This window comes from Lithobates pipiens, unplaced genomic scaffold (genome assembly GCF_037356315.1).
Source record: "Lithobates pipiens isolate NorthernLeopardFrog02 unplaced genomic scaffold, aLitPip1_a1.2 Scaffold_16, whole genome shotgun sequence".
NCBI lineage: Eukaryota > Metazoa > Chordata > Amphibia > Anura > Ranidae > Lithobates > Lithobates pipiens.
This window is the reverse complement of record NW_027507748.1, coordinates 458,287,243-458,431,421: the sequence shown is the minus strand read 5'-3', so window position 1 is coordinate 458,431,421 and position 144,179 is coordinate 458,287,243.

Genomic DNA, 144,179 nt, shown 5'->3' with positions numbered 1-144,179 from the left:
CAAATATCTGGATTGCAAGTAGCTCCTCTGTTGCTTAAACCTCCCCTGTAGGCTGCATTGTCTGTGGTGGGAGCATATAAGGCACAAAAGAAGGAGTATTTGGCTCAGTTAATGGAAAATAAAGAAACTTTGTTGTTTACTTTATGTGCATCACATAGTAACTGGATTTGGCACTTGTTTAGAAAGTAGAGTAGAGCATACAGTGTATGGTCAAAAACATCACTGCATTTTTTAGGGTGTACACCTTATGCCTTAAAGTGGTTTTAAAGTCAGAAGGTTTTTAATGTTAATACATTCTATGCATTAAGATAAAAAGCCTTCTGTGTGCAGCAGCCCCCCTCAGGCTCCTTAATAATTACCTGAGCCCATCTCTATCCAGAGATGTTGCAAGAGTGTCTCAGCTGCCCCAGACTATCACTCCTCATTGACTGAGATGTCAGCACAGCACCATTGGCTCCCACTGCTGTCATTCAAATTCAGTTAGTGATGATGAGAGAGAGGTGGCGGGGCCAGGCCGAGGCTCCATGTCTGAATGGAATGCGGCTTGGCACGGGTGCCCCCATAGCAAGCTGCTTGCTGTGGGGGCACTCAACAAGAGTGCCAAAGAGGCACCCGAGAAGAGAAGGATCAGGGCTGCTCTCTGCAAAACCATTGCACAGTGCAGGTAAGAATGGCATATTTGCTATTTTTTAACCAAAAAAACAAGACTTTACAATCACTTTAAGTTTACAAGTTTCCCACAGGGCAGAGTTGTATAAAAACGTTATGATGTTTCTGATTTTCATTCAGAAGCAGTTTAACCAATATTACCGGTAAAGATCTGAAAACTCTCATCTGAAAGGGTAATTTTACACAGTTTGGTAGATCTCAAAGATTAAACCACAGAATAATGTCATATATGTCTCAGGGACTGTGTAGGTGGAATCTCTGTGTTTTAGTTCTTGATTTTACACCTCTGTTATGGCCATTATCAGGGGTTTGTACTACCATAGCTGGATTTTTTTTAAATTATGGAGAATGCAACAGGAGTTGCTTAGTTGTTTTTGTAGTTGTTAAAACAAATTTTTCAAATGTATATAAGTTTGAAGGTTTTTATATAAAAATAATACAATAATATGTTTTTTTTTAAAAAGGACTAGTCTCATAAAACAGCATTTCAAAACAAACTAACATTATTATTTATAAAGTGCTACAAATGCAATATGATTAAAGCAGCATCAAATGTAAATGTAAACATTTAAAAAAAATAAAAAAAAAAAAAGCCACTTTACCTGCTAACAAATCACACACGTATATACAGCATATCTGTAAAGAACATAGACTACAGAATGTACTAACTTTTTGCACAACCGTGCAATTGTCAGTTAAAGCGATGCAGTGCCAAATTGCAAAAAGTGCTCTGGTCAGGAATAGGGATGAGCCCGATGTTCAAGTCGAATGTAAGTTCGACTCAAACATCAGGTGTTCACCTGTTCACCGAATAGCGCACAATTTGGGGTGTTTGCAGCAAATTCGAAAGCCGCTGAACATCCTTTAAAAGTCTATAGGAGAAATTGCTAAAAAGTGCTAATTTTCAAGGCTTATATGCAATGGTATTGTCATAAAAAGTGTTTGAGGACCTGGGTCCTGCCCCAGGGGACATGTATCAATGCAAAAAAAAGTTTTAAAAATGTCAGTTTTTTTGGGAGCAGTGATATTATTAATGCATAAACAATAAAAGTGAAATATTCCTTTACATTTTGTACCTGGGGGGGTGTCTATAGTATGCCTGTAAAGTGGCGCATGTTTCCCGTGTTTAGAACAGTCCGAGAGCAAAATTACATTTCTAAAGGAAAAAAAGTAATTTAAAAGTACTTGCGGCTATAATAAATTGTTGATCCTGGCAATACACATAAAAGTAATTGAAAAACAAAACGGCATGGGTTTCCCCCCACAGTCCATTACCAGGGCCTTTGGTTCTAGTATGAATATAAAAAAAAAAATGGCATGGGGGTCCCCCTCAAAATCCATACCCTTCAGGTCTGGCATGGATTTTAATGGGAACTCTGTGCCAAAATTTTAAAAATCCGTACCAGACCATTATCCGAGTACGCAACCTGGCAGGCTGCAGGAATATAGGGGGGCGAGAGAGCGCCCCCTCCTGAAACGTACCAGGCCACATGCCCTCAACTTGGGGAATGTGCTTTGGGGTAGCTCCCCAAAGCACCATGTCCCCATGTTGATGAGCACAAGGGCTTCATCCCCACAACCCTTGCCCAGTGGTTGCGGGGGTCTGCGAAGATGCATCATACGGCGTGTGCCTCCCATGGAGGCAGGTCAGATGCATTTTTTTTTCAGTTCAAGCAAGAGAAGAAGAGACTTTGTGGGACATTTTTATTTTTTTTAATTTTTTTTAATAAAGGACTTGTCCCAAGCAGTGTCATGTCATTTTTACAATTTTACACTTATTTTGTGAAATGGTAGGGGTACATTTGTACCCTGTTACCATTTCACACAGGGGGGAGGCTGGGATCTGGGGGTCCCCTTGTTAAAGGATGCTTCCAGATTCCAATAAGCCCCCCACCCGCAGACCCCCACAATCACTGGGCAAGGGTTGTGGGGATGAGGCCTTTGTTCCCATCAACATGGGGACACCGAGCCTTAGGGGGGCTACCCCAAAGCACCCTCCTTTCAGTTCATCGGCGGAGAAAGAGAAGAAGATCATGGGACATTTAAAAAAAAAAAATTTAAATAAAGGACTTGTCCCAAGCTGTGGCATGTTATTTTTACCATTTTCACTCTTTTCTTGTGAAATGGTAGGGGTACATTTGTACCCATTACCATTTCACACGGGGGAAGGCCAGGATCTGGGGGTCCCCCTTGTTAAAGGGGGCTTTCAGATTCAGATCAGCCCCCTGCCCGCAGACCCCCTCAACTACCGGGCAAGGGTTGTGGGGATGAGGCATTTGTCCCAATCAACATGGGGACACCGTGCCTTAGGGGGGCTACCCCAAAGCACCCTCCCCATGTTGAGGGCATGTGGCCTGGTACAGTTCAGGAAGGGGGTTGCTCTCTCATCCCCCTCTTTTCCTGTGGCCTGCCAGGTTGCATGCTCAGATAAGGGTCTGGTTTTGTTTTGGGGTTCCCCTTAACCAGTTCCCGACCAGTGCACGACGATGTACGTCGACAGAATGGCACGGGCAGGCATATTGGCATACAGGTACGTCCAATCTTCAATGCCGCCCTGCCATCGGGAGCGCGCCACCGGCGGCACGTTCCTGCGCTGGTCAGGACCCCCGTGAGTCCGGTTGCGGGACCCGCGGACTCGATCACCGCGGGCATACCCGCGATCGTCTCACGGGATGGCTGAATGGAGGAAATGCCATGTAAACAGCATTTCTCCATTCTGCCTAGCAACTAGTGACGCTGATCTCTGCTCCATGTGATTGGAGCAGAGATCAGTGTTCACTAAATGAAAGCCCAACCCCCCCACAGTTAGTAACACACCCCTAGGAACACTTAACCCCTACACTGCCACCCACTGGTTAACCCCTTCACTGCCAGTGTCATTTACACAGGAATCACTGCATTTATATAGCAGTGATTACTGTATAAATGACAATGGTCCCAAAAATGTGTCAAAAATGTCCAATGAGTCCCCCACAATGTCGCAGTCACAATAAAAATCGCTGATCGCCGCCATTACTAGTAAAAAAAATAATAAAAAATTATTAATAAAAATGCTATAAAACTATCCCTATTTTGTAAATGCTATAACTTTTGCGCAAACCAATCAATAATCGCTTATTGCGATTTTTTTTTACCAAAAATATGTAGAAGAATACGTATCGGCCTAAACTGAGGAAAAAAAATGTTTTTTTATATATTTTTGGGGGATATTTATTATAACAAAAAGTAAAAAATAATGCGTTTTTTTCAAAATTGTCGCTCTATTTTTGTTTATAGCGCAAAAAATAAAAAACACAGGGGTGATCAAATACCACCAAAAGAAAGCTCTATTTGTGGGAAAAAAAGGACGTCAGTTTTGTTTGGGAGCCACGTCGCACGACCGCGCAATTGTCAGTTAAAGCGACGCAGTGCCGAATCGCAAAAAGTGGTCTGGTCTTTGACCAGCAAAATGGTCCGGTCTGTAAGTGGTTAATATTCATACCAGACCCAAAGGGCCTGGTAATGGACTGTGAGGGAGTCCTATACCATTTTTTTCAATGACTGTTATGTGTATTGCTGGGACCGACAATTCATTATAGCCGCGAGTACTTTTAAATGACTTTTTTTTCCTTTAGAAATGTAATTTTGCTAATTTTCTGGGGCTGAAGCGGTTAAACGACATTTAAAGCATGTGAACGATAATTTGTTCAATATTCACTCTTACCTTTCAATGGCATTTCATGGCTTTGTAGTGATATGGACAAATTCTTGTCACTGGTAACACTGTTTTGTCCTGAAACTCAAACATATGGGAACCGCCTTGTGCAGGCTTTAAAAGTTCCAAAAGACATCAAACTCTTTAAAATATACAGCATCAAAACTCATGCATGTTTGGCAAACATATGTGTCCTGCAATTTCAGTCAAATGAAAAGATTTTTTTAAGTAAACGTAACTCAATTAGAATATGGAAGGGCACATACTTGTCTAGATTACTCAATATCATACATTATTTTTGTAAATGTAAAAGGTGTGTTTTAAGAACTAATGAAAATTAAGCAAGGTATTTAAAATATCAAAGTAAATTAATTAAGATTTATTTTTATGTTGAAAATTATACATTTTTTATGTTAAAATTACAAGCCAACAGAATAATTTTCAATGTATTATTATTTTTTTCGGTTCTGTCCACAGATCCTGTCAGCGTGCACGTACTATGATTGTGGGGGTCATTTACTATAGCGCTGTGGCGCTAATTACCACAAATTAGCACTAATCGTGTTAATTAGTGCTAATTAGCGCTAAAACTGTATTCACTATGGTGCTGGTAAAAAAAATACTCCCAAAATCAAATTTACTATAGTTCCCTGAACCCAAATAGAGACCAAACCCTTACTCTGCTAAAACCTGGAGAATTGCATATTGAAATATTGTTTAGAGCATGATATAATTGACTAAATGGTACTGAAATATGTGGTATATTATTTAAAGATAATCTGCTTTCAAACTGTGTAAAAAAGTGATTTCTACACTGAAAAATCTTTAAAAGTCTGAGAAGAGATAAATTCCCCATTTTTGTTCAACTAGGTGCCAACACAACTGAGCATGCTAAGACCTGCAAATAACTCTCATTTCAGCTCCAGTGTTTTTTTTATTTACAATGCACTATAGTAAATACCAAAATGAGCTCTGTGCTAAAGAGCATTTTTTAGGAAGCGAAAATCTGCGCTATTATAGTCCAATAAAAGTTATAGCCATTAATTCTAATGGTAAAATTGTAACTTTCCCAAATAAATTGAATTTTTTTTAAAAGTCAGCCGCTACAAATACTGCAGCTGCTGACTTTTAAAATAAGGACATTTACCTGTCCCAGGGTCCAGCGATGTTGGCACCCGAGGCCAAACTGTCCCTCGGTCCACAGATGCTGCAGCTGCCATCTTCGGTAAGGGAATCAGGAAATGAAGCCTTGAATGCTTCACTTTCCAGTCCCCTAATGCGCATGCACAAGTAGCACTGAGCAATACGAATGGTCCCTTCTGTCTCTGGGACCCATGTGTGTCCCAGCACACAGCACGGGAGGACGGGAAGATGCATAGACTCCCGTGGGAGGCTATACCCGAAAGTGGGTGCAGATACCTGTCTTAGACCGGTATCTGCACCCCCTCCCCCCTGAAAGGTGCCAAATGTCACACCGGAGGAGGGGAGGGTTCCGAAAAGTGGAGTTTTCAATTTTTGTGTGAACCTTCACTTTAATGTTGAGATGAAATGTATCTTTCCCTGAAATAAATTTTCTTTAACAACATTGTTGCTTCTACTTCAAATATTTTGTTTTTAAGAATGCTAGAATTTGGAATGTTTTGATGTTTTGGTAAAATATATTTTTCTCTGTCACTTTCACGTGTTACTCTCCATCTCACAACAATCTTTACCCAAACTGACACAGGTGTCTCTACAAACTACAAACAATACCATTGCTGATGCAAATTTAAAGAGGAAGTAAACCCTGATGGGTTTACTTCCTCTTTCATTCCCTGCAAAGGCAAAGCATAATGGACTACTATGCATCGCATAGTAGTCCATTATGTGTCATTTACCTGACACAGGAGCCAGCGATGTCACCGCTGTCCCCTGTAGTCCGGCGCATCCATCTTCTCGGTGGGGTCTTGCGGCTTCGCCGAATGAGAGCCACTCCGCTCAGGCAGGACCCAGATCCCCAAACACTTTTTAGGACAGTAACTTGCATATTAGCCTTTAAAATGAGCACTTCAGGGGGGCGTGACTGGCGCGTGACTGAAATGGCTGCCTGAGCTCACAGCTCTCCACATCCACGGCGACTTACAGCGGCTACGAGCGGACCCCAGCCTTTTTAACTACTTCGTTCGGCAGTGCGAACACCCGCTGTACCCCGGGATCATGTCGTTGAAACGAAAGGTGACCAGGCTTCCCCGCAAACTGTCGGCCTTTATGTATCAGCCGTCCGCGCGGCGAGGCCAAGATGGCGCCGCGCCGGGCGAACGTGTTACCACAGCGGAACATCCCAGTCGTCTTCAAGGGAGAAACGACCGCTCTGATACAAACGACACGCGGGTAAGTCCCTGCGCATCAGGGAACGATTTACGTTCTCCTCCCGGGTCTCCTTCCTCACACAGCCCTGCTAAAAGTAAAATGAGGATGGATGCCTCAGAAACAAACCAGAAAGGAGACAATAGAACAGGGCTGTCCTATGGCCTACCATTACAGAGCCCTCAAACGGATGCCATTGCTTCCTTTCCCACAGTAGGCCAGGCTGTTATGGACACTACCCTCAAGGAAATGCTTATGTCCCTCCGCAGCTCCTTACAGTCAGACATAATGTCGGTCATGCAGGGTTTTGGCAATAATCTGGCAATATTGGATAACAGAGTCACCCAGTTAGAATCTAATGCTGACGCCATGACTGCCACCATAAATGACATAATTGATTCACAAGAAGCACAGGCCCAGGAAACAAAATGGTTAACTGATAAACTGGCAAATTTGGAGGACAGAGCCCGCCGCAATAATTTTAAAATCCGTGGGGTCCCGGAATCAGTACAAAATACTGAACTTCCTGCCTTTGCGAAAGGCCTAATCAAATCGGTACTCCCAGAAGCTAAAAATATGGAACTGCTTGTGGACCGTATTCATAGATTACCAAAACCTGCTTTTTTGCCTGATACCACTCCCAGAGATGTCATTCTCAGAGTGCACTTTTTTCATATTAAGGAGCAATTTATGCAGAAAGTGAGGGCTATGCCAACGTTACCTGAACCTTATACTCACCTCCAAATCTTCGCCGACCTCTCCCAGCACACCCTGAGCAGACGTAGGCAACTGAACAACATTACTAAAACCTTACGGAACAACCAAATCCAATACCAATGGATTGCTCCTGCCAAAATATCCATCAATCATGCTGGATCAAAGCATGTGGTCTCCTCAGTCGAACAAGGGCTGCATATGTTGCGAGCGTGGGCCATTATCCCATCCAATACTGATCTGGTTTTAATGGATCAAAGCAACACGGGTTCCATAATAACCCATCCTCTTCCACAGAGAGGAAATAGGAGCACACTGCCTCATTAATTGGCTGCGGTACCATATCTTATTAGGGCCGATTGGATGTGACTCCTGATCACACTCGGTCGTATTAGACTGTTACCCCCCTCCAGGGTCTTTTTTTTTCCGGACACCGGAGTGTCGTTCCAGTACCCTGAGAACTGTTTTTTGTTCTAATCTCACCTTTTTATACCCCAAGTATCACTCTCTCCCTGTTGCTCTAATAACCAACCCCTGGGGAGCTCCTCAGTCTCGTTCCCTATTTTTTTTTTCTTTGTTTCTCTCTTTTTTGTTTGCTTTTCTTCTCCCTCATCCCCTACAGGTATTCAAGTTCCACTGCTGGTTTCTCATCCTAAGGACTACCTCTGCAACCCTTCTCGGAACCGCACACGCAGATTGATAGACGATCTCTCCTCAACGACATATGTTGACGAGTTTCTTGCGCACGAAGCGGACATCGTCCTCATCTCTGAAGTAAGCGGCGGTATTCCTACTTTCAGTTACAACAGCTATCCCTCAAGCTCACACCATGACAATAACCATTGTTACAATTAATGCTAAGGGTCTGAACCATCCCGCCAAAAGAGCCTCCTTATGGGCTCTAGCTAAACAAACCAAATGTGACATATTATGTGCACAAGAGACACACTTCCTAGCCAGTAACCCCCCCTCCTGCACCAACAGAAACTTTGCTACCATCTACACAGCCAACGAAAAAAAAAGGGAGTGCTCATAGCCATTAACAACTCCTTGACTTTCCGACAAGACCAATGTTTTCTTGACTCAGGAGGACGGTATATTATTCTGAAATGTTATATTAATGATGCCCCTTACACTATAGTCAATGTATATGTCCCCAATACACATCAATCTCGTTTCCTACGAAAGCTACATAAAAAAGTTAAGGAAATTCAACATGGCGCTATTGTATGGTGTGGTGACTTCAACTGCACCCCTGACCCTATCCTAGATGCATCATCTCACACCACAAGGAAACGTCCTGAACTAAACTCGCTTCTACATGAACTGGAACTCTATGATGCATGGCGATGTATCCACGCAGACGAAAAAGACTTCACATTTTTCTCTTCTTGTCACAATTCATATTCCCGTATAGACCTTTTTCTCACAGATCAATGGACTCTGCAGAAAATATCTGCTTCAAATATACATCTGACCACCTGGTCTGACCACTCCCCTGTAAGCTTGACCATTGAGGATACCACTAAATGTAATCCAACTTATTTATGGAGATTGAACACCAGGATACTGCAATCCCCACAACATGCACAGGTTATACAGGACAATCTAATGTCATTCTTTGAAAACAACACTGGCTCAGTGACTGACCCTCATATTCTTTGGTTAGCGCATAAAGCATATATGCGCGGTCTTTTTATTCAACTAGGGGCTAGAGATAAGAGGCAAAGGAGGCAGCGAATGAACAACCTATTGACAGACATCCAAACTACTGATCTCCTTAACAAGCACACTCCCACACAAGCACTTAAGGCTAAACTCATTGCCCTCAGATTAGAACTCAGGGCCTTATTGATTGAAACCCATGACAAACACCAAAAACGATTAAAAATGAGATTTTATGCGGAAAGTAATAAGCCAGGCAAACTGCTCTCCCATCAAATTAAGGGATACTCCACTAAGTTCCGTATTCCTTACGTCCATCACCCACATACCAATGTCAAACTGACTGATCCACAAGCCATCGCAAACGCCTTTAGCACCTATTATAGTGCTCTCTATAACCAAGACCAACCCCAACCAACATCCCTACAAATCAAAGCATTTTTAGATACAACTTGTTTGCCTAGCCTATCTCCCTCCCAACTAACTGAACTAAATGCACCCTTCACGGTAGCAGAAATTACTCATGCCATCCAATCCTTACCTAACAACAAAGCACCCGGGCCTGATGGCTTTGTGGGTGAATATTTTAAACAATTTCACCATATTCTCACCAAACATATTACTCCAGTGTTTAATTCGGCTGCCTCCTCGGCCTCTCTTCCACATGAAATGTTGAAAGCTTTAATCATAACAATTCCGAAGCCAGGGAAGGAACCCACCTCCACACAAAATTTTCGTCCTATATCCCTACTAAACCATGATGTAAAACTCTTTGCTAAAGTAATAGCTAATAGATTGAATGATATTATGCCACGACTGATACACCCTGACCAGTCAGGATTTATTAAAGGCCGCCAAACGTCTGACGCAACCCGACGTATGGTCAACATAATCCATCATGCGGTGGCCCATCGGATGCCTTCTCTGCTTCTATCCTTGGAATGCGGAGAAGGCATTCGATCGGGTCCACTGGCAATACCTAAAACAAGCATTGGAAAAATTTGGTTTCCAGGGTCATATATTAATGGCTATTTTGGCCTTGTATTCTACCCCCTCAGCACAAGTTTATTGCTCATCCATGTTATCCACTGAGTTTAACATATCCAATGGCACCCGTCAAGGATGCCCCCTTTCGCCACTAATCTTCGATCTGTTAATTGAACCCCTCGCGGCTAAAGTGCGATCCCACACACTTATATCGGGTGTTCCAATTGCCGATAAAGAACACAAGATTAGCCTATTTGCTGATGACGTGATCTTCACGTTGACTAATCCCTCTTCTTCCCTGGCTTCTGTGCAAAGCTTACTGGATGATTTTAGTTGTGTATCGTATTATAAGGTGAACGTGACAAAGTCTTTCATATTACCTTTAGCCTTGCCTCAACCAATCCAACAACACTTGCGCAACAAATATCAATATGCATGGTCATCAAACTCCCTCACCTATCTGGGCACTGCCCTTACGTCCAACCCTACTGCCTTATATAAAGCGAATTTTGTTCCATTCTTAACTAAACTTCCCGCAGACCTTGCCAATATTTCTAAGCTCACCCTCTCCGCATCAGGCAGACTCGCAGCATTTAAGATGCTCAAACTCCCCCAACTACTTTATTTATTCCGAGCTCTACCCATACATCTACCATCCTCCTTTTTCACACAAATACAATCCTTGCTCTATGTTTGGCAAGATAAAAAACCTCGAATAGCACGACATCTTCTTACAAAACACAGAAGGATAGGGGGCATGGGTTACATAGATATTAAACATTACTATTACGCATCAATTTTAGCTCAACTTAAAGCTTGGTTCATCTCTGACCCAAACAATCACTGGAGCAATATGGAAGCTTCTCAAATCCTGGGCAAACACTTAGGAAATTGGCTTTTATCCGCACCTAAAATTAGGAAGACAGATCACCGTCTATCCCCAACCATTAAGGCATCCTTGGCAGCATTTAATTATCTATTCGATCACTTACCTACCACAGCCCCTACCTGCGAAATTCCTCTCCCCATAGAGACGCTACATTTACTGATAGCGGATTTACAGACCTCCACTTGGCGGGACAAAGGTATATCCCACATCTCAGACTTATACGACACTGATAACGGATATTTACTCCCATTCACCTCCTTACAAGAAAAATTCTCATTGCCAACCACGGACTATTTCAAATATGTCCAAATATCACATTGCCTCCTGAATACTCCATCTCTCCGACGTACCCTACTGACAGTGGCTTGGCATTACCTATCAAAACAATCCACATCGACCAAAGGTATCTCTCTCTTTTATGCTCTTCTGGATGATAAAAATAGCTTTGAGAAACTACCCCCTATGCTAAATTGGGAAAAAGATCTAAACTCCACATACTCTACACAACAATGGCACAACGCTCTACGCGCTACCTTCATAGCGACTAAATCAGCTAACCTTTGGGATCTCTCCCTCAAATGTAATCTTCGGTGGTACCTCACCCCTACACAAATTCACAGATTTAGTCCTTCCACCAATCCTAACTGCTGGAGACTCTGCGGTTCCCTAGGTACCTTATACCACATCTTGTGGGAATGCCCTAAACTGACTCAATTCTGGACAAACACTTTCCACCTCATATCAGATATCACACACATCGCCTCCCCCCCAACTCCTGAATTGGCACTCCTTAACATAGGAATTGATAAATACCCACGTAACCTTCAAACCATAATCACTCATATATGCCTGGCAGCAAGACTGATCATTGTACGTAACTGGAAATCCCCTGAACATTTATCTCACACAGAAGTCATCAAACTAACACATATACACGGCATGTATGAACGCATGTATGCATCGGCAGAAGGTTCCTTATCTAAACTGACACACAGATGGACAGTCTGGCTAGAATGGTATAACAGAACCAAGCCTTTACTTCACTGAGAGGCTCATCTTACTCAGATCCTTGCTTACCTGTACATTCCCTCCTCCCCCCCTCTCGTTTTTTTTTTTTTTTTCTCTTCCTTTCTTCTCTCTTCTCTTTCTCTTCCTTTCCTCCCCACTATGTAATCTACTCATTACTATTGATTACTGCCAACAGGCTACCTCGAGTTATTTCCTAAGTTACTATTACTATTACTGTTCTGGATATTCCTTGGTTGAATCTATTTTATACTTACAGTTAGTAAAGATTACTGAAGCAACGTTCAAGGAAAATGTTTGTATTGCACATTGACCGTTCACATCGAAACTTTGATCGAGGTAGCGGATCCTCGCTCTTGGGCACAGTGTGATCCCATATGGGGTGTCGGGAACGAGGGACCGTTCCCCTTATATTTCAGTCTTTGTACTGTTATAGACCTACCCTTTCTCCACCAGTTTGTATTCCCTTTGTTATGTATGTATTCTGATTATATCAGTATTGTATTATCTATTGTCAACGACTCATTGTCAAGTATAATTCCTTACCTTGTATGCTACATACTTCTTGCTTAATAAAAAATATATTGAAATTAAAATGAGCACTTCAGATTTCTCCCATAAACTTGTACAGGGTGTTCCGTGACTTTTCGAATTTGCCGCGAACACCCAAAATTGTTCACTGTTCGCCGAACAGGCGAACAGGCAATGTTCGAGTTGAACATGAGTTTGACTCAAACTCGAAGCTCATCCCTACTCTTGAGTAATGTAATTCTATCACCTGTATGTCCAAATAAATGCAGTATTTATGTGTATTTATGTGTAGGAGGGTCTTACATGTGGCAGCTCCATAGCTTAGAGGTTAGAACTTCTGCTGAGCATTCCTGAGTGTCTGGGTTTGAATCCCAAACGTGTTGCTTCATGTAGAGCAGTTGTCTCATCTACCAGGTCCTAAAGCTATGTCTAAATGTTATATTTATATGTAGGAGGGTTCCACTACCATTGTAAATCTTGATAGATACACTGTCTATAGGGATGGCCTTACGGTTCGCCCAGCGGTTGGTTCGCTGCTAATTTTGCTAGTTCGCGATTTGCCAAACCGGCGGACTTCTGGTGCTGTTTGTGTGGCGGACATATGCGTTTCAGACAGTGAGGGAGATAGCAGCGGAGAAGCCAATCAGCAGGCAGTGCCAGCACCATGGCTGAGGATCAGCACTGGACTGGCACCTTCGGACCACCGTAATGGAGCCCTGCATAGGTGGGGGTAAGGACTGGGCAGAGGGAGGGGCTCAATCACAGGTTGGCACACTGGGACACTGGCACAGGACTGCGCTGCCCTGACTGTGGCACTGATCATCTCCTGCACCCCCTTCATAGCCTGGCCTGACCTTGCCTCTCCTCCATGGCCTTCATGCGCTCTTGAATTGTCAAAATTTCACAGATAAAAAAAGAATGCTTGTCGTTGTCGATCCCAGATTCACTTAATACTTTTGTTATGTCAGTGTCCATGTTGTGAGACTATATCTGCACGATGCCGCGTACACATGTTATGGCACAACCAAAAACATAAATGTATTTTATTGGTATTTTATGTCATAGACCAATAAGACTTCACATAATTGTGAAGTGGAAGGACAATGATAAATTATTTTCAACATTTTTTATAAAATATCTGAAAAGTGTGGCGTGCATTTATATTCAGCCCCCCTGAGTCAATACTTTGTAAAACCACCTTTTTGCTACAATTACAGCTGTGAGTCTTTTTGGGTATGTCTCTACCAGCTTTGCACATTTAGAGAATTCATTTTTTCCCATTCTCCTTTGCAAAATCACTCAAGCTCTGTCAGATTGGATGGAGAGGGTTTGTGAACAGCAATTTTCAAGTCTTGCCAAAGATTCTCAATTGGATTAAAGTCTGGACATTGGCTGGGCCATTCTAACACATGCTTTGATTGAAACTAGGGTTGCACCAATAAAATATTTTTAACACTGAAAACGAGTACACATACTTTTTTTAAGTACTTCCTGATACCAATTGCCAATACCTATTGCCTAGGAAGAGTAGATGGAGGGGTGGTTTGGGAGGTGAGGGAGGAGGAGTGGTTGTTAGGGAGATGGTTGAGGCTGGGTTGATGATGGGGGGAAGAATGAGAATGGGAGGGTCATTGGGAAAAATGGGGTCAGAGGTGACAGCTGGTAGAGGGAAAGAGGAGGCAACAGGCCGAAGTGACAGCAGTCACTACAGACATGGTACAGGAAACAGTCAGAGACTGCGGACATGATAAAATAAATGGTTAGAAACTGCATACATACTACAGGAGACAGCCAGAGACTGCGGACATGATACAAGAGATGGTTAGAGACTGCAGACATACTACAGGACACAGCAAGAAACTGCAGACATGATGGTTAAAGACATGATACAAAATATGGTCAGGGACTGCGGACAAGGTCAGAGACTGCGGACATGGTACAGGAGATGATCAGAGACTGTGGACATGATCAAAGACTGTGGACAAAGTAAGGAGATGGTCAAAGACTGCGGACATGATCAGAGACTGCGGACATGATACAGGAGATGGTCAGAGAAATCGGACATGATCAGAGACTGCAGTCATGGTGCAGGAGATGGTCAGAGACTGCGGACATGATCAGAGACTGCGGACATGGTACAGGAGACAGTCAGAGACTGCGGATATGATGCAGGAGATGGTCAGAGACTGTGGACAAGGTACCTGAGATAGTCAGAGACTGCAGAAATAATAAGAGAATGTGGACATGATACAGGAGATGGTCAAAGACTGCAGACATGATTAGAGACTGCTGACATGGTACAGGAGACAGTCAGAGACTGCTGACATGATCAGAGACTGCGGAAATGGTACAGGAGACGGTCAGAGACTACGGACATGATCAGAGGCTGCGGACATGATCAGACGCTGCAGACAAGATATGGGAGACAGAGATCCTCATGGTGATCATAGGAAATAGAAAAGTATCCAGCCATTCATGCACTGTAATCACAGTGGGGAACAGCTTAAGTTCTAAAACATGACAACTTCTGTAACTTCTGTTCTGTATCTTTTCTAACATGCTCATCGTGCTTCTTCTAATGCATTTGCAGGTTTCCAGATGAGCCCCCTGCCTGAGCACAGTTGAGCCCGCCCATGCCTGAGCACAGCCAAACCCATTCATCGCCCGAGCACAGCTGAGCTGAAACTGCCCCCTGTCCAATCACAGCCAAGAACACCCCCCGCACCTGAGCACAGCCAAGCCAAGGTGAGCTGGGACCGCCCCTCTACTCGAGCCCAGCCTGCTCCTGACAGTCATCTTATTCCGCCTTATGGGGCACCAGTCCCTCCCCCCAGGCCAAGTACGCCCCATAACTGACACCGGGGATTGTATTTGTGCAGGAGGAGATGGGAAGGGGCCAAGACACAGAGCTGCATTGGAAGGAGGAGGCGGGGATGGCAGAGGAGACTGCTTCCAAGCTGTAACTTCCTGTATCGGCTTCAGGTATCAGAGCATTTTCACGAGTACTGCTACTAGAAAAAATGCTTAGTATCAGCATCAGTGCAACCCCAATCAAAACCATTTCATTGTAGCTCTGGCTGTATGTTTAGGATCTTTGTTCTGCTGGAAGGCGAACCTCTGCATCAGTCTCAAATCGTTTGCAGACTCTAACAGGTTTTCTTCTTAGATTGCCATGTATTTTGCTCAAACCATCTTTCCATCAACTCTGACCAGTTTCACTGTCCCTGCTGAAGAAGAGCATCCCTACAACATGATACTGCCACTGCCATGTTTTACAGTGGGAATGGTGTGTTCAGGGTAATTTGTAGGGTTTTCTGCCACACATAGCGTTTTGCTTTTAGGCCAAAAAGTTAAAATTTGATCTCATCTGACCTATGGGCTGGAGTTACTATGGGCCTCTTGGCTGCTTTTGATTAATGCTCTCCTTGCCCGGCCTGTCAGTTTAGGTGGACAGCCATGTCTTGGTAGGTTTGCAATTGTGCCATACTCTTTCCATTTCTGGATGATGGATTGAACAGTGCTCCGTGAGATATTCAAAGCTTAGGTTATTTATTTATAATATAACGCTGCTTTGAACATTTATCCCTGACCTGTCTGGTGTGTTCCTTGGTCCTCATGATGCTGTTTGTTCACTAAGGTTCTATGTGGGCTTCACAGAACAGCTGTATTTATACTGAGATTAAATTACACACAGGTGGACTCTGTTTACTAATTAGGTGACTTCTGAAGGCAATTGGTTCCACTGAATTTTAGTTAGGGGTATCAAAGTAAAGGGGGCTGAATACAAATTCAGATATTTATTTGTAAAAAAATATGAAAACCATTTATCATTTTCCTTCCACTTCACAGTTATGTGCTGGTCTAGCACTTAAAATCCCAATAAAATTAATAATAAATAATTAGTATTCCACAGTAGCGCACCAATTCAAAATCAAATTTCATCAAAACAACGTGAATGAAAAAAACCAAGTCTATATAGATATAAGTAAAGTCCAAAGAATGTGGTAAAGATGGTGTATTACTATAAAAACATACACTTTTCCATGAAAGGGGATTTAAAAAGACACGTGGCCATTCACTAAAATTAGGAGAGAAGCGGTTTAATCTTAAATTGTGTAGAGGGTTCTTTACTGTCAGAGCAATAAGGATGTGGAATTCTCTTCCACAGGCAGTGGTTTCAGCAGGGAGCATTGATAATTTAAAAAACTATTAGATAAGCACCTAAACGACCACAACATACAGGTATATACAATGTAATACTGGCATAAAAATACATACACAGGTTGGACTTGATGGACTTTTTTCAACCTCACCTACTATGTAATTATGTAACTATGTAACTATGATCAAACTTTCCTTATGTTCTTATGCATTTGATACCTATTGTTGGTGATACCTGTGCTAAAGATTGTTTTGTCCACTTTTCCAACAGAATAAGATTGAATTAAAAAGGGTTGACATATAGGGTCTTGAGGATTTTTGAATTATATTGTAAAATATTCCGCGCTTAGGACAGAAGGCATGCAGCCTCCCCTATTAGACCTTCCAGGGGGCTAAGAAGTGAGTATATGGGTTGTGTGGCGCTCCCTTCAGACAAGATAAGTGTATAATAAAACAAATTCCTAAAAATCACACTACCATGCAGCAAAGTGCAAAAATAATCCTACAGTGTACACATATTGCCAAAATACTGTGTAAGACAGACTAAAAGGTGTAATAAATAAATCAATAGAATAAATAATTAAAACCTCAAGAGACCAAAAAATGTATGTCCAAAAAATCCAAAGATATATAATAATAGTCCAAAAAATAACCAAGTTCATAAAAATTATATATGTGTATATAATGAAACTCCAAAATGGCCAAAAGTTCCAAAATGTAACCCAAACGTGTATTCACAGCAAAATTAGTGACTCTTGTGCTCAAACAATACAGGTGACTCTTGCGCTTTCCCTCAAGGATCCCCACTCACCGACTCCCCGCACCCCTACAGGGGTAGTAGGCGTATATGGCAACCGTAGGTTCCTGAAAGCTGATCCGATCTCACAGCAGTGACACCTTAACTGGCTCCTTCAGCTGTTTATATGCCCAAGACACTCCACACCAATCATATACTTGGTGGGAGAAATATGCAGGGTTTGCCCGGATGCATCCTCATAAGAAAATAGATATTCCTCCCATAGTGCAGTATTTTCGTAATTTTTTTTTATTAAGCATAAAACCATTTAAAAAAAAAATAGTGTTTTTCCACGGACATAAAAAAACTACTACACTAGAGAACACACAAAGCACAGCATACAGAGGAGCCGGTTCGTGGCGTACACTCCACCTGCATTCCAGGCTCCCTCTTTGCGTACCGGAGGTGAACGTGAGTGCGTAGCTCAAAATTACTCGTTTCGTCATAGACATTTTCAAAGGCAGCGCCATCTTACTACAACTCACAAAATATAAGGCAAGCGGTCATGCGGGATCCTCCTCTCTATTCCATACTCGACCAATAGGCAGCTTGCTCATACCCCATCACCAAGGCAATGCATACAGCCCAAACCCTCCTCCCAGGGCCCCAGTCCAGTGATACTTAGAGCGATGTATTATAATTCTAAGCGATCACTGCAATTCCACTTGCCTTTTACAATTACAGACATAGTAAACCTAAGGCATTTAATACAATCTTGGTTAACGCTAAAACTAAGGATAATAAAAATAGTAAAAATTATTATACTGCAGGAAAAGGTATACATACGATCCCAAATAGTACCTGTATGTATAAAAATCTATATGTATAAGTATCCATACATAAAGATACTGTATAGGAAAAGTTACCATATGAAAATTACCATCTACAGTTTACGGCATAGGGAACAATAACAAATAGACATGGGGGGGAGGGGGGGGTAGTATATATGCGGGATATGTAAAACTCAGTAGCTTAGAACAAAAAGTATCTAAACCCCAGGGGGTCAATTACTAACCCATAGTACTTATGTCATATAATACTAGCTGAATTCCCAATTCCTATTGCCATAGGGAAGACCCTCAAACATATCAGGGTAAACCCTATAACCGATTGGACACCAAATATCCAAAATAATTCCAACTCACCAAAACCCTCTTATTTAGCAAGCCTTTCTTCCCCCCCAAAAAAACACTTTTACCTTAGGAGAGATGTTCGCATATACACAAACAAGCAGTAAAGAGACTTAATCTAAAGGGGTAGCTACACCCTCTATAAATAACATTACTTTTGCCATCACTAGTAATTACTACCCAAAAAATGTTTTTTTTAATTATTTGCCAAAGCCAGATATAACCCTGTAAAGCCCAAAAATGTACAAGAGTATTGAAGGGCTATCCACCCCCTGCAAATGGCACCAGTGCTTAAAGAGGAAGTAAACCCTGATGAGTTTACTTCCGCTTGGATTCCCTGCAAAGGTAAAGCATAATGGACTACTATGCATCGCATAGTAGTCCATTATGTGTCACTTACCTGACACAGGAGCCAGCAAAGTCACCGCTGTCCCCTGTAGTCCGGAGCATTCATCTTCTCGGTGGGTCTTGCTGCTCCGCCGCTGTCATTCGACGAAGCCGCAATGACGTCACTCCCACGCGCGGCATATCGCCATTGACAGCGGCATGCTCAGTGCGCCTGCGCGCCGCTGTCTATGGTGCATGCGCCGTAGACAGCGGTGCCTGTGTTTTGGCAAATATCTCCTAAACCGTGTAGGTTTAGGAGATATTTCTTGGACCTACAAGTAAGCCTTAATCTTGGCTTACCTGTAGGTCAAAGTGGTTTGTAAGGGTTTACAACCACTTTAACCACCATCCAGTAGCTACAGTAAGGTGGGACGATACCCCAACTAATAACCTGGGGTGGCATCCAACATGGACCCATATCTCCCAATGTGGGCAAATATAATGGCATACCACCTGTATTATCCCTAAGGATTGGCAAGAAAACAGTTAAGGTCAATCCCTAGATTTAGGCCCTTGGGGGCAAGTAACCCCAATCGGTATATCCATGCTGTCAAAGATACCTACAAGAAATTGAAGTCAAATCCCAAGACAAAATATGAGAAGAAATTGAAAAAGTATGTGGCAAAAGGGAAAGATATGGGTATTTGAAATGCAAAAGAAGCCGAATATTTGATTTCAAACTCTACCAAAACTCTGGTCATATATTACACTCCGAAGATACATAAAAGGTTGGAGAAACCTCTCCCCTCTACCCTGTACTCTCTTTTCCTGCCCTCCACTTCCCCTTCTTTTAGCTCTAGTCTTCTCCTCCTTTCCACTCTACTTTCCTACTATTAAAATTGTTGCTCAAACAGTACTAGTACACCACATAATCTAGCGACCACTGTCTCGGGAGTAACCCAAGCAGCCAGCCCCCGAAGCTCTGGGGCACTATGTTTCAATAATTCCTGCTTGGGATTACCCCAGCTCAACTAGGACTCTACAGACAGGTTTAGTTCTCGGGGCTATTCCCCAGGACTCAATGTTGATATTCCATTTATACCGTTGTTCAATTAATCCTGTGATAGCTTTATCTGTTGCAATTTTGCATTGTACCCAGGACTATGCTGTTAAATGACAATAAAACATTTGAAAAGAAAAGGCTGGAGAAACCACCTGGTAGGCCCATTATTAGTGGGATCAATTCGGTGTTCTCACGTTTAGGGGAATACCTGGATAAATTCCTGAAGCCATTGGTCCAGGAAGGGAGGTCATATTGCGAGACAGCTTACAACTCATTCAAGAACTCCAGATGATTAGGGGAGCAGAAAACTGGTTGCTAGCGACAATAGATGTTAATTCACTCTATACAAGTATAGTGCAAAAGGATGGAATTCTTTGAGTAGAGAAGGCCTACATGAGAGCATGGGGATGAGACAATTGGGAATTAAGCTAGTATTATATGATATAAGTACTATGAGTTAGTAATTGACCCTACTGAGTTTTACATATGCTGCATATATACTAACCCCCCCCCCATGTCTATTTGTTATTGTTCCCTATGCCGTAATCTGTAGATGGTAATTTTCATATGGTAACCTTTCCTATGCCATATTTTTATGTATAGATTCTTATACATATCGATTTTTATACTAACGGGTACTATTTGGGATTGTAGGTATACCTTTTCCTGCAATATAATATTTTTTACTATTTTTATTATCCTTAGTTTTAGCGTTAACCATGATTGTAATAAATGCCTTAGGTTTACTATGTCTGTAATTGTAAAAGGCAAGCGGAGATGCAGTGATTGCCTAGAATTATAATACATAGCTCTAAGTATCGCCTCCCAGGACTGGGGCCCTCGGAGGAGGGGTTGGGTTGTATGCGTTGCCTTGGTGATGGGGTATGAGCAAGCTGCCTATTGGTCGAGTATGGAATAGAGAGGAGGATCCCGCATGACCGCTTGCCTTATATTTTGTGAGGTGTAGTAAGATGGTGGTGCCTTTGAAAACGTCTATGACGAAACGTGTAAGGTCTAGCTACGAACTCGCATCACTTCCGGTACACAAAGAGGGAGCCTGGAGCCTGGAACACAGGTGGAGCGACGCGGTGAACCAGCCCCTCTATGCGCTGTGCTTCGTGTGTTCTCTAGTGTAGTGTTTTTTTTTGGAAATTCACTAGTTGTGTTTTATGTTTTATGTTTAATAATATAATTTTTAGGGAAATACTGCACTATGGGAGGAATATCTCTTTTCTTATGAGGATACATCCGGGAAAACCCTGCATATTTCCCCACCAAGTATATGATCGGTGTGGAGTGTTTGGGGCATATCAACAGCTGAAGCAGCCAGTTAAGGTGTCACTGCTGTGAGATCGGATCAGATCAGCTCTCAGGAATCTACGGTTGCCATATACGCCTACTACCCCTGTAGGGGTGCGGGGAGTTGGGGAGTGGGAAGCACAAGAGCCACCTGTATTGTTTGAGCACAAGAGTCCCTAATTTTGCTGTGAATACACGTTTGGGTTACATTTTGGAACTTTTGAGGATTCTTAGCTTGGGTTTCATTTTAATTACATCACTGACTTGAGAGCCTACGTATACTTTTTGGATGTTATTCTAGCATAGCAATTAGCCATCAAATCGAGGCCAGCCAAACAAGAGACCATCACACTTCTTATGAACTTTTGTTTTCTCCAGGTCACCAAGAATTACTAGACATGTGCATTTGTTTTCGTCCGAATGCATTTTCGTCTGAATTTCAGGTATTTACATTATCATTTTAACAAACGACAACGAACGTACAGAATCCAAATACTGAAAGATCTGACATAAACAAATGCTTTATTTTTGTTTTCATTGCAACAACAGTTCGATATAGATAGGAGATTCGACATGACGCTGACAATAGCAATCTGTGTCCATCGTACCTACTATGGTCGAATGTGCCTAACCTTAGCTCTATTAGTCCAAGATTATTCTACATAGAGAGAAAAGATTTGACATAGAGAGAAAAGATTTGACATAGAGAGAAAAGATTCAACATTATAGAGACAATAGCAAAAAAGGTTGAATGTGCCTAACCTAACTCTATTAGTCCAAGATTATTCGACATAGAGAGAAAAGATTAGATATGAAGATTCGATGAGTGGACATGTATGGTCAAATGTTCCACCCATAGGCTATAGAAGAATTCTAATGTTGGTTGACTAGTAATAATAGTTAATAAATATAATTATTACTAGTGTCATGCAGCATTGTACAGTTTAGCTGCTCCATCAAATCTCCTTAGAACATTCGACAGACACCATAAGCCTTCAATGACAGATTTGACCTTAATTATTTTGGATTTTCGGATGAATGCATTTTTTAACGAAATTAAATAAATAAAAATGAATTTTGGGAGTAACTAAATAAATTAATTTTTTGGACAAAAACGAAATTCCGAAACAAAATATTTTGGTGTGCACATGTCTACGAATTACTGAGCTTTGCCATTATACCTTTGCCATTATTTCTCATTATGCTGGGTGTGCCCTGCTAACAGTCCCTGAGTTTAAATACAAATTGGTCCACTAAAGAAACATCATTTATTTATTTTTTACATTAGTCTCACCAGTTCTGTCTGGTGAATTCCTCATAACTTGGAGGAGATCATCACACTCACATACCACAAATACTTACATGTTTTTGACAATCAGGGAGTAGACACTGTATGGGTAGGGAGAGTTAGGGGTTAAAGTCTAGGCACATGCTTGAAACTGCTTGCAAAGATATATACATAAAAAAATAGCTTCACCTGCAAAGCTTTTGCAAAGATTCTTTTTAAGTGCAAGATCGCTCGGAAAACAGGATGCATTTGTGGTCAGAGCTAACATTTAGAATTTTTACAGAAATAGAATATTGTAAGGCAAAAGTAAATATTGTGGTTTTATGTTCAAATTATTATAGACAGTTTAAGGTCATAAAACATATTTTTATACATATATATCTGGGGACCTTTTATCAAAAATTCCCCTAAAAAAATCTGCTTAATGTATGACGCACGTAAATGTGGATGTATATGATTGGTCAAAAGGACATTATGTCTTGGATGTCTTGTATAATCCTGATTGGCTGACAAAAGGCCTTTCTTCTGTCTCTGCAATGTTAGAAGCACATAAAAGTGGTAACAGGAAATAAAGACTTTGTATTCATGATTAAACCATTAGCATGGTTTTTCTGATTTACCCAATCGATTGAATAGAGCTCTCCAGTAACCACTAAAAGTCCAGCTCGAGCTAATCAAGGAGGGGCGCACCTTACAGACACACTTCTTAAGTATCTTATCCATGATAGTATTATTGAACTTTTACCTGGTACAGGGATTCCTTGGTTGTATTGTCTCTTTTCTGAATTTGAGCTTGCCACTCCCAGGGAATACATTGATGAAAACATTCATAAAGGATTTACACATCCTTCTATCACTCCTGTGGGTGCAGGAATATTATTTGAGGGGAAAAAGGGATCAAATTATCCACCCTTGTATTGACAACCAGGTTTTTAACAAATCAAAAATAAAGAACTGCTACCTGTTCCTGCTTGTATCTGAACTCCAGAGATTCAGGCCTGCTAAGATTTTTTTTTTTTTTTTTTACCAAACTAGGCCTGTGGGGAGCTTACAATTTTGTAAAAATTCGGAACTGTTTGTTCACTTAAAATATGTTGTGATCCCCTTTGGGTTCCATAATGGCTCTTCAGGTTTCCAACACTTTGTGGATCATATATACATAGATTTCATCAATGTGTTTTTGGATGTGTACCTGGACAATGTCCTAATTTTTTTCCTTATCACTTGAGAAGTTAACTTTAAGAGGGTCCTGATTTGCCTCTGCATTTGCAGACTTGTATGCCAAACCAGAGAAGTATTTTTATTGGTATGTTGAACCATATATAAGATGTAACACACATAATGAAGGCAGACATTTTAAGAATGTATAACCTGCTTGTTTCATGGTGTCTCCAGATATTTGAGGGCTCTGTTGGTGTACCTATAGGAAGGGTGGTCATGAACCAAGAATTTAACAGAATATGTAAAAAGGAAATCAAGGATGCAAAAATTCAAAACGAACGACAGATTGCAAAAGATAGTAGGACAAACCCCAAAAAATTCTTCAAATATATTAATAGTAAAAAGGTCAAGTCTGAGCATGTAGGCCCTTTACAAAATAATCTAGAGTGGGTGACTGGGGACAAAGAGAAGGCTAATTTATTAAATACTTTCTTCAGCTCTGTGTACACAAAAGAGCATGGGGGAGCGCATGTCCATAATGGGGGTGATAGTGACACAGCCCCAAATGATCCACAATGGCTCAAAAGTGATATGGTCCAGAAATATTTGGACAGAATAAAGGTGGATAAAGCACCTGGCCCTGATGGCATCCACCCACGGATCCTAAAAGAATTAAGCTCTGTAATTTCAGAGCCATTGTATCTAATTTTTAGGGACTCATTAATGACGGGAATAGTCCCACTGGATTGGCGCAGGGCGAACGCGGTGCCTATATTTAAAAAGGGATCAAAGTCTTTACCAAGTAACTATAGACCTGTTAGCTTAACTTCTATAGCTGGGAAGATACTGGAGCGTTTAATAAAAGACCACATCGACGAGTTCTTGCTGAACAAAAACACTTTAAGCAACAGACAACATGGATTCATGAAAGAAAGAAGTTGTCAGACAAATCTGAATTCTTTCTATGAGAAGGTAAGTAAAACCTTGGACAGAGGGGTGGCGGTGGACGTGGTATACTTGGATTTTGCAAAAGCGTTCGATACAGTTCCCCACACACGGCTCATGTGTAAGGTAAAGTCTACAGGTTTGGAAATATCAGTTTGTAAATGGATAGAAAATTGGCTAAAAGACAGAATTCAGAGAGTCGTGGTTAATGATTCTTACTCTGAATGGTCTAAGGTTATCAGTGGTGTACCCCAAGGTTCAGTGCTGGGACCCTTACTTTTTAACATCTTTATAAATGATATTGGGTCTGGGATCAAAAGTAACATTTCTGTCTTTGCAGATGACACCAAGATATGCAGTGGAATAACATCCTTACAGGATGTCTCCAATTTACAAGCCGACCTCAATACACTGTCTAATTGGGCGACTATGTGGCAGATGAGGTTTAATGTTGATAAATGTAAAGTTATGCACTTGGGGGCTAAGAATATGCATGCATCATACATGCTAGGGGGAGTACAACTGGGGGGATCCATAGTGGAGAAGGATCTGGGGGTTTTGGTAGATCATAAGCTCAATAATAGCATGCAATGCCAAGCTGCTGTTTCCAAAGCGAGCAAAGTCCTGTCTTGTATTAAGAGAGGTATGGACTCCAGAGAGAGAGATATCATTTTGCCCCTGTTCAAATCATTAGTAAGACCTCACCTGGAATATGCAGTTCAGTTTTGGGCACCAGTTCGCAAAAAGGATATCGGGGAACTGGAGAAAGTGCAGAGAAGGGCAACCAAACTGATAAGAGGCATGAAGGAACTCAGCTATGAGGAAAGATTAGAGGAACTGAATTTATTTTATATTATTGAGAAGAGGAGAATAAGGGGGGATATGATCAACATGTTCAAATATATTAGGGCTCCATAAAGTGAACTTGGTGTTGAGTTGTTCTCTGTACGGTCAACCCAGAGGACAAGGGGGCACTATTTACGTCTAGAGGAAAAGAGATTTCATCTTCAAGTACGGAAAGGTTTCTTCACAGTTAGAGCTGTGAAAATGTGGAATAGACTCCCGCCAGAGGTGGTTCTGGCCAGCTCAGTAGATTGCTTTAAGAAAGGCCTGGATACTTTCCTGAATGTACATAATATAACTGGGTACTAACATAGGTAAAGTTGATCCAGGGAAAATCCGATTGCCTCTTGGGGGATCAGGAAGGAATTGTTTTCCCCTGCTGTAGCAAATTGGAGCATGCTCTGCTGTGGTTTTTTTCGCCTTCCTCTGGATCAATTGTGGGCATAAAATTGGGTATTTGGATTATACGATTATTTTTTATTTTATTTATTTGTTTTTAAGGTTGAACTGGATGGACTTGTGTCTTTTTTTAACCTGACTAACTATGTAACCCAAAGAAGATTTTTATCACATACCCAACTTACCAGCTAGCATGTTTCCTTCTTATGGCTGCCTGAAGCCCAGTTTTCTTTTGACAGGTTGAATACCTTGTTCACATATCCTGGGACATCTGACTCCATCCCTGTATTTTGTGGATATTAATGTAATTCTATGCTAACACTCGAACCCAAAGTATTGTTATCTTCTTCCATAAAGAGGATTGATTGCTAGGCCCTTGGGTGGCAATCAGGACACCCTAAATAATAATTGTACCACATCATATTAATAGATTTAGAGAGTAATGGACTTTCCAGGCACATATAAAAAAAATATCAAAAATATTTAATATTTAACAATGAATAATATACCAATACACATCAAAAAGCAATACACATAGATTGGACAATAGCAAGATCACCAAGAAAAACGAAACAAATAGTTAAAACGGACCCATAGATCAACCCAAAAATAATCATGAAAACCGCCTTTCGGCACGTGCACGTTGACCATTCTGGCAGGTCCAAGCTGATGTCAGACGCACACTGACATCAGCCAGATGGGGTACATAAACATAGCATGCTGGAATTCACAATCCACAGGCATCTGTGGTGTGGAGAGCGCCAGCAAACCATTCCTTTTGACTACACAAGGATTTTTGGGATCCGGTGCTGAACTGTATGATTTACCGGGTCTTTGAGGTATGCTGTATTTTGAAAGACTTTTCTTTTTTGGACGACAACATTTCTATAGCTGTTTGCCAAGGCTCCTTAGCATATAACAGTAGGGCCCTCCACAATAGTGGTCTGCAATAATAATATGTAAGTACAGATAATGCTTGTATATGATAGCCGGCAACTAATAGTATACCTCATCACCTCAGTTCTTGTAAGCGCTATATGTACGTTCTAATTCTATTCTAGTTACCTGATGTACCCCCGTTATTGCGGTCTGTGTGCTGTTTTTCCTTTTCGATTTTTTTGGGGGACCCCATAGACCCCTGAGGTCGTCTGCTTTTTCATCAGGAGAGCTGGTGGCATGCTAGCAGTAGCCAGGTGTCGGCGAGACAGATTTGAGGTTTTTATATACTAAGTGTGGTGAGTTGACACTAGATGCATATAGCAGTATATGGTAATATTGTAAATTGTACATTATACATTTATATTGTTGGCCATTAAGACTTTTTGAATAAAATCTTTTGTTTACTTAAACAGAAGCTCCTGAGGAAGTGATCATATGAAATTGTGAAACATGTCGAGCATCCAGCTGTTTTCTAATCATCAGGACCTATAAACATCCCATCCACATATACCACATCTTAGTGGAGGTTTTTCTGACTGTGATTTTCATGATTATTTTTGGGTTGATCAATGGGTCCTTTTTAACTATTTGTTTAATTTTTCTTGGTGATCTTTGTATTGTCCAATCTATGTGTATTGGTATATTATGCATTGTTAATTATTAAAGATTTTTGATATGTTTTTATATGTGCCTGGAAAGTCCATTTTTCTTTTCACTCTCTAATGCCCCGTACACACGAGCGGACTTAAGTCCGACAGACTTCCAAAGGAGTTCCGTCGGAGTTCTGCTGGAATTCCGACGGAGTTCTGACAGACTTTTCGGCCGAACGGACTTGGCCACACACAATCACACTAAACTCCGACGGATTCGAACGTGATGACGTACGACCCGACTCGAATAAGGAAGTTCATAGCCAGTAGCCAATAGCTGCCCTAGCGTCGGTTTTAGTCCGTCGGAGTAGCATACACACGAGCGGAGTTTTCGAAGGGGACCGGGTCCGGCGGAGTTCCGTCGGGAAAATTTGAAGCATGCTTCATTTCTAAAGTCCGTCAGACTTTGGCGAATCAAAAGTCCGTTGCAGCCCACACACGATCGGATAGTCTGACGGACTCGGTCCTTCGGACTTTGGATGTTGAAAAGTCCGCTCGTGTGTACGGGGCATTATTCTTCTTCCATAAGATTTGTTCCTCTGAAAGGAGCCAATATATTCGTAACATAGAATAGTTATCAATAAAAATAGCCTTGGAGGAATGGTGCTATTTGGTGGAAGGTGGCTATTTGGCGCAACTGATAATCATCTTGGGCCTTGCCAAAACAAGGCAGGCTCTCTTGTTTTACAGATTCAGCTTTCATCTAATCTACTGGACTAGTTATAAGAATGTAAAGTCCAATGCTATACCCTGGATGTTCTTGCTAACCCAAGAGTTTTTGAGCTAGACCTTTATCAGTCCAGTGATTTGTTAATGCATGAGGACAATATCTATGTTCCTGAGGATCTTTGGGTTTCTGTCCTCAAATTGTACAACAATCTTTTAGTTGCTAGGCACTTTGTTTACACAGGAGTTGGTATCTTGTGGTGGTCTAATCTTTCCAAGGTGTGCAAATTGTTCATCTTATCCTGCCCCACCTGTGCCTATGTTCAAAGAGCAGTAGAACCAAGCCTTGGGGTTTACTCAGGATCTTAAAGGAGTATGTTATCCATTGACTTCATTTTGGACTTTCCCATGTCTGGGGGTTGTAATTCCATTCTTGTTGCTTTTTATATATACTTAGCAATATAACTCACTTTGTTCTAATGAAGGGAACTACCTCAGCAGCCACAGTGGAAGTCTTTATTAAATAAATCATTAGGCTATTTTGTTTTGGTCAGGCCAATAGAACAAACCAAGCTCTAGAGAAATACCTCAGGTACTTCTCTTCATCTTCCCAGGGTAGCTGGGCCTCATTGCTCCCCATGTCAGAGTTTGAATTTAATAATGCCCTGTAGTCTGTGACCTCACAGTCTCAATTTTTTGCTAATTATGCAATTCATTGTTTTTCTCTCCCCAGTTGCTGTGCTGAATCTTCAGTTCTTAGCAGGGTTATGCTTTCATTTCAATTTTGAAGAAACTCCAGCCCGTGTCAATCCAATCCAGAACCAAACAGGGGGCAGATAAAAAGAGAAGTAATTGTTCCTTTCCTGTACATTGTATAACATGTTTCTAGAATGGCAAAAAAATATCCATGGTGTTAAAATCCCCTTGACCTTAATTAATTAGTAAGCTGCACTGTGTTTTTCTTTGGACGCAGCATTTCGTATTAAGACATCTTTGAACTACAGGCAAAGCAGGTCAAATGCAACCTTTTCTTACCGAATGTTGTGTTTTTTTCATTCAAACACAGCTGCATGTGTTTCATTAGAATGCCTGCAGACATGAACCCTTAATCTGCTTTTGAGTACTCCAGTTCAAAACATATTACAAATTAAAATGAAGGAGAAAACCTGACCACAAATATACTTCCAGCTAGAGTGTGGACACTCTGTTTTCCAGTGGCCAATCTACAAACTGATTAAATCTTTCTAAGAATATATTTTTAGAGGTTTGGTTCAACTGAAGACTGACTCAAGTTTAGTGCACATATTAAGAAAATGTATGTGACATTAATAGTAATTGAAATACTTTTATACTAGGTATACAATTTTGAAATCCATTGCTACAGAATGTAACAACATAGTACATTCACAAAAAGGTGAAAGGTCTTTAAAAGACCATATTTGACTGATCAAGTTTTCTATTCTTTTGCTTCCTCGCATTGTATTGTCCAACCTCTGCAGGTTCCTCATTTTTAATTGATATTTCATGAATTATTCAGTTGCACACTGTATTTTTTTAAAGATGACTGGGGCTACCATTATTTTTAAAGTCTGCCGACCCTATACAACCATTAAATATGGGATGAAGGGGGTCTCATTAAATTAGCTGGAGAGAAACTTAGAAGCAGAGATGAAATGGCAATATAAATTTCTTTGCATTTTCATTAGTCTGAACAATTAAACACTTCTCATTGTCAATCTTGTGTCTAAATATCAACCTTAGCAAGTGAGTGTATATTAGGTTACACATTTCCACATAATAACACTCAAATATCTGAATTATTAGTAAAAATAATATATATGTGTTTTTTTTGTGTTTGTATATATATCTATATCTATATCTATATCTATATCTATATCTATATCTATATCTATATATATATATATATATATATATATATATATATATATATATATATATATATATATATAGTATCTCACAAAAGTGAGTACACCCCTCACATTTTTGTAAATACTTTATTATATCTTTTCATGTGACAACACTGAACAAATGACACTTTGCTATATAACAGTGTAAATTTGCTGTCCCTTCCAAATAACTCAACACACAGCCATAAATGTCTAAACCACTGGCAACAAAAGTGAGTACACTCCTAAGTGAAAATGTCCAAATTTGGCCCAATTAGCCATTTTCCCTCCCCGGTGTCATGTGACTCATTAGTGTTACAAGGTCTCAGGTGTGAATGGGGAGTGTTATTGCTCTCACGCTCTCATACGGGTTATCTAAATCAGACATCAATGATTATATGTACAGTACATTATTTATATATATATATATATATATATATATATATATATATATATAATGTACTGTACATATAATCATTGATGTCTGATTTAGATAACAATTCAGGGATTTTGTGTGGTAGGTTTCAACTCAGGCATCTATTAGAATTGTTCATACTGTATACTAGAGTTTTCAACTTCTGATCCGCATTGTTTGTTCTTATAAATGTTGCCTACTGGTTTGAAAACTGACCAACAGCACTTTTTGCACAGTGCTTATTATACATATTGTATCTTTATCTGGTCATAAACTAATACATTTTTTCCAACTAACAAATTCCTCCATCCACCCAAATGGCATGGATAGAAGAATCTCTTTTGCTGGGCTATTGTATCATGAAAGCCACTAGAACCTGCTCTCAGAATACCAAATAGGTAACAGGCCCTGTTTGGCCAACTCCTTAGACAAAACAAATGATTAAGTTTGTAATCAACTTTGTTGAGCCAGGAAGACCACCCAGTGCTAGAATTTCAGCTGAAATTCTAAAAGTGGATAGCCAGCTTTTAATTGGGTTCTTATCATCATTGTTCTTGAGTTGTTAAGTTAATAACTATTTAACAGCAGGATTTATCACACAAAATTATATATTTAACAAATAGCTGATCATTTATAAATATGCTTTGCTTTATAACTGACTTAACGTTACTGCACATTTGAAGGAAAAGTATGTGAGATTATATGAGTGCATTAATTGACAGACATACTTGCAGCATTCAACAAGAAAGAACTCTTGTAAATTCTTGAAAAATGCTGACAATTGTTCATTACATACAAATATAGGGAAGAAATCAAAATCTGGGTCACTAAAATGATATTCAACAAGACTCTAAAACTCACTGGGGTCGAGTTACTCATAAACTAATGGCTGTATGCTTATTAAGGTGAATGTTCACTTTGCAAAGTGCATCTTCACATTTTTTGTAAAATGAATAAAAAAAGCTTGCTTGTAAGTGATTGAACATTGGAACAAAGTAAATACCTTCACCTGATTCACTAAGCTGTAAACACTCACTTTTCTTTGTGAAAATACATCATGCAGATTGTATTTTTACACAGTAAATTAACTATAATTGAAACTACAGTGTATAGCAGTAATAAGCTGAAACTTTTTTTTTTCCAATAGATTCTAAAATAGACAGAAGTATTTTTTTTTGCTGGCTGGGAATATGACACAAGTTCCATGCAGAAAAAGTAAGTCTACCTGTTAATGTATTCTGACCTTAGTATGTTTTTTGGAGCTTTTGCTTTCATAAGGCTTTATTGTCCTTCACACTGCTTTAATGTAAAGCTTTTAGGTTCCTTTAGCCCACCTCACTATAACCCGTCTGGTGAAAAGAAAAAAATAATTTAAAAAGTCAATTGGCTGCTTATGCATTTTATGTGCTCCTGTCCCCTTTGTCACCTTTAAATATTTTTCAAACAATCGCAACATAGCATACTATGATTTCCTTGTGTAGTGCTTTAGCTACAAGGTTTTTTTTAGACCTTCAGACATTTAAATCGAATGCCTAGTGTAGCAACCACTTATGAACCTATTTAACATTCTGTGTTTACAGCAACTGACTAAATAGTAAAAACTACATGTAGTAGAAACTTGTAATAAAGGAATGTTGGAAATATTCAGTATACAGTGTGCAAAGTATAATTACAGGTGTATTCATATTGTAGTCCTGTAATTGAAAAGGCCACAATGTTTGTTTTCCACAAATATAAAAATGTAATCTAAGTCACAGGTTAGTTATATGTGCATAAGAAATTACATTAGATGTTAGCATTACCATGATTAATGCAAAATGCTGTCTAATTATCTTTCAAGAGCTATTTAGAGAAAAGAAGGATTTAATAGGTACTTATGGTCTTACATTAGTGAGAAGACAATATTAGATTTATCCATTCTGTATGTATACTTCAAATACTGTTCTTGCAGTTATTTTACTATAGGGTTTTATACAGCATGTATATTATTACTTTTTAGCATTTGAACGGTGTATTTAATTACCAGTTTTGTTGCAAGGCTGAGGGATTTAGACTCTAGATTGGGCAATAATAATAATGAATGAATAACAGATATCCAAGAATTTTTCCCAATATATCATAAGAGACAATTATATTTCAGATATCTTATTTACTTCTAAAAGCTACATAAAGCCCCTCTTCCTAATGATATAATCTTTGAATACTTGAAGACAGGTGTAATGTCTTTACTTTCTAACCTCTACGGTAGTCACCGAGTGAGTAGGCTAGTAGTATTCATTATATACTTCCTACTTGGTTACTGTTAGCCCTTGTACACACGGTCGGATATTCCGAAGGACAATGTCTGATCGGACCGTGTTGTCGGATAATCCGACAGTGTGTGGGCTCCATCGGACTGTTTCCGTCAGAATATCCAACGGACCAAGTTTGAGAGCTTGGCTATAAAAGTTTCAGACAACATGATCCGATCGTGTCAGTTCCGATTGTGTGTAGCCTAGTCCGACAGACAAGGTGCTACGCATGCTCACAATAAAATTCTGAGACGGAAGCGCTCGGTCAGGTAAAACTACCGCTCGTAATCTATATAGCACATTCGTCACGCTGCAATGTTAAAAATTCTTTAATGCAGCACATTCTCTTTTTCTTTACAATGCTACGAGAATGAAGTTGTTTTGCTGTTCATATTCACACACACTTCTCCCAAACTTATTTCTTTTTTCTTTTTACTAATTTCATCAATACAATATTTTAATTCTTCATATCTCTCCAATAATTTTTTTGTTTTTTGTTTTTTGTTTTTAAATTTTGTGGTTGGTTTTTTTAATCAACATCTCCTTTTTGACAGTTTGCTCATCTTCGCAGTTTTTTTGTTGTGTTTTGTGTGTCAAATTATTACAACGCCATTATTATATTTTTATTTTATTGTTTTATTTTTTAATCTAGAGGAGGTTGTTTGGTGTTGGTGCCCTTTGTTATTCATTTGACTTTGTATTTTTGAAATGTACCTGCCTCCTCACAAATAAACTGTCATTTTTTAAGTAAAACACATACGCAAGTATTTCTTCAACCAAAAAAAAAACCTTATTTAGGTGTCAGTAACAAATAAAGAGGGAGGCAGCGCTGGAGAAACTGGGGAGATTAGCGAAGCCTTTGGCCCCCAGGGCACACATCAACTATTTAAACGCAAAAATTGGTGGGCAGAGGAGTACATATCTGAGGGAGAGCAGTCTGGTCCTGAAGTCCAAGAAACCCGGAACAGCAGCAGATGACATCTATGTTTCCAGGCTGTGGTACTACAAGAGGTTGCATCTTCTGTCAGACCAGACTGAACCCGGGTTATCACTCTCTGGTCTTCATTCCACGCTTCCTTCCAGGCTGTGGCTGTGGTGCTGGAGGTGTGGCAGAAGGAGGAGGAGGAGGAGGGGCATGGTCCAAATCACACAAGTGTGTTGCTTGTGTTATTTGGCCCAACAGCCACTTGTTGAGGGTGTGGATGATGAGCTCCTTACACAAGATCTGTTGCCCCTCCTCCATTTGCTGGAGTTTGCAGGCAGCCAAGGCGGCAAAGGCCTCTTGATATGTGGGGGTGGCTTTGAGGGCCTCTGAAGCCTCCCCGAAAAGCTTCAGAGCCGACTCCTCCACATTCCTCCCCTTTCTGGCCCTTTTGTGTGGAAGGTGGAGGGGAGGGACCTGTGATTCAGTCAGGCTTCTCCACCCACCCACCGCTTGGCTGCCGCATACCCCTGCCTCCTCCTGGCTGCCACTTTCCACATCCACCTCCTGGCTGCTGCATTCCACACCCTCCTCCTGGCTGATGTCTTCCTGTGTATGAAAAAGGGACATAGTTTTAGTTTTTGGCTCATCAAACACACAATTTTCAGCTCCAGACTGTTGCAAATTGTTAACAAATAGAAAACACTATCATTCTGAGCACAGCATTTTTCATTCTTGGCCCAAAGGTTTTGGCCACTACTGTCTATTGATATGTGAAACACTTTCTAAAATCAGCAATCAGTGAGCAAAAATCAAGTTAACATCATTCCTTTTTACTCCCAAAATATGTAGAACAATACTATACCTGGCTCAAGCTGGGCTCCTCCACTTCTTTCAGAGTGGAAGGCCCAGGTTGGGTGTCGGAAGACTCAGCAGGGGGGGAATGTAGCATAGAAGGACGCGTGGAAGAAAGGGTAGAGAGAGATTCCCTGACATCAGCCTGGTCTGACAGAAAATGCATCCTGTCATAATACCACAGCCTGGGGACATAAACATCATCTGCTGCAGCTCCAGTTTCCATGGACTTCAGCACCTTCTTACGCTCCCTCAAATATGTACTCCTTAGGCCACCGATTTTATTCCTTAAATAGGTGATGTCTGCCCTGGGGACCACCGGCTTCACAAACTCCAGCAGTTTCTCCATCGCTGCCTGCCTCTTTAATTTGTTACTGTAGTGTGGATGTGTAGATTGCCACAGACAGGGCAGCTCCCTGTACTTTTCGATGAACAGAGGGAGGAAACTATGGTCGTTAAACCCATCCATATTCTCTGCAAGACACAACACAAGACAAACCCTAATGTAAGGCTAAACTCCACTAAATCTTCTCCCAATACAGGCCTTAATCTAGAAGCAGTATAGGCTAGTGATGTACCATGTTAAAAATTCTACCTTCGTTTGCACGATCGGCGTGTCAGCTTCTCCCTCTGTTCACAGATCGTACGTACGACACACGGCGTTGCATTTTATATACGGTGCACATGCATGGAACTCCGCCCCCCTGATGTTCTTTCTAGACTATTCCCTGCCCCTTCTCTTTCAGCACAGTGGGGAGAGCACATGGCGGAGACACAGCAGGGGCATGCTAATTCCACTAATGAGGAGGAGGGCAAGGAAAGCCCGGAGCCTGAAACGTCCCAATCCCGGGAAGAGAAGACTTAAGGCCTCAAATATTTTTTTTGGAGAGATGTTGGAGATGGTGGACATATTGAAGAGGAACGACTATGATGAGAAGTATGGACCTTACCCAAACCCAAATATCAGAAAGGCCAAGATCATGACTGAAGTTGTGAAGAGTCTTCAGAAGAATTTTGGGGTACGACGATCCAAGGATCAACTGAGAAAATGCTGGTCAGACCTGAAACTGAGGGAGCACAATCAGTACAGAAGGATCAAGCGATTTCTTCAAAAAAGTAAGTAGTTGTCATGTGTTCATATTATTATTATTGCTTGCATACTGCTCCATGTGCTTTGATTTAATGTTGTACAGTTTAAAATGGGCACTTTCATGTTCATGGGTTCAATCGTTCGTAATAAACATCGTTCGTTAGCCCACTCCAAAAACGATGTTTTGCCAACTAGCACTTGACTACATTTGTTCACACTACAGCTTTAGAAAGTGTCAAAAATAATGTTTTGACCTTTGAACTCTGCCAAAAAACACAATCGTACGACACTTCCAAGCAATGTTTCATATTCCTATTTATGCCCTCTGTATGCTAAGTATTCCTTTTTTACATTCTCATAGGGGAGAGAAGACTCGGGATGTCTGAGGACATCAGGGACCCCACACCTCCCAAAGAAGGGGAAATACCAACACCAGAAGCAGAGGAGGAGGAGGAAGGAGAGATTGTTGAAATTGGCAAAATTGGCACCACAACAGGTTAGTGTCGGAGACCACAGCTTCAGGTAAGCTAATCAATGTATGCCTGCATATTAATAATACATGGTGTGCTTTTTTTGGTTTCTTTTTAAGTGATCTGGATGTTGTGGAAGAAGAATCACATTTTACCAGTGAAAGTGCCCAGATCCTCATTGGGGAGATAATGGGGTGCAATCGTGATTTAGAGAATATACAGAAAAATATCAATGATGTTCAACAAAAAATGAAGAACATCATTGATCTTTTGGAGAGAGTCTGAAACACCCCATACTAGCTAGCATAGTTTTAAATTTTTCAGAAACACTTTTATATTTAAAAAAAAGCCAAATTTGGAAGATGCACACAGTGTGTCAACATGTGCTATCTCCCATCATGGGGGATCAATGTATGTGTTTTGTGGGTGCAACCCCTTCCTTGCTACTAAAGTGGCTGAAATTAAGGGGTTGCACTCCCAAAACACATACATTGATACCCCATGATGGGAGATAGCACATGTTGACATTAGGCATGGGATCAGGAGGAAACTGGCTACTTTTTGAATCTCAATTTGTGTGCATCTTCCAAATTTGGCTTTTCCAGGGGTGACACCCCATCCGATGAAGGCAATATCAGCGCAGTTTGTACATACTCATGTCTGATATTGTCTTCACTTTTCAAAGTTGAACTTTGTAAGTTCCTGTGTTCTGTATGTTATGCTTTGATGCATGCCTGTTTACACCAAAATGCCAAGTTCTAAAAATGTTACCCAAAATAATGTTTTCTATACATCAAATATGTTGGTTTGTTGTAAAACCATTTTCTAAACGCACATGTAAATGTGCTTTGAGTAAAAAGTTAAATTATTAACAATGTGTGGCTTCCTTTTTCAATGCACAAAAGCAATATTTGTAGTAAAGTTGTTGTTTTCTGTGGCAATGGGTGTTATTTACTAAAGGCAAATCCACTTTGTACTCCAAGTGCAGTTTCAGGTGCAATTTTGCAGTGCACTTGTAGTGCATAGTGGATTTGCCTTTAGTAAATAACACCCACAGTGATGTTTAAATTTCCCCAATCACACCATTTTCATGACCCCACATATTTCTGCCATGATGCGGAAAATGAGCAATATTTTTGTCAGTAATGTACTACATACATTATCAACAAAAACAAGGTGTGTGTGTAGTAGACCCACAACATAATAAGATTATCTGAAGAAGAGACTGTCATCTCATCTTGCTCTGAACGTGGGTTTGCACTGTTGTAGAAAAAGGCCCAAAAAAACAGCAAAAATTCCTAGGAGACACATAAAACAAAGCCAAGCAGTAAATGAAAACAAAGATTCTTGGAGTTTCAAAGAAAAATGTATTAAAAAATGCCTCTCAGACATTGTCTGGCATATCAATGGCCCAAAAAATATAAAGCTGCGCTAAAACTTATAAATTGCAATAATAATATTGTGACATATTAAATTCTAGTATCAAATACTAGACAGTGTGTACTATCAAAAATTGTGCAAAAAATCATCAAACTTAAAACACATGAAACGTCCAAGGGGAAGAGAAGCACAAAGGTATGAATTCAGTCCGTTGAAGTGACTCTTTACAAACACCCTTCAGATGTATAGCAGGTGCACCCAGAAAGAAAGATTTATCCACCACCTAATTCAGTGAGGCTTACCATCTGCCAAGATCTCTTTTTAGGGAGATCATACAAGCATGAAACAAAGCGATCGTTCCTGGTCTCTCCAATGGGTTCTGCTGGCGTCTCCAACTCTTATGTCTCTTTCTTAAAGCGTCTCACATTCCACCGTAATTGTTAGGTAAAAGAAGAAAGAAAGGCTCCCATAGCATAATTCCATATAAAATTCTAATCCGAATGTAATAAAAGTAAAACAAACTCACAGATTTCCAGGAAGAAGTCATTTTTGACGAAACGACGTAGGGTGAGCGGCGTGCTGACGTTACCGCCATTCCCCGTTGACCAGGAAGGGCGGGCAGTGTTAATAGGAGAGAGCTGGCTGGATCGTGATTGTACTTACGCTTGTACTCAACTGGAAATCTGTGAGTTTGTTTTACTTTTATTACGTTCGGATTAAAATTTTATACGGAATTATGCTATGGGAGCCTTTCTTTCTTCTTTTACCTAACAATTACGGTGGAATGTGAGACGCTTTAAGAAAGAGACATAAGAGTTGGAGACGCCAGCAGAACCCATTGGAGAGACCAGGAACGATCGCTTTGTTTCATGCTTGTATGATCTCCCTAAAAAGAGATCTTGGCAGCTGGTAAGCCTCACTGAATTAGGTGGTGGATAAATCTTTCTTTCTGGGCGCACCTGCTATACATCTGAAGGGTGTTTGTAAAGAGTCACTTCAACGGACTGAATTCATACCTTTGTGCTTCTCTTCCCCTTGGACTTTTCATGTGTTTTAAGTTTGATGATTTTTTGCACAATTTTTGATAGTACACACTGTCTAGTATTTGATACTAGAATTTAATATGTCACAATATTATTATTGCAATTTATAAGTTTTAGCGCAGCTTTATATTTTTTGGTTTGTGTTTAGTGTGGGTATCTCACATTGAGCTGCAGCAAGAATTTATATTGTTATTATTTATATTATCACGTTTAGAGCCTGCCTCACTGGCTTAGGCCTTGCTTTGATTAATTGAGTATTTTCTGGACAGCGCTGTTTTCCAAAGGTTTTATATCAATGGCCCCCCTACCCACAAATTACTTCATGTATTGGTTTATGACCTTGCAGGCGCTTTGGGGGGGCAAGCCAGGATGAGCAGCTTCAAGGGCCGTGAGGTTCACATTTTGCGGCAAGTCTGCATTAGGGCCAACTGAGGCCACATAGTTTGATGAATGTTTTTTCAAAAAATTGTGCAGAATGCAGCAGGCAAACACTATATGATTTAGTTTATATTCCGCCATGTGGATTGGCGTAAAAAATAGGCGGAACCGGCCATTATCCCAAAAGTGTTCTCCAGAACTCTTCTGGCTCTGGCCAGCTGCACATTAAAGATCCTCTGATGCGGGGTGAGGGTCCTCATCGGGAAAGGCCGCATCAGATGGTTTGCCAGAGCAAACGCCTCATCCGCGACGAAAACTAAAGGGAATCCTTCTACATTCTCCTCTGGAGGTGGCAAGCCCAGACTGCCACTCTTGAGACACCAGTAGAATTCACCATCTGACATCCTGCCATTTTGCCCCACGTCCACATACAGGAAGTCATAGGTCACTGACACCACCGCCAACATCACGATACTATTAAACCCCTTGTAATTATAATAGTAGGACCCCGGGTTGGGGGGTGGGATGATGCAGATGTGTTTCCCATCAATTACACCTCCACAATTGAGAAAGTCCCAACAGCTGGCAAAGTGGGAGGCCACAGTCTGCCATTCCTGTGGCATTGAAGGAAACTATGGATTCAAACAAAAAAAAAAAAAAGTAAATTTGCACATTAACATTGCAAGCAGATTAGACAAATTTATAGAAAATATCAGTATAACATTTTGGGAAATGAGTATTTAAAGCCTAAAGTATAAGGTCCCCTTATCAGATTCATCACCCCCATTCCCCCCATCTGATGGACCATTGCAAAAAATGAGGGGGGGGGGGGGTGTTTTGGACAGGTAACCATCTCCACTTCATTGAGAGCTGAATGCATAAATAATGTGTGATACTTTGGTCAGCCCCTCCTTACTTACACTATTGGCAGCCCACTGGAGAGGTAAGAAGTGTCATAATGCAAAAAAAAAAGGAACAAATGGAAGGACATTTTGACATTTTGCTATTACCTATCAAGATACTAATAGGAGCAAAAAAAACTTTAAACTGTAGCATTTGAAAGTATTGAGGCAGGCCCTTGTACTATATGCTTTGGTGAATTCATCCATAAATCTGAGCAGAAAAAAGGTAGGTATAGTGCGTATTGGGTTTGGCAAAGTCAGCAGATAGAGGATTGCTATCAGCTGATCTAGCAGTTGGGGGGAGAGGGGTTCCTAATGAGTTTGGCCCAACCCAAAAAAATCTGGCACTCTGCAAGAATTTAAGCACACACATAATATTTGTACACATTTTAGGGAGTGTTTAGGGGAAAGCAATACTATGGAGCTGACAAAATACATTGGTAAGTGATTAGACTATAGGTTTATGGCCCCAGAAGAGCATGCTGGGGAAGTTAGTGAAGGCAAATATGCATGAAGGACAAAAAAGAAACTTGAAAAGCTTCCAGCATGCATGAGGACAAAGGGGCACAGCATATCACTTACAGCAAATTGCAATAATGGTAATTAGGGAATGAGGAAAGAAATACAAGACATTAGCAAACATTAAATACATAGAATGTGATGTTAAAGGAGAAAACTTACCTTCATATAGTCCTTCTGCAGTACCTGAATTATGGCAGAACAGGTCTCTGGAATAATGATTCCCAGAGCCTGGGTGGAGATGCCTGTGGAGAACTTCAGGTCCTGAAGACGTCTCCCTGTCGCCAAGTAGCGCAACGTGGTGATGAGCCTCTTCTCCGGAGTGACGGCTTGCCGCATGCAGGTATCCTGCCTCCTGATATAAGGGGACAGCAAAGCCAGCAGATGGTGAAAAACGGGGTCCGTCATCTGGAGATAATTCCTTAAATCATCAGGATTAGTCTCCCGGATCTCACGAAGCAAAGGCATGTGTGAGAACTGGTCATGCTGGCGCAACCAATTCTTGGTCCACAAACTCCTCCTCGAATCTGTTCATGAACTGGGCTTGTGTCAAAGCTAAAAGCCCAACATCAAGCCCCTGCACAGCACAAACTCTATGATGAGCACGTAAATGAAACATGGCTTGAAAACGGTCGGCTGGTCAGAATGGACAACAGAAAGCACCGATAAACAGCAATGCCTGAAAGAATGACCTGAAAACCAGAAACGAGCAGACAATAAGCAATGAAAATAAAAGCGTACTATACCAAGATATAGTCCACAATGAGCAACAAATGCTAACTGACTACACGCACTGATAAGCAGATATGCACCGACAAGCACAAACTGAAGAGCAGTAAAGATCTGAAGCACAAATCTGAAAAGAGCGAATCGTCTCTAACCAAACTTCTTCTAACACGCGATAAACACGAGATCAGCAGAAGGAGCCCAAAGAGTGCCGGACATGGTGCTGAACTTCCCTTTTCTAGTGCCGTCGTACGCAGCTTACGTCGCCGTGTTCTTGCCAACCAGAAATTCCGACAACTTAGTCCGACCATGTGTATGCAACACCACTAAATCCGTGGGAATTTATCTGATTGATTTGGTTGTCGGAATGTCCGACCGTGTGTACAAAGGTTTATAATTAGTGATGACAATGTAGAAATTAGGGATGGGCTAAACAACCCCCTGTTCGGTTTGCACCAGAACTTTTGTTCAGAACCAAATAATGAACCCCATTGAAGTCTATGAGACTCAAACTAGAAAAATCAAAAGTGCCCATTTTGAAGGCTTATATGCAAATAATTGGGCATACAAAGGTGGTAGGTTTCCGTGGGACTGCCATGGGGGACATGTATAAATGAAAAAAGTGTGTAAAAAAGTCATTTTTAAATGAGCAGTGATTTATGGATGCTTAAAGTGAAAGCATAAAAATGAAAAATTCCTTTCAATATAGTGCCTGGGAGGGGGGGGTGTCCCTTTAGTCTACCTGTTAGTCTAATATGTTAATTGTAATTGGTTTAGGTTTGTGTCAATGTGATTGTATTTGTTTTTTTTAACTTTCTATGTGAGGGTGCTCCCCAGTCACAGCTGTTCCATATTCTTTGATTGACTAATCTTGCATGTGGGAGTGGCCCTTGGGATACTTTGTTTACCATTGGCCACCACATATATATTTACATCCGTTTTGTCACGACACTAGCTATGATTAAGCACCAGATTCAGGTGTGAAACATGTAAGCTGCTTGCATCCCCCTCTTTTGTACCATGTGGATTGACTGCTGTACACTGGATTTTAACCAATAAAGGTGTTGTATCGGAGTGCTGCCATCCAGGCTTATTTGTTTGTTCTCTGATCCCAGCAGAGCCTGCACCTGAGTGCCTATCAAGGGTGTGTATCCTTTATAAACTGTGCTTTGAGAGCAGCTTTTATTTTTCTTAAAATAGATGTGGAATTGTGTATGTGGATGCACTTTAATCAATAGAAAGTGGTGTTTGGTGCAATTTAACTTGAGTATTCACTACACAGGCACACTCCACTGATACACTATAATATACTGCAGTAAAACTGCATTGACGCACTGCAATATACTGCGTCAAACATGCAGTAACGCACAGAAATATACTGCATTAAACGACGTGTAACGCACTGAAATATATGTTGTTAAACTTGCACTAATGCACTAAACTGTACTGTGTTAAACAGAAGGTAATGCACTGAAATATAAGACGTTAAACTTGCAGTAATGCACTGAACTATACTGCGTTAAACTGAAGGTAACACACTGCAGTATATGGAGTTAAATTTGCAGTAATGCACTGAAATATACTGTATTAAATGGTATGGAAATATGGTACATTTCGGTAATGAAATATACTGCGTTAAGCGTGCACTAATGCAAAGAAATGTACTGTGTTAAATGGCATGTAACGCACTGAAATATACGGCATTAAACTTGCAGAAAGGCATTGAACTATTCTGCGTTAAACGAGAGATAATGCACTGAAATATACAGCGTTAAACTTGCAGTAACGCACTGAAACATACTGTGTTGAGCTTGCACTAACGAACAGAAATGTACTGCATTAAACTAGCAGTAACGCATTGGAATAAACTGCGTTAAATGGCACGTAACGCACTGAAATATACTTTATTAAACTTGCAGTAACGCAATAAAATACACTGTGTTAAACGGTCACTACACTCACACTGACTAAACTATCCCTAGATTCACACAAACATAATGATGAATGGTGGTCACGCTACACTCACACTGACTGAACTATCCCTAGATTGACACTAATGTAAAGATGAATGGTGGTCACTATACTTACAATGACTGAACTATCCCTACATTCACACTAACGTAAAGAGGAATGGTGGTTGTGCTACACTCACACTGAACTATCCCTGAGACCCCTTTCACACCACACCGCTGATAGCGTCAGCGGAAAAACGCCGCTATTTATAGATTTGTGGCGGATTTGCGGCGCATTTCGGTCGCTAGCGGGGCGCTTTTACCCCCCGCTAGCGGCCGCGAAAGGGTTAAAACCGCCGGCAATACGCCGCAATAGCGGCGTTTTGCCAGCTGCATTACAGCACTGCCCCATTGATTTCAATGGGGAGCAGCAGTGGAGGAGCGGTAAACACACCGCTCCTTCACCGCTCCAAAGAAGCTGCTGGCAGGACTTTTTTCTGACATCCTGCCAGCGCACCGCTGTAGTGTACATACAATGGTGCAGCTTCTTTAGGGCGGATTGCAGGTGCTATTTCTAACGCTATAGCGCCTGCAAAACTCCCTGGTGTGAAAGGGGTCTGAATGCACACTTAACTGATATTCTATACTGACAATAGAATCAGAATAGCACACTATAGCACACTAACTGTTTAATAGCACTAAACAGAGCCCTGTTCTATCCCTCTCCACGCTGATATCACACAAAAATGGCCCCTATTGAAAGAATAATTTTATAGTGTGGGGCAGGACTAAAAGCAATGAACCATGATTGAATAGAGTCATCATGACAGTGTCCAATCATGGCTCTGACAGTGCTCTGTGCCCTGATTGGGCAACGCTTTCATTACTTCAGGCATTCAGGGCTTTCAATACACTGTGCAGCAGCGGAGTGCATTGTGGTCATTTGGCGGGCCGAAAAAATGGTCAAAAACCCTGATAATATGGTTGTTCAGCGAATGTGCGAACAGCCAATGTTTGGCCCAAACTCATACTCCAGCTGAACCGTTTGCCCATCCCTAGTAGAAATCCACCATGATTCCTCATTCTAACAGTAATAAAACTAAACATGAATTATCCATGGTTTATTAACTCACAGTCCAGAAGCAATAGACCAAAAACAGAATGCCTGTTTCCATAACAAACTTTCAACTTTCGCAGTATAATAAGTCCAGTCCACACTGGTTATGTGCACAAACATAAGCAGTTTTTCAAGAGTACTTTAACATGTTTCACAAAAATATGTGTAATTGACCCTCTTATCAATCAACATTACAATGGGAACTAATTATCGTGTTAGGTTTATTTGTAGTAAAAACCTAGCACCCTAACCTAAACTAACCAAGAAACCCCCCAACCTGTTTACTTACCTTAGCTTCCCTGGCACCAATCTTATCCTAGGACAGTGTTTCTCGAATTTTGTTCAGTTTGGTTTTGTATCTCCATCATACCATTTCAGTATCTGAAAAACATATATTTCTGGTATCTAGATGCTTTCCCTAATGTCCATTAGAACACATGCATTTTTTTCCAAGCTCCATACATTATCTGCAATAGCTAACTGACAAAAATACGCATGTTTTTCCACGATACTTTTCTTCTTCTCAGATAGAATGGATTGTCACCAGCTAGTGCAACTGTAGTGAATCAATGGTTTACCCTCAATCCTTGTGAAGTTGGGGAGATTGAACCAGTGCGGCTGCAGATGGGTACAGTGATGTATATACACAGGACTCCGATAAAATTGAATTTATGGAGGTGGGAGTGGGGATGGGGGTGATACATCTACTGGGACATTTTTTACCTTAACGTAGGGAATGTATTCATGTTAAAAATTGCTTTTGCAAGCACTTTAAGGCAGTCCATTCATTTTTGTCTCAACGCACTAGAAAAAGTCACATGTACTATTTCTGAAATTGCAGCACAATGAAATGAGTGTTTTTTTTTTTTATTTAACTGTATACTGTACATGCATTGGAGGGGCTTTCATATTAAATAGCAAAGCATACATAAACCCACATTTTGAGGTATTGTTTAATAAAGCATTTATGAATCTTCACACAATAAACTGTGTTACAAATTCACTTGACTTATCCAATCAGGTGAGAAGAAAATCTACCGTATATTTATCTATTTTCATCTACACATCATTGGATAATTTAGGTGAAAATTCACACAATTTATTGTGCTGTGCTGTGATTCTGAGCTAATGCATACTACTACTGCAAAAGTGTGAAACCACCAATAGTATGTAATAATTTGTAACAATTCCATAAAATAATCATTAAACCATATAGATAAAAGGTGATTATCATAATCAACCCTGTCAGGGTTACAGAATGTCCCAAAAAACTGTCACTGTGACTACTGCTTTTCAAATATTCTACATGTAAATGTGGAGCAAAATACTATTTTAAGCGTGTGGAATAAAAAAAAAGGAAATTTGTATCCTAAATATTAATGAATGAATGAATTAGCCAAATGCAGTATTAAGAAAACAATATTTTTCACAACAGAAGCTGTTTAAGATTAACTAGATTTATAAATGATTCTATAAATACTTTGCATTAAGAAACAAAAGTTGATTACATTTAAGGAGAATGTTCTTCAGCTTTTTGAGATCTTTCTACAAATGGCCAGGCTTACACACACATTTAATATATATATATTTATATATATATATATATATATATATATATATATATATATATATATATATATATATATATATATATATATATATATATATATTTTTTTTTTTTTTAGTAATTCATCCCATAAATCTTAAAACATATGCCACATGTAAATGGTAACTTGTGTTTGCGTAGTAAAGTTAAATTGTGTACAAATAGCTGTGACCCCCTTTTAAACTTGTTACTGGCCCATAATGTTAATCCATTATCAAAGTACAACACAGCATCCCAGCAATTGTTTTCAATGTTGTTTGGCAAAGGTTTAGGAGATTGGATTTTTTCTTTCTTTACATTTTTGGAAGCTGTATAAGGTTTTCATCAATGCAATTTTCAAGTGATTTGTAAGAGCCTAAGGGGATTGGCAAACATGCAGTGGGCCATGCCAGCTGTCATGCCCTAGGCCATGCCAGAAAACAAGCTGCTAGCCTGAAATACTACTTTTTCAGAAAGATGTAACAATGAATGTGAAAAAAGGTGTTTTTTTTATTTTATTTATTTTTACAGGTTATAACCTTGTAATGTAGTTTCCAAGAAATGTGTGCATATTTCCATATGCTGTTAAAAAAAACTATCAATACATCAATTAGAGGTGGTTATTATAAAATATATGAGGTTGCTTAAGCTTAACAGATTAAATACTACACTTTATACCCCTTGGACATGAGGCTGTCAGAGGCTCAGCACCGCTGCCTGCAGCCTGTCAAACATGCATGTATTGCCCTTTGCATTTAAACAAAGTCTTCTGTATTCTGGGCATTTGTCCCTGAAAGCACAGGGCCCTAAATGTGAGAGTACAACATCCAGCACTGTCCAGCTGCAGCCTACTATAGACTTTGACAGGCTGCAGGCAGAAGGGCTGGACACTACACCTGTACCTCTCGGGCACACTAAAATGCTGGAAGAAACACATGGCAGCTACATGGCCCCATGTGCAAGGGGCTCTAACAACTTGTAAAACATGTATTTAAACACACAAACAGTAGCTGTTAACATCACTTTTTAGCTGGTCATGCACTTGAATTTTGTGATAACTTTATAAGCTTTTTCAGCTTTAGATTAAAATAGTTTCTAGGTTTCATAGGACCACATTGGGTTGAAAAAGATCTGAAATACCTCAAAGTCACCCTAATGCACATGACAACTTTCTGGCAACTTGAACCTTTTGATCAAGCTGAAACTGAAATCCTGAGTGATCAAATGCTGAAATTAGTAGTTTCAATTGACTTGAAGGACAAAGGAAACATGGCTGAACGATCTGACAATTGTAGCATTTTAATAGTTTTTTATGTTTCTTATAAGGACGTGGATGAGCGAGTTTGGAGTGGAGGAACTTGAGTGGCCTGCACAGAGTACTGACCTCAACCTGATAGAACACCTTTGGGATGAATTAGAGAGGAGACTCTGAACCAGGCCTTTAACATCAGTGCCTGATCTCACAAATGTGCTTTTGGAAGAATGGTCAAACATTCCCATAGATACACTCCTAAACCTTGTGGACAGCCTTCCTAGAAGATTTGAATCTGTAATAGCTGCAAAGGGTGGGCCAACTCAATATTGAACCCTACATACTTAGACTGGGATGCTATTAAAGTTCATGTGCATCTCAATAATTTTGACAATATAGTGTTGTCTCGAAATGTGTCTACATGAAAATATCACACAATGTGTGTTTTGACATGATTATTGAGGTACATTTTTTCTACCCTTTTAGCTTGGTTTATTTTTACAGAGAGTGCCAGGATGAAAATAATGGGCAAAAGAACAGTTATGTACAAATACATTTCCAATATTTCTTGCCCTGCAATAGCAGGATAATAATATAATAGATTTATAATAAACTTGAAATGAAGGATTTTAATTTTTGTTTACATTTGTTTAACCACTTCAGCCCCGGACCATTTTTTGCGATTCGGCACTCTGTCGCTTTAACTGGTAAATGCGTGGTCCTGCGACGTGGCTCCCAAAAAAAATTGGCGTCCTTTTTTTCCCACAAATAGAGCTTTCTTTTGGGGGTATTTTATCACCCCTGCGGTTTTTATTTTTTGAGCTATAAACAAAAATAGAGCGACAATTTTGAAAAAGACGCATTATTTTTTACTTTTTGTTATAATAAATGGGCAAAAAAAAAATAATGGGCAAAAGAACAGTTATGTACAAATACATTTCCAATATTTCTTGCCCTGCGATAGCAGGATAATAATATAATAGATTTATAATAAACTTGAAATGAAGGATTTTAATTTTTGTTTACATTTGTTTAACCACTTTAGCCCCGGACCATTTTTTGCTATTCGGCACTGCGTCGCTTTAACTGACAATTGCGAGGTCATGTGACGTGGCACCCAAACAAAATTGGCGTCCTCTTTTTCCCACAAATAAAGCTTTCTTTTGGTGGTATTTTATCACCCCTGCGTTTTTTTTTTTTGCACTATAAACAAAAATAGAGCGTCAATTTTGAAAAAAACGCATTATTTTTTACTTTTTGTTATAATAAATATCCCCCAAAAATATATAAAAAAAACATTTTTCCCTCAGTTTAGGCCGATACGTATTCTTCTACATATTTTTGGTTAAAAAAATCACAATAAGCGATTATTGATTGGTTTGCGCAAAAGTTATAGCGTTTACAAAATAGGGAATAGTTTTATCGCATTTTTATTAATATTTTTAGTAATGGCGGCGATCAGCGATTTTTATTGTGACTGCGACATTATGGAGAATACATCAGACATTTTTTACACATTTTTGGGACCATTGTCATTTAACCACTTTCAGACCGGACCATTTTGCTGGTCAAAGACCAGACCACTTTTTGCGTTTCATCACTGCGTCGCTTTAACTGACAATTGCGCGGTCGTGCGACGTGGCTCCCAAACAAAATTGATGTCCTTTTTTTCCCACAAATAGAGCTTTCTTTTGGTGGTAATTGATCACCCCTGCGGTTTTTATTTTTTGCGCTATAAACAAAAATAGAGCGACAATTTTGAAAAAAACACATTATTTTTTACTTTTTGTTATAATAATTATCCCCCAAAAATATATATAAAAAAACATTTTTTTCCCTCAGTTTAGGCCGATACGTATTCTTCTACATATTTTTGGTAAAAAAAATTGCAATAAGCGATTATTGATTGGTTTGCGCAAAAGTTATAGCGTTTACAAAATAGGGATAGTTTTATAGCATTTTTATTAATAATTTTTTATTATTTTATTTTTTTACTAGTAATGGCGGCGATCAGCGATTTTTATTGTGACTGCGACATTGTGGGGGACCCATCGGACATTTTTGACACATTTTTGGGACCATTGTCATTTATACAGTAATCACTGCTATATAAATGCAGTGATTCCTGTGTAAATGACACTGGCAGTGAAGGGGTTAACCAGTGGGTGGCAATGTAGGGGTTAAGTGTTCCTAGGGATGTGTTACTAACTGTGGGGGGGGTTGGGCTTTCATTTAGTGAACACTGATCTCTGCTCCAATCACATGGAGCAGAGATCAGCGTCACTAGTTGCTAGGCAGAATGGAGAAATGTTGTTTACAACGGCACTTCTCCATTCGGCCGCTCCGTGAGACGATCGCGGGGATCGCGGGGATCGCGGGGATGCCTGCGGCAATCGAGTCCGCGGGTCCCGCGACCGGACTCACGGGGGTCCCGACCAGCGCCCGATGGCAGGACGGCAAATTTAAAGGGACGTACATGTACGCCCATTTGCCTGCCCGTGCCATTCTGTCGACGTACATCGTCGTGCGCTGGTCGGCAAGTGGTTAAACAGCAATCACTGCTATATAAATGCAGTGATTCCTGTGTAAATGACACTGGCAGTGATGGGGTTAACCAATGGGTGGCAGTGTAGGGGTTAAGTGCTCCTAGGGGTGTGTTGCTAACTGTGGGGGGCTGGGCTTTCATTTAGTGAAGACTGATCTCTGCTCCAATCACATGGAGCAGAGATCAGCGTCATTAGTTGCTAGGCATAACTGGGAAATGCTGTTTACAACGGCATTTCTCCGTTCAGCCGCCCCGTGAGACGATCGCGGGTATGCCTGCGGCGATCGAGTTCGCGGGACCCGCGACCGGACTCACGGGGGTCCCGACCTGCATGCGAGCGCGCCGGCGATGGCGCACTCGCGATGGCAGGGTGGCATTAAAAATTGGACATACCTGTACACCAATATGCCTGCCCGCGCCATTCTGCCGACGTACATCGGCGTGCGCCGGTCGGGAACCGGTTAAAACAGTTAAGGAAATATACTGTATTTTGTGAGAGTTAAAGTGGTTGTAAACCCTTACAAACCACTTTGACCTACAGGTAAGCCTAGATTAAGGCTTACCTGTAGGTCCAAGAAATATCTCCTAAACCTACACGGTTTAGGAGATATTTGCCAAAACACAGACACCGCTGTCTATGGCGCATGCGCCGTAGACAATGGCGTGCAGGCGCACTGAGCGCGCCGCTGTCAGCGGTGATATGCCTCGAGTGGCGGTTCCCGTGCACATGCGAGGGAGTGACGTCATCGCGGCTTCGTCGAATGGCAGCACCGGAGCAGCAAGACCCACCGAGAATATGGAGGCTCCGTACACAAGGAGACAGTGGTGACTTTGCTGGCTCCTGTGTCAGGTAAGTGACACATAATGGACTACTATGCGATGCATAGTAGTCCATTATGCTTTACCTTTGCAGGAAATCAAAGAGGAAGTAAACCCATCAGGGTTTACTTCCTCTTTAAATACTTGTCATAAAGTGCAAACTTGTAATTAACCTGGAAATAAAAACAGCAAAAAAAAAGGTACAAGCGCCCCAGCAGAATGTATCACTTTTCATGGATGAGACAAACCACTTAACACTCGTCACAAAGGTTTTAGCCAATCGACTTCTTCCATTTCTGCCTTAGTTGGTTAATAATGACTAGGTGGGCTTTATTCCAAACAGGGAGGCTAGGGATGACACTTGTGGAACCCTAAACCTGATCCACTTGGCCCACTCCTGGGACATCCCTATGCTGCTGATTTCAGCAGACATGCAGAAGGAATTTGACTTGGTCAATTGGCTCTTTCTTAAATGGATCCTGTGACATATTGGTCTGGGAACCAATATGTGCATTTGGGTAGATGCAATATATTCTCATCCAACAGCTGCAGTGAGAGCTAACAAGGCATTATCGTCTTCTTTTTCATTAAGCAATGGCACCAGATCAGTGTTGCCAACCCCCCAAGTGAAATTTACTGGAAGGATGTCAAAATGTACAAATGGCACCAATTTTTTACTGGCAAACAATCCTGAAATTTACTGTTAGAGCCACATTTTTTATTGCCACTGCAAAAAGTACCTAAAATGGTCATATAAAACTGTAGCTAATGCTGTTAATGTGTTTAAGTTAAACAAAAATCAAAAACCATATTTCTCCATTTACATGAAGGTCAGAATAATATAACCTAGCCAGCACAGAGTTCTCCATATATCAGAGTGTGCAGTACCCCCCCTTACAGTGCAAGGTAACTTTGATGTAAATGGGAATGCTGCAGATCATGATCTAAGGGGAAACTCTGATGAAACTCTGATGTAATGGGAGCTCTGGTCACCAGAGACCACTGCATTCCCTTTACATCAGAGTTTCCACTTACATCAGGGTCCACTGCAGAGTTCGACCTTGCACTGATAAAAGAAAAGAGATGGTCAGAGATTGCAGACATGATACAAGAGATGGTCAGAGGCTGCAGACAGGATACAGGAGGTGGTCAGGGGACACAGACAGGATACAGGAGGTGGTCAGAGGATGCAGACAGGATACAGGAGATGGTCAGAGGATGCAGACAGGATACAGGAGATTGTTTTAGGCTGTGAACAGGATACAGGAGCTGGTTAGAGGCTGCGGATAGGATACGGGAGGTGATCAGAGGCTGTGGACAGGACACAGGAGGTGGTCAGAGGCTGCGGACAGGATACAGGAGAGGGTTAGAGGCTGCAGACAGGACACAGGAGATGGTTATGAGGGCAGAATACAGGAGATGGTTATGCAGACAGGATACAGGAGATGATTCGAGGCCATGGACAGGGTACAGGAGATGGTTATGAGGGCAGGATACAGGAGATGGTTATGCGGACAGGATACAGGAGATGGTTAGAGGCTGTGGACAGGGTACAGGAGATGGTCATGCGGACAGGATACATGAGATGGTTAGAGGCTGCGGATAGGATACAGGAGATGGAGAGGCTACATACAGGATCCCATACATTTTGTACGTTTCAATGTATACTGGAGTCATCCACCTATTGGACAAGGACTTCACACCCATCTTTTATGGTTAAAAGGGTGTGTAGTTTGATTCCATAAAACTCTGTCAATCTCAATATAGTTGTTTCAAAATTCTTATAGCCAGCAAAGTACATGAGATGGGGACAGCGTACAACCGGACATGAAGGCAAGCAATCACCACATTATCTTAACATGAAACAAAAATAAAATACATTTCATTATAATACTAGACAACATATTCTGATTACATCTTTACCATGATCACAGATGGGCGGGTGAGAATTAGGGCAGTTACCTCCCATATTTGGAACCAGCCAATCACAAGATTGCAAACATGAGGAGAGGGAGGTAACCATCCAATAATTACATTGCACCCTGCAAAAAAGAGAAACACACATGATGGGACTGAGGACCACAGATCCACACACTGTAGTAATAAGTGACCACTCCCCATCTCGTGGACATTGCTGTTAGGACAAATCAAATATACATCCTTTCCATTTAAACAGTGGTGAGATGTTGACCATATAAATATTGATCAACTTTTTCTTCCCAAAATAATAGGAATCATATTTTACTGTTTAGATTTTAATCTTATCAAGTACTGTGTGAAGGGTAGTTTCGTATTTAATAATTGTCCCGCATTATTTGTCTTGCTGTGTGTTGAAGCCATGTCTGGGTGAAATTAACCACTTGCTGCTTGTCATATAGCAGAATGATGGCAGAAAAGTGGTTGTGATATCCTGACTGGACCTCATATGACGTGCCCAAGATAACATGCCACGGTGATCAGAGGTTCTGTGTGTTAGTCTGACACACCGGAACTCCGATCATGTTATGAAGCCTCTGACAGAGGCTTCTTACCATGTGATCAGCTGTGACCAATCACAGCTGATCATTACGTGAACCAGGAAGCACCGGTAAACGGCTTTCCTTGGTTCACATTGACAGGGAGAGCCAAACGGCGGCTCTCCCTGTCAGAGGGAGTTCTGTACTGATAATCAGCACATTGATTATCAGCACAGCTCCCATCAAAAGGTGCCCATCAGCTGCCAATCAGTGTCCAACACCTGCCAGCCTGTCCCTATAATAAACACCTGTCAGTGCCCATAACAGTGCCAATCATGTGCCCAAAATAGTGTCAATCAGTGCCCAAAAAAGTCCCAGTGTCCCATCAGTAATGCCTGTCAGTGCCCCATCGAAGTGCCAATCAGTGCTACTCAGTAATGCCTGTCAGCAGCTCCTCATCAGTGTCACCTATCAGTGCCCATCAGTGATCATTAGTGCCACTGTTGGCTCCTCGAGACATATTTTCAGCCTTTTTCTCGGCCGGAGAAAGTCAGAAAATTCTCTTCCGATCGGCGAGAGATATTATGTTTTTGAATTTAAGGAGCGGTTAACCACACCCTTTTTAACATAGTTGATTGGGGCTACCCTAGGGTTATTTGTCAAGTATTAAGGAAAATAGTTTTATTGTTGTGTTGATGCCTTTGGTAATGTGTATGAAATTCATGGTTTTGTAAGAAGTTGTATAATTATACTTACATATTAATGAAATGTATTTAGTTATTAATTTAATTGGGAGATATTTATACATTGGTAAAAATTCCCCATAGATGAACAAACTCTGGAAATTATTGTGGTATATTACTGATTGTCTGAACAAAGTTCACATTTTTTTTTTTATTAACTGCCATAAGTGGCTGGAGGCACTGTGATTTATTATACGTAGATTCAGACATTACCCTTTTATTTATCACGTACTGTTAGTCATAACACTTAATTTATTTATTTAAAATTCCCCATACTTATTATCATTAAAATTACAAACCCCACTCACAACATCAAATTGGCAAGCGCTGCTGAGATATCTTGTAAGAGGGAATCTTACCACATTACAAAACATACTGGTGATTGTATTTTCATATAAGTTGTGAAGGATATCTTTTGTATAGTAACATGGCAGGAAGTGATAATTAATCAAATTCACCTAGAAACAGCCGGGATGGTAATACCACCCCAGCTGTAGCTACCTCAAACCTGAAAAAGGCTACTGAACATCAGGGAAATGTAAGTGAAGTTCTTGACTATGGTGTAATGGAATACATTCCTAAGAGATTAGACCTAGGAGGCAATTTAGAGAAGTTAATCAAAGAGGAGAAAGAATAGGCCTAGATGTTGAGTGATCATTTTTTTATTGAAGGTGGCTAGGTTGAGGGACGTGGCCTGAAGCTGCATGGTGTAGGGAGTACACAGTGAATTTCGGCAGAGAGGCCTTTTCCTCCACGTTTGTGGTGGAGCGCGCACAGTGCCTGGTTTCAAGACCTCCGCTGCCTGGTGCTCCCACACACACCTTCATCGCAAAGATTTTAAACTATCGAGACCGCAACGCAAAATTGCTGAAATTGCCTATGGTGTTTAACCTGACATGTACTGTTCCCCCCCCCCAAATAGAGAAACTTTGCAGCCACTCTCGAACTAAGTTTCTATACCCCCCCTTTTTTTTGTTTTCCTTCCTGCTACACCCAGATGCTAGATCATCTAGCACCGCCGTGCACTTTTGTTAACTATTGTTCGCTCCCATTGATGGCTGAGAGTGCATCCGGACTTCCACCCCAATTACAGCCCTATGGCTCTATTGTCCCTGTTTGTGGACAAGTGTGCACCTCACTGTCTATGCAAGATCTATTTCCCTGGCCAGCTACACCCCCACAGCTGTGGAGGGCTGCCATAAGTTTGATAAGCCACGCTGGTAAAATGTAGGCAATGTTTTCACAGTTCATATAGAAAGGAAAACACAATAAGGGAGCCCCCAAAGCTGCATAACCCAAAAGTATACAAAATAACAGGAAGTTTTCCCAGGTTTTTTTTTAGCAGCAGTGAATTTGTATAAAAATGGTTGATGTAGAAAAATCATTTATTTAACAGACAATATTAATTTCAAATGAACAATGATGAATCATCCATATAGGTGGTGCGACACAAAAACAAACATGGAAGGAACATCACTCATAGCAAAAAACTCTATGTACAAACATGGTTTGCCAATTATATTTGTAACATATGTATCAATGTGAAAAACCCCGATACAGATACATTTCAACCCTTGCAATTTCCGGTCTCTCTCATCAGGGTTTTTCATGTGGATACATATGTTACAAATACAATTGGCAAACCATGCTTGTACATAGAGTGTTTTTTGCTATGAGTGATGTTCCATGTTTGTTTTTGTGTCGCACTACCTATATGGATGATTCATCATTTTTCATTTGAAATTAACCACTTTCAGACCGGACCATTTTGCTGGTAAATGACCAGAGGTCTTTTTACAATTTGGCACTGCGCTGCTTTAACTGGTAATTGCGCGGTCATGCAATGTTGTACCCAAACAAAATTTGCGTCCTTTTCTTCCCACAAATAGAGCTTTCTTTTGATGGTATTTGATTGCCTCTGCGATTTTTATTTTTTTCGATATAAACGTAAAAAGACCGCAAATTTTGAAAAAAAATGATATTTTCTACTTTTTGTTATTAGAAAAATCCAATAAACTCAATTTTAGTCATACATTTAGGCCAAAATGTATTCAGCCACATGTCTTTGGTAAAAAAAAAGTCAATAATTGTATATTTATTGGTTTGCGCAAAAGTTGTCCCATCTACAAACTAAGGTACGTTTTCTGGAATTTACGCAGCTTTTAGTTTACGACTGCCTATCTCATTTCTTGAGGTGCTAAAATGGCAGGGCAGTACAAAACCCCCCAAATGACCCCATTTTGGAAAGTAGACACCCTAAGGAAATTGATAAGTGGCATGTTGAGCCCATTGAATATTTTATTTTTTTGCCTCAAGCGATTGAATAATGACAAAAAATATATATATATTTTTTTTTTACACAAAGTTGTCACTAAATGATATATTGCTCACACATGCTATGGGCATATGTGAAAAGACACCCCAAAATAAATTCTGCTGCTTATCCTGAGTACGGGGATACCACATATGTGGGACTTTTTGGGAGCCTAGCCGCGTACGGGGCCCCGAAAACCAAGCACCGCCTTCAGGCTTTCTAAGGGCGTAAATTTTTGATTTCACTTCTCACTACCTATTACAGTTTTGAAGGCCATAAAATGCCAAGATGGCACAAAACCCCCACAAATGACCCCATTTTAGAAAGTAGACACCCCAAGCTATTTGCTGAGAGGCATTTTGAGTCCATGGAATATTTTATATTTTGCCACAAGTTGCGGGAAAATTACAAACTTTAATTTTTTTTTATTTTTTTTTCACAAAGTTTTCACTAAATGATATATTGCTCACACATGCTATAGGCATATGTGAAATGACACCCCAAAATAAATTCTGCTGCTTCTCCTGAGTACGGGGATACCACATATGTGGGACTTTTTGGGAGCCTAGCCACGTACGGGGCCCCGAAAACCAAGAACCGCCTTCAGGTTTTCTAAGGGCGTAAATATTTGACTTCACTCCTCACTACCTATTACAGTTTTGAAGGCCATAAAATGCCAAGATGGCACAAAACCCCCACAAATGACCCCATTTTAGAAAGTAGACACCCCAAGCTATTTGCTGAGAGGCATGTTGAGTCCATGGAATATTTTATATTTTGCCACAAGTTGCGGGAAAATTACAAACTTTTTTTTTTCACAAAGTTGTCACTAAATGATATATTGCTCACGCATGCCATGGGCATATGTGAAATGACACCCCAAAATAAATTCTGCTGCTTCTCCTGAGTACGGGGATACCACATATGTGGGACTTTTTGGGAGCCTAGCCGCGTACGGGGCCCCGAAAACCAAGCACTGCCTTCAGGATTTCTAAGGGCGTTACAGTTTTGAAAGCCATAAAATGCCAAGATGGCACAAACCCCCCCCAAATGACCCCATTTTGGAAAGTAGACACCCCTAAATTTAGGGGTACACTAGTGAGACTAGGTAATAAATGGCGGGTGCCCTGAAGCTATAAAAAAAATAACTAACCAACCAGCGTCACCTGTAACAGTTATATGGTGATCACTGGTGAAAGGGTTAACTAGGGGGAAATCAGGGGGCTTTATGCGGTAGTATATGGGGGTCCCTGGCGCTATAAAAAGCTGCGGCGAACCTAAATACCTACCTGCCTAACTAGCGTCACCTGTGACACTAATACAGCGATCAGAAAAAGGATCGCTTATTAGGCTGGGTTCACACTGGAGCGATGCGGGAACGCCACAAATCCGTGGCGGGTTCCCGCATCGCATGCCTCCCGGTGGCAGTTCACACTGCCCTATGCGAACTGCTGGGAGTGTCAGTGAAATGTTAATGACACCCCCAGATCAGTTCGCATATCGCAGTGCGATCTGCAAACTCGGATCGCATGGTGTGAACACCCATGCGATCTGATTCTGCTGCGAGCCAAAAAAAGGGTCCCGTGCGAATTTGCGGCGGGTGCGGCGGGTGCGACACGAATTCAGCCATACTATCTGTATGGCTGAACTCGAATCGCACAGAGATCGGATGTGATTTGCACTGCAGTGCGGTGCGAATCACATTCGTTCTCATAAACCGCTGCAATGTGAACCCAGCCTTAGTGACACTGGCGACGGGGGGTGATTACGGGGTTAAACCTTTATTGGGGGGGTTAGGGGGGTACATTAGAACTAAAGGGGGCTAACCCTAACTGCCCTAACAGTTATTACAGTCACAAATGACACCAATGCAAAAAAAAAAAAGCAATTGGTGTCACTGTGACTGGGGGGGCAGGGGTAATTGGGGGGTGATCGGGGGGTAAAGGGGGGGTGTGAGTGTGCCTGGCATGTTCTACTGTGTAGTGTAGTGCTTGTGCAACTCACCGATGCTCTCTCCTCGGTGCCGGAACGAAAAATACCGACACGGAGGAGAGAATACATCACTTCCTCTCCTGTGTTTACATTACAGGAGAGGAAGTGATGTCACCGGACATTTTCATTCGTCGGGAGCGATCGCGAGGGGGTGGCCATGAATGAATGGCCGTCCCCTCGTCCGGGATCGCTCCCGAACGAATACCGACCGCCGCAGGCACCGGGCGGGGGCCCGATCGGGCCCCCGACCCGCGGGCAGGCAAGGACGTACATGTAAGCCCTTATGCCTGCCCGTGCCATTCTGTCGACGTACATCGTCGTGTGGCGGTTGGCAAGTGGTTAATATTGTCTGTTAAATAAATCATTTTTTTTACAGCAACCATTTTTATACAAATTCTCTGCTGCTAAAAAAACCCTGGGGAAAATTCCTGTTTTTTTATGTTTTCATAGTTCTTTTTTTCTTTTTTGTTCTTTTTCTATTGTTGCATTGTCTGACAGATGCTATATTGCACTACTTAAGATGTTTTGTATTGGAAATGCTACACATCTGCCCATCTCTCTGTGCAGCCCAATGCAGGTCTACCTCTGCTGCTCCGTTTAGGGGTTTAGGGGTACACTAGTGAGACTAGGTAATAAATGGCGGGTGCCCTGAAGCTATAAAAAAAATAACTAACCAACCAGCGTCACCTGTAACAGTTATATGGTGATCACTGGTGAAAGGGTTAACTAGGGGGAAATCAGGGGGCTTTATGCGGTAGTATATGGGGGTCCCTGGCGCTATAAAAAGCTGCGGCGAACCTAAATACCTACCTGCCTAACTAGCGTCACCTGTGACACTAATACAGCGATCAGAAAAAGGATCGCTTATTAGGCTGGGTTCACACTGGAGCGATGCGGGAACGCCACAAATCCGTGGCGGGTTCCCGCATCGCATGCCTCCCGGCGGCAGTTCACACTGCCCTATGCGAACTGCTGGGAGTGTCAGTGAAATGTTAATGACACCCCCAGATCAGTTCGCATATCGCAGTGCGATCTGCAAACTCGGATCGCATGGTGTGAACACCCATGCGATCTGATTCTGCTGCGAGCCAAAAAAAGGGTCCCGTGCGAATTTGCGGCGGGTGCGGCGGGTGCGGCGGGTGCGACACGAATTCAGCCATACTATCTGTATGGCTGAACTCGAATCGCACAGAGATCGGATGTGATTTGCACTGCAGTGCGGTGCGAATCACATTCGTTCTCATAAACCGCTGCAATGTGAACCCAGCCTTAGTGACACTGGCGACGGGGGGTGATTACGGGGTTAAACCTTTATTGGGGGGGTTAGGGGGGTACATTAGAACTAAAGGGGGCTAACCCTAACTGCCCTAACAGTTATTACAGTCACAAATGACACCAATGCAAAAAAAAAAAAGCAATTGGTGTCACTGTGACTGGGGGGGCAGGGGTAATTGGGGGGTGATCGGGGGGTAAAGGGGGGGTGTGAGTGTGCCTGGCATGTTCTACTGTGTAGTGTAGTGCTTGTGCAACTCACCGATGCTCTCTCCTCGGTGCCGGAACGAAAAATACCGACACGGAGGAGAGAATACATCACTTCCTCTCCTGTGTTTACATTACAGGAGAGGAAGTGATGTCACCGGACATTTTCATTCGTCGGGAGCGATCGCGAGGGGGTGGCCATGAATGAATGGCCGTCCCCTCGTCCGGGATCGCTCCCGAACGAATACCGACCGCCGCAGGCACCGGGCGGGGGCCCGATCGGGCCCCCGACCCGCGGGCAGGCAAGGACGTACATGTAAGCCCTTATGCCTGCCCGTGCCATTCTGTCGACGTACATCGTCGTGTGGCGGTTGGCAAGTGGTTAATATTGTCTGTTAAATAAATCATTTTTTTTACAGCAACCATTTTTATACAAATTCTCTGCTGCTAAAAAAACCCTGGGGAAAATTCCTGTTTTTTTATGTTTTCATAGTTCTTTTTTTCTTTTTTGTTCTTTTTCTATTGTTGCATTGTCTGACAGATGCTATATTGCACTACTTAAGATGTTTTGTATTGGAAATGCTACACATCTGCCCATCTCTCTGTGCAGCCCAATGCAGGTCTACCTCTGCTGCTCCGTTTAGGGGTTTAGGGGTACACTAGTGAGACTAGGTAATAAATGGCGGGTGCCCTGAAGCTATAAAAAAAATAACTAACCAACCAGCGTCACCTGTAACAGTTATATGGTGATCACTGGTGAAAGGGTTAACTAGGGGGAAATCAGGGGGCTTTATGCGGTAGTATATGGGGGTCCCTGGCGCTATAAAAAGCTGCGGCGAACCTAAATACCTACCTGCCTAACTAGCGTCACCTGTGACACTAATACAGCGATCAGAAAAAGGATCGCTTATTAGGCTGGGTTCACACTGGAGCGATGCGGGAACGCCACAAATCCGTGGCGGGTTCCCGCATCGCATGCCTCCCGGCGGCAGTTCACACTGCCCTATGCGAACTGCTGGGAGTGTCAGTGAAATGTTAATGACACCCCCAGATCAGTTCGCATATCGCAGTGCGATCTGCAAACTCGGATCGCATGGTGTGAACACCCATGCGATCTGATTCTGCTGCGAGCCAAAAAAAGGGTCCCGTGCGAATTTGCGGCGGGTGCGGCGGGTGCGGCGGGTGCGACACGAATTCAGCCATACTATCTGTATGGCTGAACTCGAATCGCACAGAGATCGGATGTGATTTGCACTGCAGTGCGGTGCGAATCACATTCGTTCTCATAAACCGCTGCAATGTGAACCCAGCCTTAGTGACACTGGCGACGGGGGGTGATTACGGGGTTAAACCTTTATTGGGGGGGTTAGGGGGGTACATTAGAACTAAAGGGGGCTAACCCTAACTGCCCTAACAGTTATTACAGTCACAAATGACACCAATGCAAAAAAAAAAAAGCAATTGGTGTCACTGTGACTGGGGGGGCAGGGGTAATTGGGGGGTGATCGGGGGGTAAAGGGGGGGTGTGAGTGTGCCTGGCATGTTCTACTGTGTAGTGTAGTGCTTGTGCAACTCACCGATGCTCTCTCCTCGGTGCCGGAACGAAAAATACCGACACGGAGGAGAGAATACATCACTTCCTCTCCTGTGTTTACATTACAGGAGAGGAAGTGATGTCACCGGACATTTTCATTCGTCGGGAGCGATCGCGAGGGGGTGGCCATGAATGAATGGCCGTCCCCTCGTCCGGGATCGCTCCCGAACGAATACCGACCGCCGCAGGCACCGGGCGGGGGCCCGATCGGGCCCCCGACCCGCGGGCAGGCAAGGACGTACATGTAAGCCCTTATGCCTGCCCGTGCCATTCTGTCGACGTACATCGTCGTGTGGCGGTTGGCAAGTGGTTAATATTGTCTGTTAAATAAATCATTTTTTTTACAGCAACCATTTTTATACAAATTCTCTGCTGCTAAAAAAACCCTGGGGAAAATTCCTGTTTTTTTATGTTTTCATAGTTCTTTTTTTCTTTTTTGTTCTTTTTCTATTGTTGCATTGTCTGACAGATGCTATATTGCACTACTTAAGATGTTTTGTATTGGAAATGCTACACATCTGCCCATCTCTCTGTGCAGCCCAATGCAGGTCTACCTCTGCTGCTCCGCAGCTCTTTCTGACTCCCCTGTGTGTCTCCGCCTCGAGATGGGCAGTGGGGATTGTGTTCCGCTGTATATACGTGTATGTGTTGATTGCACTAAATATGAATATGAGATTGAGTTGTCCCCTGCTGATCCGACTGAACCGCAAACCACCACAACTATTACGATGGCAACCCTTAAATTGATCACATGGAATGTGAGAGAAGTGAGAGCTAAACCTAAACGTCTGGCCGTCCTCTCCCATCTCAAACAAATACATGCAGACATATCTGTATTGTTGGAGACTCACATGATGGGCCAAATGCAGATGTCTCTAAAAAAATCATGGGTGGGCTGGCTGTACCAGGCCCCCTACACAAATAATTCCAGGGGTGTTTCCATCCTCATTGCTAAAATGGTCCAATTCCAACTACTTAGCTTGCAGTCTGATCGGCAGGGTAGGTTCCTTTTCTTACATGTCACAGTGGGAGGTCTTGAGCTCCTCCTACTAGCCTTTTATATTCCCCCACCTTTTCAATTTGCGGCTCTCAAAGAAGGAGTAGCCTTCATGACCCAGCACCCTACAATGCCTGCCATATGGATGGGAGACTTCAACGCGGTGGTAGACCCTTATCATGACAGACTTCACACGTCCACTGCACTGCCAACTCAGCCTACACCAACAAGGTTTGGCAAATTACTCCTGGAATTTGCCATGTCCGATGCATGGAGACTCAAGCACCCCAGTACAAGAGCATATTCCTGCTTTACCCCATCCCAGGCCGCTATGTCTCGCATAGACATGATAATGCTATCCCCTGCCCTGACCCCGCATCTACATGAGGTGGGCTTCGATACCAGGATCGGACAACTTGCCATGCTGGGTTACTCTCCATCTGCCTTCTACCCCACGACCCGTATTTGGAGGCTGAATCCCTTCTGGTTCGTGGTCCTCGCTGATTTAGAGGCCGTCCAGCGGGATACTGTCTACCCGCATAGACACAAAGCCTCCTCTAAACTTATCCTAACACAGGCTGAGAAAACACTAGGCTCTCTGGAGCAGGCGAACCCCACGGCCTCTAACTCAGCCCAGCTACGCCTACACTCCAGACTCACAGACCACCTACACTTTGAAAAGGCCAAGAAGGGAATTTCTTTTAGTAAACAAAAAATATATGAACATGGAGAGCGGGGGGGGGGGGGGGAACTCCTATCATACATGGCTAATTTAGACCACAGTCCCCCTGTAGTGGTCCAGCTCCTATCCGAAGCAGAACAGACCAAGCGGAGGTAGCCCAGGAGTTCAGATGCTTTTATGCTTACTTATACAATTCAAAAGCCAATCATCTGCTGAGTTAGCTACGTACCCTCCTAAAAAGCATAGACTTCCTCTCCCTCACGGGTCCCCAAGTAGAGCTTCTTGAGGCTCCTATAACAGAGGAGTGCATCACGGAGGCGATAGCATGCTTACCGCCATCTAAGGCTCCTGGCTCTGATGGCCTCCCCCTAGAGTTTTACTCCCAAGTTCAAGAAACCTTACTCCCCAGGCTACATGCACTGTACTCCCATATATATATGACACCGGTACTCTTCCATGCACCATGGGTGAGGCCCTGATTGTCCTCATCCCGAAGCCAGGAAAGGACACTCTTTACCCCATCTCTCCTATGCTCTACGCATTGGCCGTAGAACCATTGGCCATTGCCATAAGGGCGCATCCTGATATACAGGGCCTCCACATGGGCCAGGTGACTGAGGTGGTCAGACTCTATGCAGACCACATGCTCCTCTATTTGGAAGTTGCAGACCCCTCCTTGATGGCGGCCTTGCACCTAAACCAGCACTTTGGCGCTTACTCAGGACTGCAGATTAATTGGTTTAAATCCCAAATCTTCCCTATAGACGCTATTGCTCCTACGGACGCACAGGCGGCTCTACCCCTGGTGCAGACCAGTCAAATCAGATATCTGGGTGTGCAGTGCTCCCGCTCTCCCACAGACTACATACAACTAAACTTAGAACCACTTTATGAACTCCTTAAATGCAAGACCCAAGTCTGGTCCAGACTTCCTCTTGGGGTCATGAGCCACATCAATCTAGTAAAAATGATTCTCCTTCCCAAACTACTTTAGTTTTCTGACATGCCCCACTTTACGTCCCAGCCCACATGTTTAGAAGCATGGAATCTATCCTCAACATATTTATTTGGGGCTCCTCTAAGCACAAATTGGCATGGCAGACTCTGAAATGTCCTGTCCATCTGGGTGACACTGCCCTTCCCAATCTGGCACTATACTACTTCGCCTCCAAATTAGCCCACCTCTACTATCTAAACAGGCAAGATAAGATCCGATACTCCACAATAGTGTGTATGGCGTCTACGGATGTAGTGGCCTATCCCTTCTAGATAATCTTCTGCAAGCATCGGGGTCTATCTCACTTAGGTGATAAACGACATATGCTAGCACACCACAGTAAAATCTGGCACATAACGCAAACCATCACTGGGCCCCCCCCCCTACATGCCCACACACTACTATGGCACAATCCTCTTCTCCCAGAACTACTGACCATCCCAGATTATAAACTATGGATAGCTAAGAGAGTCATATACCTGTCTCAACTTATTAATGGAAATGCTGTTAAGCCATTTCAAACTCTCAAAGATGAATTTGATCTCCCCAACTACATGTTCTTCCATTACTTGCAGGTCCGACATGCCATTCAATCTCAATTTAAGGACCACACCACTGTATTAGACTCAGCAACCTTGGCGGATATGGTATTTGGTGAAAACCCCAAAAAATGTATTTCCTTCTTGCACCCAAAGCCACAGCCCACACATACCAACTAAAGGCTAAATGAGAAACGGACCTCTGGGAGATTGAGGATGAGCAGTGGGGGGAAATATTAGAAACATCTAAGAAAGTATCACCTAAATTGTCAGACCAACGTACTCACCTTTACATCCTCCACAAGTCATATATCACTCCCGCTTGTCTCTACAAATACAAACCAAATGCTAGCCCGACATGCCCCAGATGTGGCGATAATAATTGCACCTTTTACCACCTCATATGGTCTTGCCCACCCATTCAAAAATATTGGTCACAGGTTATCAAATTAATTCATGACCATATGGGATCCCCCTTAACACTATGCTGACACCAGTGTATACTTGGCATCCTCCCTCTACCTGAGGAAGAGAAATCTCTTACAATATTCTTGCAAGAAACTCTCTTCATGGCCAGAATGCAAATAGCCCAACTATGGCTAAGACCCATCTATCCCACTATCCAGCAGTGGAAGAGGGCTGTGAATCTCACTCTTCCTTATAAAAAAGTCCTCCTCTACTCTCATTGAGGATGTCCAGGCAAATTTAAAAATAGATGGGTAGAAAACTCCTCTACTTGTGCAGATTAATGCCAATTGTTCCTTAAAGCCAGGTTGTAAGATTAACTTGCAAACACCTCTATTGTTCATGACAGTGAGGATCACATGCACTTATGTTTTCCTTCCAGGGAATTAAGTCTGGAAATATTCTAGATATTATTACGTTTTGTCAGGCAAACTTTGTATACCTTATTAGCATACGTTGGTGCTTGTTGCACCCTACATTTAATGTGAAATATCTTGTATTGACTTTTATGCTCAATAAACTTTTACTTTGATTTAAAAAAGAAGGTGGCTGGGTTTACCAACTGATTATGGCTTTTTCTAGCACAAAAGACACAAAAAGTCGAGGCTGTCTCATTCTGGATTCTTGGCCAATCTTGTGGTTTTTATGTAAAGAAGTTGCCAAACAAATACCAGCCTTAAAGAAAGAATTATTGGAAACCCGAACCCCCTTAAATAACAAAAAAGAGAAGATAGAATCCCTGTCAATCAAGCTACAAGGGACGAAGAGTAGACTCGGACAATCTAGAGAAGATCAGAAAGATTTAGTGGGCCAGATCCAAAATGAAGAGTCCCATCACCTATTGAAATATCAAAAATGTAAACAGGAAATAGAACATTACAAACAAGAAAGAAAAATCCCTATTGAAATAAACTCTGCTGGAGATAAAGAGAGTAAGTCAGACATTGAGAGACTCAAATCGGAGCAGAGAGCAATGGAGGAACGAATAGAGAAATTAACGTCCCAGTTAGACTATGAATGCATGAGCCGAGGTCGCTTGGAAACTTTCTGAACTGGAAACGAAAAGAAGGAAATATTTATATTTTCAAGGGACACAAGTAAGTCACAATGAGACAGGGTCAGAATACAGGTCACCCCTAAGCTTCAAAAATGCTCCCCAGAGTGTACAGAGGAGGAAGTAGAAAGGTCTAGGCCTAGGGCCCCAGTTAAAAAAAGTATGACACCCCCAAAATGATAAAATTTTTATCTTAGAAACTGTTCCCATTATTTTCAAAGAAAGGATTTCCAACCATCACTGACTATCTAGGAACACATGAATATACCTTAAAAATCTTAGACATTCAGACATTCAGGACGATCATACCAAAATGGAATTACTACCATGGATAGTTGAAGAAAAGTACAAACAATTCTTTGATTCATTACAGGCCCTGTATGGTCAGTCATGGAGGGAGATTAAACATAGGTGTCAAATGGAGTTTTGACCCTATAAAAATGCCACCACTGTCAAAGCCTACAATTTTAAATGTGTCCCTAATCAGTGTCCCGCAGAATTTCTGGCCGCATTGAGAAGCGTTTACTTTCTGGCTGAAAAGCATCCTAATCCGGACCATCCAGGTTTCAAGACTCTTTTTTATGAAGCGTTACCTGCTTATATAAAATTGGGGCTTGCAAGGATTTTAAAAAGGGACGTTCTCTGGATTGGTTAGTTAGAGAGAGTGATTACCTATACTCAATCCAGAAATCTAGTGAAGGTGGAGTGACAAGAGAAGCCAAACCTAACCCTAAAACTGTAGCAGCCACCACTGTGACCCCCTCAATCTCTCAACCTGCAAACAGAGAGAAAATCATATGCAGTCCGAGATGGGAGACGAACGGGACCTCCCGGAGTTATGCCCCAGCCACAGCAGGTGATGAGGGACAGACAAAGGTTGCAAGGTTATGGTAGTGAGGGTGAAAGGGGCCCCGGGTACAGAAATGGCCAGAGGGGCTATCCGCAGTGGTCCCCGAATAACCAACAGTCAAATTTGAATCGAGATCCCAATTTTAATAGGTACCCCTACTTTAACAGGAACCTTGTCAGAAACCTTGAATCAGACTGAGACAGAGGTACAGTTAAATCACAAAAAGTAAATAGAACCCAACGAAATGATACTCCTACCTTCTCTCTACATGGGAGGAGGAGTCAGAGCTGCATAACCATCCCCCTCCCCCCCTTTTTTTCCCCTCTTCCCCTCCGTTTCGACTATCTCTCCCCGACCAGCTCACTCAATACCCCACCGTGCTCCGGCCCCAACTGCATCTCTATCCCCAATCACTCCTGTACTCACCTACCACTTCCCTCACCATTCCCCCCCTGCAGAAACCAAAAACAAAACTCTAAAAAAGGTGACAGTGACCCCTCAGCTGAACAACGATCCCAATTTAACACAGGTCTCTCACACGATACCACATCACTACCCTCATCCCCCCTCAGCCCCGACTCCGACATCCTACCAAATGGGAGACTTGACATCCTAACCACCTCAGGCCTATTACGCTTTCATTGATCTTATACAACAGATGCCCCTCCAATCATAGGCACTAGTCTCCCACAATAAGCTATTATCAGGGGAACCGGAGTGAGAACATGACTATACACAGATATCATCTTCATACTGAACCCCACAAACTCAACACGACCACTCTGGAAAGCGGGAAAATTTGAAGAACCCGTTCGTAAAGCAAAGTTATCCATACAGAACTCCCCCTGGTCTTTCTATCCATACATCGTAGTTTTTGCTCCTCTGAAATCTATGGGGAAAAATGTGTCATTCCAAACTTCGTTATGTGTTTTTTACTATGATTAAAAGTCTATTTCACTCCATAAGGTCAGTGAGGTTGCCTTCCCCCCGTGGCACAGCTTGTTCCCACCCAGGGTGCCCGAGAGGGGAGGCATCCTCTCCCCATAAAGGTCTACTGTCCCTAAGCTTACTGACTTGTACTAACTAACTTCATGTGTTTTGATAATATGTTCCATTCTTGCATGATTATTGTATACTGTGACACACTGTAGTTTCTATTGTTTTTTCCTTATATCTTGTTGTAAACGACTTTTGCAAATACCCAATAAAAATTGTTTAAAAAAAAAAAAGTAAATAGAACAAACTTGATCAAAACATAGCCACGCATAGTCAGACAAGCCAGAAAGCCAGGAATCAGAGTAATGGAACAGCAAGCAGGAGTAGCCAGAAGAAATGTCAGTCAAGCAAGTCTTTAACAGGAGCGCTGGAGAAAGTCTCTGTGATGTTGACCAAGGCGAAGGCAGAGATCATCTGGGCTGGACAGCTTAAGTAAGAAGGACTGACAAGCAGGATATCATCAACAAATGAGTCACTGTGGAGAGATAGGAGCTGGCAATTAGCTGACAGCTTAGCGGCCAGCTCAGAGAATAATTATTTAAGGAAACATTCTTATAATTATCTAGCCTCAGTTGGGCCTGAGGCCAGACTTATTCCTGAAAATTCACTGACAGGCCTGGATACTGGCCGTACTGGCTTAGCACCCCAAAGCGCTCGTCAAGTTTGAGAGAGATATGTGAATTATTTTATGGGTAGGGGGGCCATTGCACAGCCAGACAATGTTTAACATTTATATTAATTTTAAAAAATTTGGATAAATCTAGAATTGTCTTTATTGCATGATTTTCTTTTTGACTGTCTCCTAGGTTCTCCTAGTGCACTTGTAGTGCCAAGTGGATTTTCCTTCAGTAAATAAGCCCCATTGTCACTGTAAACACAAAATGACTTGCAAAACTGGTATTGAAAGAAGAAGCCACGCATAGTTGAATTTCAAAAGGTTTACTATGTGCGCATTCACACGTGAGTTTCTAAAATGTGTAAAAAAAAAATTGGGGTTTTTCTCAATTTTTTTTGGTATTATATTTTTCATCCAGATTTTTTTGGGGGAGTTTTCACAATCTTTTTTTTTTCATCACTATATTATTATTTTTTTGGTATTTTTTTTTTTTTTTTTTTAGAAACAGGCATGTTTTACAACATAACATACACAGCTCTGGAACTTACAAAGTTCAACGTATAAAACTTGAATATCAGAAATTATAGTGTCAAAAATGTCTTGATATTGTCTTCATCAGATGGGGTGATGTCACCCCTGTAAAAGCCAAATTTTGAAGATGCACATAAATTGGGAGTCCAAATGGGTAATGTCAACATGTGCTATCTCCCATCATGGGAAATCAATGGACATGTTTTGTGGGTGCAATCCCTTCCCCTCACCTACTAGTGTTATGAGGAAGGGGTTGCACCCACAAAACGTGTACATTGAGATCCCCTGATGGCAGATAGCACATGTTGGCACACAGGGGTTATTTATGAAAGGCAAATCCACTTTGCACTGCAAGTGAACTTGGAAGTGCAGTCGCTCTAAACATAAGGGGAAGATCTGAAATGAGGGGAAGCTCTGCGGATTTTATCATCCAATCATGTGCAAGCTAAAATGCTGTTTTTTATTTTCCTTGCATGTCTCTCTCAGATCTGCAGAGACTTTACTTCCAAGTGCACTTGCAGCGCAAAGTGGATTTTCCTTTAGTAAATAACCCCCACTGTGTGTATTTTCAATATTTGGCTTTTAAAATTTTAAAAACTTAAAATCACAGAATGTGGTCATCTAAAAAGGAAATGCAGGACATGATCGATTTCGTTTTAGGGAAAAATGGATTCGATTTTCCCCAGAACATTGATCATGTTCTTCATTTCCTGCTGCATGATGTCCAGGCGATTGCGCATTGCATCGATCTCCACATTCCAGGTCATAATCTTGGCAATGAGGATTTGGGCGCTGGCGCTAACAAATGGTTCCGCTGCTTCCCCTTCCACAACCAGAACATCACCTAAAATTGATGAAAAAATATGTATTTAGAAAAATGCAGGCAAACATAGATTACCAGAGCTGGGGTGTCAGACACTCACCTGGTGGGGTGCCCATGTTGCCCACTTCCTCCACCTCTCCTTCCTCCACATCCTCAGGGGACCTGTGGCTAACTTTCCATTCAGGCTGGGGAGGTCGGGGGTCCCTGGAATCCTGTTGTCTGAGTCTTTTCTCCCCTATGAGAATGAAACAAAAGGTATACTTAGCACACAGATATTTGAGTCCAGAAATAGGAATATGAAACATTGCTTAGAAGTGGTGTACAATTGTCTGTTTGGGAAGAGATCCAAGTTGAAGACATGATTAAAATTCCTTTTTAACCAAACTGTAAAACTTACCTTTTTTGGCCAAGTTTCACAGATGGAGACACCCCAAGTCATTTTCAATATTATTATCTTTAGACTTCTGCCTTGCCTACAATATGAACTTAAATGTTACCTTGCTATGCCATTATCATGTTATTTGTATGGAATGAATTATATGTACTTTATATACTATTTACACATTGTGCTACTATGTATCATATGTGGTTCTTACTAAAAGTCCCATTACCTTCCTCCACTTCCATTTATTAGGGATGGAGGCATTTGTCCTTATTTGTTCAAAGCCTCATATAAAGTCACACCTGCTGGTTTTATTTATCAAATAGTTACACATGTAAGTGTGTACTTTTCAGAGGTGGGGAGATTGAATTTCTCCATAAGATCCCATTCACTCTTGGGAATTCAGCCACTAAGCTAACCATCTGTCATGGAAATACTATAATGGGTAGAATAAGAGTCTCTAGAGTAGAAATAGGTATGTTTATATTGGGATTAGGTCAGGTGCATATGGTTGGAGTGTATATGGCTCTCCACGCTAGAATAGAAGTTTGGGTAGGCAGGAAAAGCTTCTTCAACTCAAGCAAGATCCACTGGTCTGCTATCAGAAGTATGCCCAGATCCACAGCTTGTGCTAATGCCATTTTTATATATAGCCACAAAGTATCATGGGTGGATTGAAACCTGTGTTTGATATGGTCTTGTTGGGTAGCTATATAATAAACATTAACATCCACTAGGCCTACACGACCAGCAGTCCTGTGTTTGACCAATTGGCCATGTGAACATCTGGCTCTTTTGATCCTATATACTGTAGGTGTTGCTTGAATAGGAATGTCAAGGTGTGTTACTCTGATTGGGATGGAAAGGGCTTGGAAAAGATGCTGAATTTGATGAAGTATTTAAATTTTAAAGGAGGCTAGCCTGCCAGACCAGGACATACATCTAATGCCGCGTACACACGATCAGACTATCCGGCGGACTTAGTCTGGCAGATAAACCGCCGGACTGTCCGCTGGACTGTCCGAACTAGCATATCTGCCCTCACATGGTACTTTTGCAGTGAACTAGGTCAGGCGGACCTAGACCACCAGACTATCTGCCGTACTTTTGAAATTAATGGACTTGCTCACACACACGGAGGAAAGTCCGTTCATTTTGAAAGCTGCTCCAGGTAACCGGGACTAGCGAAGGAAGCGTCGCTGGCCCCGTCACCTGGTTTGGAGTTAAAGGGGAAGCCCTACGCCGAAAAAACGGCATGGGGGTTCCCCCAGGTCCATATCGAACCCTTATCTGAGCACGCTACCTGGCCAGTCAGGAAAGGGGGTGGGGACGAGCGAGCGCCCCCCCCCTAAGCCGTACCAGGCCGCGTGCCCTCAACATGGGGGGTGCTTTGGGTAAGGAAGGCCGCGAGGCCCCCCACCCCAAAGCACCTTGTCCCCATGTTGATGAGGACTGTGCTGGGACTGTGACATCATAATGGGCGGAGACATCACCCAGCGATGTCCCTATATAAGTCACCGCAAGCTGCGTCCCTGTCATTGTGGCCAGAGTCAGCGATGAGTCAACAGCTCAAGAAGAGAAGAAGAGAAGAACAGAAGGCGGTGACGAAGACAGCGGCGACAGCGGCGATAGAAGACTGGGCCATCGCTTGTAAAAGAGCTAGAAGAAGCCGGTCTTCTCTGCTAGTAAAAGAGCTAGCAGAAGATAGCGGAGGAAGACCCCCCAAGACGGAAGAAGACCCCCGGAGCTGTGCAATAAATTATACTTTTAACCCTTGTGTGTTGTGTTTTTTTTTACATTTTTTTTCACAGGTGAATGGGTAGGGGTACATTGTACCCCATACTCATTCACATAGTGTGGCGGGCCGGGATCCGGGGGCCCCCTTATTAAATTCCGATAAGCCCCCGCCCCCAGACCCCGACAACCAACGGCCAGGGTTGTCGGGAAGAGGCCCTTGTCCTCATCAACATGGGGACAAGGTGCTTTGTGGCCCCCCTTCCCCAAAGCACCCCCCATGTTGAGGGCACGTGGCCTTGTACGGCTCAGGGGGGGGGGGGGGGGGCTCGCTCGTCCCCACCCCCTTTCCTGACCGGCCGGGTATCGGGCTCGGATGAGGGTCTGATATGGACCTAGGGGTGAACCCCCACGCAATTTTTTTGTCGTAGGGCTTCCCCTTTAACTCCATACCAGGTGACGGGGCCAGCGCCGCTTCCTTCGCTAGTCCCAGCTACCTGTGGTCGCACTCAAAATGAACGGACTTTTCTCCGTGTACGAAAAGTCCATTCATTACAAAAGTGCGGCAGACTAGCACACACACGGCCGTATTGTCCGCCGGACTGCGAGTCCGGCGGACATATTTTGGTGCAAAACTACTTTCTACCGGATTGTTTGATCGTGTGTAGTCTTTTGAACTGCCTAAAATGGGTATTTTCTTTCCAAGGATTTAATGTGTTCTATGAAAGTGTGGGTAGTTTTTTCGTTTATTATAGTTTATTAGTATTAAAGTATACTATATTTATAATTAATTGAAAAAAATTACACGAATAATGAAAAACTATTTATTAGTTTCAAATAAATATTGTGTTACTATGACTTTAGATTTATTATGTGAGATCCTGTCATGAACTTGATCAATTCAGCTGCTCAATACCTATTGTTGTGTGTTTGTTAAGTGTGTGTTGATTAAATATTTAGTTTAGTTCTATTATCTTAAAGATGTTGTTTTCTCTGTAATTTAATTGAATATCTACAAGATACAATTTTTGATGAAATACCTTCTATTAAGGGACCATCGTTTGGCGACAGCTCTATTACTATGTATCACCAGTAATTTGATTGCGGTCAAAATGTGAGTTTATATTAATTGACCTGAAATTCAGTGTGAGCAAACATATACATTTAAGACCCGAGCGTGGTGTGACAAACCTATGTTCTGTGTACGTTGTACCATGTTTAAAATGTGTGTGTGTGATCTGCTTTGGATATCAATGTATTTCCAACGACACCCTAAATGCAAATTGCCAATGCATTGCATTGGCCTGCACCCGATCACACACAACTGCAGTACCATGCAATCTGGTTGCAGTTTTTCTTTTTCTTTAAGTAGTGTATGCAGTACTTTTGGTGTGATCCAGTGTAATTTCAGTCCATTCAAATGGGCTGAAAATTGTACTGCACTGAATTGTTCAGGAAACAGGTATGTGGACTTTTTTCCTGTGCAATTTAGGTGTGAAATGTCTCATAGAGGTGCTTTGTCCTTATTTCTTTTCTGTTTTTTACAAACCCTATGTGATAGCACTTAGAATAGATCAGCAGAGAACATACAGTTGTTTCTTGTCGCATCATGTCAGCATACACTCTGGGTTGTGACTCCGCCCCCACAACCTGATAGGACCACATAGCTATAAGATGATGATACGCCCCCGCCCCGGTATTCTCTTACTTTTCCTCACCTGTTGGGACTGCACAGATCATCACCCTCTTACCACTTCACCCCAGCCAGGTTCTAGCCTCTCCTGGGTGGAAGTCCTTACCGGTACAGCCTCTAAAGGAAGCTAAATGGAAGGAACCCCACTCTGGTGATCTCATGGGGTATGAATACTTCTTCTCTGCAGCAAAACAGAGCATTGCCTCTATAGCCATTGGAAGTAAGCCTTAAATAGGCTGAAGGCATACAATAAAGACTTGATCTATAAGCCTTAAACAGGCTTACTAGCTGCGGTGGTCTCCGGTTTCCTTCTCTTGGTGTCACTCTGTCTCTTTGATCTGCAGCATAGCAGCATACACTCTGATTACACTTTGCCTTCAATGTCTTTTGCCACTTTAAGTTGTATTTTTCTTTTCCCCATGTTTTGCTTCTTTTTTGCTGAGCTCTGTTGTCCCACAAAAGCGTCAGTGCTCTTCCTGGTCACTCTATCGCTCTGCACAAGCTCAGTGTGCAGTTTGGGCAGCTTGTGTCTCTCTGTCTGTGTTTTTTCCATTTTCAAAGATGGCGCTGGTGGCCGCATGGCGCTACTGTGCATGCGCAAGCGGGACGTGACCCTGTCGCCAATTTTAAAAGGGGAAGTTGCCTTTTTTTAATGCTGATGCCTTTTTTTGCCCTTCTTTTGGCTCAGCTAAATTTTTTGACTACTGCATTTGTGAATGTCTGCCCCAGTGTTGCCTCTCTGACTTGGTGAGTATCTCCCCTGCTTTTTTTCTTCTCTCTATTCTTTCTGTCTTCTCTGTTTGTGGCTTTATCTTCCTTCCCCTTTCTGTTACATGCCTCTTTAGGCTTCCACTGTTACCTACCCATGGAGACCACTGCTCCAGCAGATCAACACCAGCCTAATAGGTAAGAGGGGAGGAGTTTGGTAAGGAGAGAAGATCGAAAAAGAGAGCAGGACGCCACTAATGCTACCTAAATGGTTAGCCCCATCAGGTCTGCAAGATCATCTCGCAGAGATTTCTCGCATAGAAGAAGCCGCTCTGGCCATAGGCAGAGCCATTCGGGCAGAAGAAGTCACTCAGGGAAAGGGAGTCGCAGGAGGAGTCGCTCCAGGTCTCGTTCAAGGCGCAGCCATTCCTGCCGAAGAAGATCCCCCTGACCAGAGGCGCCATTCACCAGCACGCCACTCCCATCCTTCTGAAATTGCCTGCTGTGTATGCGGGGCCATAGCCCTTCCAGACAGATTGGCATGCCGCAGGTGCTTTGAGGAAGCCACCAGAGAGAAAGGGCAAGAATACAGAGAGCTCACAGAGTCTTCTGCCCCACGTATCGCTCCGGACATGGAATTATCTCTATGGGGTGCTTTGCCGGCTCCCCCAAGTACTTCCAGAAAGCATAATTCCCCTTCAGATGAAGAATAACTAGAGGCATCAGTGGGCTTTGATTTCTCCCTAATAGAGCCCTTTGTGAAGTCAGTGAAGGAGGCCATTAACTGGGAGGAGCCCCAGGAGGCCCAACAAAAATTGAGAAAATATTTCCCGAACCTGAAGAGAGAACACGAAGCCTTCCCCTTCATTGATGAGTTAGAGGAACTAATCAGAGACGAGTGGCAGAGACCCGAGAAGAAAGCAAGTCTCAACAATCGGCTTGCCAAGTTATATCCCCTAAAGGAGGCTAAAATTAAATCTCTTGTGTCCCCGCCAGTTGTGGATGCATCCCTCATGCACCTAGCCAGGCACGTTACGCTCCCTATCGAGGACGCTGTGTCATTCAAGGACATCCTAGATAGGAAGATTGATACAGATCTCAAAAGAGCTTACCTAGCAGCAGGAAGCGCATGCAGGCCAGCACTGGTACTTGCAGCTGTGGGTAAGGCTATTGCCAGTTGGTCAGCAAGCACAGAAAAGCTTGTATCCGAGGGTGCTGAACAAGACCAGATAGTTAGGGCCCTGCTGGAACTAAGCCTTGCAGGGGATTTTGTGGCAGATGCATCTGTGGATGCTATTAAGTCCGCATCCAGGGCTATGTTGTCCTCGGTGATGGCCAGACGAGCTCTCTGGCTTAAACCCTGGGCGGCAGATCCTGCTTCCAAGTCCAATTGGTGCCACATCCCGTATGATGGTGAGAACCTTTTTGGTGCCAAATTGGACTATTTCAAAGGTCACTGGCGGGAAATCAGGGCTTATTCCCTCGGATAGAAAGTCAAAGCTTCAGAGGCCTCCTCCTTTTAAGCGTAACCTCCCGGATAGGTACAGGGATGCCAAGTCCTACAGGCCTGGTAGGGAGTACAGAAGGAACTGGAAGGCCCCTCAAACGTAATTCCTGAAGTTCCAGAAGCCCAGGACCCCGACATCTACTGACCAGAAGTCCTTTTGAAGGTGTGTCCGCCCAGCCAGCAGTGGTGGGGGCCAGACTCTCAAGATTCATGCTGGTCTGGGCGGAAACGATAAGAGCCCCCTGGACGTTAGCCACCGTTCGTGTCGGGCACAGATGGTCATTCAGGGGATATCCCCCGGGGGACCATTTTTGCCCAACAAACCTCCTGTCATCCCAGCAAAAGAGCCAAAAAAGCCTTGACCCGATACGTCCAGGATTTGCTCCAAAAGGAAGCAATTATGGAGGTGCCCCTATCTCAAAGAGGTTGGGGGTTCTATTCCCCTCTATTTCTAGTAAAGAAGAAATCAGAGGACCTTCGTCCAGTCCTGGATCTAAAAAACCTAAACCGCTCTATCCGGGGTAGAAGCATTCAAGATGGAAAGCCTCCAGTCTATCCTCCAGGCCATAAATCTGGGGGACTGGATGCTTTAAAAAGGCCTACTTGCTAAGTGAGCTGCAAATTCCTTAGGACTTGAGGGCTCATTGCACCAGAGCAGTGGCCACCCCCTGGGCAGCGTATTGTAGGGTCTCAGCAGAAACTATCTGCAGAGTGGCCACCTGGTCCTCCAGGAACACCTTTATCTCTCACTACAAGGTGGACTCAGCTTGGCTATCAACAGTAGAGTTTGGAAAGTCCATTATTCAAGCCAACTCTTCTATTCCTTGCTAATAAATGTTTACCTTTGTATCTCCCACCCAGTCTGCGAGTTAATCCCCAGAGTGTATGCTGCCATGAAGATGTGACAGGAAAGGAAAATTGGGGAAAGGTAAGTATACAATTTTCTGGTTTATGGACAGTTCTTTCTGCATCACCCACAACGAATAACATGTTTCCCCCACCCTCACCTTGTTTTAGGGGTAAAAACAACAAGGGTGTTTGCATCCATTCTTGACCCCATATAATCATTGATCATATGGGTTATGTGCTGCCTCTGACTGTTGCAAGCAGCAAGGCCTGAGTGATGCAACATGAAGAAGGACCCAAAAGACTTGATAATGCCACCATTGCTACTGCTGCTCCTCCTTTCATCCACCAGAGAATCTAAATCATGTGGGACATGAACGGACATCTTGCTGCTCTCTAAAAAAGCAATTTAAGACTTTCCTCTGCATCACTTATGCTAGATGGCATATTTTTTGCTCTTTCTATGGGTACAGAATAAGTTGTTGAAATCGCCCTTTGTAACGTGGATCCGAAAGTGTGGTCAATAAGTAATGGCCCTGCTCAAACACCACAGTATGAATGAGCCAATCCACCACAAACTTCTGGAACCTGGGCACTCATTATCACTGAGGGTACCATTGTTCTCATTATCACTGATGACAATGGTATCCTCAACAACTGAAGGAGGATTTCAAACCTTTTGTGCTGACCCATGCTGCTCTCACCCAGCTTTGGTAAACAGTCATATAACTCCTTATGCATGCAGTGCCAAACTGACTGGTAGCTTTATCATGCTGGATAGGCTGCAGACTGAGGCTAGAAAATACTACGTACTGTCCATAGCACATGTGTAAAAAAAGGCCTAGACTTCTAAGTCCTAGAGTCCTGTCGAGCAGGTCTGGGGATTACAGCGGACTGCCTCCATGGAGCAGTGTCATCTATTTACAGTGTATCAATATCTATCAATAGAGTAGCTGCTCCCTCTACTCCTCTGCAAGCTTCCCCTGGATGACATTCTGCCTCAGAATTAGGCAGCCATCACTGTTCTTCTTTTAAAATGGTTAAGCTGAATCTTTCAATGTTGTGATCAGAAATTGATTATATATTTTTTTTTTAAAACCCTATTGTAAACTGTTACATTTCTGTCTGGACATGGCAGTAAGTGATATAGATTTTTTTTAAAAAGGTCAGAATTTCAGCAAATGCTGTGAATGGTGCACTGTCCAGTTAACCTTCTCCATCAAAGATCACTCTTATGCAAAGATATTTTTCAAAAAAGCAGTAAAATCTCTGCACAGGGTGGTGGCTGAGAGTGTAATCGTCATAGCAAGCTCAGTGGAGTTCTGTCAAATTTAACAAAAGGCTTTCATGGTATTAAAGAGACCGAAAGGGAGAAAGTAAGAAAGTTAATTGGTAGAGTTTACATTTTAAGAGATAGATGTTTTTGAGACCACCCTGCGGATCTGTTGTCCATTATAATATCTCTGCTCTAAGATATAGAGAGTCCATAAAAATTAGCTGCAGATCACATCATCAACTGAGCATTTAGCAGACACAGTAGAAAAGATAAGCTAGATAGCATTAACAGACAACACAAGTCTAATATTTTCAGATCCTCTCCATGTTATTACAAAAGAAACAGAGCAGATACAGAAATAGGATCTGTTGATTTTATTCAGAAAAAAAGTTGAGAACAGCCACATGAATAATGAAGGTATGAAGGATTGCTGGTAAGTTAAAAAAAAAAAAAGCATATTCTATTTATGAACGCTAGATTCTGCATTTTAATGTTTATTGTAAATCTCGATTGTGAGGGTTATACACAGAGAATGCTCAGTTTCAGTTTGTAAAGTGCCCCTTATATCAAGAGTCACATACAGTAAAGTCCTAATTACAAGCAGAATAGAGTATGTAGTATCCCCTTCTTTTGCTTTAGCTATCCACACAATCACACATAAGGAAATGGTGTATTTGCTGCTTGTGTGCATTTAAATGGTCTTTTTGAGTCATGTAGCAGTACCTGCAGTTATTTCTGTAGCTTGTAACTGCTGGTTTTCAGATAGAGTGAGTAATTGGGTACTGGTATATCCACAATTGCTACTGTAACTGCAAAATAATTGCATATCCTTTCCTGCTTTTTCAAATTGCAGATATTACAAAATACAGAGCAGAGCATATTGATGCATGTAAACCACTTCAATTGAAACAATCTACCTATTACAGTTTGTTACATGTGGTACATGCTGAGCACCATTAGCTGCAACTTCACAGATTAACTAAGTACTTTGACCAAACTTACAGTGATATTTATTTTTAAACTGTGAAAATAAATTGCCCAAGGGTTATTCTGACAGATCCATCTGTATGAGATGCTAATGCTGTCATCTTTGTGTGTCAAGCACTAAGTTTGTGATTCATAACAAAATAAAATACCAATTTATAAAGAAAGTGTCAAAGGTGAAAATGTAAAGCTTCTTATTAAAAGCTTGCTTTGGTTGTGATTTCAAGACGATCAGTGTAAATTATTCATGCCTCCATTATTTTTATGATAAAAGCCTATCAAATGGTAATAGTTATGCACAATGCCAGATCATGATAAAATGTATATACATAATTAAATAAATATGTCACCTGCCGGGGGCGTGTCCGGAAGCCGAGCTGGAAGGACGCTGTGAGTGAGAGCTCTCCTCCAGCCCAGCGCTACATCGGCCTTCATCGGGGGATATTAGCCGCATCTAATGGGGAGATCACGGGCTACTAGGTCCTCTTCCACCCGGGGGTCATCCCAACCACCCCGGGCTCCTCAGCCTCTCTGAAGGCCTTTTTTCTGCAGCCCGGAGGATCGCCGAGCGAGGGCCGCAAGATGGCGCCGGCCGACCCGGCCACGCTGCGGAGGGACCCGGCCTCACCTCCCCCGCAGCACCGATGCGACTTCCATATGGAGCACCATGCGGTCCCCCTCCGGGACATGGACGGCCCGCATCCCTCCACCGATTCCCCCCGCGAGTACCGGGGCACCCAGGCCAGGCAGGAGGACAGGCCGCGATCCGGCGTAGGCCGCGATTTCAAGATGGCGCCGGGGACACAGCACGGGCGCCCTCTCCCATTACCTGTATGCAGCCAGACGGATCCCCAGGAAGGCCGCTGGTCCCCGCAGGAGCCGCCGCACGCCAGAGCACTGCCAGGGGTGAGTGATGGTTCTCCCTCCTCCACCCCACCCTCCGCTCCGCTGGGATTACAGGCTGCAGCTCCGCAGGCCCCCCTCCTCCACTCAATGCTCTGAGGCCTTCCCCCGCTTGTTGCGGACGGCCTCGGACCCGGCCATAGTGGGGTCTTTCTCTCCCTACTCGCTGGGGGCCACGGAGGACCCCACCTGTTGCACGGGAGCCGCAGCACCCCCCCTGGCTGAGGGAGGGGCCCTACATGTGCAGCAACTACCCGTTCCCCCCAAGGCCCAGAGACTGCCTCGATCCAGGGACGCCAGCCTACCCCGAGCCCAAGTAGCCAACCACCCCACTTACGCCCAGGTGGTCCGCCCCCACTCCCCACTTCCACTAGAAGTCCATCAGGACCCCTCATCCGGCTCTCCTCACGCCACGTCTTGGTCGGACCATCTGAATCCCCCACCGTCCTGGCCCCCCTCTCTGGTAGCGAGGTCACGACAGGGTGGCTCTCCTCGTTGCCCGTCGCCACCCCATTCCCCAACGGGGCATCATGACGGTGGATATCCGCCCTGGCACTCCTATTTGACAGCCATTCCCACTAAAGATGACTTTAAACAACTTGTAGCGGATGTGAAGGCCACATGTCGCACTGAAATCCACCTAGCTGAACGTGTCGAGATGGCTGAGGAGGAGATCCAGGAGACTAAGCTGGCTGTTCATCGCACCCAGGCGGAGAACTCGGACCACCGGCTCCTCCTACGCGACATGCAGCGCCATGTGGAAGATCTCGATAACAGGGGTCGGCGGAACAACATCCACGTCCGCGGCCTCCCCGAAGCTGAGGGGCCCGAGGACCTGCAGGCCTCTTTGCAAGCACTGTTTAACGGGATGTTGGGGGAAGACCCAGCCAAGCCCATTGAAATGGACAGGGCCCACCGCGCCCTCCGACCCAAAGGTCCTGCCTCCAAGCCGAAGGATGTTATCTGCCGGATCCATTCTTTCCCCCTCAAGGAAGACATCATGCGTAAATCCCGCTCCATCCGCAACCTTATGTTTGACAATGCTCCAATCCAGATCTACCCGGATGTCTCCTGGATAACCCTCCAAAAACGGCGGCTGCTGCTGCCCCCTTCTCCGAGCCTTGCAGGACAAGGACATACTCTACCGCTGGGGATTCCCCTTTTGTCTTACGGCCAGACACCAGGGGAAATCTGCATCCCTTCGATTCCCAGAGGACCTGGCCCCCTTTTGCGACACCCTGGGCCTGCCAGTCCCCAAGCTCCCTGACTGGGATTTGATTGCTTCTCCACCACCTCCGCCGGTAATCTGGCAGAAAGTTCCCTCAGCCAAACGGCACAGAGGACCGGAGCCGGCTCGTAAATCACCTTTACACCAGTGACACGGATGAGCCCAGTCCAGTGGACGTCTCCCCTTTGCAGTTTTAGCTTCTCCCCTGTTTTTGGGGGGTTTTTTTCTCCCCCCCCGATTGCCGAAGCTACATGTTTAACTTGTTTTACCCCGGGCTGGTTCAGGTTGAGTTCCAGGACGGTTCGACTGCCGGGTTTCTGCCCCCCCCCCCCCCCCCCGTGGTTTTGCACTAGTTGGTTCCTTTTGTGGTGTGGACTGTTGGTGCCTCCCTGACCCGGGTTCTTTTTTCCTGGATTTTTTGGTCAGGGAGTCGATAAGGAACTGTACAGATCCGGTGTCCCTATAGGACCTCTGGACCTGTCGTTTATTAATGTTTTCCTTTATCTTGTATTGTGTTATTGTTTTTTCTTCTTTCCCTTCTTTCTAGGCTTTCTCCCCCTCTGGTCTTATCTGTGACGTTCTGCCAGCGGTTCTCCCGGTCGCCGCCCCTCCTCCAGTGGTCACCGCTCCTTCCGAGGCATCCAGGCCTCCATCTAAGTAAGCTAAGTATGCCCTGTACCCCACCCCTACTTGATCATGGCTAAGATTCTATCCCTTAATGTACACGGCCTGAACTCCAACAAAAAATGACACCTAGTGCTTAGGGAGTTCCGGCAGGCGGGGGCAGACATAGTGATGGTCCAAGAAACGCACTTTGACCGGGGAGACTCCTTTACATTCGCCTCCAGACATTTTCCTCAGGTTTATCAGGCTTTCAACCCACGGAAGAGGGCGGGAGTGGCAATTCTTTTTCGACAGGGCACCCCCTTCACTTGCACCTCCGTATACCTAGACCCACGAGGCCACTACAGTATTCTCCGCGGTCTGTGGCGCACGCAGGCCCTGACTCTATGCGTCATCTATGCCCCCAATGTCCGTCAACACCAATTTTTGTCCAGGGTGTTTTCCCGCCTGTTTAAGACGTCCCCCGGGCTTCTGGTGATAGGGAGGGATTTCAACCTTACTCAATCCGCACTCCGTGATCGCCTGGCTGTGGACCCTCGGGCACCTCAGGCTAGGACCTCCAGAGACTCTAGGCTGTTCCGCCAAATCACAAGAAGGCGGGGCCTTTTTGACGCCTGGCGTGCTCTGCACCCACAGGATCGCCAGTACACTTTTTACTCAGCCCCCCACAGCACACACTCACGTATTGATTATTTTTTTGTCAACAACGCGACACTTAGGGCGGTCCACTCTGCACATATACTGCCCATCTCCTGGTCGGACCACGCCCCCATAACTCTATCCCTAGAATTAGACCTCCCCCTTCGTAAGCCCTGCACCTGGAGGCTGAACAATTATCTCCTGCAGCATGCTCCAGCAAAGGCGGAGCTGGAGACTTCGCTCCGGCACTACTTTGTCGAGAACGATACCCCAGACGTCTCCCTCACTACCCTCTGGGCCGCCCACAAGGCGGTCATCCGGGGGCGTTGTATTGCCCTGTCCTCAGCCTTGAAGCGGGACGCACGGGCCGCTGGGCTACTGGCCGAGAAACGGCTCGCGACCTTAGAGGCCCGTCTTGCGGCATCCCCCTCCCTCTCCACACTCAAGCAAATTGTCCAGGCTAGGCAGACGCTTCGGGACCTGGCGTTGGGGTCGGTAGAGAAAGCACTGGTCCGCCTGCGACAACTCTACTATGACAAGGGAAACAAAGCACAGTCACTGTTGGCCCGGAAGTTGGCAGACCGCACAGTGTCCTCGACTCCGGCCCAAATTAAAAACAGGGGGGGAGACCTTTTGACCCACCCCCAAGCGATAGTGGACGCGTTCCCAGACTTCTATACGGACTTGTACAATAGGCCTGACATCCCCCACAACCCCCCAACCCCGGGCCTGTCTACCCGTATTACCCAGTACTTGGAAAACATAATACTACCCCGACTGCAGGACACGGACCTCCAGGAGCTGAACGCCTCTATTACTGAGGAAGAGCTCCTGGAGACTGTGAGGGCTCTTCCAGCCCAAAAGTCCTCGGGACTGGACGGGCTCCCCTACGAGTACTACAAGACGTTCTTACCCCTCCTGAGCCCACATATGACCAAACTATTCAACTCCTTTCTCCACCAAACCCCAGTCCCGACCGACATGCTGGGTTCATTTATTTCCCTCATTCCCAAGCCAGACAAAGACCCGACCTCTTGCGCTAGCTACCGGCCTATAGCTCTGCTGAATGCTGACCTTAAAATTTTCACGAAGCTCCTCGCAAACCGCCTAAACACGATCCTCCCTTCCCTAATACATAAGGATCAAGTGGGCTTTGTCCCCTTGCGACAGGCGGGGGACAACACCAGGAAGGTCATTGATCTTATCGACGTGGCGAACAGAGGTAACATGGCATCTCTGGTATTAAGTTTAGACGCCAAGAAGGCGTTTGACCGCCTCAGTTGGCCCTTCATGGAGGCTACGTTGCACCGTATGGGCTTTCGGGGCCCATTTCTGCGCGCGGTACAACACCTCTACACCACACCCTCCTCACAAGTTAGGACCCCCTTCGCCACATCTTCCACTTTCTCTATCGCTAATGGCACCCGCCAGGGCTGTCCGCTTTCTCCTCTTCTTTTTGCTCTGTGCGTGGAGCCTCTGGCGGCTGCCATTAGAAGTAACCCTGATGTCCGAGGGATCCCGGTTAGGGGTAGGGAATTCAAGATTTCGCTTTTTCGCAGATGACATTATCCTTACCCTGACTCAGCCTAGGATCTCACTACCCAATCTCCCTTCAGAGCTGAACCACTATGGAGAGCTTTTGGGCTATAAAATTAACCCTTCCAAATCGGTGGCCCTCCCACTAAACATGGCTACGGCTGAGACGACCCACTTACGTTCCGCGTTCCCATATAAATGGGAAAGCTCCTCCCTTAAATATTTGGGGGTCCTCCTTACACCGTCATTCCATACCCTGTACCAAGCCAACTCCCCCCCCCTCTATCGGGCGATTAGGGAACTGCTTCGTATATGGAAGACCCACCATATCTCTCTCCTGGGACGGATTATGTCCATTAAGATGGTGGTCCTCCCCAAGCTCCTATACTTGTTTCAGACACTGCCAATCCCGGTCCCATATGCTCAGTTACGCGCACTCCAGAGGGACCTGTTGAAATTTGTTTGGAACTACAAGAAACACCGGGTCCCGAGCTCTGTTATGACGGCCTCACGCTTAGACGGCGGCCTGGCGTTTCCTGACTTGGTTCGTTACTACCAGGCCACTCAGCTGCGGGCCATAGCCTCCTGGTTCCCACAGAGATCGTTTAATAGGTGGTCGGAGATCGAAAAAATCTGGTTAGCCCCGGTACATCCGAACAGTTTTCTCTGGGGTGCGAGTGTTGAAATAGACTCGGGTCGGCTACTAGGGCCGATGGCTCAGCTCCGTCTGCTTTGGCGGAAGCTCTCCCGCGAGCACAGTCTCCATTCGGAGTTCTCCCCACTGACATCCTTTCTGTGTAACCCACTCCTGCTGGCTGGCCTGACCCATCAGATGTCCTGGCCCTGGGCTTCGCGCGACCTGTTTCACCTAGGGCACCTGGTAGACCCCAGAACAAGAAAGCTTTTGTCCTTCTCGGAGCTCCAGGATAAGCACGACCTCCCCAGACAGATGTTCTACAGCTACTTACAAATTCGACATTTTGCACAATCTAAAGACCCTCACCTACGTTTCTCCCCGCCCTCTCCTTTTGAACAGATAATTCTGGAAGGCAGACATCGCAGAGGGTTGATCTCGGACATCTATCGCATTCTTAACACATACCATTTCCTAACGAGGGGCAAACATTCCTATATGAGATGCTGGGAGAGGGAGTTGGGTGAGGAGCTCTCCCTCGAGACTTGGCAGGGGGTGTGGGGCCAGGCGGCCAAGTCCTCTTTGTGCACATTGTACAAGGAGAACTCCTACAAAATCATCTTTTTCTGGTATCAGACCCCGGACATACTCCACAAAATATACCCCTCCACCTCAGACCGCTGCTGGCGATGCCTGAAGGAGCGGGGCTCCCTGTTCCACATTTACTGGGCCTGTCCCTTGATCGCCCCGTACTGGCTAATGACTCGAAGGCTGCTCCAGCGTTTATTTGACGTCCCAGTACCCCACTCCCCTAAATTATTCTTACTAGGCTTGTCCCAACCCACACTGGCCAGGCCTGGCCGGAAGCTCCTCAGACATATCCTGACAGCGGCCCGTTGTTTGATAGCCTTAAACTGGAAAAGCCCAGTGCCCCCGTCTAGGGAGGCCTTATACGCCAGGATCAAAGATGTTGAGCTCATGGAGAAGATGACCGCCAGAATGAGGGATAGGCTTGAGGAACACGACCTGGTCTGGGGGAGATGGCGGCTGCTGGAGGATTGATGGCGAACCGGTATGGGTGTGGTGATGTAGACCGCTGGCGCTCTAGTTCCTTTTCTTTTTCCGTTTCTTCTTCCTTGTTTCTCTCCCTTCTTCTCTCTTCCACCTTTCTTGCGTATGCTATTGATGGTCCCTGTCCTGTTTTCCGTGTGGCATATGAGCTAAGCAGCAGACCCTGGGTGGCTTTGTGGTTCCCTGTGCGGATGTTTGACTCTGTGTGTCTCTCATCCCGCTCTGCACTCCTGGTCGGACCACCTGTTTTCGCTGTACCCCCCAATACTATGTTATTTTGTGCTGTTTCTTTGCAATGGGCCCTCCAAATTTTGGGAGCCTTACTGCTTTTGCTGTATGCCTGTACTAATATCTCTGTTTTACGACCACGAAAAATAAATAAAACTGTTATTTGTAAAAAAAAAAAATATGTCACCTGCCAAAAGAAAACACATGCTAACCGCCCGGCTAAACGTTCGGCTTTACATGACTGCCTACTGTTAATAACAGATATCTAGGTGACAGACAAATGTAAAAAAAGGGGCGGGGTATACTAGGTAACATTGTTTATAATTAATCTACATGACAAAATGTGGTCAATGATGTCACACAGCATCCCCCGTGACATCATTGACCAAATATAGTCAAGTCCATATTTGGTCAATGAGGTCACCCAGGACACCCTGTCTCATTGTTTCCATTCCTCTGCAGGCCCCAGGAGCTGCTATTTACAGCAAGCAGTTGAGAGATCAGATTTGACAGAAGATCATGTATTTTTCTTTTGGGGGTGTCAGCAGGTGTTGTTGGTGAGGACTGGACAACATGATTGAGATTGATTTACATTGTGGGACATCTTTTTCTTTTTGTTTAAAATAAAGGATTTTTCAAAATGCGTGGTGTCTTTATTTACTATATCTTTTTTTCTGAACCTTACTATTCCACATTGGGGTGCCTATATCTGGTGCTGCTTCCTCCTCCACCTTTCCTTGACAGCCAGGCTGCATGCTCAGACAAGAGTCTTGTATGGATTTTAAATGTAAAGTTTTTTGCAATCATTTTCTCCCTTGAAATCTGACCTCATGCTGTTTTTTTGTGTGGGGTCTCCCCAAATTTCAGACCAGACCCTTCAGGGATTTTTTAATGGCATACAGCTCAATTGGGTTTGGATGCAATCCCTTACTAGTTGTTAGGATACCACCTCCAACTCCCAAACAACCTGGTATGTGGTAAGCTTTTCACTTCAGCTTGTTTCACTTCCCACTGCAGCTGGAAGGTCTGCTTAGTCAAAGCACTAGTTTGGCTAGTCACTGGACTCCTAAAAAAGTAAAATCCAGACTGAAAATGGGTTCTGTTTATACCCAAAGTTCTTCTCTAGTCAGGACCACCAGAACCAGCCAACAGAACAAGAGCATACTCAATGGCCCAGGCAATAATGTTTGCAGATGGTATCCCTTGGAAACAGAAGTCACACTGGGCCAAATATTCTGTCAACTTATCAGTGGCAGGCTGAGAGGTGACTGACCCCATGCAATCTTGTGCCAGGAAAGGCTGTGTGTGGAAAAGATACCAACTTGCTAGCCTCCCTTTTAGAGAAAGTTTGCATATGTGCTTGACACATGTCTTCAGCTCTAATTTAGGTACCCTGGCTTCCACAATACCCTGCTGCAGTCCAGAAGAGTATGCAGTCACATCAAATGGTCATATCTAGTGAGTGTTTGCCTGGCAAAAATTCAGTGGCAAAACAAGCTGCCTGCCAACCAGATATGCATTACACAAACATACTGAATTTTGCTATTGGCCATGCTGTGGAGGCTTTGCCTTCAGCAGTGGGTTGTCAATATGTATTTGTATGAGTACAAGAGGAGGATAGGCTATGGGAGTCTGGGGTACCTTTTCACCATAGCAGTGACTGCTGATTCTTGATGTGTATACTGTGTTGTCACCATTTGAAGAGATGACATAAATGGTAAGCCATGATGAGGTGGGGATCAGTGGCATAATTACTCTGGTGTTCCTGCTGGAGCACACACTGCATGGTGTAATACACCAGACACTAGAGGCGCAGCAGCAGGTGGAGGAGCAGTACTTCCTGCAGTTTCTGGACCTGTAGGATCCTTTCAGAACTGATGCCATCCATGTAGGGTAACAACAAGCAGAATAAGCTTTAGGAGAAGGGTTGGGGTGCTGGTTTTAAGAAGGAGAAGGTTTTAAATGCCTGTATGGTGCCATCAGTCATAGACAGTGCCTAAACCATATAAACTTAGATTATCTACAGTTCAGGGTGAATGTGGACAACCTTAGAGCCAAATACCTCCTGGAATTTTGGGTGTCTAAGTAGTCAGTGTCTGACTACTGGCCAGAGGTTTCCCAGTATGCAATTGAGCTGCTGCCAGCCCTGTGGCCAGTCTGCTGTCAGAAAGGGCATTAAGCACAATGGGCAGATAAGAATGAATCTGATCTTATATTTTTATTTCTGCAGGGTCAACCTTGATTTGTGATTCAAAGTTTACGGTGTATTCTAGCGATCAACTACTGTCATGCATAATGTATCCTCTGATAAGCCTCAGCTTCAACTTTGATATTTTTTTCTACAGGGTCAATCTTGTTTTGTACCTCATTTGGGGTGTATTCTTGGGTTCAGACACTGTTATAGTACCACACATCATATTTCCACAACTGGTCCTTTTCAGATGCAAAATCTATAGTATACGTTGCAGGGTAAAGTATTCTTTGTGTCTCCTGGTTTTTGGCTTATTCCATTACTTCATCAAACAAGAATATGTATAATTATTGAATCTATGAAATAGTAAGACAATAAACAACTGTGATTTCCTCATTACAGCATGTCTCACGAATCCTTATTAAACTGTGGCCTATTAAAACTGTTTATATGCAGTTAATAAATTATTTTGCTGATTTCAGTTTTTGATTAAAAGCAGTCTGGTGTCTCTCCTGCTCAAAATGCGGCAAAAAAATACATACATTACTATGTATTGATGCAATATTGATGTAATATATGCAATATTTAGCCGTTTTTTTTCTGTAAAATAAATACTGTAAAATAAATACCGTAAAATCAAAAGTAGATTTTTTAGAGTTTGATATTTTAAAATTTGACTATAGTCCTTCCTGTTTAAAATTCAACTTACCAAAAATGTTGAAATACTGCTTATGGAATCACTAAAATATGTATTCCTTTTTTTATGTTAAACAGTCAGGAAAACGTAGAAATGTCTGTTAGTGACGGGATTGATTTGCAGGGCCATTCAGAGAACACATAAATACGCAAATTGTGATCTTCAATAAAGTCCATGAAGGGCAAATCTTGAAAATTAATTCTCTCCATTTTTTAGTCTAATAGGCAAGGGGTTGTCAAAAAAAAAAGTGTGGGGAGCTGGGGGCTGGGAGCTGGGCACTGCAAGGGAGGATATGTACTAATGCAAAAAATATATTTGTTTAGTGGAGAGCAGTTCTTTCAAAAAGGCTTAAATGGCTATATTTACAGGCTTCAGGGATGCCTTAAACCTGCCTATGAATTGGGGCATCTGTTAGATGTACCATAGCAAAAGTAACATTTACAGCAACAAAAAAATTGCCACTAAATTACATTTCTCTGCTGGCTATAGTTGTTGTAAAAAACAGCAAAGGGCATGGGAATCTGGGCACTGACCTGGGGGGACATATATTAACCACCTCAAGCCCAGACCCTTTCCATTCCAGTCCAATTTTCAGCTTTCAACACTGTCACACTTTAAATGATAATTACTCAGTCATGCAACATTGTACCCAAATTCAATTGTTATAATTTTTGAGACAGATAGAATACTCTTTTGGTGGTATTTAATAACCACTGGGTTTTTTCTACTATATAAATAAAAAAGCTTAAATATTCTGACAATTTGTTCTCTACAATTATACAATTTTGTGAATAACTAATCCTTTTTTCTACATACATTTAGGTCAAAATCTATTCTGCTGCATTTCTTTGGTAAAATAAAAAAAATAAATAAAAATAACCCAAATCAGTGTACATTATTTAGTCTCTGTGAAAGTTATAGTCTACAATCTATGGTATATGTATTTGAAAATTGATTAGTTTTGATGTACTGTTTCATTTCTTGAGATCCTAAAATGCCAGGACAGTACAAATGCCCCCCAAATGACCCCTTCTTGGAAAGTGTTTAGTTAATTAGTAAGAGGCATGGTGAGTTTTTTGAAGTTTTTTTCACCCTTTTTTGGAAAATGAAAAACAAATTGTTGTGATTTCACAAAGTTCTAAATATTATAAGTATGCCTATGCTGTGTGTGAGGAATTCACACACAGCATAGGCATACTTATAATTACATCCCAAAACATATTCTGCTACTCCTCCTGAGTATGGGGATACCATATATGTGAGACTTTATCACACACTAGCCAAATAGAGGGGGCCAGAATCCAAGGAGCACCTTCAGGTGTTCCAGGTGCAAAAATTACACATCTAATTGATTACCTATCTGTGATTACCTATACAGATTTTTTAATGTACATAGTGCAGTGTTACAATAGTGATACTGTACTACTCTGGGAGGTTGTTATACTGTGATTGCTTAAAAACTTCCCCCCCGGCCTATAGCAGATTGACGGCTGGGCGGTGGTTGTGTTATCCAGACTGGGCATCATATGACGTCCAGCAGGATAACCCCTAGTGCGCGCCTGCTACCCCAATCAATTAAATTGTCTGTTTACCTCATGATCGGCTGTGTCCAATTACAGCCGATCACATGTGACAGACAAATTGGAGGTATGCATGAAGCATGCCGCCGTATGGTGCAAATGAAGCGTGCCACCGGATGGTGTGCAGCGCAGGGATTGGGGAGTGCGCGTGTCTCTTGGACACACCGCTTCCCTGATCAGGGTAAACAGCCAATGAAATTGACTGTTTACCACATGATTGGCTGTGTCCAACCACAGCCGGTCACAAATGTCAACACAGGAGGGCAGTTACTATCCGAACCCTGCTCTTTCTTCACACACCGATCATGTGAGGAGAGAGCAGGGATCATTGAGTGAAATATCAGTGTCTGTCTTAAAAGTTTATTGTTTTACTGTGCACCACATGGCCCCCAATAAAGAGGACCTGTCAGAACTTCATCTGGATTGGTCAGTCACACAGTCCATCTGTCAAATAGCCCATTTGTCAAACAGTCCACCTGCCAAACAGCCCACCTGTCACAGGCCCACCACCAGTACTGCCATCAGTACCGCCACCATTACTGTCATCAGTACCACCATCAGGCCTGCCACTAGTACCACCATTGTTGCTGCCACCAGTACTGCCACCCGTACTGCCATCGGGACCGCCAAACACAGGCCCGCCATCAGTACCTCCACACAGGCCCACCACTAGTACCGCCATCAGTACTGTCACACAGACCCAACACCAGTACCGCCATTGGTACCGCCACCAGTACTGCCATCGGTACCGCCACCAGTACTGCCATCAGTACCATCATCAGGCCTGCCACTAGTACCACCATTGGTACTGCCACCAGTACCGCCACCCATACTGCCATCGGTACCGCCACACAGGGCCACCATCAGTACCTCCACACAGGCCCACCACTAGTACCGCCATCAGTACTGTCACACAGACCCGACACCAGTACCGCCATTGGTACCGCCACCAGTACTGCCATCGGTACTGCCACCAGTACTGCCATCAGTACCATCATCAGGCCTGCCACTAGTACCACCATTGGTACTGCCACCAGTACCGCCACCCATACTGCCATCGGTACCGCCACACAGGGCCACCATCAGTACCTCCACACAGGCCCACCAATAGTAACGCCATCAGTACTGCCGCACAGACCCGACACCAGTACCACCATTGGTACTGCCACCAGTACTGCCATCAGTACCACCACAGAGGCTATCTAACTAGTACCGCCACTAATACCGTCATAGGCCCACTATTAGTACCACCACACAGGAATGCCACTAGTACCGCCATCAGTACTGCCACACAGGTCCATCACTGGTACTGACATTGGTACTGCCAACACAGGCCTACCACCAGTACCGCCATCGGTACCGCCACACAGGCCCATCACTAGTATCGCCATCAGTACCGCCACACAGGGCCGCCACTAATACCCCCATCGAAACCACCACACAGGCCCGCTACCAGTACCATCAGCAGTATCATCACACAGGCCTGTCAATAAGTACCACCATAATGTCTCAAAGGGTTTACCTGAGGAGGCATATGCCATTCTTACCATGTTGGATGATGAGAGCAGTGGGGAGCTCCCATCCTCCGATTCTTGTTCAGAATACGAGCCAGTGAAGGTCTGAGTCAGCGGAGGAAATCATCCCTCCGAAAAGAATAAGGAGATCAGGACCAAGATCAGAAGACCTGCCCACCACCAGTTGCGCCAGACCCCAGGAAGAGGAGCCCAGTACAAGTACTGGAATTACACGCCCAGCCCAAAATATCCAGCCCCAGTCCTACCTTTCTGATGCCCTGGAAAATCCTTTATGATTGCCTACCAACTCAGGATCCGTTATAATCCCCCTTTCACTGCACAGCCAGGTGTGCAGCCCAACGCTACAAATTTTTCCCAATTAGATTATTTTTATTTATTTTTCCCACTAGATTTGCTGCAGAATATTGTGGCCCAAACCAATCTATATGCATCCCAGTTTATTGCTGCCAACCCCAATTCATCCTACACCTGCATGTTCCAGTGGCGACATCTAACACTGGACAAACCTAAATTGTTTTTTACGTTCAATATGGGGCTTACAAAAAAGAATGAACTCCATGCCTATTGCTACACCAACCCCATCTACCCGATATATTCTGCTGTCGTGCCCAGGACACACATGGTGCGATTATGCGTTTTCTACACTTGCCCTCCCTGAGATCAACCCATCCACGACAAATTACGAGATACGCCCCCTAATCAATTTATTTTCCCAGTGATTTGCAGATGTTTTTATCCCAGACCAAATCCCTTATACATTTTATTGGTCAACTGCACTTAAAGCAGTATAAAGTAAGAGAGTCAGGTATGGGTGGAAATTAAATAAGTTGTGTGATCGAGCCACTGGATACATGTACATATTCCAGATTTATGAAGGCAAAGACTCCCAGCTCCAGCCCCGTGAGTGTCAAACATATATTGGAACCAGTGGGAAAATTGTCTGGGACCTGGCATACCCCCTGTTCAAAAATGGATACCACTTATATGTCGACAACTATTATACCAGACTGCCCCTTTTTTGTCACTCTTACAGTAAACCTTGGCCTGCGGTACCTTCAAAAAAAAAAAAAATGGAAGAGATTCCCACAAATTCTACTAACAAAAAAATTGCAAAATGGAGAAACAGTATTCATGAGAAATGAGGAGGTGTTGGCCATGAAGTGGAGGGACAAGAAAGATGTCTACATCCTCTCTATTATCCACAATGACACCTTGGTGGAGATCCAGAGAAGACGAGGCCCCCGTTATAAAGCCTGAGTTTGTCCATGACTACAATCTGTACATGGGGGGGGGGGTGGATTTTAAAGATCAGATGCTACAACCCTATTTGTCAACCAGAAAGTCCTGTTACTGGTATAAGAAAGTTGCATTTCACCTGTTTTATATGGTCCTATTTAGTTTGTCTGCTACCAAAAAGCAACTCAAAACCAACAAATCACCTACCTCAAGTATATTGAAGAAATCATCACTGCCCTGATTTACCAACAAGGTTCCGCCCCAGGAAGCATTTTCTCTGATAATGTGAGTCAACTTCACAAGAAACATTTTCCCTATAACATTCCCCCCACAGAATCTGGAAGAAGATGTCAAAAGAAATGCAATGTATGCAGCAGAGGAGGAGTTAGAATAGATACTAGCTATTATTGTCCCCAATGTCCCTCCCAATCTGACCTGTGCATCAGAGATTGCTTCAAAAATTATCACACATCCATCAGATAACACATCCTTATTATTAACAGACTGCCATTTCCCCATTTCAAATAGCTAGGTGGGTAATTTCCCTGCTACTATGTTACTACCTTCCTGAGGCCTGTTTACCAATGATGTCATTGCTTGCTGATTTAAACCACGTTTCTGACTTCCACGTGCACCAACCTTAGCCTGTTTACTGACAATGCCTCTGCCTGCCATTTTAAACCACGTTTCTGACTTCCACGTGTGCCGACCTCTGCCTGTTAATCAACCATGTTTTTACCTGCCACTTGGACTGATCTTTTGCCCTTCTACTTTAGTACACAGGGGTCTCATATGTGAGGGGCTTCAGAATAGTGTTCTGAGTAGAGAAAAACGTTTTTTCATTTTCTGTGCTCCCAGAACAGTGTCTGGTTGCCCAGGGGCTTCAAAGAGATTTGGGTGGGAGAAGCCTCTACCCCTGCCCCCCTGGCCCTAAGCTTGATGGTCCTTCCTGCTGCCTAGACCAATACTTTGGCTGTGCTAATCATATTGCTGCCTGTCATGACCCAGGACATTATGAACCAAGTTTCTACCTGATACTTGGACCAATACTTTGGCTGTGTTGCCCATATATCTGCCTGCTGCCTCTACTGACTATGGACAGTATTTCTGCCTGGACACCTCTGCTTGATAGCTGGACCGATGCTTTGGCTGTGCTTTGGCTGTGCTTTTGCTGTGCTGACAGTATCTCTGCCTGTACGAACTATGGACAGTATTCCTGCCTGGATGATTGCTTTTTCTGTTGCTGACCACATCCCTGCCTGCTTCCTGGACCAATGCTCTCCTCTGTGGACCACTGCCCTTCTAAAACCACAGGTAAGCTTTTGTTATTTGGTATGTACATGTTATGTGTTCGAAATATGAAGGACCTTCAAAAATGTGATTGGTAGTCAGAAAATTAGATGTGTATTTTATGCTCCTAGAATGCCTGGAGGTGCTACTTGGATGTTGGGCCTCTGTATGTGGCCAAGCTGTGTAAAAGTCTCACACGTGATATTGTAAACGTCTGTAAAAAAAATGAACTCATATATTATATGTTGAGCCGTTTGCTTACCAAAATGGGGTAATTTTGTGGGCAATTCCATTGTCTTGGTACTCCAGGGCCTTCAAAAGTATAATAGGTGGTTGAGAAATGAGATGAGCAATTTATGCTCATAAAACGCCTGAAGGTGCTACTTCAATGTTGGGCCTCTGAATGTGGCCAGGCTGTGTAAAAGTCTCACACATGTGGTATCGCCATACTCAGGAGGAGTAGCAGAATGTATTTTGGGGTGTCATTTTTGCTATGTACAGGGACATTGCTAGGTCTAAAAAAGACCAGGGGCTTCAGCCTGAAGTCCAAGCCCGACAAGGGGGGTGTTGTGTGGCTAGTGGTTGCTGCTTGGCTTACCAGTGGCCATCATTGCTGACCACTAAAAACTGACCTACCTGACCCACACTGACCTGCTTGATCCACACCAACCTACCTGACCATTACACTGACCTACCTGACATACACTGACCATTACACTGACCTACTTGACCATTGCACTGACCTACCTGACCCACATCGACCTACCTGACCCACACTGATCATCACACTGACCTACATTATGCACACTGACCTACTTGACACACACTGACCTACCTGATGCACACTGACCATTACACTGACTGACACACACTGACCTACCTGACGCACACTGACCTACCTGACGATATACACTGACCTACTTGACACTGACATACACTGACCATTACAGTGACCCAGACCCACGCTGCCCTACCTGACACACAGTGACATGCACTGACCTATCTGACCAATTACACGTGACCTTAGACTTCAGGTGTCATGACCTCTGGCTCCTCCTGCAGCTCAGCCATAGTGTGCAGCACCGGGGCACCCATCCCAGGAGACAGCAGGCAGCCAGAGACAAAAGAGGACAAGACAGGAGAGGAAAGCCGCCTGCCCGAGCGCCGAGTGGGGATCTTCTCATAGTCACGTGGCTGCATTGTAATTCCCACCTTCTAAAGCCTGCAGCACCTATGATGGACATCACACGTCCCGCAGTCCTGGCATTGAACCAGCGGTCCCCGCTCTGGCTCGGGGCTAATAATACAGTGAATACCAGAGACCCCAGGTTTTTTGGGGACCCACTCTGGGCTCCAGCCCCCATTATCACCCCTGACACCACTGGCTATATACATATGTGTTAGAAATATCTTATAAATCGACAAATGTGTGTAAAAAAAATACGTTTTCATTTTTTTCCACATTTTCCAAAAACTTCTGAAAAAAAAATTAACCGTTCAAAAGACTCATTATGCCTCACAGATTATATGTTCGGGTGTTTGCTTGTAGAACACCTGAAGGTGCAACTTCAATGTTGGGCCTCTGTATGTGGGCAGGCTGTGTAAAAGTCTCACACATGTGGTATCACCATACTCAGGAAGAGTAGTGGAATGTAAGTGTAGGGTTTAATTTTTGCTATGTACATGCTATATGTTAGAAATATCTTATAAATGGACAACTTTGTGTAAAAAAAAGTTTTCATTTTTTCCACATTGTTCCAAAACATCTGTAAAAAAATGAACCGTTCAAAAGACTCATTCTGCCTCATAAATTATAAATTGGGGTGTTTGCTTTCCAAAATGGGGTCATTTTGTGGGCAATTCCATTGTCCTGGTGCTCCAGGTCCTTCAAAAGTGTTATAGGTGATTGAGAAATGAGCAGTGGCAGCTGGTGAAGTTTTAGGATGGGGGTCGCAGACCCGCCCTTCCTTTCTGACCCCTCCCACTCATAAGCCCCACCCTTTATAGCATCCATCCACTCTGTCCCCTGTATTCCACTTGCTTCCACCCATAGTGTCAGGAGTAGGGATGAGCTTCGATTTTGAGTTAAACTCAAACATTGCCTGTTCGCCAGTTCACCAAACAGCAAACAATTTGGGGTGTTCGTGGCAAATTCGATAAGCCACGGAACACCCTGTACAAGTCTATGGGAGAAATCTAAAGTGCTAATTTTAAAGGCTTATATGCAAGTTATTGTCATAAAAAGTTTTTGGAGAAGTGGGTCCTGCCCCAGGGGACATGTATCAATGCAAAAAAAGTTTTAAAAACTGAAGTTTTTTCAGGAGCAGTGATTTTAATAATGCTTGAAACAATAAAAGTTAAAGATTCCTTTAAATTTCATATCTGGGGGGGGGGGGTGTATAGTATGCCTGTAAAGGGGCGCATGTTTCCTGTGCTTAGAACTGTCCCTGCACAAAGTGTCATTTCTGCAGGAAAAAAGTCATTTAAAAGCACTCGCAGCTATAATGGATTGTCGGCTCCCCATAATACAGATAACAGTCATTGAAACAGTCATTGAAAGTCATTGATAAAAAAAAAAGCGTGGGGTTCCCCCAAATTCAATTACCAGGCCCTTCAGGTCTGGTATGGATATTAAGGGGAACCCCGTGTCAAATAAAAAAAAATGACGTGGGGTTCCCCCCAAATATCCATACCATCTGGTATGGATTTTAAGGGGAACTCCACGCCAAATTTTTAAAAAAATGGTATGGAGTTCCCCCCAAAAATCCATACCAGACCCTTTATCCGAGCATGCAACCTGGCAGGCCGCAGGAAAAGAGGGAGGATGAGAGAGCGCCCCCCCCTTCCTGAACCGTATCAGACCACATGTCCTCAACATTGGGAGGATGCTTTGGGGTCCCCCCAAAGCACCTTGCCGCCATGTTGATGAAGCCGGTGGTTGTGGGGGTCTGCGGGTGGGGAGCTTATCAGAATCTGGAAGCCCCCTTTAACAAGGGGACCCCCAGATCCCAGCCCTCCTATTTGAAATGGTAAGGGGGGTACAAAAGTACCCCTACCATTTCACATAGAAAGTGTAAAAAAGTTAAAAAAACACACACACACACCATTGGGAAAAGTCCTTTATTAAAAATAAAAAAAAGATTCCAGCGGTGGTAATCCACTCTTGCTATCCAGCATGGATGATCATCTCTCCGGGGTCCAGCGATGGGTGATCTGATCCAGCGATGGGTGATCTCTCCCTCCAGTGCAGGGCATCCATCCTCTGTCTGCACCGGAGACACTGCTGGAATCCCGGCAGCCTGACACTTCTTAGCTGAGGAGGGCGGGGCCACCTGTCACCTGACCCTGCCCCCTCTGACGCAAGGGAAAAGCCCAGCTTCCTCAATGACGTGCGGGTTACCCCGCCCCCCTCCGATATAATGCAGGTTTCTGCTACATCAGCGGGGGCCGGTCACTTGCACATCATTGGGGAAGCCGGGCTTTCCCCTTGCATCAGAGGGGGGCGGGGTCAGGTGACGGGTGGCCTCACCCTCCTTAGCCACATGCCCTCAACATGGGGAGGGTGCTTTGGGGTAGCCCCCCAAAGCACCTTGTTCCTATGTTGATGGGGACAAGGGCCTCATTCCCACAACCCTTGCCCGGTGCTGGTGGAGGTCTGCAGGTGGGGGGCTTATCAGAATCTTGAAGCCCCCTTTAACAAGGGGACCCCCAGATTGAAATAGTATGACGCTTCAGCGCTGTTGACAGCCCTTTTATAACTGAGGGCGGGGCCTCACGTTGACGTACCCGGGTGACCCCACCCCCTCTAATGCACAGGGACCTCCTCCTTAACAGCCAGTTATGCACTGTGCAGCAATGTTTGCCAACCAAGCACTCTGCAAATTCAGGTGTTCACCGAACGGGCGAACAGGTAATGTTCAGGCCAAACTTTTGCTCAGCTCAAAATGTTCGCCCCAACTCTAGTTGAATGTTGTATTTAGTGATGAATCATAGAAAACCAGACAGGCATATAACAAGCCTCTGAAATATGTGTGTTTTCTAGTTTGTCCTAAAGAATGCACCTGCCCACCTTCAAAGCTTGTGAACTAGACAAATACAGAAATAACATAATCCCTTAAACATTATGAATATTATGAAGAAACAGAAAGTAGTAAATTAAGTAAGATTTTAGAACAAGTGTATTACTGCTTTCCCATATCAATAGTTTCTCTTACAATCAAACTCCTTTCTTCTTGTACTTTAGGTTTCCTCAAGCAATTTGTTGATATTGGGGATTTCTGTTTCTCTGGTACATTCATAATAATACAGCTACAGCAGGTACCTACAGTAACTGACAGATCTGTTGTGCAGTTCATGTTATTACAGTTTACTAGATATCAAAATTTAACATAGCTCTATACAGTGCCTTGCGAAAGTATTCGGCCCCCTTGAACTTTTCAACCTTTTGCCACATTTCAGGCTTCAAACATAAAGATATAACATTGTAATTTTTTTGTGAAGAATCACCAACAAGTGGGACACAATTGTGAAGTGGAATGAAATCTATTGGATAATTTAAACTTTTTTAGCAAATAAAAAACTGAAAAGTGGTGCGTGCAAAATTATTCGGCCCCTTTACTTTCAGTGCAGCAAACTCACTCCAGAAGTTCAGCGAGGATCTCTGAATGATCCAATGTTGTCCTAAATGACTGATGGTGATAAATAGAATCCACCTGTGTGTAATCAAGTCTCTGTATAAATGCACCTGCTCTGTGAAAGTCTCAGGGTTCTGTTGAAAGCGCAGAGAGCATCATGAAGACCAAGGAACACACCAGGCAGGTCCGTAATACTGTTGTGGAGAAGTTTAAAGCCGGATTTGGATACAAAAAGATTTCCCAAGCTTTAAACATCCCAAGGAGCACTGTGCAAGCGATCATTTTGAAATGGAAGGAGTATCAGAGTACTGCAAATCTACCAAGACCTGGCCTTCCCTCTAAACTTTCAGCTCAGACAAGGAGAAGACTGATCAGAGATGCAGCCAAGAGGCCCATGATCACTCTGGATGACCTGCAGAGAACTACAGCTGAGGTGGGAGAGTCTGTCCATAGGACAACAATCAGTCGTACACTGCACAAATCTGTCCTTTATGGAAGAGTGGCAAGAAGAAAGCCATTTCTCAAAGATATCCATAAAAAGTCTTGTCTAAAGTTTGCCACAAGCCACCTGGGAGACACACCAAACATGTGGAAGAAGGTGCTCTGGTCAGATGAAACCAAAATCGAACTTTTTGCCCACAATGCAAAACGATATGTTTGGCGTAAAAGCAACACAGCTCATCACCCTCAACACAACATCCCCACTGTCAAACATGGTGGTGGCAGAACCATGGTGGTTTGGGGAAGATGGTTAAAATTGAGGGGAAGATGGATACAGGATCATTCTGGATGAAAATCTGTTGGAGTCTGCAAAAGACCTGAAACTGGGACAGAGATTTATCTTCCAACAAGACAATGATCCCAAACATACAGCAAAATCTACAAAGGAATGGTTCACAAATAAACATATCCAGGTGTTAGAATGGCCAAGTCAAAGTCCAGACCTGAATCCAATTGAGAATCTGTGGAAAGAGCTGAAAACTGCTGTTCACAAACGCTCTCCATCCAACCTCACTGAGCTCGAGCTGTTTTGCAAGGAAGAATGGGCAAGAATTTCAGTCTCTCGATGTGCAAAACTGATAGAGACATACCCCAAAGCGACTTGCAGCTGTAATCGCAACAAAAGGTGGCTCTACAAAGTATTAACGCAAGGGGGCCGAATAATTTTGCACGCCCTACTTTTCATTTTTTTATTAGTTAAAAAAGTTTCAAAAATCCAATAGATTTCTTTCCACTTCACAATTGTGTCCCACTTGTTGGTGATTCTTCACAAAAAATAAAAAATGTATATCTTTATGTTTGAAGCCTAAAATGTGGCAAAAGGTTGAAAAGTTCAAGGGGGCCGAATACTTTCGCAAGGCACTGTATATTAGCTTTTTCTTGAAGAATAAAAGTTCATCATGCTTGCTGACACGTGCTCACGATATACCATGAAAAGGCATTTCTTGCAAATGAGGTCCAAGGCTATGACAGATTTTAAATTGTCACCTATTTTCCCAGTGGCTTGGCTTTCTCCTTCAGAAAACTGTTCATAAAATTTTAGAAACTATCTTTGCAGTTATATTTATTTTTCTGCTCAGCCCTGCTATCCTTTATCAAGTCTGTAGTTGTCAGTTTTAGAAAATAGGACACCTTTAGTAAGATTGTCTTTATTTGTTTATTCTGTCTTTAAATGTATTCAATATCAGGTGCTGGAACAGTAGAAACCATAATGACCAAACACACAAGTATATAAACAAGATATTTGCACAATGATAGGATTTCTGTGGTAAGTGAGCTTTTGGGAACAGTTGCTCACCAACTGTTCCCAAACAGTTGGTGAGCAAATACAAAAACAAATATTTAAAGGGGTTGTAAAGTTTTAAGGTTTTTCACCTAAAAATATATTCTATGCATTAAAGTGAAAAACCTTCTGTGCTGCAGTTGCCCCCAGAGCCCTTCTTTTTCTTACCTGAACTTGATCATTCCAGCGACGAGCATGAGCCCAGCAGCTCCAGCCTTTGTGTCGGGTCCTCATTGGATAGATTGATAGCAGCAGAAGCCATTGGCTCTTACTGCTGTCAATCAAAACCAGTGAATTGGGACCTGGGGATGGGGCCGAGTCCTGCTGTCTGTGTCAATAGACACAGCAGCGGGAAATCAGGTGCCCCCTTCAAAAGTGTCTCTCCTTGGTGGCACACAATGAAGAGGAGGAGCAAGGACGTTGCCAGAGCACCTCAGAGGAAGAGGATCGGGGCTGCTCTGTGCAAAACCCTTGCACGGAGCAGGTAAGTATAAAATGTTTGTTATTTAAAAAAAATAAAAAATAACTTTAACAACCACTTTAACAAAAACCATGACATATAGTATATACAATTAAAAAAGACACACATATACCAGTTCAAATTATGTGTGGGTATATGTGTTTGTGTGGTTTCTATTATTTAGCCATTCACATAGCTATGTATACTCTGTATAAGAGGAGATCTAAAGGTTTTTTGAAGTGGTTGACACTCTCAGCTAGTATCACTTTCTGCTAGAACTCTTTCCGCAATCTAAGGTTAAACCTCCTTTCTCCTAAAATCGTAGCTACGTGTCCTCTTTAGGGACTTTGGATAATCATTTGAATAGGCATATCCAGCCTGATGTCTACCATTGTAGAATAATACAAATCTGATATTACAAAAACTCATATCTGAGGTATGATGTCTATGCTACCGTGACAAAGTCTAAATGTATTTAAATGTTAAAATGATGCAAGGTATGTTAGATGACCAGACAAAAATGTATGATTTAAAAACATATGGTCTATGGTACTCTTTCACTGTCAGGTCTATACCCCATATAGACCTTACATTCCTCCTTGTGTTATAAGCTCAATCAATTATATCAGAATTGTTCAGCCGACTCTGCTGAACAAAACAATACCTCTGATTAGCTGATTAGAGCTATTCCCCCATAAAGCCATTGTCCCCACTAGTACACTGACATTTCTCCCTGCTTTAAACTAAAATACACCCCTTCCCCACCTCACTGATCCCTGCAGCACCTCATTAACTCTCTACGCTAACCACCCTACACCCCTGCACCGATCCTGTTCACCCCTGCCCCCCCGCAACACTGATCCTCCCCTGCAGCTTGAGGCTTCCCTCCTCTGCCCTCCCATCGGCTTATATGCTGCAAGGTTGGCACAGAGTGAAAAAATGTGTAGCTTTACCCCCCCCGCCAGCACTCTGACCCCCCTGTGTTTCCCGATCTCCTGGGACCCTTTCCGCACTGCAGCCAGCCGCCTCTCCTTCTTCTGCCGGCTGCAGTTGCTGCTCAGGAGGGAGCCTGGATTGCTTGTTGTCAGGATGGAGAGCAAGAGGGTGCTGGTAAACATGTGTTTACCAGACCCTTTCTTTCCTAGAGGAACATAGTGAGCGATCAGTACCGATCGCTCTTATGTTTAGCTGTTATGGCAGCATAGAAAACATTCCATAAGCATTGCAACATTGCATTCATAAGAATTGCAGCTGAACCTGCAGAGAAAGGGACTGAAAAAAATTTGCACAATAAAAATTAAAATTATAGTACAGGTAGATTTGACATGCATCCAAATCACCCTTGCTTCTAAAGCCTGAAGCTAGGCTTCAGAGGCTGCTGACAAGTGGTGATGAAGTAATGCAATGCCTCCTCCCTGCCTGTTTCAACCCTATTTTTGCCAACAAATATGCCAGGGCATTTGCAACGCTTCCCTATTAATTTGAATGTGTAGCTTTCGGCAGGCGGCATCGCTATAAGTCAGGCCAACTTTACCATGGGCACAAAGCATCACAGCCCCATCATGTAAACACCCCTGTCCGCTGTCTATTGCAGCTTGAGAGGTGTGATTGGTGGGTGGCAGAAATGCAGCTGTCGTGCAGTATTACCACCCCCCAACCATAAGTCTAAACAAAGCCTAAGACCTTGTTCATGTGGGGCATACTACTACAGGGCCGTGTTTAACTGCAGAGGGATGCACAGGTGTTCCATGCATTTCCATGCAGCCACTGCTTCCAACTTGACATCCGTGTGGGTTCATGTCCCTGAACTCACACTGTATGCATTTGGGTCCATGCACCTAAACAATCATGGATGTCAGATCTGTCCTTACAGTTGCTGCATCCCATTTTACATGGATTGCCTGCACATGGATGCACATCCAAAAGAATGAAGCCTTAGTAGGAATTTAGGAAATATGAAGTACGTTATATTGTGCTTAAGTGTGCAATAAATTATTTTAGTGTTTCTTTTTGTGAAAACAGTGATTTGATAAACATTTACGCAAAAAATTGCAGGGCCTTAAAAATCAGTAGCACCTTATTTTTATTCTACCGGTCATGTGCTTTCTGAAAATATATGGTTTGAGGAGTCTTTTAGTGAAAAATGAAAACCTCCAGACTTTTTGAGACATTTTTGGGTACGTTCGGATTTCACCATTTTGCAAAAAGACACAAGGAATTTAGCAGGCGTTTGTAAAATTTGCTGTGTTTTTATCTGCTAAAAATTATTTTAGTTTATTTTTTGTGAAAATAAACATTTAACAATCATTTTTGGAAATACCATGGAGCCTTAAAAATCAGTAGCACCTTCTCTCTATATAGGTCACATGCTTTCAGAAAATTTTCACAAATTATGCAAGCTGGAAGGGAAAAATGAAAACCTTCAGATTCTTAGAGAAATGTTGATGTTTACATTTTTACATATGTTCGAATTTAAAAGTTACAAAAATGTTTTATTTATTAACTCAATATAGGTTAAGCTTTTATGTTTAGTAAAATTAGCTGTGTTTTTTTTTGGTAATAATGGTTTTAGAGTATTTTTAGTAAAAATAATGTTTTGATAAACATTTGCGCAAGTATCATCTGTGCTTAAAAATCAGTAGCACCTTCTTTTTACTGTATACTCCTGTGCTTTAAGAAAATATATGGTGTGGGGGTCTTTTACAAACTCTGAAAACTATAAGTAAAACATGAAAAAAGCAAAGGAAAAATTGCAAAAAGGGTCCAGCCAGCTTAGTTTAAAAGTGGAGCGCAGGGCTTTGCAGCGAAAAAAGGGTCCAGCCAGCTTAGTTTAAAAGTGGAGCGCAGGGCTTTGCAGCGAAAAGGTTAAACCAGCATGCTAATTTCTAATGCAATACAATTTTCACCCTTTCGAAACAAAAATATCATTATAGGCTTGTTAGGTTTTCATGCATTTTAGTTTACATCATACACACATCATTGTATGATGTACATTTCATATACACATTATATTAGACAAAAATCTACTACATTCTCTTTTTACACTAACCCCCTCTCAAAGATCATGACATGTAAACCATGTACATCAACATCAGGGAAAAGCAACATCTCATTTTAAGATAAGTGTATTATCACTAACATTTTAGTTTGACTAGGGGATCTTCACACTGGGAGGATTGAAAAATCATATGTCAAGGAAATGAAAACTATACAGCTATCAAAATGATACAACTTGTCAAACAGTCTTCTCAACTGACACTTTTTAAGCGTTAATACTGTCTATATTAGCTGTCTTTCTGACAGTAAATTGCAGGGTGCTCAGATGAAGAGTATTAAGACTTCATACTTTTTCTAACAGTTCTAAACAAACTTCTTTAGAGCTTGTGAGGTTAAACACTGGCTTGTTAGATGTCTAACTGCTTGTCTAGTCAGTAGAGGACAGAATCTTGGCAGATCCTACCTCCTTTTGAGATGATGTGTAACAACTGAGAAGGTTAAAGAAACTGTGTAAAATGTAAAGTATAATTTATTTCAGTACTATTGTAGAGCTTAGATGTTGATTGATATCAAATATCCAAAGAGATTTTTAATGTGAATGGTAACTCTCATAAAACTGAAGTGATATGTTATGTTCAAAAGTTTCAGCTACAAATTTAGTAGAACATAAAGGCTTTTTGTATTGCACAGGAAGGTTTCTCTTAAGTCATTTTTGAATTATATTTGTTCCTACTATTGATGAACTACACTAATGCCACGTACACACGAGCGGATTGTATGGCATACTTAGTCCGTCATACAATCCGACGGACAGTCCGTCATACTTTCCACTGAACGGACTTGACCACACACGGATAGCCAAACAGTCCGACGAAAGCTTGCGCGATGACGTGTACAGCACGTACGACGGGACAAGAAATAGGAAGTCCAATACACAGCAAAGCACCTTTCCGCCGTGTAAATCCTTTCTGAGCATGCACCATTCTTAGTCCGTCGAACTAGCCTACTGACGAGCGGATTGTCCGCTGAAACCAAAGTACGACAGACAGAATTTCCAAAAATCCGAAATACTTAGTACGCCAGACTGCACGCTGAAAAAGTCAGCTGAAGCCCACACACGAGCGGACTGTCCGCTGAAATGTGTTTCGGCGGACTAAGTAGGCCATACAGTCCGCCCGTGTGTACGCGGCATTAGGGTATTTCTGCTTTATTGTCCGAAGTGGTTGAAAATTGGGTAATGGGTATACATTTTTACTAAAAATCTGCCTAAGGCAGGGCAATCTTTTTTTTTTTAAATTTTGGTTTTGATAGAGTAGGGAAGGGATTCAACTTATGTTAAGTTGTATTTGTTGTTTGGGCCCCTGCTGGTAAGATCTCTTTGCACTTTCAGTTCTACTGTCAGTTGGAAATCCCTCTCAATAGAAACTAATATTAAAACAAGAACTTACAAAAATTGTCTTTTGCCAATCTATCTGAAGCAAAAATATAACTGGGTTGGCACCATATTTTTTAAATGAACTGAGCTAACATAATTATCAGATTTCTGATTTTTACAAAGAAATTTGATTAATAAGTATATTATTTCAAAACTCTTTAGGCCCTACCTAATATTAACCACTGTTTACTGTAATTAGTAGTTTAACCAGTTAAGGACCGCCGCATGTAATAATATGTCGGCACAATGGTACGGACAGGCACAAGCACGTACCCGTACGTGCCTGCCTTCCAGCGGGTGGGGGGTCCAACCCCCTCCCGCTGGCTGTGGCGGTCCGTTTCGCTTCAGGAGGGATCCAGGGTGAGGGGACAGCTGTTGATTTCTGGCCATCCCCTCGTGATCGCTCCTGGCGAATGAGAAGCTTCCCCTGCCTGTGTAGTGTAAACACAGACAGGAGGAAGTGATGTCACTCTCCTCGTGGTGGTCTTTTTGACCGGACGGGGAGGAGAGAAGACATCATAGTAAGTGCACCAACACTACACGGACACATAGGTACACATAGGCACACTTTCACCCCCAGACGCCTGCTGATCACCCCCCCCCCGATCACCCCCCCTCCCAGTCACAGTGTCACTGATTGCAGTGATCATTTATTTACTGATCACTGCATTTAGTGTCAGTTGTGACTGTAAAAAGTGTCAGAGCAGTTAGTGTTAGGTCCAGGGTAGAACCCTACCCCCCAATAAAGGTTTAACCCCTTGATTGCCCCCAGGTAACCCTTTTACCCCTTTTTGCCAGTGTCACTAAGCAATCGTTTTTCTGATCGCTGCATTAGTGTCACTGGTGCCGCTAGGTAGCTAGTTATTTTTTAGGTATACCGCCAGGTTTTTATAGCGTTAGGTACCCCCATATACAACCTAATAAAGGTTTTAACCCCCTGATTGCCCCTAGAGTTAACCCTTTCACCAGTGATCACCATATAAGTGTGACTGCTGACGCTGGTTAGCCAGTTAGTTATTTTGTTATTTAGGTTCCCCGTCAGGTTTTTATATAACGTCAGGGAGCCCCACATGCTACCTAATAAAGGTTTTAACCCCCTGATTGCCCCTAGAGTTAACCCTATCACTAGTGATCACCGTATAAGTGTCACTGGTGACGCTGGTTAGCCAGTTCGTTATTTAGGTTCCCCATCAGGTTTTTATATAGCGTCAGGTACCCCCATATACTACCTAATAAAGGTTTTAACCCCCTGATTGCCCCTAGAGTTAACCCTTTCACCAGTGATCACCATATAAGTGTTACGGGTGACGCTGGTTAGTTAGTTTGCTTTTTTTAGCATCCGGGCACCCACCATTTATTACCCAATAAAGGTTTAACCCCCTGATCACCCGGCAGGTGATATCAATTAGGTTTTAGGGTCAGATAGGGTCTGTGTCGCCCCAGGCACCTGCTAGAACCTGCGTTTTGCCCCTCCGCCCAGCCCACCCAAGTGCAGTATCAATCGATCCATGTCACTTACAAAACACTAAACACATAACTGCAGCATTCACAGAGTCAGGCCTGATTCCTGCGATCGCTAACAGTTTTTTTTGGTAGCGTTTTATACAGTCGCTGACAGCCTAGGTGCTTTTTTACCTGTGAATCTCACTAGTGTACCACTAAATTTAGAGCTCAAAATGGCAAAGCGAAGGTACACTAGTGAAGAGGCCTACACATTTCTGAGCATGACAGATAGTGAAGAGGAAGTCACTCATCTGTCAGATTCAGGCTCAGCGAAATAAAAAATGAATGCCCTTAGAAATCCTGAAGGCGGTGCTTGGTTTTCGGGGTCCCGTACGGGGCTAGGCTCCCAAAAAGTCCACCACATGTGGTATCCCCGTACTCAGGAGAAGTAGCAGAATGTATTTTGGGGTATAATTTCACATATGCCCATAGCATGTGTGAGCAATATATCATTTAGTGACAACTTTGTGCAAAAAAAAAAAGTTTGTAATATTCCTGCAACTTGTGACAAAATATAAAATATTCCATGGACTCAACATAACTCTCAGCAAATAGCTTGGGGTGTCTATTTTCCAAAATGGGGTCATTTGGGGGGGGGGGGGGGGTTGTGCTATTTTGGCATTTTATGGCCTTTGAAACTGTGATAGGTAGTGAGGAGTGAAATCAAAAATTGTAATTGTAAATATTTTTTTTTTGTCATTATTCAATCACTTGGTACAAAAATGTAAATATTCAATGGGCTCAACATGCCTCTTCCTTGGGGTGTCTACTTTCCAAAATGGGGTCATTTGGGGGGGGGGGTTGTACTGCCCTGCCATTTTAGCACCTCAAGAAATGAGATAGGCAGTCATAAATTAAAGGCTGTGTAAATTCCAGAAAATGTACTCTAGTTTGTAGACGCTATAACTTTTGCGCAAACCAATAAATATACGCTTATTGACTTTTTTTTACTAAAGACATGTGGCTGAATACATTTTGGCCTAAATGTATGACTAAAATTGAGTTTATTCAATTTTTCTTATAACAAAAAGTAGAAAAAATAAATCAAATACCATCTAAAGAAAGCTCTATTTGTGGGAAGAACAGATCATTTGGGTACAACATTGCATGACCGCGCAATTACCAGTTAAAGCAGTGCAGTGCAAAATTGTAAAAAGACCTCTGGTCTTTAGGCTGACAATTAGTCCGGGGCTTAAGTGGTTAAAGAGTAAATCCACTTTTGTTGAGAAAAAAACATTCCCCTGTGGGTAATCTATGTGCAAGGATTGTAACCACTCTTTCTGAGATTTGTTATTTACAAGTTAAAAACTTAGCCCAATCTTTTTATATTGTGAAAGGCAATGTTACGCTGAGTAAACACCCAACATGTCACGCTTCAAAATTGCACCCACTCGTGGAATGGCGACAGACTTTCATCCTTAAAAATCTCCATAGGCGACGTTTAAGAAATAAGTGGTCTAGGGCTAGAATTATTGCTCTTGTTCTAAGGATCATGGTGATAACTACCATGTGGGGTTTGAAAACCATCTTCATATGCAGGTGCTACTCACGTATGCATTCACTTCTGCACGTGAGCTCAGCAGGATGGGGCTGGGAGCGTTTAAAATGTAAGAAAAAAATGTCATGTTTATTTTACCTTTTATTTTTTATTTTTACACTGTTCTGAATGTAAACGTAATAGAAAAAAAGCATGGCAGGACCTCGTAAATATGAGATCTGGGATCAAAAAAGACCTCAGATCTCATATTTACACTAAAATGCAATTAAAAAATGGCCATTTAAGCGCTATGGGTGGAAGTGACGTATTGACGTCACTTCCCCCCTGCAATGGTATGGAAATGGGTGCGGCCATCTGCCCCTCACTCATCACCATACCACATGCAGAAGAGGACCACCACTACCAACAGCACTGGCAAGTAGCAGAGGGCACCAGAGAGGTACGGGAGGGGTCCCCTCTCCCACTTCCAATAAAAGTGATCTTGCCGTGAATAAACCGCAGAGACCCCTATTATTGGAAACCAGACTGCCTGCTGAAGAAGAGGATACTGGGTTTATGGCAGCCAGCTGCTGTCATAACAAAGATATCCTTCTTCAAACAGCTGACGTGTATCGGCATGCAGCAGTCCAGAAGTGGTTAACAAACTTTGTTGCAGATTCCTACTTTTTGATATTTTGTAGAAATCTCTGTGTATTTGTGTCCATGTGGAAAGTGAATCTAATGGGAGTGGTTTCATAATTTTCAATCAGCTGCTGCACTTGCAGGCCTCTAATAAGGAAAATTGCAGGGTCTGCTGCATCCCTTTAGACGTGACCTTCTATTGGAAGTATCTTGGCAAAAATTTAATTTTTGTTTCAGAGGAATCCTGATATCTGGCTTGTATCTTAGTGCAAACTTCTGGGAAAGTCAGTGAGCCAATCACCCAAGCAGGAAATGATGTTTGCTGTGTACAGAACACCTTCAGTTAGCCATATCACATTGCATTTTACAAATCTGCAGATTGAAAAGAAAGGTATTTCTAGTAACATTCAATTACAATATGACTTGAGTCGCAATTGTATACGCTATATTATTATTATTTCTTTTTTATTTGTTATTTTTTTCCCATGAAAGTGGATTTACCTTTAAGGTTCTCAGGAAGGGTTTCTCATACTGATAGAACTTTATTCTATGCTTCAGTTGTGAACTAGAAGCATGCAGCTTTGCACACTCTTAAGCCCCATACACACGGTCGGACTTGTACAAACTTTTCCGTGGACTTTTGTACAAAGTGTGTTGTCCACAAGTTTGTATTGCATACACACGGTCGGACTTTTTGACAACAAACACGAACGTGGTGACGTCACAACGTACTGACGCCGCTTCAAAAGAGGACGTTCAATGACTCCAGCGCCACCTTTGGTCAACTTCTGTATTGTAGTCTGATCGTTTGCAATGGTTCTGAGCATGCGTGTTTGTACCTTGTACAAAAGTCCGATGCTTTTGCATACACACGGTAGGACTTTGCTCCATCGGACTTCTGTTGTCAAAAAGTTTGTCCGTTCGCAGAGCCAACAAAAGTCCGATGAAAACAGAAAAAGTTTGTCCGATGGAGCGTACACACAGTCGGATGTTGCTCCAAAACAGCTAATTTGCATGTTTGTTGTCAAAAAGTCCGACCGTGTGTACGGGCCTTTAGTTCAGAAACTGTGCTGTCACTGACAGACACAGGTCCCAGAAAAATGATTGGAAACGAATCAGCATTGTTCCCAATCATGTGATCACCATGACAGTAAGTTTTAGTTTTAACAAACAAACCTTTCCAGCCTGCAAGTGGAAATATCTCTGTTTAATGTTACTATGCAAAAAAGAAAAAGATGTACAATGTTATGGATTTCAATTACCTGAGACAATTAAAATGCAAAAAGCTTATCAATTAGAATTTGCTAAAAAAAAAAGATAAATAACCAAACTGCATTTTTGACAGTTGTCATGTTATTAACCGCTTGCCGACCAGCCGCCATCATTTTACTGCAGCAGATCGTCACGATCCCGCGAACCGTTGTAGCTATACATCGGCTCGCGGGATCGGGATAGCAGGCATGTGTGACTGCTGCACTGTGGGGTCTCGATACTCAAGGCCAATGGTCCTAATGACCGCCAGCCACGAATGATCGCGAGCATGATCTGTCACTCCTCTCAGAACAGAACATGGATTTGTGTGTTTGACTTCCATGTTCTGTTCTGAGAGGAGTGACAGATCGTGTGTTATTGAATAAAGAAGGTGGTGTTGCGCTGTTCTATAGAATAACAAGAAGATATATACAGAGATGATACTAAATATGAGTGGTGTATTGCTGTAATTCTCATCGGACACCAGTAATTGTGAATAGGGATGAGCTTCGTGTTCGAGTCGAACGTACGTTCGACTCGAACATTGGCTGTTCGTGCGTTCGGCGAATTCCGAACGTTTTGGCCGTTCGCGTCAAAATTCGAGTGACGCGCGCGGACCACAATGCACTGCGTTGGCGCAGTGCATTGCTGCCCGATGATTGGCCAAGCATGCACTGTGACCCCGCATGCTTGGCCAATCGCAGCGCCGGCAGCGAGGAGAGCCATGATTGGCCACAGGCATCCTGCCTGTGGCCAATCATAGCTCAGGCTGTGTAGTGCACGCCCCACACTATATAAGGCCGCCTTTAAGGCGGCCTCCTGTAGTGTGTTACTTTGCATCTGAAGCAGTGGGTGTTCTGTGTACCTTCAACACAGTACACACCAATTGTTTTTGGCTGATTTCCTATCTTGCTGCTGTGTAGTGGTTGTTGTCTGTGCCCTGACTGCAGTATACACCATTATATTCACCTCACCTATATAGCTAGTGATCTAGCTTTAACCACTTAACAACTGCCCATTGCCGATTAACGGCTTCAGGGCGGTTGTTTAACTCAGAGAGGCCGTTAATTAACGGCCTCCCAGAATTCTGCTCTCGCGTGCCCCGAGGTGTGCGCACTCGAGAGCATCCACAGGACCCGGCGCATCACGGTAAACGGCCGCTCATAGCGGCCGTTTATCACGTGATTGCTCCGTCAAATGACGGAGTGATCACTTGGAAACAAACCGGCGTCATGTTATGACGCCTGTTCCTCCCTCCCCTTTCTGTACCGATCGGTACAGCGGAGGGGAAAGAGATCGGTGTCAGCAGCGATGTGGGCTGCATCTGCAGTGCCCACATCGCTGCTCACCGAATTTAACCCCTCAATTCCCTGCCAATACTCTGCAATACCAGTGCATACTCTGCAGTACCCTGCCATTACTCTGCAGTACCCCGCCATTACTCTGCAGTACCCCGCCATTACTCTGCAGTGCAGTACCCCACCATTACTCTGCAGTGCAGTACCCTGCCATTACTCTGCAGTACCCCGCCATTACTCTGCAGTGCAGTACCCCGCCATTGCTCTGCAGTGCAGTACCCTGCCATTACTCTGCAGTGCAGTACCCTGCCATTACTCTGCAGTACCCCGCCATTACTCTGCAGTGCAGTACCCCGCCATTACTCTGCAGTGCAGTACCCCGCCATTACTCTGCAGTGCAGTACCCTGCCATTACTCTGCAGTACCCCGCCATTACTCTGCAATACCCCGCCATTACTCTGCAGTGCAGTACCCTGCCATTACTCTGCAGTACCCCGCCATTACTCTGCAGTACCCCCCATTACTCTGCAGTAACCCCCATTACTCTGCAGTACCCCCAATACTCTGCAGTACCCGCCATTACTCTGCAGTACCCCCAATACTCTGCAGTACCCTGCTATTACTCTGTAGTACCCCGCCAATACCCCGCCAATACTCTGTAATACCCTGCCATAAATTGCCATACCCAGCCATACTCAGAGATACCCAGCCATACTCGGTGATACCCTGAAATACCCAGCCATAGATGCCCCCCACCCCTCACCGCCCTCCGGTGCTTCTACCAACTCGCCAGTACGATCAAAGCCAGAATCTTTTTTTTATTTTTTCTTTCAGGCTTCCCAGCCTAGAGGTGAGATGTGGGGTCATATTGACCCCCCAGATTTCACTGTAAAGAGGACCTGTCACCCCATATTCCTATTACAAGGGATGTTTACATTTCTTGTAATAGGAATAAAAGTGATCAAAAATATATTTTTGGGAAAAAAAATGTCAAACTAAAATAAATAAAGTAAAATGAACAATAAAAAAATAAAATAAAAATTAAAGCGCCCATGTCCCCATGTGCTCGCATGTGCCACACATGTGAGGTATCGCCGAGAATGTTAGAGCGAGAGCAATAATTCTAGTCCTAGACCTCCTCTGCAACTCAAAACATGTAACCAGTAAAAAAATATTTAAAGTGTCGCCTATGGGGATTTTTTAAGTAGCGACGTTTGGCGCCATTCCACGGGCATGTGCAATTTTGAAGAGTGACATGTTTGATATCTATTTACTCAGCATAACTTCATCTTTCACTTTATGCAAACATTGGGCTAACAAGTGGTTAATAATAGAGCTTGCAGTCAGTAGTGTTAGGAGATAGTGCGTGCTGTCTGCGTGCTCTGTACCCAGTACATACCGCTATAATATAGGGCAGGCCCCTACTTTCAAACATCCAACTTACAAACATCTCCTACTTGCAAACGCAAGGAGACAGCAGCAAGTGAGATGAAAAAAGATGGACGACAAAACAAATTATACAGGGGTGATAACCCTTCCCTATGTTTTCCAAAAAGCTTAAAGATATTTTTTTTGACTGGAGCTACACTTTAAAAATGTACCGGTTGAAAATGACAAACAGATTCAACTTAACACAACAAACCTACACAGTCCCTGTCTTGTTTGCACCGCCTGTATACTGCTGTTCTGAGTATATAGGGCCTGGGGGCCACACGCATTTCCTTTTTTTAATATGGGTACGGGGTTCCCCTTAATATGTGTACAAGACCCAAATAGGCTGGTAATGGGCAGGGAGGGCTACCCATGCCATTTTTCTGAATGATTTTCAACCATATTGCAGGAACCAGATATAACATTAAAACCGCAAGCAGTTTTAAATGGTGTTATTTCCGTTTAATGTCATTTTGTGCAGGGACTGTTCTAAACACGGGAAACACGTGGCACCTCACAGGCATACTATAGACACCCCCCAGGCCCCATATTTAAAGGAATATTTCACTTTTTTTTTTTCACTTTAATCGTCAGTGCTCCCGCCAAAACGGTAGTTTTTAAAACTTTTTTTTGCAGTGACCCATGTCCCCTGAGGCAGGAGGCAGGTCGCCAAACCCTTTTTAGGACACTATCTTGCATATTAGCCGTTAAAATTAGCACTTTCCAATTCGAACGTTCGAGTCCCATAGACTTCAATGGGGTTCTAACGTTCGTACCGAACGCGGGGGTCGTTTGCAAGTTCTGGTGCGAACCGAACCGGGGGGTGTTCGGCTCATCCCTAATTGTGAATATAAAGAGGCACAGAAAAAGAAAAGGTAGAGGTTCAGGTATACTGCCATCCTAAACAGCCAACTTCAGTATTTTTTACCTTACAATTAAAGTGCTACGTGACAACAACATATAATATTGTGCAACCAGTGCAAAAATTGCAAAAATTCCAAACGTGTAAATATTGCTAATGTAAACAATAGGAAAAACTGTGTAAACATCCGTAATAAAGTGCAAAGTGAGCAGGTGATGAATGATTAAATACCATAGTATATGTAATATACTCAGGAAGTGTAGAAATCGCTGTGCACATTAGCATAAACAACACGATAGCAGCCAATTGATAAATAAATACCTTACAGAATGAATTAATCAAAATACATAATTAGCTAGGAACCACGATCTGTCACTTCCTCTAGTCAGTCCCCTCCCCCTTCAGTTAAAATCACCTCCCAGGGAACACAATTAACCCCTAGTATTAACCCATCACTGCCAGTGCCATTTTTATAGTAATCAATGCTTTTTTATAGCACTGATCGCTGTATAAATGCCAATGGTCCCAAAAATGTGTCAAAATTGTCCGATGTGTCCACCATAATGTCACTGTCATGATAAAAATCGCAGATCACTGCCATTACTGGTAAAACAATAATAATAATAAAAATTTTGCCCAAACCAATCAATATACGCTTATTGAATTTTTGTTTAGCAAACATACATAGAAGAATACATATTGGCCTAAACTGAGAAAAAACATTAGCTTTTTTTTAAAAAATTGTGATATTTATTATAAAAAAAAATACAAAATATTGTGTTTTTTCAAAATTGTCGCTCTTTATTTTTTTTATAGCACAAAAAATAAAAACCGCAGAGGCAATCAAATACCACCAAAAGAAAGCTCTATTTGTGGGAAAAAAGGATGTCGATTTTGTTTGGGTGCAGCATCGCAAGACCGTGCAATTGTTAGTTAAAATGACGCAGTGCCGAATCGCAAAAAATGACCGGTCATTCAACAGCCAAATCTACCGGGGCTGAAGTGGTTAAAGACATGCTGGCTATTTAAAGTGGAGTTACACCCATTTATAAGTCAGCAGCTACAAAAAGTGTAGCCGCTGACTTTTAATAATCAGATACTCACCTGTCCCACAGTCCAGCAATATGGGTGCAGGAAGCCTCGCGCCTCTCCCACTCCTCTCTGCGGTGCCAGGCATTCTAACTGTGGGCAGCTGTGGCTTCACAGCTGGCGTGCACTGTGCATGCACGAGCTGCGCTGCTCGCTGTGAATGATCGGGCAGTTTTCTGGGACCTGTGACGTGCCCCAGAAGATTGCAGGGAGGGGGGAGAGGTGATCTTCCTTCCCATGCCATGGCACCTGTGGAGAAAGTGGGAGCTGGGTGCCTGTAAAAATAGGGTACCCGCTCCTCCCCCCAAAAAATGACATGCCAAAAGTGGCATGTTAGGAAGTTACCAGCACTTAAAGCAAAGTTCAATTTTTGTGTGGAACTCTGCTTTAATTTAAAAAAGAATACAAAATAAAAGCCGTATATGTACTTCAAAATGTAAAAAGGACTTTTTGTTACAAAATTATTTTGGCATTAAACAAAGCTGCTAAATTTTGGTCTGCGAATCTAAACTACAATGGTCTCAAGAAGGGGTTAAGAGGCTGCGGACTAAATATGGCTATGACTCGATCTTTAATAAAAATGACTACACATATATGATTAAATCTATTTGTTTCAGTCATTCATCATTCACACTTCCAAATCTTTTGGATAGCAAAACAAAACTTATGATCAGTGAATATACAGTATTTACAGATGTGACAATTTTTCATGTAACTAATACAAGTGCTTTATCATTTGTGAGTAGATCTATACGACTCAAACCTTCTGTTGAATGCAGCAAAGAGCCAGTAATTTTCCAACTATTACTTGCAATAAATATGGGATTCTGCTTACAGCCTAATGGTTAATTTGTTATGTGTCTTGGGCAGCCAGAAGAATAGGCATGTTAAATTGAAACTGTAAGTCCACTGCTCTTATCATCTCAGATAGCAAGCAATTGAGCTGCAAGTTTGTAATGATATTCTAAGCTATTGTTAGACTTGCCACATTTCATGACTCCAGATCAACTTTCTTGGCAAATACTCTGCAAGTCTGCTGCAAGTTCTGATTCAGTTATGTTGTGCAATAGTAATTCTACCACAGGGGTCTCTGTGGCTGAATTTGGAAAAGTGTCAACTAGAACTTGTGCTTCAAATGCTCTTCAGCTTGCTAATGAAAATATGCAGCAAGTTAATAGTGGACAGTGCAGTCTTGACCCAGTCTGTTAGTTTAGAGAAGGTATGGGAGGAGCAGGGAGGAGAAAGTGTGTGCCTTACCACCCTAGGTTACAGTAAAGTGTGCTCCTATTAATGCACACACAGACACAATTGTAGTCCCTCCATACAAGGTTGGCTCTATAGGATGCTGTAAGAGAAAGGAGCCACCCTGCAACTAGGTGGAACATAGACAAGGATTACAAGATAAATAAACTAGTAGATTATTAAATCAGCTGAAGAAAGTGCCTACAAATTAAAGGGTTTAATATCACTTTAATTGAATCTAAATTCTGCTTTCAAACGCATATTACTTTAAGCCCAACTCAATTCAGAACTTTTCTGAGAGTGTGAGGAACGGTAAGGACCTTTGTCAGATTTTAATTGATATATATTTCCTTTGAGGAGATTTTTTTCTTAATTTCCTTTGTGGGCAGAAACTAAACATAATTTCTTTAGCAGGGACTCAATTAGCAGTAAAGCACTTTTTTAGTAGTTTAACAGACTAGGTAATGGAATGAATGGCCAGACAGGGAATAACTGTAACTTGAGGTTTACTACAAGTGCAATGTTAGTGGAAATATTCCAACACAGGTTTAGTATGGCAAAGCACATGAATGGACTGCAGAGTAATACAAAACAAATTAAGGCATCACAGTTGGGGCATGGACCGGACATGGGTGATCATTGGGCTGTGTAATATTGTCAGGATCCATGGCTTCTCCTAGTAGTCTTGGAGATGAAATCATCAATAGCAGAGACGTTTATGGCTCATAATCTCAAACAGATTCTTCAAAAACCCCCCTTTGGGTCTCAGTAGGTTTGAGAAATTTACAATGTAGGCATCTTGGTCTTTCTTGGGTTTCTTCTCTCTGAATGTTATAGAATGGATTTGCAACTTTCCTTGCACTGTGTGCCTTTATGTTGTACTATTATGCCTTTTACACACGGTTGGACATTCCGACCACAAAGTCCATTGGATTTTTTCAGACGGGTTTTGTCCGAAACTGGTGTTGCATACACACAGTCGGACAAAGTTGTCAGAATTTCCAATCGTCAAGAACGTAGTGACGTAAACCGTGTATGACGGGACTATAAAAGGGAAGTTTAGCACCACGTGCGGCACCCTTTGGGCTCCTTCTGCTGATCTTGTGTTTATCGCGTGTTAGTAAAAGTTTGGTTAGAGACGATTCGCGCTTTTCAGACTTGTGCTTCAGATCGTTACTGCTCTACAGTTTGTGCTTGTCGGTGCATATCTGCTTATCAGTGCGTGTAGTCAGTTCGCATTTGTTTGTCATTGCGGCCTATATTTTATATAGTACGCTTCGATTTTCAGTGCTCATTGTACACTCGTTTCTGGTTTTCAGTTAGTTCTTTCAGGCCTTGCTGTTTATCGGTTCTTTCTGTTAGTCCGTTCTGACCAGCCAACCGTTTTGAAGCCATGTTGCGTGTACGTACTCGTCGTAGACTTCATGCTGTGCAGGGGCTTGGTGTTGGGCTTTTAGTTTTGACCCAAGCCCAGCCCATGAACAGGGCGAGGAGGAGTTCATGGAGCAAGAATTGGTTGCTCCAGCTTGACCAATTGTGACCAATTTTCGTACATGCCTTTGCTTCGTGAGATCAGGGAGAATAATCCTGATTATTTCAAGAATTATCTCCAGATGACGGACCCCGTTTTTCACCGTCTGTTGGCTTTGATGACCCCTTATATCAGCAGGTAGGATACCTGCATGAGGCAAGCCATCACTCTGGAGCAGAGGCTAGTTGCCACATTGCGGTACTTGGCATCAGGGAGAAGTCTTCAGGACCTCAAGTTCTCGACAGGTATTTCCCCCCAGGCTCTGGGGATCATTATTCCAGAGACCTGTTCTGCCATCATACAGGTCCTGCAGAAGGACTATATTAAGGTAAGATGTCTCATTTAACATCACATTATATGTATTTAATGTTTGCTAATGTATTTCTTTCATCTTTCCATAATTACCATGATTGCAATATGCTGTAATATGCTGTTCCCCTTTGTCCTCATGCATGCTGGAAGCTTTTAAAGTTCCTTTTTTGTCCTTCATGCATATATGCCTTCCCTAACCTCCCCAGCATGCTCTTCTTGGCCCATAAACACGTATAGCCTAGTCACTTAGCAATGTATTTTGTCAGATCCATAGTAATGCTTTCCCCTAAACACCCCCTAAAATCTGTACAAATGTTATGTGTGTGCTTAAATTCATGCAGAGTACCAGAGGCTCTCTTTTTGGTGGGCCAAACACATTAGGAACCCCCCTCCCCCAACTGCTAAGTCAGCTGATACCAATCCTCTATCTGCTGACTTTGCCAAACCCATACATACTATACCTACCTCTTTTGTGGTCAGATTTATGGATGAATTCACCAAAGCATGTAGTGCAAGGGCCTGCCTCAATACTTTCAAATGCTGTTGTTTCAAGTTTTTTTTCTCCTATTATTATCTTGATAGGTAATAACAGAATGTAAAAATGTGCTTCCGTTTGTTCATTGTTTGTTTTTTTGGGATTATGACACTTCTTACCTGTCCAGTGGGCTGCCAATAGTGTAAGTAAGGAGGGGCTGGCCAAAGTATCACACATTATTTATGCATTCAGCTCTCAATGAAGTGGAGAGGGTTACCTGTCCAAAACATCCCCCCCCCCCTAATTTTTTGCAATGGGCCATCAGATGGGATGAGGAATCTGATACAGGGACCTTATACTTTTAGCTTTAAATACACATTTCCAAAAATGTTATACTGATTTTAGCCAAAAATGTTTGTGTCTAATCTGCTTGCAATGTTGATGTGCAAAATGACTAATTTTTTTTCTTGTTTGACTCCACAGTTTCCTTCAACCCCACAGGAATGGCAGACTGGAGGTGCAATTGATGAGAAACACATCCGCATCGTCCCACTCCCCAACTCGGGGTCCTACTATTATAATTACAAGGGGTATTCCCAATGAGGACCCTCACCCCAGACCAGAGGGTTTTTCATTTCCAGCTGGCCAGAGCCAGGAGAGTAGTGGAGAATACTTTCGGGATAATGGCCAGCCGGTTCCGCTTATTTTTAACACCCATCCACATGGCTGAATATAAACTCAATCAAATTGTGCTTTCCTGCTGCATTCTGTACTCTCCAAACTATGTGGCCTCAGTTGGGCCTGACTTAGACTTATTACCAGAACATGCCAACCTGACGGCCCTTGAAGCTGGCTGTCCTAGCTTGCCCCCCCAAAGCACCCACGAGATCAGAAACCAATAAATTGAATACTTTGTGGGTAGGGGGGCCATTGATATGCCAGACAATGTCTGAGAGGCATTTTTTTAATAAATTTCACTTTCAAACTGCAATAATATTTGTTTCCATTTACTGCTTGGGTTTGTTCTAAATGTCTCCTAGCTTTCTTTTTTTTGGGGGGGGGCCTTTTTCTTCAACAGTGCAAAACAAATTTCTGTGCGACATGAGGTGACATTCTCTTCTTCAGATAATATTATTATGTTGTGGGTCTGCTACACACACACCTTGTTTTTGTTGTTAATGTATGTAGTGCATTACTGACAAAAATATTGCTAATTTTCAGCACCATGGCAGAAATATGTGGAGTCATGAAAATGGCGTGATTGGGGCAAATTAAAAAGCACTGTGGGTGTCATTTACTAAAGGCAAATCCACTATGCACTACAATTGCACTGCAAAAGTGCACCTGAAACTGCACTTGGAGTGCAAAATGGATTTTCCTTGAGTAAATAACACCCATTGTCACAGAAAGCAACAACTTTACTACAAATACTGCTTTTGCGCATTGAAAAAGGAAGCCACACATTGTTGATAATTAAACTTTTTACTCAAAGCACACTCACATGTGCGTTTATAAAAGGGTTTTGCAACAAACCAACATATTTGGTGTGTATAATATTATTTTTGGTAACATTAATATAACTTGCCGTTTTTGAGGAAACAGGCACGTATCAAAGCATAACTTACAGAACTGAGGAACTTACAAAGTTCAACTTTGAAAAGTGAAGACAATATCAGACATGATTATGTCCAAACTGTGTTGATATTGCCTTCATCGCATGGGGTGTCACCCCTGTAAAAGCCAAATTTGGAAGATGCACACAAATTGTGATTCAAACTGGGAATTTTCATTCTGATCCCATGCCTAATGTCAACATGTGCCATTTCCCATCATGGGGGATCAATGTACGTGTTTTGGGGGTGCAACCCCTTCATCTCAGCCACTTTAGTAGCAAGGAAGGGGTTGCACCCACAAAATGCATACATTGATCCCCCATGATAGGAGACAGCACATGTTGACACACTGTATGCATCTTTCAAATTTGGCTTTTTAAAAAATATAAAAGTGTTTTTTTTTTTTTAAATAAAATGGATCAATGGATCATCAATGATGTTCTTAATTTTTTTATGTTTTTCTTGAGATTATCTAAATCACGATTGCACCCCATTATCTCCCCGATGATGATCTGGGCACTTTCACTGGTAAAATCTGATTCTTCTTCCACAATAGCCACATCACCTAAAAAAAAAAAAAAAAAAAAAAAAAAAAACACTGTGTATTATAAATATGCAGGCATACATCAAATACCTTACCTGAATCTGTGGTCTCAGAAACTCACCTGTTGTGGTGCCAATTTTGCCAATTTCAACAATTTCTCCTTCCTCCTCCTCCTCTGCTTGTGCTTTTGGGATTTCCCCCTTCTTTGGGAGGTGTGGGGTCCCTAGTGTCCTCAGACATCCCGAGTCTTCTCTCCCCTATGAGAATGTAAAAAAGGAATACTTAGCACACTGATATTTGAGGGCAGAAATAGGAATATGAAACATTGCTTGGAAGTGTTGTACAATTGTCTTTTTTGGCAGAGTTCAAAGCTGAAAACATTATTTTTGACACTTTCTAAAGCTGGAATACTTACCTGTTTTGTGCAAGTTTGACAGATGGAGACATCCCTATACCACTGGAGCACGTATGTGGGACACCCTAATAAAAAGGGTGTTCTGGTGTCCCACACTAGTGCTCCTGAGTCCAGATGTGTAAACAGCTACTGAGTGTCCTCTCCTTTACACTGAATCAAGTTTGCATTTCATTCTATTACAAAGCCCTCTAGACAACAAACTTCCTTTGACTAGATATAGGCCTGAACAAATGTAGTTAACTGCAACTTGCCAAAACATCGTATTTGAAGTGGCCGAACAAATGATGCTTACCATGAACAATTGAACCCATGAACATGAAAGTGGCCATTTTACACTGTACAACATTAAATAAAAGCACATGGAACAGTTTCTTATATTAGGAGGGAGGGGCCACCCGTCACCTGACCCCGCCCCCTCTGACGCTGGTGAAGGGAGCCAGGGGTTCCCCAGTGACGTGTGGGTGACCCCGCCCCCTCTGATGTAACGGAAACCTGCGTTACATCAGAGGGGGCGGGGTAACCCACACGTCACTGGGGAACCCCTGGCTTCCCTCTCCAGCGTCAGAGGGGCGGGGTCAGGTGACGGGTGGCCCCGCCCTCCTAATATAAGAAACGTCAGCGCTGGGCTCTCTGCAGTGTCTCCGGAGTGGAGACAGAAGAAGGATGTATGGACAGCGCTGGACTGAGAGATCCCCCGTCGCTGGATATGACCATCCATCGCTGGACCCCGGAGATCCGTCGCTGGATAGCAAGAGTGGATTAGCACCGCTGGAATCTTTTTTTTATTTTTTTCATTTTTAATAAAGGAATTTTTCAAAAGTGTGTTTGTCTTATTTAACCATTTTGACACTTTCTTTGTGAAATGGTAGGGGTACTTTTGTACCCCCTTACCATTTTAAACAGGGGGGGGCCGGGATCTGGGGGTCCCCTTGTTAAAGGGGGCTTCCAGATTCTGATAAGCCCCCCGCCCGCAGACCCTCACAACCAACGGCCAGGGTTGTGAGGATGAGGCCCTTGTCCTTATCAACATGGGGACAAGGTGCTTTGAGGGGTCACAGACCCCCAAAGCATCCTCCCAATGTTGAGGGTATGTGGCCTGGTATGGTTCAGGAGGGAGGGGGGCCGCTCTCTCGTCCCCCCCTCTTTTCCTGCGGCCTGCCAGGTTGCGTGCTCGGATAAAGGGTCTGATATGGATTTTTAGGGGGACCCCCACGTCAATTTTTTTTTTACATTTGATGCGGGGTTCCCCTTAATATCCATGTCAGACCTGAAGGGCCTGGTAATTGAATTTAGGGGAACCCCCACGCTTTTTTTTTTTTTTTTTTTTTTTTTTAATCAATGAATGAATGAATTGTCGGCTAATACAGAGAACACTCATTGAATGTTCTCTGTATTACGGGGAGCCGACAATTTAGCCGCAAGTGATTTTAAAAAACTTTTTTTCCTGCACAAATGACACTTTGTGCAGGGACAGTTCTAAGCCCCAGAAACATGCGCCCCTTTACAGGCATACTATAGATACCCCCCAGCTACGAAATTTAAAGGAATATTACACTTTTATTGTTTCACTTTAATCATTATTAAAATCCCTGCTCCTGAAAAAACTGCCGTTTTTAAAACTTCTTTTTGCATTGATCCATGTCCCCTGGGGCAGGACCCGGGTCCCCAAACACTTTTTAGGACAGTAACCTGCATATTACCCTTTAAAATGAGCACTTTAGATTGTGAACGTTCGAGTCCCATAGACTTTAATAGGGTTCTAAAGTTCACACGAAGTTTAGGTCTGTTCGCAGGTTCTGGTGCGAACCGAACAGGGGGGTGTTCGGCTCACCCCTACTCTGTATATTTAAAATTGATCTTAGGTCACCCAGGCTAGGAACTTACAGTGCAAAAAGCATGGCTAAACAGAAATTAAAATATAAATAATGAATTAATTGAATAAATATGAAAATAAACAAACAACTAAAAAGCAAAAAATAAATAAAAAGCTGCTGTGTATCCCCCACTCTGGGTTACCAATGTAGAGCTTGACTAAATAATAAAGAAAAAAAAATAAACATTAAGAAAATGATAATTATAAAATTATGAAAATAAAACATTAAAAGTAAACAGCAAGCAAACAAAAAAGAAATTGTATCTAGGAATCTCCTACTCCACTAACAATTCAGGGCCACACAGGCCAGAAAATGTCTGCTGAATTATATGGGAGGGGTTGCAGCACAAAGTTGCACAAAGTGGGGCTCAGACCACCAGACTTTGGGGCATTTATAGTGTAGTTTTATATTGATTGACATGATTCTCTCAGACAGCACTGGGGGCAGACCAGAAGCTCCAACATACTGTGTGAGACTCCAGGACCGTGTGGTCCAGCTTGGAAACCCAAAAGTCTGTTGGGTCCTTACTTCTAAAGCCTCATACATGCGATCAGATTTTCTGCAGACAAAACCTTGGACTTTTGTCCAAAGGCGTGTGCCTGGATTTTGTCTTGCATACAAATGGCAAGGAATTGTCAGCCAACATACACGAACGTACTGACGTACTACCTCATTTTGTCAGCTCTTTAGCGCCCCCTTTGGTTCCTTCTGCTAATTTCAAGTTATTAGAAGTTTGGTGAGTGCTGAGTCATGCTTTTTATTTCACGCTTTTCACTTTGCGATTTTTAGTTTGTGCTTTTCATTTTATGCTTTTCAGTTTGTTTCTGAACGGCTGTTTGTTAATCAGACATGTTGTGGAATTGGAGGAGATAACATGTTATTTATTATTGGCCTTGGAGTTATTGCTTTGACCCAAGTCCAGTCCAGGAACAGGAGGAGTTCTTGGACCAAAAATTGGTTGCTTTATTAATCGTGACCAATTATGTCATATGCCTTTGCTGCGGGAGCTCCAGGAGAATAATCCAGATTTTTGGGAATTATCTCTGAATGATGTACCCTTGTTTTCACCAACTCTTGGCATTGTTGACCCCCTATATTAAGAAGATTGACACATGCATGAGGCTTTTATTTTATTTTTTGGTTGATTAACCACTTGTCAACTGCCGCATGTAGATTTACGTCGGTAGAATGGCACGGCTGGGCAAATGGGCGTACAGATACGTCCCTTTGAATTTGCTGCTGTGTGGTCACGTGCGTGCCACCGGTGGCACGCGCACGACCCTGCCGGGAGCTCCGTGTGTAGGATTGCAGGTCCCACGGACTCAATGTCCGTGCGGATCATCTCACGGAGCTGAAGAACAGGGAGATGCTAATGTAAACAAGCATCTCCCCATTCTGCCTAGTGACACTGTCACTGATCATAGCGCCCTGTGATCGGGAGCTATGATCAGTGAAGTGTCATTCGTAGCCAAGCCCCCTAAGAGTTAGAAACACTCCCCAGGACACACTTAACCCCTCCCTAGCCTCCTAGTGGTTAACCCCTTCATTTTGCCAGTGTCATTTTTACAGTAATCAGTGCACTGATCGCTGTAAAAATGACAATGGTCCCAAAAATGTGTCAAAATTGTCGACGTGTCTGCCATAATGTTGCAGTCCCAATAAAAATCGCATATCGCCACCATTACTAGTAGAAAAAAATTAATAATAAAAAATGCCATAAAAAGAACCCCTATTTTGTAGACACTATTACTTTTGCGCAAACCAATCAATAAACGCTTATTGCGATTTTTTGACCAAAAATATGTAGAAGAATACGTATCTGCTTAAACTGAGGAAAAAAATGTTTTGGGGGATATTTATTAAAGCAAAAAGTTTAAAATAATGAGTTTTTTTTTCAAAACTGTCGTTCTATTTTTGTTTATAGTGCAAAAAATAAAAACCGCAGAGGTGATCAAATACCAACAAAAGAAAGCTCTATTTGTGGGAAAAAAAGAACATCAATTTTGTCTGGGAGCCACGTAGCATGACCGTGCAATTGTCAGTTAAAGCGAAACAGTGCTGAATCGCAAAATGTGTTCTGGTCTTTGGCCAGCAAAATGGTCCGGGGCATAAGTGGTTAATGATGATTTGATTTGATATATTTTCTATATATTTTCTTTTGGATGCATAGAATGCACTTTTTGGTTAAGTTCTATTGGCAGATGGCATGTCTAATTTTATTTGTTTTCTTTTTTTAATGCACAATAAAAAATTGTGTAGAATAATACTTGGCTATGTGTTTTACTTCAAATGACAGTTTGGGAGTGGGCAGTTACATTAAAAAAAATACAATGTAAAATTAACACCAACATAGTTAGTGAACTTAAAAACTATGGAATAATGGTGTTGTGGTAACTTGCCCCCCAAAAAAAGCATAATAATACTATTCTTGATATCACTAGAAAAAAAAAGCCTTTGAAAATGTGTTTGCAATAACTCCATCAGTATCACCAGCAAAGCAGCTTCATTATTATGCCATTAAAGAAGAAAAGAATATGCGTTGCATTTCGAGATCTCATAATTTGCCATGTCACAAATGTTAATTCTCCATTACGAATGCTAGTTTACAAGACTGACTGCTTCTGGCTCCTCCTTGCTTCCAAGCATGCGTGTTTGTACTTTGGAATTTTGTCCGACAAACTTGCGTACACACGCTTGGAAAATCTGACAACAGCCTGTCATCACACATTTCCCATCGGAAAATCTGATCATGTGTACGAGGCTTAAGAGTATCGATATCAGCACTGGACCTGATGCAGTTAGCAACCCTGTGGTTCAGGAGCTGCCTGTGAGTGTTACCTGCAGCCAGGTCTAGCTACTGTTGTTTAAAATACTCTGTTCAAGGATCATAGTCTTGGAGGAATTTTGATCATGAGAAGGAATCCTGCCAACACCATAAAATGTAGCAAAGAGGTTGTTAAACAGCAGCTCCTCAAATTTCTGCATTTTGTGCTCCATCTGGAATGAAGGCAATATTTCTGGCATTTTACACTTGTTTTAGGGAAATAGGTTGTCCAACCAATAGTGTCCCCACTTTTTTATGACCCAAATCCTGGGGTCCTCTTGTGGGTATTTGGGCACAAAAGACCCCGTTTGCCAAAAATGCAACAGAGGACCCAAAGTTCCAACCAACATAACATTTTCATAGTTAGGGAGCAGTAAAATGTCCACCTTGAAGCCTGTCCTATTTCTTCCTCTTAACCAGCAACACCTCAACTTTTCTACACCTCATATTCCTATTCTCCAATTGAAGGTGGAAGAGGAAAAGGGAGTATTAGCATTTCTTACAGTCAACTTGCTGCTCTACATCTTGGAGGAGTAAGCCACTCTATTAATAACTATTAATAATCTATTAATAAATAAATATGCAGAAAAAGTAAAATAAAAAATATAAAATGTAATATAAATGTAAAATATAAATCACCAGCAGATCCCTGCAATCACTGGGCCAGGGTTGTGGGTATTGATCCTTGTCCTTATCAACATGGGGGGTGCTTTGCCAAAGCGGTCCAACCTGGCAAAGCCCCCCAACCCCCAACGCTGAGGATGAGTGGCCTGGTATGGTTCAAATGTGACACACACTTACCTTCTCCCCTTCCTGGTCTGCCAGGCTGCATCCTTCAATAACAGCCTGGAATGAATTTTTAGGGAAATAGCTTTTTTTTTGTTTTTGTTTTGTTTTTTTGCATGGGGCTCCCTATAAAAAATTATACTTGACCCTAAGGCTCTGTTTCCACTACTGCGAGTTGTTGTCCGACTTGACACATGTGAATTCACATGACAAGTCAAAACCCATGTATTTCAATGGTCCCCGTACTAATTGGTGCAACTCAAGTCGCAGTGACTCCAAAAAAAACTGAACTTATATGCTTTGGTGCCCATTCCACAGGGCATTGCCCAGCTCCCCTTGTCTTTTGTTTGACAATCTCTATGTGACTGGAAAATTGCATTTTTTTTAACATTTAGTTCTAATTTGGTTCTAATTGACTTCAAAGTGATTTGTATTCAGCACTTCAATAATGTTTGCCAAACCTGCCTTGAAACCAAACCCAGGTACATTTGGCTTAACCCTAGTGTCAACTGATGGGTATTTTGCATTGTAACTAGTTCATTTTATATATGCATATGCAACATATATGTCTGCATAATAAAGAATTGTAAAGCTAGAGCAAGTATATTTTATTACTGAAAAGAATGCAAAGGTTCCCTTTCTATTTATATATGAAACATCAAATCAATCAATATAGTTTAAAACGCTAAGTTCAATCCCAATAAAATCTATTTAAGATTATTGTCTTTTATATGGAGGAGTGACCTGTCACATTACTAAAATATAAAGGTTTCTATTACTAATGCATTTTACAAGCCCTTCTGACATGTAGTTGTAATGTCTTGACTCAAAGTATATTTAGATAGAATTTATTATAGATATATCATGTTTAATTATTCTTTCCGTCTATTGCTGTTTACAGGCTTTTGTGCTGTCTGTCTGATCCCTGGCCTTTGCTGCCTTTTCGGACCATGACCTGACAGTCATTATTATGTCTTTTATCTTCTTTTTTTTTTATTAGACCAATCAGGCGTGACATTTGGCTTTTCAGAGATCCTATCCATTACACTGTCAGTAGAGTAAGCTGATGTACTGTAGGCCGAGTGTCAACATAAGGTGAGGCTGAAAATCAGCCGCAATCTAAAGCTAATTACCCTTCCTGCAAGTTAATTAAATACTTGTTAGGAGCAGCAGGATAGATCCTAATTAAAGTTGTCTAATAACAGAGCTCTGACATAAGCTGACGCTGAGATTTCCTACAGGGTTTAAATAATTGTACAAAGGGCAATAATACCTGTCTCATCATGGGGTCCTGGATAACCCTAAAGATGTACATTTATCTGTATTTTTCTCTTCTAATTTGCCACATAATGTGCACGGCAAGCATGTGTTTAATTTACACACATTTTAATTTCAGTGTCTCAGAAATCTTCACAAGGAAATTGTTACTTTTAGGCAGGACAAGGAATCTGCTTATAATAATTAACCCATTTTCCACTGGAATTGTTAACAGAGACAAGTTAACAATTGAGGGAAATAAGGGTTAATTTATATATATTTTACTGAATAGTCATTGGTGGGATATGAATATTTTACATAGATAGATTCCTAATAAGTTATTTAACAGTTAAACTAAAGCACAAATAAAATGTGTGTTATATATTTAATATATTTAGTAAAGAAACAAATAGTTAAATATCTATTGCATCTTTAACCCTGTCTGATTACAGATTGCTCAGCTTATGTTAATTCAGCATGAAACCTTTTGTATACTAAATATCCCTATGCAAAATATATTACATATGTAAAAGTACAGATATAGAATTATACGCTCTAGAGCAGGGTCTTCTTATGTCGTGTACACACGACTAGACTTTCTGGCAGAAAAGGTCTGACAGTCTTCCCAACTGACTTTCGACGGAGTTATGATGGACTTCCGAAGAAACGGACTTCCGAAGAAACCCACACACAAACGGACTAAAGTCAAAAGTCCCTTTGTTTTGAACATTATGATATACAACGGGACTAGAAAAGGAAGTTCAATAGCCAATAGCCAATAGCTGCCCTTGAGTCGTATTTGGTCCGTCGGACCAGCATAGAGACAAATGGTTTTCCTGATAGGAATTGAGTTCGTCGGACAGATTTGAAACAATGTCCTATTTCTAGGTCCGTCTGATTTTTTTTTAAAGAAAAATGATCGGACTATCCCACACACGATCCGACTATCCGACGGAATGATTCCGTCGGACCTAGTCTGCTGGAAAGTCCGGTCGTGTGTAAGAGGCATTAGATGTGCTTATCACATTTTTTCTTAATTATTAGTCTTAGAGGCTGCAGTTCATTGTTTTACCATGACATCTGTATATTTTTCTTACTAATAAGTCGCCAGCAAAATGAGAATATTTTAAATTGGTAGATTTCTGTTAAAGTATTTTTAAACACATTTTAACTGTGGTTTATCTTATTTTTACTGTTAGGAAAAGAAAATTTGTTTTAACATAATTTTAAATTGGAGGCCAAAATGATGAGAGCCACACCACTGCTAACAGGTCCAGATATAACTTTATTCCATTAAGGGTCAGGGGATCTACGTGCCCCCTTTATCAGGGCATGTAGACATGCAAACCAGGGCACGTAGACGTACAAACCAGTAGTAAACTGGACCTACAAGTGTATTTATTCCAGTGTGAGTTGAAAGCACAGGCCTAATCAGCAGCGCCAGCTTGTTTGGCAGCCTTGAAATTCAACCCTTCTTGCATTATACTATAAGCCAAGGAGACTGTGGAGATCATCTGGGATGTAGAAGCCACCTGCCTAGGGACCAGATCATTTACACCAACATTAAAACATTGCAGCACAGTGGTGTAGTGGTTAGCACTTTCACCTAGCAGCAAAATGGTTGCTGGATCAAATCTCAACCACAACACCATCTGCCTGGAGTTTGAATGTTCTCCCTGTGCCTGTGTGGGTTTCCTCCGGGTACTTTGGTTTCCTCCCACGCTCTAAAGACATGCTGGTAGGTTAATCAGACCCTGTCTAAATTGGCCCTAGTATATGTATGACTGTGTGTTAGGGACCTTAGATTGTAAGCTCCTTGAGGGTAGGGACTGATGTGAATGTACAATGTCTGTGTAAAGTGCTGCATAAATTGACAGCTCTATATAATTAAGTGGAATTAATACCTTAAGATAACAATAACAGTAAAATAAACATATGGTCCAGAGCTATCTTTCAACTTTTCTTGACCAAAATGATGAGAGCCTCTTCCAGCTCTGGTCTGAGTACCCAAAAGCAGTAGTTTCTGAACTGTAGTAAGCAGCAATGATGGTACACCAGAAGATGGCAGAGGATGGCAGTTTGCAGGTTGGCACCCAGGAACTGGACCTTGTAAGCTTGGTACAGATGATGCAAGGGTACTCAATCGTACGCAGATAAAAGTACTCATCAAGGTCAAGAACATGGTCAGATGGCAAGCCAGGGTCAGATGTAGTTTCAAGCTGGGGCCATATACCTGGAGGAAGAGTAAACACATGCAAGCAGGAGGCAAAGTCCCAGGAAATCAACAGAGCATAGCTGGGATTAGAGTCCAGAATCCACAAGACAAGGTCAGGAGCAGGAAAACATAAACACAGGCCACTGGGAGCTGAAGAGCATCCAGCAATTAGCACATATCAGGGTCTCCTTTAATTTGGATTAGATTGGCTCCCTCCTTGGGACTGGGACTAATATGCCACACACAAATGTGCTGATGTGTCAGTGCACACCGGTTTCTAGTCAAAGTCAGCCTGCATGTTGGCACATGCTCTTAAGATTCAGCTGCACTAGTATGTGCATGAGTATTAGCTCCCTGACAATGTTACAGCTTTATGAATATTATATATTTTAGTTAAGAAACAAATGCAGTTAAATATCCACTACATCATAAACCACATCTGATTATAGCTTTCTCAGCTTGTGTTAATTCAGCATAAAACATTGATTATACATCACTATGAAAAAATTCATTGCATACGTATGTAAAATGATGGACATAAAATTATACTCTCTAGTGCTTACTTATCACAACTTCAATTACTTATTGACCTAAGTATTTTGGATCTTGTTTATATGCTACACTGGCTCTTATCAGCTATCAGTGAGGAAATCACAAAAGTTACTACCTGGAGGTGGTATGCAGCCAAGTGTAATGCTCTATGAATGGATGAGGGGGAAGAATGAAGACTAGGTACTCCCTATACACTGCATCTCAGTGGGAGCCCACTGTGTTATTTATGGTGACAATAGATGTACAGTATCTATAATGTTACTTGTTTCTGTAACATGCTTCCCCTTGTTTAAAAATATAACATGTTGCAGAGATTTGTTTCTGAAAAAGAAAAAAATTCAGGGTATATTTTTTTCTGCTTTTGTATTTGGTTTAATTTTTTAGTCATTCTTGCGTTTTTTGTTGCATTGACTAGTTAAAAGCATCTCAAATGGAGTTTAAAAATTGAGCAACTACTGGATGAGAACATAGTCTTTTTTTTTTAGACCCACCTTCTGAGATTTCTTAGCCATTGGTTTCAACTTTGTTTGGCTGTAAGTGAAGTCAGCAACAGCACAACTTGGTCAAAATATATTCAAAACTGCTAACTAGTCAATATAAGAGTAACAACACACTGGTAAGTCATCAACTGTTCACTCTCTGTTCCTGGCTTGCACATTTGCATAATGCAGCTGGTCATAGAAGGATATTTTTTTTTTCATACAGCCAGCAGGCTGAACAAAAAAAGTAAACAAATTCCCTTCCACTGGGACATTGTATTCTGACAGCGAGATATGGCCCTGTCAGAATACATTGATCAGCGACTGCAGATGTTGATTGACAAAAGTTTTTCAGCTTGTCCAATTCGATAGAAGTTAATCTAAATTTCGACTTATGTTGAAGGGGGTGGCCAGAGACAAATCAAAGTCCAGCTGGTCACTGCTGAACGGGCTGAATTTATATTTCTCTATGGCCAGATTTATTCAGCATTTTTCAGTTGGAGTGCTGTCTCAGCTAGTCAGGGGTGACACTCCGAGTGCAGTATTTTTACACATTTTCATGTGCTTCGGTGGAGCAGGTAGACTGACCACCAGCAAATGCAAGATGCTAATCCGGGGCAGATGGCATTCAAGGAAGCCCATGGATCCAGAAGGAAACAGAAGTCCCCTTCCTTTTAGACCCGTTTCCTTTCACACCCATTAGCCTACTGTCACAGTTGTGTTATGGTGAAGATGGTAAGGTAGGACTCTCTTGCAAAAAGGAGAGCAGTGTATAGTGGGGAATCTCATGTGAAAGAAGGAAAAGTGATGTAAAAGGGGGATCAAGGACAAGGGAGAGTAAGGACTTTGAATTGAAGGTTGGACTAAACACACTCTGATGTGAAAAGAATGACATAATTGAGGCGGGCTTTTGATCCATTTCAGACTGGGATGCCTTGAGATTTTTAATACTTTCAAGGGATGCCATGATGAAAAAAAATTAACTACTAGAGTAATTATTCTTTCTACCATTCTTAGTGCAGTGGAGATGACAGAAGGCTCATATAAAATTAAATTAATTTACTTAAGCCAGCCATACATGGATCAAAATTTAGCTGGTTCAACTGGTACCAGCTTACTTTTGATCTATGTGTGGACAGAGATTTATTGAAATCGCCCTTAATGATGAACAAGATGAGATAGAGAATCATGTGCTCGGATGGTCCCAGTACTCAGGCATTCAAATGTCCAATCAAAGAGAAAAAAAATCCAGCACAATGATATCTTAAAAATAAAACATATACGATTTTATTAGATCCGTCCAATTAAAGGAATCAATACCTGTAATTGTTGATGTGTTTTAGCCTCTTACACTAGCCTTAGTCATAATAAAATAACAACATGGAAGCAGGTTTTAAATACTAAAATCCACAGGTGCAAGAAAGAGGAGTGGGCAGGGCAGTCTTCAGACCATGTAAATAACCCTTTAATGGTTTTCCATCTGCACTAGCCTTTCTTATCTAATGAATGAAAATATATCACTGTCAGTTAATATAAACATATACAAACTATATATAATAAACAAAAACAAAAAAAGGAAATAAAGTATAAATGGAGAATACTGTAAGAGTATAAAATAATTAGAAATACAACTGGCAGACATTAGAAAAACAAATCTGTATCTGAGAGATAGAGACGGACTACTTCAAATGGCGATCCAGGTCCCACCTCTGTTTAAGACTGCGTGGAACTCTGGTTTGTAATCTAAATATCCACCAAGCCTCTGGCTAATAGTCTCCGATGACAATCTCCTCCTTTTACAGCATGAGGTGTAAATTCTATCCCATATAAGCCAAAACCCTTCAAATCTCCCAAGTGCTGTTAAAATGTTTAGATACATTTGAGATTGCAGTGGAATTTAGTGAATCACAAAAATGCTCAGGAATTCAACTCTTTGGGGAACCCATTAAACAGCCTACATATTGTAAACAACATGTTTTGCATTCTACCACATAGACCATATAGGTTGTGTTACAATTTATGTAATGCTTTATAGAAAAATGCTCCCCAGTAACAAAAGAGTTAACATTTTTGGAACAAGCATTCAAGTGGACACATGGGAAAGAGCCTGAAGTATGTAGCCAGGTAGGGATTGGATGAGTGTCTGATGAAAATGACTGGGCAACAAGAAATTTACGAAAGTTTGTAGGATAGGTAGGAGATCCTTTGCTGAATATAAGATAGGTAGGTTCCTCCTAATGATTTCAACTATTCTATTAAATGCAGAGAAGCCAGTGACAAAAGTGACCATACTGTTATGTGCTGAAACTTGTCATGATTTCTTACTTCTACTGGAAGTTTCTGGTAGAATTCAGGAGAGTACTCCTATCCTTTTTATCTTCAATTTTCCTTCCCCTTTCTATGGACCAGTCGGAGAAGCCTCGTTGTCTAAATCGTGTGGTAATCGTTTGGCATTCTCTTATAATAAGAGTCTGTGGAACAATTCCTTCAGGCTCTTGTGAATTCCCCCACTGGTATGGCCCGATTGTATGTATGGACAGGGAGGTTATACAGAAGTTGATCCACCAACTGACTTCTGTACAACTGCCCTGTCAGATTTGCCCCACTCAGTCACCACCACTGGCTAAAGCCTGCAGCACTGATTAGTGTATTCTGATGGCATGGAATTTTCCTCACTATCAGAATACAGTAGCTCAGTGGCGAGGATTCCCCCATTCCCATCGACTAAAATTATATTATTCAACTAAAATGTACTGGAGATTTTAGTGGAATAAAATACGATGACTAAATTGGAACTAGAACTAAAATGGTATTTTAGTCAAAGACTATGACTAAATCTAAAACACTTGCAGAAAACAAAAATGGGACTAAAACTAAAATGCCATTTTACTCCTAAGATTAAGACTAAAACTAAATCGAAATTTGCTGCAAAATTAACACTGATACATATATGTTGCATCATCAAATGGTAACATAGGACAGCAAAAAATGCATATGGTGAATGGTTAAAAAAAAACATTGCAAAGCATCCTATAACTCTACGTATTTCATGGATTGATCTCCACTTCCTCAGGAGTAGATGCAGAAGAATAGAGTCTAAGCGTGATAAGACAGAACTAAATAAAATAATAAATGTAATAGGTATAACACAAATACACAATAGTACAGCTCTAATACTTACATGTCAGCTCAATTGAAAAGGGAAGGGAAAAAGGAAAAATCAGTATGCCCTGTGGGTGGTGTCATAAGAGAAATGTGCACAATTTGTGGAAGTTTTCTATATGCAAAACTACTGTTTTCCTCCATGGTAATATTGACAGACCAGCGCTAGTTTCTAAAAATTTATTGCAGCACCTGTACCCTCAATATAAAGTTTATAAAGTTTATAAAGTGATTTCTGTCATTTCAGTACAACAAAACAATGTACAACATCATAGCATCAAAATATGAAGTACTGAAAAATAAAAGCATAACTTTAAATTAAATATTGTTATATATGCAATGACCATGACCAATACATTGCTATAAAAATCATAAGTCACTCAAAAGTGATGATGTACAAAAGTCCACAAAAAATGTACTGTATATAATCCTTTAACGTGTGTAGCAATGAAATTAACTACTTCTGAATTAATCTCCCACATTTAAATTTACATTTTTATATACATTATCATTTCATTATAATGACAGAGCACATATCACAAAGAATGTGCATAGGTTCAGATTTTTCATGGTTAGTTTTAACATTAAGCTTGTGAGGGTTAATCTCACTCTATTCCGCTTGGATAAAATGATGTCAGTAACTATTTTGCAATCGCTGATAAAGCTTCTCTCTTCTGGAAATCCCTTTAAAGCTTTATAAAGTGTTGATGTTGGTTTAGTTCACAAAATGCTGACAGTTTTGCTTGTGAAGTTTTAGGTGCAGATGGGCAAACTCAGTTGTTTGATGTACTGCAGTAAATCCTGTGGATGCATTCATCTCTAGAATGTGATTTTACTGTTACATTAAATCACTTACACACATACACACAAATGCATATTCACTTAATTATTATACATTTTTGTATCTTTCCCAAAGCCAATATTATGGGCCTTTACTGCCCTTTTTCAAGGAAAACCAAATTGTTAAAATTATTATCATCTATGTTTTAGGGAAACTGAATCAACCCAACTGACTAAGAAAAGTTTATTTTTTCCATTTATACATTGCAAGCATGTTGTACAGAACATAGAAAACAGTTAACCTTTCTCATCATAACACCCTCAAAATAATTCAAAATCCCTCCAATCCCTCCAATCCCTCCTATAGTTACACATATACTCTCGCTTTTTTTTCTGCTGTGCTTGCTGGGGAAATTTCCTTCAATTCTTGTGCTGGCGACACGATGGAAAGAGAGAGTGAATCTTTTCAAAGTGTGCAGAAATCTCCACTTAGCCCTTTTACACACGTTCGGACATTCTGATGGAAAATGTCCGATCGGACCGTGTTGTCGGATAATCTGACCGTGTGTGGGCTACATCGGACTGTTTCCGTCTGAATATCCAACCGACAACGTTTTAGAGCTAGGCTATAAAATTTTCCAACAACATGATCCGATCAGACTTTGTCCGATCGGACAAAGTATCACGCATTCTCAGATCAAATTCTTAGACCAAAGCTATTGGCTACTAGCCTGAACGTAGTCCCGTCGTAACTAAATAACGTCATCACATTACGAACGATCGGATTTTATGACAACTTTGTCCGACCATGTGTATGCAACACCAGTTTCGGACAAAATCCGTCGGACAAAATCCAACAGATTCTGTTGTCGGAATGTCCGACCGTGTGTACAAGGGCTTAGACAGGTGTCACCAGAACATGTGTACCCATTGGGAGATTTCACATTTACTCTTGTTTCTGGAACAACAGAGAGGGTGAAATTCCACACTGATCATGATAAAAAAAATGGCAAGACTATAGATACACTGGGGAGTCTAAGCTGAATGAATAATGGAGGCTATAATTGCTGGCCTCTCATCCTAAAAATGCTAGTTTCTTGGTTCTCGTACTGATATCTGAATAAATGATCATAAACATGCATATAAGATGTTTTGAATTCACTCTGACCTTGAACTCCAAATATAAAATTCCTCCCCCTCTTTCTCTATTCAATATGTTAAAGGATAATAATTTTACTTACAATCTGTAGTCGCTGACACACCAGGACCTTACTCCTCTATCAGAGTGTCATGGTTATGCAGTAATCTTCCTCTGCTTACCTCTCCTCATGTGTTCAGACTAAAAGGCCAGCCACTTCCACCTGGTGGTTTTTATAACCTCTCCTCTAAGCATGGCTCCACCCCAGGCCCTATCAGGGAACCCTATATTAACCTGTGCACTGCAAGCCAGGGTTGCTGATCAACCATTGTGTATCCATTGTGTGTTTGGCTTTATGTTTCCTGCTTGCCGTGTGCTCTTCGTTTGTCTCTGTTACCGACCTTGGTGTGTTCTCAACGATTCCTGTGTGCTTGTGACCTTGACCTTTTGGCATGTCTCTGACCATCCCTGTCTGCCCGTGACCTTGAACCTTTGGCGTGTACTCTGTTGTTCCTGTCTGCTAGTTGCCTTGACCTCTGCCTTATCCCCTTACTATTCTTGTTGTTCCAGCCTGCTGCTTCCTTCTCCTGTAGTCTACTGTGAGTGTGAGCTGTGAGACCCTAGGGGCCGCGACCTGGAGCCAGACTGCAGCGAAGTCCATCCTCACCACTGGAGGCTCTGGTGAACACCTGCTGGCTCTTAGACTCCGCGCCCTGGGAAATCTATGCTCTAGCTCCTACCGGGATCTATGTTAGTGATCCAGTAGACCCGTGTCCTTAATCTCCCTGTGTACAATCTGCAGCAGTTAGTCCTAAGGTCCACTACCTAGCGGTGCATTTCCAACTTCTACGGAGTGCATCTGTCACCTGGTCTCAGGTGACCTGACACAGAGAAGGATTTTTTTTCTTCAGTTATCCTCCTTGCTGTCTAGATGGCATGGACATATCTTACTGGCTTTCCAGCAGTTTGGTCTTCTCAAGCTCCACAAGACTGCACAGGGTTATGACATTGCAAACAAGTGGTCAGTCAATGTCAGCATAGACTGGTTCCCTGGTTATCACTTATGGTATTATGGTGTAAGACAAGTACCTTAGTTAGGAAAATAAAAAAGAGCTACAGAAGGTATTTTTTTAAAGCTGATAAATAGTCCAGGGGGTGAAAGATGAGAGGGGGGAGAGCTCGCTTGCTCGGAGAAGAGATTTAAGAACTGCATACATTTAGGTAAGTATCTAGGAAGGTACTACAGTCAGAGGTTTAGCATGATGTCAGAATACAAGCATTTTCAGCTGGAGGTCAGTAATGGCAGATTGCCATCAAAGTATCCTAGGATATTTTCTTTAAACTGAATACAATTACTTCCAACTACAACATTTTAAAGGCTTTAAAAATCCTTGTGTTGCGTCATGAACTGTAGTCTGGGAAGCAGAGTAGTTATAGACTGCTTTAGTAACAAGTTCAGGCATCCATATTACCCATGTAAGCTTGTGAGTATCTCATACTAGGAATAGGAACTGCAACATGCAGTTTAGTTTGCCTGTGTAGTTGCCTGTGTAGTTGCATGTCTAATTGCTCTATAAACATGTAAGGACTCTGTAATAAAAAAAAAAAATCACATGAATTGGCAGTCTGAGGAGCTTCTTAAAGTCTTCTCTTGAGTCTATCTCTGTCTTTTTCTGTTTGCTTGGGGGTAAGAAACTGAACACTTCCTCTACACAATATTTCTCTCTCAGGAGGGATTCAGATTAAACAAATTGTGGTCCATTGTCAGACATTAGTTCCTCTGGGTTAAATTCCTTGCTGAAGACTGGAGAGAAAAGTAATTACAATAGCAGATGTTATATTTGAGGCAAATTCAATTTCTGGTCATTTGCTGTACTAATCTATGAATGTAATAGCAAATTGGCAGTGCACAGGATCTTCTATGAAAGAACCTACAATATCAATAGCAAGCATTTCCCAAGCAGAATAAGTAGATGACACTGGCTACACTGGTGGAGAGCGTATGACAGCTAATTTGTCATAACTCTGATAATAGGTAAGACCAAATTTCATGAGAGTTAAGCCAGGTACACACTTACTACAAGTTGGAAAGTTCAGCAGTAACAAGCCAACTTTCGGTATGTTTGAACTGTTCTCTAGTCAACAGAAGCCAGTCTAATTACCAGCTTCTGTTGAACAGCTCTGCCAGTGGCTATAGGCACTGATCAGTGTGTTATGGTGGGGGGGAGAGTTCCCCTGTCAGAATGCAAAGACACAGTGCGAGAGATCCCTGCATCAACACCATTTTTTTTTTGTTCAACCCACTTGTTAAACAAAAAAATATGTGTGTATTCACAGCTTTAGTATTTGGGCACCCATGGCTGGCCACTAGTATAGCTGAAGTACTCTTTGCTTGTTGTTAAAATTTCTTGGTGACTCCCATGTTAATGTTCTAAATTAAAAAAAACACTCTCTCAAGGTCTCTTGAAATCAGCTCTGAGACAGTTGATTGACATTTTACAGTCACTGGCAAGCACAGGAGTAGGCTCTCTAAGAGGATTAACTACTTTAGGAATAGGTGCAATAAGTGGGTCATTTGCAAAGTACTTCTGGCAGTATAGAGACAGCAGATCCTGTATCAAGCATCACAATAATGGAGTAGCCCTTGTTAGCAGAAGCAGTAGTAATATTTACAGTACACAGAAGTTGATCTGGAATTGAAGCATCATGTTTATATTATATAGATAAGCCATATCTAAACCAAAAATCTTATAAACTGCAGATTACCAATCCTTGTTTTTTTGTTAGCCTTTTTTCTTTATTTCACCTGAGGATAATGGCAATAAGTCTGTTATTTGTTCAATTTCCTTTAACAGATTAAGATGTCCTGCAAAAGTGGCAGTTTGAAGGCTGAGACACAACATTTAATTTAAATGATGTGTGCCCCCCAAAAATCTATACTAAAAATTAATTCTACATAGAGGTTCTGTATGAAATTTTAAGGGAGACCCCATGCAAAATAATGGCATGAAGTACCCACCAATGTCTACAACATTATTCTAGATGGGGTCTGGTATGACGTTTTAAGAGGCACCCTATTCTAAAAACAAGAAAAACAGTGTGGTGTCCCTCCTAAAAACCATGCCAAACCCTTATCTGGACATGCAGCCTTGCTGGTCCAGGAAAGGGAGGGATAGCTATCATGTGTCCTCCCTCCTGAACCATGTCAGGTTACATGCCTTCACCATGGAGGAGGCACCCTGTGCAAGTGTTGATAGAGACAAGAGCCTCATACCCCTATCCCTAGCCCAGTGGATGGGGGCTCTTCAGGGGGGATTTACTGGAACCTGGAAGTCCATTTTATCCATTTCACTGCCAAAGGCATAAGGATTGCATTGGAACAGAAATACTTCCAAAATCGCCAACTCAGTAAGCCTTATACAGTATCATTGGTATTACTCTCTGCAATAAGCTCATTCATTTATAGTAGAACTCTCCTCTAGGTTCTGCTGATTAAATTAATAATAATGAAAAACAAGTGACAAGCTGCAGATTGTAGCCAGTCATTCAAAATGTGATCATGCCCCCTTACTGCTATAACTACTATTGTCACTCTACCTGGCAGATCCTCCCTGCTTTGCTCCCTGCCTGCCAGCGATCTTCCCCGCCCTGCACCCATAATCTGCTCCCTTACATGTCTCCTGTGTGCCTTCTGATCCATGCTGCTTTTACCGCTGCTAGAGATCTCTAGTATCCCCTAAAGATGAACATGCACACCAAATGCATTGGGAGGAGCTACGTATTGACGTTACGCCTCCAATTCTGTTTTTGAGACTGACGGCCATCTTAGAAAGTGAATGTTTCTACATGGTAGATTTACACTCTGCTATACCTGTAATCTTTGATGTATGGATTTAATAGATTGATAGAAGCCGATTTTATTAATAAATTACTACACTATATACCTTTTTTCTGTGGTTCCAGCATTGTGAGCGCTCCTCCTAGGTTTGATATATCGGTGGTGCTGACGGCCCTCTGTGCGAGTGGCATATTACAATGTGGATGGATTCCCATGCTATGATGCCCTGTCAGTGCTAAAAACATTGTCAGGTGCTTTTTTGACGCAGCATAATAGCTGGTGAGTGTGCAAAGGTAGTGATATGGAACAACACAGTGGGATATATATTTGGACTGTTGGATGAATACTATGCACAACTGTTGGAGTTATTATTATTGGAGTTATTATTTACCACTAAGAAGAGTAGTTTGTGGGATTTTCTATGAACATTTAAAGTCACTTTTTTGTTTGTTAGTTTTGTCATAAGTATATTATTTACACTTTGATTTTTAATTATAAGTTTGTTATATTCAGTCTTGACCACTTAGGCACTGCATTTTTGTTTTCACATTTTATTTTGGGGTTTGTATAGTTACCTTACTTGCTAGCTGCCTATTCATTACCCTTATTTGATTTCAGAGGCTACACAGGGTTTGGCCTGGTCAGTTCTTGGATGGGAGACCACATTACCTTGCTAGCTGCATATATTTTCTCTTTTTCCCTATTCTTAGAAGAATAGTCAGCTCTAGGGAAAAGAAATGAAATAAAATGTGGTTTTTTTTCACAAAGTTATCATTTTAACAAGTTATTTCTCTCATACAGCATAGACATAGTTACATATATACCCAAAAACACATTCTTAACCGCTTAAGGACGGTCTCACACCGATGTACGATGGAAGAATGGCACGGCTGGGCACAATCACATACCTGTACGTTCCCTTTTAGTGCCCAGCCGTGGGTCACGAGCGCGGTCCTCAGCTCCATGACCTTGGCCGCGTGACTCGATCGCTGCCGGTGTCCCACGATCAGGTCACAGAGCTGAAGAACGAGGAGAGCTAAGTGTAAAAAAATCTCTCCTCGTGCTTCCTACTGAACCTGTCACTGATCATCTGTTCCCTGTTATAAGGAAAGACGATCAGTGACATCAGATGTCAAGCCATGCCCCCCTACAGTTAAAAACACACTTAACCCCTACACTGCCCCCTAGTGGTTAACCCCTTCACTGCCAGTGAAATTTTTACAGCATTTTTAATTGCACTGATTGCTGTATTAATGCCAATGGTCCCAAAAATGTGCCAAAATTGTCCAACGTGTCTGCCATAATGTCGCAGTCACAAAAAAAAAGACTCCAGAATGAATCTCCTGGGGCCTAGACCGAATGTGGTGTTATGGAGCGTTATCCTCTGTGGTGGAGCGGTGGTGTGGATAACAGTAATGGCATTCGAATGGACATACCATAAAGAAAAGGGTAAGATACATGACACCTACCTTTTCAATGCCACTGTCACAAGTGAGAAATTGCAACCTGAAGAAAGCCGTAATCCCAATCAAAGAGCAAGAAGAGACACTCATGAGTATCATGTTAAATTGGGTGAACCCTTTCATAACTCCTTTGTGTCCATGCACCTACAGGCAGCAAAGAAACTGAACATTTCTAATTGCTGGATATGCACACACGCACCTATATCACATAAGACTATACCCTTATTAGGTGTTCCCAGCACATTGGCTGAAATAGAGAACAGTGCTCACTTTGAAGATGTAAGCAGAACTATGGTTGACAGAGTTGTTTCACTCCTGTTGTTCACTAATGCTCCAATGACAATCCCCTCTGTCTGCATAAACTTCACTCGAGAATATTCATCTGAGCTGCTTACTCAAGGTTTTCAATGTACTACCAGACCTATTGGGAACTCTAACTGTATGGACAATGCTGAGATCAGATATTGGTTTGATGGTAAGGATACAGCATGGAGCACAGATCGGTATCAGGAACTACATGACTACACGCATCGACAACATTCTAGGCAAAACAATATGACATTTTTAATGTGTTTGCAGGGGTATAATTTCAAGAAGGCTTGTGCAGCTCCCCCAGGTTATTACTTTATATGTGGGAAGAAAGCATATAATTGGATCCCTTTAAATTCTATGGGGGTTTGTTATTTTGGGAGAGTAATACCTGCCACTTGGTATATGAGTAACGATGAGTTTAAGGAGTCCCAAATCCGTAAAATTCCCATACATCTTTTAAAAAGAGATTTAGATTCTCAGTCAGAACCTGGGGGGGAGGAAGAGAATCATGATGAGGTTAAAGATCCTGATATGAACAAGGAGGGTGAGACTAACATTGAGGTATCCCTAGTTAATGTTGAGGAAAATACTAATAACATTTATAATAGTGACCTTGGCACTAGTATAGAGTCCCATGACAGGGAGATAAAGCCAATATTCTCCATACCATGGGTAAATAGATGTTGTATCAAAAAGGCATTCAGTTTTATCATTGATTTAGCTGACTTGATCGATAATATTTCAGCATTGTATGATGGGAACTTTGTGATGCTTGCCACAGAGCTAAAAATGGTTAAAAAGGAGATTTTGCAGCACCGGCTGGTGCTGGATTATCTTACAGCGAGCCAGGGAGGAATATGCATCATAGTGGGAACAGGCTGTTGTAACTACATTGGAAATGATACTAAAGCAGAAGATGCTATCATTTCACATGTAGAACAGGTACAACAGCTTAAGCTCAATTTTCGGAAAGAGCATACTGAAACTGCTTGGGTTGAAGGAAGCTGGGAAAGCTGGACTTCCTGGCTTAATCCTGCCAACTGGTTTTCAGGCATTGGAGGTTGGTTTGCTGGTATATTACATGGTATCCTATATATTGTTGGTATCATAATACTTATAATCCTTATAATCAAATGTGCACCTATGTTATTCAAATGTTGTTTTAAAATAGCTACCTCTTCTTGTAGCGCTATTTGGAAAGCTTGTACTAACACTGGTTCTTTTGAGCCCCAAAGGTCAAGAGTTAGAACTGCTCATGAGATGGTGGCATTTTTAATTGCACTGATTGCTGTATTAATGCCAATGGTCCCAAAAATGTGCCAAAATTGTCCAACGTGTCTGCCATAATGTCGCAGTCACAACAAAAATCGCTGATCGCCGCCATTACTTGTAAAAAAAAATATTAATAAAAATGCTATAAAACTATCCCCTATTTTGTAGATGCTATAACTTTTGCGCAAACCAATCAATAAACACTTATTGCGATTTTTTTTGCCAAAAATGTGTAGAAGAATATGTATCAGCCTAAACTGAGGAAAAAACTGTTTTTTTATATATTTTTGGGGGATATTTATAATAGCAAAAAGTTAAAAAAATTGCATTTTTTTCAAAATTGTCACTCTATTTTTGTTTATAGCACAAAAATAAAAACTGCAGAGGTAATCAAATACCACAAAAGAAAGCTCTATTTGTGGGGAAAAAAAGGATGCCAATTTTGTTTGGGAACAACGTCGCACGACTGCGCAATTGTCAGTTAAAGCGACGCAGTGCTGAATCGCAAAAAGGGGCTTTGTCCTTTAGCTGGAAAATGGTGCGGGGCTTAAGTGGTTAAATGCCTCCTGAGTATATGTATAACAGGCAAAAATTAAAAACAAGAGCTTAATGGGACTTTATATGACATACGGGGTTAAAAAGAAACAAAATGGCTATTGAAAGAATGTGTTATTTATTTGTCTAGCAAAGCATGATTACATATATTTAAAGAGGTACGCAGACATACATATCATTAATATCAAAATTTTTTCTTTGTACACTCATGGTGACCAAAACAAAATAGGTTATAAAAGCGCACCTCAATTGTATACATAAAACAACTAATGGTAATGATAGGACCATCCGGCGGCAATGGGACCCACAGAGTGCGTACACAGGTGACCACCGGGACAAAAAGGGCATTTGTCAAGTGGGAACAAAATCAGCATGTAAGTGTATGCCTGATGGGTGAAAAATTACATACTAAGAACTACATATAAGAGGATATATAATGTGAAATTTATGGGTGCAGGTGGAAGAGAGAAAAGAAAAGAAAGTATGCAGTAAAAAGAAAGTGTTAAGTGTATATGGAAGTGAGTAAAATTAGTGAGGGGAGGAGGGATGGCCATTGTATACCGTCCCCAACCTAACTCCCAAGTGACAAAGTGAAAATAGAAGGAAGTGAAAAGGAAGAAGGGAGCTAGGACGATAAGTGCAAAGATACCTTGTGTATGGAAAGAAAATGAA